The sequence below is a fragment of the Pygocentrus nattereri genome, chromosome 8, assembly GCF_015220715.1.
Source record: "Pygocentrus nattereri isolate fPygNat1 chromosome 8, fPygNat1.pri, whole genome shotgun sequence".
NCBI lineage: Eukaryota > Metazoa > Chordata > Actinopteri > Characiformes > Serrasalmidae > Pygocentrus > Pygocentrus nattereri.
In genome coordinates, this window is record NC_051218.1 from 22,069,899 (window position 1) to 22,189,962 (window position 120,064).

Here is a 120,064-nt window from a genome sequence, read left to right on the forward strand (position 1 = left end):
CCTCCTCTGGGCCACACCAGATAGTTATGAAGTGGTCTCAGCCTCACATGCTCTCTCCACAAATACACACATCATCTAATACATAATGAAAGAGAAATTGCCCACAGCTATGTCCACTTTGTCAGCTCTGTTTGACAGGCCACCCACATATTCATGTGTATGCATGTCTGTGTGCTGTTCTGTGGGCAATGACAGGTGTTTTGGAGTAAATGCATGAAGGCATTAGATATTTGTTTTTTGATTGTAATATAGCTGATAAGATAAGCCTGAACACATTATGCAAAAACTACAGTTTGTGGTCTCAGTCAAACTGCCTTTTCCTGTTAAAAGAAGAAACAAACTGACTCTCTGATGATAGGCAGAAGGCTGGTGTGCAGGACTATGACACAAGTAGCACAAGTTTACAACTTACATTGGAATTAAATACTGTGTTATATACAGTGGTCTCCACTCTTGGTCTTGTAGAGTTATTTACCTAACCCTAGTTCCAACCACAGTTTGTCACACCTGCTCCAGCTAATCAACCTCTTTCTAAGTCCCTGATGCGCTAAAGCATATCGCTGCTGTTGGAATAAAACCTCGTAACTCCAAAATGGTAACATTACAGGAGAAGGAAAAAACACACATTACTCGTTAATGTAAGTCAATGGAACCAGACATTTTTCCAACTCATTTTGGTTTGTATATTTTCATCCATTCATTATGAAATTTACACACACTGTAAAGAACAGGAGGTATTTTCAAATTATGACAAAAACTGAAAAACAACAAAAATGGAGATATGAAGTTTTGTTCTGATAGCAGTGATATGTATTAGAGTTAAGTAAGGGGAAGGGTAGCTTATTGGGTACAGGTTGGAAATAGGCTCTGCAGGACTGGGGTTGGAGACCACTGCTGTACAAAGATAATGCACAGATAATACAGAGATGACACAGATAATACAGAGAAAATATCCATGAAATAACAACTAAGCACTGTTAAAAGTTTGCCATCAATCTGGCAGACCACTCACTTCTGATTATTAGAATATTAGATTATTACGGTACTTTAAAAGTCCAAGAACCTTCTTTGTTTAATTTCCAGTCAAATGACCTGTTAGGTACAAGCTATTCATTTTTCAGTATCAGGTGAAAACAAGGAAAAACATATTTAACAGAACATTATAACAACAAAATATCACTTTTTTCAATGCTTATTGTGTACAGGCTTTCATTATTTCTGTGAGAATTGCTTTCAATTTTTAAATGAAATCTGCAGGGATATTCTTCCACACCCCCAGAGTTCAGTTCTCATGATCCAAATAATCCCAAATACATTCAGCAATGTTGAGGTCTGGATTTTGGAGTGATCAGTTTATTGTTCTGAGAACATAAACAGCTTTGTTTGATTTGCAAATTTTCTTCTTTTTTTATCTATAAAAGTAACAGTTTCTTGACAATAATCCTGAAGAGTGGAGCTTGATTTTCTTCCCTGTGCCAAAGTAAAAAGTTTTCAGCAGTGTTTAACTGATGGTGACAATTTTTGTTCTCAGCAAATCCTATTTTCTCTATATCTTTCAAACATTTTTTGAACTTAATTTTTAGAAATGCCTGTTTTTTTCACTTGTTTTCATTTGACTTTAACCTTCGTTATGCAGGTGGATTATTTTACATCTTATCTTCTTAGAAATATCTCCTGAAAATTAATAACAAATTAAATTAAATTAATGAAGGGTAGTCCCTTTATAGATAAAGTACTGTTCCACAGAACTGTATACACAGAGAGTAACCACTTTGAATGGACTGGTCTGTTTTATTTCATCCCCATGAACTGAAAATCAGTGATTTTAGTTTTGATATTAGAAGTGTAAGATGAAATAGACTTGAATTCTCTGATAAACACAACCATCATTAAAATTCAAAACTTGGGAAAACAATACTGTTTGCTTAGAGGAGAACTTTGCATCTCCCTTCTTCAAATCAACATCCGAAAACTTCTTTATCAACACATTTGCAGATGCATTAAAGTACATTAAGACAGGCTTTTCCATTTATCTAAAATAAATGGGAAAATATTACATCTCACATCAAGCTGATGAAATTACATTCATAAATATTCTAGGGCTGGGGAAATTAATAAATATTTGAGGGCAAAACATTACTCTATAATTCATAAGAAAATTGGATTAATTATTAATAGGACAAGTGCAGCTCTTGAGCTAATATTTCATAATTTCCCTGTCCCAGTCTCGCAGCGAGTCCAAAGCAATTTGCTAGACCTCATCTTAAAAGCCATTCGGCAGCATTTCAATGGTAGTACCATCAAACAATAGCTGCCCTCACATTCCGCAACAAAATGAAATATCATTTCAAATGGGTAAAAAATTAATTTGCAGTGCTAAGCCTTAATTAAAATGTTCTCCAGGATCTCGCCAAACTCGGGAGAATTCCTCTTGACCCCTCAGTGAAGTAACAATAAACTCATTCATTTGCATTGTACATTTACACATCCCTGGCGTATGGTTAAAATTCATTAGCAGACTCTTTAGTAAAGGGTAAAATTAAATGATGAAGTGAACTAAACTATGATTGCTTTTATTCTACCAGCCGCCCAGAGTTCAAAACTGTTTCCCTCCAACACATTCCACTGTGTCACAATGAAATGGCAGGCAAAGATATGAATACTACACATTTTTCTGCAGAACAGTGGTTTACATATATATTTTTCTGCTATGTATTGTGTAGTGAAACAGGATGCACAGCAGCATGAATAAACCTGAGGTTTACCACCCTGCTCTATGGAGCAAAATGTAACAGAATGCCTCTAACTAGCTCTAAAACATAGTATAAGTAGTACCTGATGAGTTTGGTAATTTCTTAACTTTGGTAAAGTTAACTTTCTACCTACGATCACTGACCATAATATCAGATACATGTCATACTCTCTGGTTTACAGTAACTGACTTTTGTTGTAGACTTCCATGGAAAGGGTTCACCGCTGAGCAAATATTATTTAGGTCATGGACCAGTGTCAGGACAGCAGGTATACCAGCATAGTGGTGTGCTAGTGAGTGTTGTATTGGTACAAGTATATAAGGCACTGAGGCATGGCTTGGGTTTTTAAACACTGTATACAACTCTGTTACCCGCAAAGTTGGGATGGTGTGCAAAATTTAAATAAAAATAGAATGCAATAATATGCAAATCACAAAACATATTTAATTGAAAATAGTACAAACATGTCAAATGTTGAAACTTTTGAGAAGCAGAAAAATAAAAACATTGAATTTGATGCCAGCAACACATTTCAAAAATGTTGTGATGGGGTCATGTTTACCACTGTGTTGCATCATCTCTTCTTTTAACAACACTCTGTAAGCATTTGAGAATGGAGGAGAGCAATTGCTGAAGTTTTGAAAGTGAAATGTTTTTCCATATTTGTTAGATATAGGATTTCAGCTGCTCAACAGTTCAGGGTCTGATAAAGTTCCAAATGTTTTCAATGGGTGAGAGATCTGGACTACAGGCAGGTTTAGCACCTGGACTCTTTCACTATAGATCCATGCTGCTGTTATACTTGCAGAATGTGTAATAATTATGTAAATAAACAAGGTCTTCCCTGAAAAAGATGTTGTGTGGATGGCAGCATATTTTACCCCAAAACCTTTATATATTGTTCAGCATTAATGGTGCCTTTACAGATGTGCAAGTCACAGATGTGTAGTCTTTCACAGAGTGGTGAACTCCTCCTCATCTTTATTTATGAAAGTCTCAGACTCTCTGGGATGCTCTTGTTATACCCTGTCACATTACCAACCTGGTGCCAATTATCCACCAGCTGTTTTTTTTAACAAAAGTTTTATCATTCTTTTGTTGCTTCTGTCTCAACTTTTTAAAAATGTGTTGCTTGCATCAAATTCAAAGTTTGTATTTTTCAAAAAGCAAATAAAAATTCTCAGTTTTAACATTTTATATGTTGTCTTTATACTATTTTCAATTAAATAGAAGTTTAAATGATTTGCACATCATTGCATTCTCTTTTTATTTACATTTTGCACAGCATCCTAATGTTTTTGGAAAAGGGTTGTACATTTACTTTCCACAATTTTAGACACCTACAGGTGAACAGACTCACTGACTTACATCAAGATGTGACATACAATGGGTCCTAGGAAATCCAGGACCGCCTATATTAACCTCTTGGACCCCCTGAATGTCCCTTAACATATTTTACTCATTTCTCAAGCTAAAGACAAAAATGAAATGTATAAGATCTCAGTTAATATATGGAAGACTGCTTTACCAAACTAGAAAAGAGGATTTCCAAAAGAACACTTGTTAACCAAAAATGTTGTTGCCACTGAAGCATCAGCTCACTCACCATGGTGAGTGAGTTAATAGAGAGTTAACATTGGACCCCTTAAACACAAGGAGGTAGTTTGCAACACTGATCATCGTTTTGAGTGAGATCTTCATTGGAAATCAACCTGATTCTACCAAGCACAGCCCACCTTTTGAATATGCGTGGAAGAGTGAGCCACAGTTTTGAGGTAAAATGAGACAGTTTACAGTTGTGTTATACTATGATCATTTATCATATGAGCCAACACACCCTCTTTCCTTCTGCCAAAAGATATCTCATTTTTGCTGTATTGTTTTGCTGTAACGTTTGGGAATGAAATTCACATGTGCTTAAAGTGTGTGTTCTCAGGTTTTAATTAAGGGTAATTTTTATATATTTTAGCCACTCACATTTCAAGGCATGATGTTTGGGACATAGCACCAGTATGTACAGTGAATTAGTCATCTTTAGTACTTTGTTACATAGCCTTTGGATGCAATGGCTGCTTGAAGTCTGTGACTCAAATTGCACCAGATGTTGAGGATCTTCTCTGGTGATGCTCTCCCGGGCTTACAGCGCAGCCATATTCACTTTGTACTTTTTAGGCGGCTGGGCATGTTCAGATCAGTTGACTGACTTTGCCAATCAAAAATCTTCCAGTTTTCAGCTTTGAAAAAACTGCTTGGTTGCTTTGGCAATATATTTGAAATCATGATCTTGTTGTAGTATGAAGCACCATCAAATGAGTTTGAAGACATTTCCTGAACAGGCAGCTTCTTTTCATGGGCTATTAACATCACCCTTTCCATAACTCTGCAGACTCTTTAGAAAGAAACTAGCCACTCAATATACATACACAGTCTTATGCACTCTTTTGGTATGCATTATTATTAAGTAAATGCATTACTCCTTCCCTGCCTTCATATCCACATTACTTTATTGAAGCAGGACTAATTTCAAAACGATTGAAAGTCTTATTCCCAAGCAAGACTACTTCTTAATGGCTTTTCTAAAGTAACTACAATGGACTCCGACTCTAAGAAAATTTGTGTAAACAACTGAACTGTTTCATTTATTAGAATATGATTGCCTTACTTGGAGTTTTAATTACTTTGAAAAACGTTGATCATTGCCGTAATAATCGACTGCGTTAATAGTTCCTTTTTCTCCTGCTTTCTGTAGTGCGCACAGTCACACGTGTTAAATTGTTAGCCATGTGCAGACGGCAGACTAGCCCCTCAGGAGCCGAGGCTTCCGGTTACAATATCAATCACCAAAATGAGATTGGCCCATTAAATGGCTTTAATTACCTAATCACTGAGGCGGGCGAGAAGTGTGGAATCAATTAAAAAAGATCATGTAAACTATGACAGTTTTCACAAGAGCAGGACTTCATAAGCGGGACTCCTAAAGATGAGTGACAGGAGGGCGCACAAAGTGAGCAGAGGTAAGCTCTGCCTCAGGAGGAATATTTCAGTTTAATCTTTCAGTTTAAATCAAAATGTAGCACTGAATGGGGAAAGAAATTGAAGAGGCTCATGAATAGGGGTATGCATAATCAGCCAGGATTAGAACTGGACAATATTGTCGATATGCAATCACCAACATGCCAATCTGTGTTACGATTTTCTGATATATGTAATATAAAGTGGTAGTGAACAGTGGTGAACTGTGACTGCTAGACCCAAGTCTCCATACAAAGAAAAATTAAGAAAAAAAAAAACACACCTCTATAATAATCTAACTTCTTGTCATCCTGTGGGATTCTAGTAGTATGATAGCGTTAAGTTAATGTCAATTTATACGAATCACCGTTTTAGATTGAACATGAACAATTGAAGCTTATATGTACTTTCCTTGATTCATTAGAAGCTTGTTTTATTATAAGCTTGGTCCCAACCATGTCAGGTTACTGGTTAAGCTGACATGTCAGGCATTCAGTATAGGTCTTAAAGGCCTAACCACTAGGAGAGCTTGCTTGGCGGTATCTACCCACACACCACAGAGAAAAAAAGTCCTGCTAGGATACTTTTCTGTTTAGAGTTTCAAGAACTTAACCCTTTTGTTTTCAAACAAAATTTAACAGCGACATAAGAGTAGTACTACAATACGTTGAGAGTACAAGTATGAGCATTTTATTAAATAAACCATGAGCTAAAAAATCCAGATATGTAATTCACAGAAATCATTAGGCCTTCTCTGAATCAGTGGCTCATGACCCTGGTCCTGGAGGCCCCTCTGCCTTGCACATTTTAATGTTTTTCCTGCTTCTAACACAGCTGATGCAACTAATCTGCTCTTTAACAACCACTTACTGAGCTAAAGTAGGTGTGTTAGGGTCCACACCAAGGTCTAATCCCATTTCACCCCTTACCCCTACCCTCGGTTTTACGTATTCACGATTAGGGTTAGGGTTTCTGAATTTTTGTTGAGATAGAGGGGTAAGGCAAAGTGTCAGGGCTACATCACCCTCCAAATGGAGGTTTTTCAGAGATTACAAATGGAATGTTATGAGAAAAAATGAAAAAACGGCAAAATTGGCTGCGCATGCAAGCAAAGAAACCCATAAATGTGAGAATTTTCTTTGTTAAAAAAAATACACACTGCAAAGATTAAATGTTGATGGCTTACATGCGTGACTATAAACAACTCTCCATAGCAGGAGCTCGGTGTCATTTTAAAACTGCAACAAAAAAACAAATATATCGTTTGAACATCTTACAAGCTTCCGATGTCTGTGTTTAAGCATGACCTAGTATAATAACAGATACCCTCCTTAATAATACATTTCACTCAAAAATGACTTAAATCTATTATGATTTCCAATTCACATTAACTTTAAAGGTTATTTAGGCATTTTTTATTTTTAACAATGAACCCAATCCATGATATACAGCAGACAGAAACTGTTTATTCAGAAGCTGGCACAACCGAGCAGACTGAGAGAATGAGCCTCTGACCTGTGACTGTCCTAGAGCAGCCGCAGTGACATCATGGCTTCACCCTGTGATTAAAATTGTCCTCATTAATTATGACTAGTGATCTTTTTGGCAGCACAGGGTGAGGTAATCACAATCACAATGGAGCAAGTGGGGCAAAAAATAGCTTAGTGATCATGGCGAGATGAATGTTGACATGGCCTGGGAGCCCCAGGGTTCTCATATGGAGGTTAATAGGGGCCAAGAGATAGATAATGGCATCTGAATGATGACCTCCTCACATCAGGCCGCATATTCATTCACAGAGTAGACCCAATGCATTTACAGTGTGGTAAATGATGGAGATCTGTTCGCAATAAAGTAATGAGATCAACAAAGGGTTCAAGTTTGATTGAACATGCAAATACATGGTACGTATTAAAGAGTCGGCTTGCTTGTGGGGGTTGGTGGCAGCCTGCCATATCACTACAAGGAAAAAGAAAAACAAATTTAAGTCTGAATAAAATCAATGGTATGCAAATTTGGTCTGTTTTAAAACATTAGCTTCTGACAAGTACAAATATGTACTTTTTCACTGGGAAAATCATTAAGGTGCACAATTGGACCTTAAAACCACTGTTGTACCTTCCAGGGTACATTTATATTGTTTGTACCTTGATGAATGAAAGAATGTACCTGCACATGTACCTTTATTTCTGTCAGTACAAGAGATTTATAAGCCCAACACACACAAACAACAAAAAAGAAGAAACCCATCAAAGTTCTCTGCAGGGCTCTGTCTAGCCACAGTGCATCAACGCCTGTCCATTTCAATCCAGCCACTGCCTTTGTGTGTTCAGATGTCATGTGTCCTGGAGAATACTCACTTTGTCACTATTTCCTATATCTCACATGCCTTCTGAATACAGACAGCATCTGGATGGTATCTGCCCTACAAATAGATCCACTCTCAATGCAAGGTGCACTACCTAGGGAGCCGAACAGGCCAGTCCACTCACCTTCCAGTGAGGAGTGCTTCCATGTCATCTTTAAGACATGGTCTCTGAGGAATGCTTTCAACATCATAATAATTACAGAGAGTTCTTGTAGTTAATAAGTCATACTAAGCAGGCAGCAAATCAAAAATGTGTATACATTTATATACTTACCCACTTCTGAGAATCGACCCCAAACGAAAGTATGAATAAAACACAGACTTAACAAAAACATCAACCATCCTGGTTGAAACATTTTAACCTCTCATTTTACCCACTTTATTAATGTAAATGCTTATTTTGATATTGATGTTAAAGCTTATTATCTAGTAAATAATATGAATTATTCAGTAGCCACTATGATGTATACCAGCATAATATAACTATTATTTAGGCTACAGTCTGTATTTATGAAGGGAGGAGGGCAACTGGGAAACCCCAGCTTTCCTTTTGTACAACCCCATTTCTAAAAAAGTTGGGACACTGTGCAAAATGTAAACAAAAACAAAATGCAACTATGTGCAAATCATTTAAATCCTATATTTAATTGAAATTAGTACAAAGACAACAAATAAAATGTTGAAATTGAGAAATTAATTTGTTTTTTTGAAAAAAAACATGCCCATTTTGAATTTGATGACAACAGCACATTCCAAAAAAGTTGGAAAAGGGTCATGTTTACCACTGTGTTTCATCACCTCTTCTTTTAACAACACTCTGTAAGCATGTGGGACCTGAGGAGACACTGCTGTAGTTTTGAAAGTGAAATATTTTCCATTCTTGTTTGATATAGGATTTCAGCTGCTCAACAGTTCAGGGTCTCCTTTGTCGTATTTTTCATTTCAAAATGTGCCAATTGTTTTCAGTGGTGACAGGTCTGGACTGCAGGCAGGGCAGTTTAGCACCCAGACTCTTTTAATACGGAGTAATCCTGCTGTAATACATGTAGAATACTCTTGCTAAAATAAGCAACACCTTCCCTGAAAAGGAGGACATCTGGATGGCAGCATTTGTTGCCAAAACATGTTAATATCATTCATAATTAATGGTTCCTTTACTGCACTTTGTCTTTAGTGCACATCATCCATGCCATGTGCACTAATTTTGATATATTGCCTTTATACTATTTTCAATTAATTAAAGTGTATGAATGATTTGCACGTTATTGCATTTTGTTTTTATTTACATTTTGCACATGGTCCCAACATTTCGGAAATGGGGTTGTAATTAGGCAGTTCTAAAGCTTCAGGCTTGCAGCTATTAACCATACCATGGAACCTTACCACACCATGGAACATCCATTTTACATTTTGTTTTCATTTGTCTTTATTTAAAAACATGAACTGCATATGTGTTTATTTGACAAATTTACAGTGCAAAAATCAGAGACCACCCTTTCATTAATTTAATTTTCAATCAAAACAGCCATTAACCCCAAGCTATTTGATTTTTAGCATCAGGAAAAAAGCACAAATGAACAGAAAAAGACAATAGAAAAAAAGCTGGTTTTGTTCCTTGTCAGAAATGTACTTCTGTACAGCTGTACGTACACTTCTAAGGTTTGAAACTTGATCCACCTCTTTCAACAACAGTCTCTCTAGCACAGTGACAGCAGGAGTCACATCTGAGGCTAACACATCCAAGGAGCTCAATTATGGAGTTTTATGTCTGAAGGCTTTTGTTTGGCTGGTTGAGCTGTAGTTGAATGTCCTCTAAAGCCAGACTGTATGATTTTAGATATCTTATTCTTCGCTGTATGTCTGAATGGTCCATTGTGTACATACAAAGCCTACAATTCATATACTTACACCATACGAAAATACTCAGTCCATGCTATGTGAAACGCAGCCTCTAGTTTTTAAACACTGTGTCCACTCTCTGTCCACTCTATTAGACACTCCTACCTTGTCGATCCACCTTGTAGATGTAAAGTCAGAGACGATAGCTCATCTGCTGCTGCACAGTTTGTACTGGTCATCCTCCAGTCCTTCTTCAGTGGTCACCAGACGATACCCACAGGATGCTGTTACTGCAGGGTGGTCACTGTGGTCTTTGCACAGTGCTGTACAGAAAAACGCAATTGAGTGAAAAAGTGCATATGATTAGCATATATTACTAGCAACAAGATGCCTGCGTGCACATACTTGCAGACAGTTTTAAACATGAGAAGCTTCTACTTGACAAGGAAAGTCTGCACTTTATCCAGAAGGTATCTCAGCAAGTAAAAGGGGTCTGCACTGACAGTGCACACCTGTGTGATGGAGGTGTCTTCCTAGTGTGGGATGGTTAGGACGAAACAAAAACCATGTGCGCCATACAAAGCTCTGAATATTTCATGGACACAGAGTAGGCACCTCTCATGAATTTTTCAGCCCGCAGACCGTGAGGGGTGGAGGGAAGGGAAGGCTGTAGGTACTCAGTCACAGACAAACCCTCTTGTTCCTCCATCCACGCAGGTCTTGCACAATTAACTCCAGCCACTCCCATATTAGTGTATTTAACAGAGAACTTTACATTCTTCTCAAAGTGCCCTTTCTCTCAAAAAGGTTGAGTGGAAGAATGTGGGGGAAAAAAGATTTTTCCTGTTGTTTATTGGTCTATACACTGCAGTAGTAAACACTAATGCCCTTATTATTAAAGAGCACAGTCTGATTTATGAAACTTTCGAGTGATGTGGAAAAATCTGATTGCAAATGATGAATCAGCTTCAGTGTGTGAAATCAAGTGCTAGTCTACCAGCACATCATTCAAATTTAATTTATATGAATGGCCCCCTAAGTCATGCAGATGTTCCGGTAGGCAGGCAATAAAATGACAGCATTCAGCAATTCACAAGCAAATGGCTGTGCTAGTGGGTGAAGTTTGGGGTCAAACAGTGAGTGCACTGCTCCCTGTGCAGACCAAACCGCATAAAGTCAAATTACGACAATTGGAAAGACTGAAACATGAAATAAACAATACTATCTTCATTTATTTAAGAATGTAGAAGATGTGATTGTGTAGTATGATTGTTCTCCTAAAATGACATATTTTAAATGCTGTATTAGTGCTGCGCATGGGATGTATTTTGTATTGTTTTTATTTAGGGTGCCATTAGTCTTACAAAATAAAAAGCACAGTTTACCATGTAATGAAATATGAAATGGCTGAAGCAATTGTTATATGAATGTACATGTAAAATAAGTACAATCCCATTTCCAAAAAGGTTGGGACACTTTGCCAAATGTAAATAAAAACAAAATGATGTGTACATTGTTTAAATTATTAATTGAAAGTAGTACATTTTGAAAAAAAAATCAAATTTTGATAATGAGAAACTTATTGTTTTTTTTGTTTTTTTTTTTTTAAATAAATATGAGCCTATTTTGAATGTGGTACCAACAACATGTTCCAAAAATTTGGGACAGGGACAACAAAAGGTTGGAAAAGTTGTGTGATGCTAAGAAAAACACCTTGTGGTTGATAAGCAGGTCAGTAACATGACTAGGCACAAAAACAGCATCCCAGAGATGCTGAGAATTTCAGAAATAAAGATGAGGAGGGGTTCACCAATACATGAAAGATTGCATGAGCGAATAGTGCAGCAATTCAAGAATAGTTTCTTAAAAAATTGCAAAGAACTTTTGCTTTTCATCATATGCAGTACATAATATGATTAAAAGATTCACAGAATCCAGAGAAATCTGTGTATGCAAGGGACAAGGCCAAAAACCAGTATTTGCTGGCCATGATCTTTGGGCCCTCAGATGGCATTGCATTAAAAACAGACATGATTCTGTAAAGGAAATCACTGCATGGGCTCAGGGACACTTGTCTTTTCACTGTCTGTGAAAAAAGTTCATCGCTGCATTTACAAATGCAAGTTAACTAAACTAAACTAAAATGCAAGGAAGAAACCATATATAAACAGGATCCAGAAATGCTGCCACCTTCTCTGGGCCCAAGCTCATTTAAGGGTAAGCGGAAAAGTATCATGTGGTCTGAAAAATCAACATTTGAAATTACTTTTGGAAATTATGGACACTGTGTCCACCAGGCTAAAGACCACTAAGCTTACTATCAGTGCAAAGTTCTAAAGTATTCATGATGGTATAGGGGTACATTAGTGTACATGGTTTGGGTGACGTGCACATATGTAAAGGTGCCATTAATTCTGAATGATATATAGATGTTTTGTCAACATATGCAGCCATCCAGATGACATCTTTTTCAGGGAAAGCCTTGCTTATTTCAGCAAAACAACGCCAAACCACATTCTGCATGTATTACAAGAACATTGCTTTGTAATAAGAGAGTTTGGGTACTAAACTTGCCTGCCTGCAGTCCAGACCTGTCACCACTGAAAACATTTGGCACATTATGAAATAAAAAAAAATACGACAAAGGAGATCCTGAACTGTTGAGCAGCTGAAATCCTAAACAACTGTAGCGCCCCCACCAGGTACTTGATTGAACAACAAGGGCCTAAGGTGCTTAACGTTTGACCCTGAACTAGTAGCATGGGAGGTACAAGGTGGGTACTACAAATACTGAGATATTTGCTGGTTTGCTAAGGTGATATCTGCCTACAGGTTCAGAATTGCAGCTCATCAAAGCTATTCAAATCTCCCATGCTCAGGTACTTGGTGAACATTTCAAAACAATTTATAATTCTTTAAATCCTAGAGCTATAAGGGTTAAAAGGGGCTACACAAGAAAGAAATTTCACTTTCAAAATTACAGCAACTGGCCTCCTCCTCAACATGCTTACAGAGTGTTGTTTAAAGAAGAGGTAATGAAGCACAGTGGTAAACATGACCCTGCCCCCATTTTTGGCATCAAGTTCAAAATGGGCTTATATTGTTTAAAAAGAAAAACATTTCCCAGATTCAACATTTGATATGTTGTCTTTGTAGTATTTTTCTTTAAAATATGGTTTACATGATTTGCACATTATTGCATTCTGTTGTTATTTACAGCATCTCAAATTTTGGAAATCGGCTTGGATTGCCATGTGCCCAAATTAGTATTATTGTTATCTATTTTTATTTGTAGTATTAGTCTTATAAGATGATTCTGTTAAATATCAAGTCATGTTTATGCCCACATTTACATGGCGTTCTAGCAAATGTGAGAGTAAACTGATAAATAACAAAGCTGTGAAATTTGCATATGCTCATTATACAATCTGATTTGACAAATGAGGGTCACTGTATGGACATTTATCTTTCATGTGGTATCCTGCATCTCGAACTGACTGAGATTTCTATGTGCATTTTTTACACAGGCAGAAAGAATGTAAGAGGTTTGCTTTGATCTAAACTCAAATTATTTCCCACATTCTCCCTCCTTTCTTCTTTGTTGCTGTTAATCAAGCTTTCCTACATCACTTTCCAACCCAAGTGGCGTTCCTTTGCTCCACAACCCAGCCAAGTCCGAAACAACCAAAGGTTACTGACTGATATAAATATTTTATCCAGCACACTTCAAACAGGCAGTAATGCAGTTCAGGTTACAGTTAGTTTTTGTCTCCTCTGATCATCTGAGATCGCTGGATAGCTTCCACTACGGTAGTGATTATGGGGATCCTCAGAAAGCCCTTGGCAAAGCTTAACTGTTCAATGCTATTCAATAAGAGCTGTATAAATGTCAGCTCCCATTTTAGCATCAAGCAGCCTCACATGGACCCCACATTACACAGCCAAAAAATCTGAACATCCAAGACCGGCAACCAGTGATAAATGTAATTCAATATCAATTATTTTTCACTAATGCCTTATTAAAACAAGTAAAAAAACTCTTCTAAGCACAGATTCAGTCTTTAATGGATACATTTGTCTGTATTGCTTCAATAAAGTTTGCCAAAAGACAATACAAAGTGTGCATGCATTCACAACATATGAATCTGGTCACTATAGACTTTTATTATTGCTTTGATTCATCAGTGCAACAATAAAAAGTGAAAGCATAAAATATATTCCTATTCATAGGTTTACTATAAAGTCATTTGTGGCAATAAAAACCTGCCCATGCTAGACCTTTATACAGGGTGATTCAAAAAGATTCATCCAATTTCAAAATTATTTGTTTCACTTGTAAATTGTTACAGAACAATGCAGTAAATTGTAAATAGTTAAAGTGAGCATAAAGTTTATTATCTCATTTTATAATGCTCAATATGACTTCCTCCAGCTGTATGGATACCATCAACGCCACAGTCAAATTCATCCTATACTCGATTGAGCATGTCAGGTGTCCCTGTACTCATGGCTCTTTCAATGAGATTTCAGAGATCATCCATTGTTGTGGATACCAACAATGAATGTTCTGAGCTGTTGGAGGTTCACTACTGACAAAAATCACATTGTAAAAGTTATGATGGAAAGCACTTTCTGCTCAGAGGTCATCATCCCCTTGCAGACTGAAGGGAGCCATCTTATGGGGACAGTCAAGAATTCTATGACCTCCTCTTTCAACTGGTTTGTGATTGGTTCCTAAGCGTTTCACGTTTGTAAAAATATGGTGCTTTGAAATCAGATGAATCTTTTTGAATCACCGTGTATATAAAGTAAATGGGAAAATAACATTGGGAAATCACTCAGGAGCAGAGTATATTAAAAGACAGACATAGAAATAACTGCTTTTCTTGCTTCATTTTTTCCTTTAATATATTCTAATTATTATTAATATATTAGTAGGCCTATTTTGCTCACAGGTGTAAAGCCATTGAATGCAACACACACATTAGATTACCTAGTCCATACTCATCCTCATTATGCAGCTGCATCATAAAGAATGCATGCAGGCAAACGCGCATATGTTTGTCTAGCCTTTGTTCTTGCCTCTCCCAGCCTCATGGGGCCTGGCAGACAAGCAGAGGACTCTGAGCGACAAATCCTCATTATGACCAAAGAGTGCACTTTGTTGTTGTTTTGTGATCCAGAATCTGGCACTCCGCAGGTAAATCTGCTCTGATCTGCCTCCATAAAAAACTGAGCAACTGAGACTGCTCTGATAGATTCTACCTCACTCCATCAGTGTTCTCCATGGACTAGTCGTCTCTCCAAGATGTCAACAGCAGTTAATAAATTTCTTCCTCAGAGAAAGCCCCCATAATCCCTGCAGCTGAATGTCCGCTGTCATTGATAAAATCTCACATAATACTTTGGGGAAGCCCTATTTGGCATCCATCTTTTAAACACAAGGGGATTTGCACAGTTCATTGCCTAAGTCCTTTTGTTCTTTATTTATTTCATTATTTCACTCAGCCACGCCAACTAGGCTGAGAGATTATTAGAGGATTGTGTAGAGTGCCAGTAGAGACAGAGTGCCTTAAATCCACAGCTCTTGCTCTGTCTCTCTTATTCTCCGACAGGCAAGCAGTGGGGCAGGTAATGAGGCTCATTTGTGATCAGCAGGGAGACTTTAAGTGTAAGTTAAAGAAAAGAGGCCAAATCTAAATTAAATCTCCAGGGCATAGTTTAAGGAAGACACTTCTTAGATTAACATCAATAGGAGGGGAAAAAGAATGGAATGGTTGATCTCCTCTGCTCTACCAGACAGGAACGTATTTGATCTACGAAACACACATCCACCAAAAGCCCTGACAATGAAATGGACCTTTATCTATCTAATATTCCCAGCCTCAGACATGAAACAATCGATCTGTCTTGATACAGGCCGTTTTTTATGTTCATCTATTGGCTGTCACTATAGTGATTGAGTTACCTTTCAAATGCACATTGACGCCAGCAGTGCTAAATCAATAACTGGCATCGACAATGCTTGTAAGAGTTCTGTTATTTTCCGACAACACACATTTGGTGTGGTCCTCCTGCACATTTAGCTTCGCTAAAGAACAATGCCGACACATTTTATTCACTAACTGAATGTGTCAATCTGGAGCTGAACTGTTCTTGTTCACAGAGGCACTTCTAAGGCTTAATTTGACTTCTTTGTGAGGATATAACAGGAAAAGACATTGACAGAGAATAGTCATACTTACACATATTAAAAGAGCACTCTAGCCAAAGTAAAACGTTGAACCATTGCTACAGCTATTACAAACATGTCTACTCACCTCTTACAGTGGTGCCACAGTGGCCTTGAAATGTTTTCTAGTTTGCACTGTGTCCTAGAAAAACTTCCTTTTTTTTCCTCTCAAAACATCTGTGATGGAAAGAAATGACAAAGCTGGTTTTAATTTTATAAATTTTCCTCATTAGCTGTCTAAAACAGAAAGATGTCAGATAGCTGAAGTTACTTCCAGAAGTCAAATACAACATCTGTTTATGGTTATTCTCCTCTACATCAGTAGCACATCAGTGGATAAGGGGAATTTCTAATGGTTTCATACTGTTAGCACTTAAGGGCCATGGCTTCTTTGTTTTTCCAAAATAAGTTGTTTTGGTAACATTTTATTGGAGTGGTCCTTTTTAGATGGTTAATAAACTCTTAACAGATTATCAGTAACACATCAACATCAGTGAAGCAGCAGCAGTAGTAGTAGTACTAGTAAATATCTTGTAGATGTCCTACTGATGCATTACTTACCTTAAATAGATGTATTGATAATGTTACTTCTAATACACAAAACCTGACCCTAACCCTGAACCTAACCTTAACCTCAACCCAAAATCTAATCCTAACCCTTGAATGTATTGGACATGATCTTGTGATTTGTACAATATCTCACGAAAGTGAGTACACCCCTCACCTTTCTGCAAATATTATATATTTTCATGGGACAACACTATCGAAATGAAACTTGGATATAACTTAGTGAGTGAACTGCTTGTATAGCAGTACAGATTTACTGTCCTGAAAATAATTCAACACACAGCCATTAATGTCTAAAAAGCTGGCAACTCAAGTGACTACAACTCACAGTCCAAATTGTGCTCAAGGTGTCAATATTTTGTGTGACTACCATTATTATCTAGCACTGCCTTAACCCTCTTGGGCATGAAATTCATGAAATTCAGAGCTGCACATGTTGCTACTGGAATCCTCTTCTACTCCTCCATGATGACATCACGAAGCTGGTTAGATGTTGTGCTCCTCTACCTTCCGCTTGAGGATGCCCCACAGGTGCCCAACTGGGTTTGGGTCTGGATACATACTTTGCCAGTCCTTTACCTTCACCTTCAGCAAGGCAGTTGTCATTATGGAGGTATGTTTGGGGTCATTATCGAGTTGGAAAACTGTCATGTGGCACAGTTTCTGAAGGGAAGGGATCAAGCTCTGCTTTAGAATCTCACAGTACATGTTGGAATTCATGTTTCCCTCAATGAACCACAGCTCCCCAGTGCCGGCAGCAGTCATGCAGCCCCAGACCACCACCATGCTTGACTGTAGACAAGAGACAGTTGCCTTGGTACTCCTCACCAGGGTGCCGCCACACAAGCTGGACACTATCTGAGCCAAACAAGTATATCTTGCTCTCATCAGACCACAGGACATGGTTGCAGTAATCCATGTTCTTGGACTGCTTGTCTTCAGTAAACTGTTTGCGGGCTTTCTTGTGCGTCATCTTCAGAAGAGGCTTCCTTTGGGGACGATGGCCATGCCACTGTGCTATAGCTCAGTTTCAGGGTTTTAGCAGTCTTCTTATAGCCTATGCCATCTTTGTGGAGAGCAACAATTCTATTTGTCACATCCTCAAAGAGTTCTTTGCCATGAGGGGCCATTAAGAAATGAATGGCTATGTATTGAGTTATTTTCAGAGGACAGTAAATCTGTACTGCTATACAAGCTGTACACTGAGGACTTTAGGTTATATCAAAGTTTCATTTCTATTGTGTTGTCCCATAAAAAGATATAATAAAATATTTGCAGAAATGTGAGGGGTGTACTCACTTTTGTGAGATACAATATGTCACTATCATGGCAAAATGAAATTTGTATCATTATCATGAAATACCAGACACTGTTTAATCAAAATAACATTTGTCACAATAACTACATAAATATCTTCAGAAAACAACATTGTTCACATTGTGATGATATAAATATATAAATACATAAGATATTGAGAAATTAAGGGAAAATAACTCATTATTGTGGCAAAAATTAAGTTGCATGACATACTGTAAGTGCATGCTGAGTATAGCAGTGAAAAAAAAATACAAATATGTGTCATTTTGTCAAACAATGAGGTTGAGGGAAGCAGTGCTGCACTACATAATATTATCCAACATGACAAACAACAAATGCTTGGCTGCAAGACCCCATTAAGGATGTACATTTCTGAAGCTCCAATTTGAATCTGCAAAAGTCATATGGGACAAAGAATTCAGGTAAAACCGCAGTCTGTGCTATATTATTTAACAGCATTATTTCTGCTCCCTTATAAAACATTCTAAAATAAAATGCTGTGCTCCTCATTGAACCCACAGAACTCACAATCAGCAAAACAAAGTTATGTTGATTACAAGTCTGGTCAGCATTTGGTCTCTTTCTTGGTTTGTTCTTATCTTCTGACAGAGAGTAAACTGATTTGAAGATGGAAGCAATCATATAACAGTAGTGGGAGTAGGCACAACTCCTTTGTTTAAATCTAAAATGATTCTGTGATTCTGCAGACAAGCATCAATCAAGATTCATTTGGTTTGCGCATCACAAAATGGAACCGTTTGAGGGATGAAAACATGAAATGGCATCAACTCTTGCTTAATTATTATATATCATTCATCTTTCATTTCAGCTTCAGAGTCACCTGGAGAAGCACTGTGTTAAAGACGTGTCTGGATCTTCCTTGTCTGTCAAACCTGGTGGCAAGGCAGGGTTGGCAAAGTGTTCGTCTGCTCTGACAGATTAAATGCAGGGGGAAGATGATACAGGGAAACCAGTTTTGTGACAAGCTTTCAACCAAGAGACGTGATTGTCAGAGCCAATTTGTTGATGAGAAATTTCATGGCCAGCATGATGGTAATCATGCCTTAAAATTCCTGGTTGCATATTAGGAGGCAGCAAGAAAGGCTAAAGCACTCTATGGACAAAACAATCTCTCTGCACACAGGATACCTGTTTATGACTAGTTCACATGGAATAAGAGATCTTGGGTATTTACATATCTTAAGTGTATTCAGTCCAATCAAAATAGTTTCATGCATAAATATATAGCTTTATGACATTAGCATGTTTATTTGTCTAAATTTGTCTCATCCTCTGTACGTAGCTATCGTTAGTGAATGCAATGTGTCATTAGAATTGCTGTAATCTAGCAATTTTAAAGCCAATCATCAAATCAAAGAAATTTTTAAAAAGTGTATTTCTGTCCTATTACAGGTTCTACTGTTTGGTTTTATATGGCTTCATTTTGGCTATAGAGAGTACAAATAAACGTTACTTCCACATATTTTGGAAACGATTGAATATTTCAGGGCCTATCATCTGTCACTGTGGTGGTACCCACTAGGGCTGTCAGATGGAATCAGAAATCAAATTCTAATTTTGATATTTGAATCTAATTGAATTTTCAATGCATTATTTTTCAAAAAGAAAATATGAATTCCATGTCAGTGTTATGCCTCCTAAATTTACCAGACACGCACAGCATAAATTATCAAGTGAATGCAAAAGCACACAGTGATTTAACTAGTGAGTCTCGCAAGTCATTAAAAAAGGTATGCAGGCCTATTCTGATAAGGACTGTTCCATGCTATAGCGACACAGGAAAATGAAAAGCCTTTTTCCGTTCTAAATCCTTTGCTTTTTTATTCAGAACAAATGGAAAATGGAACAGACATGCACAGAAATCCAGAGGTGTGGTTCCAACTCTTCCTCGGAGCTAAGCCCCTGATGCAATGACACCTGGCCCAGCTTTGTCCTCCGTTTACAGGGCCGGTACGAGGCAAGTCTGCCCCTACATACTACAATAATTTGCTGCCCCACCCAGATTTCATACACCACCTCACCCAGGCTTCTTCACCTTCTTTTGACACACAGGGGTCTTCTGTGACTGTAACTTTCGGCAGTGCCCTTTCCTGCAGTGCTGGTAAAATAGCCACACTCGCGCTCCAGGTGACAGCAGTTACCCTTGACAGCGTAAGTCATATGCCGTTTCTGGTGAGCACTAGCATCACCCTGATGGCCGCTGGTGCACAACATGGAGACGATGACGGGGCTCCTCAACATATTCTGCTCCAGTAACTCTGTCCCGCTCCAACACTGGAAGCCTCACAAAGACCAACTCCATTGGTGTCCTATAGTCCCTGGTCAGTGACCATGGCCAGCTAAAGAGTGAGTGTTCAGTTGAAACACTTCATGAGACCTTCACTCTGCAGGCAGAGTGGAATGGTCTGGGTCTTCTAGATGGCCAGCCAGTTGTAAATATCAGCCATAACTGCCAACTCAAAAGTTGTGCCCTATTCACTGTGCAGCTCTCCTGTGACCTGCCAAACCAGCAGAAAAACTCACCAAAGCCTTCACGCCACTAGTGTCCCCCCTGCCAGGACATCTGAAACCCACTAACCCACACATCCTGATAAGAAACAACCTCAAATAACAAAACAAAGATTCAAACTAAGGAATATAATTAGAACACTTAGTCCTTTCTCTAGGGGCTACACATGCATTTCTCATGAGCCTTATTTGCATAGCCCCAAAACACCCAATGCACAGCCAGCGACAGAATGTCACAATATATTGCCCACATCAGAGATTTCTCACTGCCACTATAAGCTAAAGGGAGCATCTTTGGGGGTGAGCACCACACATCCCGAGTGGTGAAACCATCTAAGCTTTGGCTCTATCTCAGGAGGTCGTGAGTTTGATCACTGGTGATGCAAGCCAGGAGTCCAAGTGAGCACAACTGGCCTCACTTTCTCTGGGTCGGTAGGAGCCCACCCATCTGTCAACATGATGCTAGTCAGCACAGGCATCTGTTAGGAACATTGGCTTGTCAGAAAGGTCTGTCATCCTAAGCAAATAATACAAAAACGTATTTGCACATATTAGTGGTATTTAGTTTATAATGGAACACATCATCTCATTTAGAATCATTGAGGTGCTAAAAACCTGTGTTTGCAGATATCCACATGGTACGTAAAACTCCAAACCCCAGTACTAATTAAAGCCAATATAAATCATTGTTTATGATCAGTAAAGGCATGTTCTTCCCATGTTCTGTTTGGTAGTTCTTGTTTGTGATAATGTTATTAACTAATTGGTCTTGAACATACTATTCGCCGCAGCAGGGGAATGTGCAACAGTTGAATGTGCATTTGATTGTGTTAAACATTTGAATGTGCATTTTATTTTTGGATTCAGTGAATATTTGAAAATTGAATTATATTTCTTAGTACCCTTAGTAGTGCCTAGTGCCTTAGTACCCTTCAGTACATTTACTAACAGAACATAATTGTACCATATTCCATTGTAATGACTTTTGAAATTGCATTGCCTCCAAACACCCTCTCTGAGTTTTTCATTTTATTTTTCTATTTTAAGAAGCAAAAAAGATACAAATATATCCCCTTAACCTGGGAAAATTAATGCAGTGACTCCTAAAACTAAGGTACACACCTAAAATTAGACCTTAAGGACATTGTTCTACCTTTAAGTGTCATGACTGGCCCCTCCCAGTCCTGTCCATGTGCTTTTTGTTTACTTTTTCATCCACCTGCTTTGTTTTGGTTCTTAGTCCAGCCCCTTGTTTCGTGACTCTGCCCCTGATTGTCACCACCTGTTTTCCACCTGTCCCTCATTATCCCTGTTTTATAAGCCCCGTGTTTGCCCTTTGTTTTTGTTAGTCTTTATACTGTTTGATATGTTTGATGTGCTGATTGTGTTTTATGTTTCATGTACTGATTGAAGTGTTTGGTGTTTGTTTTGCCTGTGTTCTTTTGTCTTGTCTGACCCCCATTCTCTCCCTGTTGGCTATTTAAATCTGGACTATCTTGACCTTGACTTTGGATTTGCCCATATTAAATCTTGCTTGTCTCCGCACATGCGTCCACCTCAACATCGCTCCTCAGCGTTTAAGAAGCATTTCCTCTACCATTACTGGTCCAAGCAGCTCACCCAGCAAAGCTCTATTGCCACCTAGCTTGGAAAAGATACAGACTTTTGGATGTAACTGACAGGCTAATGTTAGTTTCAGAGTGTTTGTTTTTATGTGGTGTGTGCTCAATTTGTGGCCAAAATAAAATGCTCAATTTTATTCTATTCAAATCTGTTACAAAATACAAAGACACTTCATTCAGATCTCAAATCTGGTGTGAGCTAGCTCGTTCCTGAAAAGCAACATCTAGCTCTGGAATGGCATCAGGCTTAATTGCAGAACATCTTGGTCCCTAAAGAAACAAAGTTTTTCTGCAAACTAAAATATTAGTTTGTGTGGTTTTATTAAAATTCATTGTTGAAAAGATGTTAGTGTGGAATATTATCTTATTATGTCCCCCTCTTGGATGTTTGCAGGCATAATCAATTTTATACAGCATTCAAAACAATAATTTAATCTAATGTAATCTAATTAATGATACTCTAAAGCAGATCTATGTAGGTTCTCCCGACAATCTAAACCAGGGGTGTCAAATTCAACCACTGAAAGGGCCATATTGAAAAATCTCAACAAATCCATGTGCCAGAGAATGCTATGCATTTAATACATTTAAATAACATTCTTTTCTAACCTTAACTGGCTATTATATATTGCTGTCCAAAGAAAACCATGTTTCTCCATTTTTGTTGATTTGTATTTTTCTACATTATCACCAGCTGTCCTTTATGTTTTGTGATCATTTCATAATGAATAGAAATGCTCTAAAATCACTTAGAATAAAATGTCTTTACATTAACTTACATGGAAAAGTGAGAATATTTTGCCTTCTCTTGTAAAGTTATTATTTTGGAAATACTTTTTTTCTTTGGATTGTGATATCCAAAATGCAATATATGGCAAAATGTTGACAGTAAACTATAGGCACTTGTAGTAGACCTAGAAATATTACAGAAAAACTTGGAATAGTATAGTAATGGTCTAGGAGGGCCATTAAAAAAACATTTTAAACTTACTAATTTTCTTGTCATGCTTTGGTGCAAGTTAATTCTTGGGATCCATTTCTGAGCTGCTGAGCTGTGTGTTTATATTGGTTGAACTGCAGCTAAAATACAGCTAGTATGTTTTGTGCTACAACTGGTGTGGTAGAATTGAAGTGTAACACTGTCCAATAGATTTGTTGTGGGAGGTGATGGAAGTGCACATTATGTTGCAGTGCATGCTTATGGGCATTCATAGAACATCTAATAATTACACTGAGCTAGGTGGGCCTTAGGTTTGACATTTGGGATCTAAACAGTATTTGGTAGTGGTTCAAGGTACTATTAACACCAATTCTTATAGAAAAAAGGCCCTACAGAAAAACCTTCAGGCTGTAGGACAGGACTGTAGGTTAGTGTTAAAGATGCTAAACAACTTGGAGTGTTTGGATTATCTGTAGTTTAAGTCACATTAAATCACAGTCAGATCACAAGTTATTCAACATATTACTCAGGTCCTGGTCATTATTATGAGTCCATCTCTGTTTAGCATGTCCTCAAAACATGACATCATACACTCTTTAATTCCCACTGACTGTTCTTTCTTGATACTATGAGGTTTATTACACCGTAATGTAGCAGACCTACAAGGTTGCAAAGACCAACTGTGAACCACATGCACAGACCAAAACTCACCTCAACATGACAGGGAATGTGTGACTACAGCAGTAAACAAAGTGGCAACTCCCAGCAGGCAATGCCTTACATCTCTGCAGTCCCTTTCAACTGTGCATCCTTCCTCCCTCATGTCAGTATATTGCGGTTGCATCCCTTGTCAATCATCTGAGTCGTGAGGCTGATTTGTCATAGCTGATGCTTCCTGGCTCAGCCCTGCTGAGACACAGGACCATACCTGATTAGCGCAATGTCAAGCTCCTCGGCTTTATCTGTCTGCTGAACCTTCCAGCACTTAAGAATCTGCAGCCTTCCAGACACTGAGGCTGGTTAGTGGAGAAAAGGTCTTATCGAGCCCACCATCCCTCAGTGAACCTGCAAGCCTAGTTCTGCTCTGGACACTCGAGCTGCCCTGTAGGGCAGAAAGAAGCTGAACACACACTAAAACTACTTTGCCAGGAAGCCCTCCCAGGGGTCCAATGAACACAGACGGTGTCGTGTGTCGGTGTGTGATGGAAGAAGGAGAATGTAGGTGGGCCGTGTGTGTGTGTGTGTGTGTGATAGATGAGCAGCATGAAGGTGGGTGTTCTTGGGTTTGCACTCCTGTGTGTGCGTGTGTGTATGTGTGGGACTGCTCATAGTGCTCTGTTTAAGTGGGCAATCATTCTCAATGACTGAGTGAGAGTGAAGCAAACTTCACTATTAGTCGACCTCCAGCTACAGTGTAAAAAATAGAAGTCAACTCAACTTAACAAGATAATTGATTAAACTGCTCTTCTTGAGTTAACTCAACTTGAGGATACTTAAGTTCACTCACCTCAAACTCCTTAGTTTAGCCAAAAGTTCACCTATCTCTCATTTCTAGTGTCTTGGGTAAATAAACCAAGTTAAAACAAAAAAATATTTTTACAATGTATGTTTCTTTTAGACAGAGCCACAGTCTCCAAACCATACATCATAGCAGGATGCACTACTGTCTTGTCAACCTTCCCTTTCCCTCTTGCTGCTATCCTTCTGTCACACATCAGCCCTGACACCCGTCTCCACCCACTCCATCCTGCCTGCACCCTCTTCTTCACCTCTTTTCTACACTGTCCATTGGTCTGGATGGTTGACCCAAGATATTTGAAGTCATCCACCTTTACGACCTCTACTCCTTGCATCTTCACCTTTCCACCTGCCTCCCTCTCATTCACACACATGTATTCCGTCTTCTCTCTACTGACCTTCATTCCTCTCCTCTCCAGTGCAAACCTCCACCTCTCCAGATTCTCTTCCACCTGCTCTCTACTCTCACCACAGATTACAATGTCATCTGCAAACATCATGGTCCATGGAGCCTCCTGCTTGACCTCATCTGTCAACCTTTCCATCATCATTGCAAACAAGCTCAAAGCTGATCCCTGATGTAACCATACCTTCACCTTGAAACCATTTGTCACTCCAACTGCACACCTCACCACTGTCTCACTATCCTCATACATGTCCTGCACCACCCTAACATACTTTTCAGCTACACCTGACTTCCTCATACAGTACCACAGTTCCTCTCTTGGCACCCTATCATATGCCTTCTCTAGATCCACAAAGACACAATGTAGCTCCTTCTGACCTTCTCTGTACTTCTCTACCAACACTCTCAATGCAAAAATTGCATCTGTGGTACTCTTTCTGGGCATGAAACCAAACTGCTGCTCACTGATCTGAACCTCTCACCTTAGCCTTGCTTCAACAACTCTTTCCCATACCTTCATGGTGTGGCTCATCAACTTTATACCTCTGTAGTTTCTGCAGCTCTGCACATCACCCTTGTTCTTAAAAATGGGGACCAGTACACTGCTTCTCCACTCATCAGGCATCCTCTCACTCTCCAGGATTTTGTTAAACAACCTGGTTAAAAAGTCCACTGCCTTCTCTCCTAAACATCTCCATACCTCCACAGGTATGTCATCTGGACCAACTGCCTTTCCATTCTTCATCCTTTTTAAAGCTGCCCTCACTTACTAATTCTCTGCACTTCCTGATCCACTATCTCTTCCCCTGTTGTCCTCCTCTCTCTCTCTCGTTTTCCTTTTCAGTGCTCCACACATACACAGTACAATTAAACTTCCTCTTGATTGACAGTATGGGTTCAAGAATGCCATCACATCACACCATATAACTTTTGTGTTGGCGATATTTGGCAGAAATAGATAAAGTGTGAAAACATGGAATAGTCGTAAAATTCCCAACTACAAAACAGAAAAAAGAAAATGACTTTTTGAACATAATTCTGAAAGTCAGGAACATTGGTCATTACATACATGTGACCAGTTCTGCAAGGTATTGATAACAATGTGCTAATGTGAACTGAAGAGCAAGCACCAGAAAACAGGCATATACCTTATATGCCATTGCAACCTTACATGTTACAAATACAGCTTAGTTTGGCTACAAAACTGAAAATGCAAACTGGGGTTTGGAACACAAACATACAACAGCAATTCAGTTTCAATTCAGAACCAGAAAAATGAAACGCAAACTAAATCGTTCATTCAAAATATTTATTTAGATTGATTTACTTGTTACCACATTAAGTAATTTTTTGGGGTTGAATCAATGAGTGTACAAAATAAGTTTTCAGTTTGGCGACACATTTTGATTGAGTAAAATACATGCCATTTTGTTTATATAACTGAGATGCAGAACTAAATGAGCACTAACTCTCCTGACCTCCTGACTTTATGAATTATGTTCAAAAAGCCATTTTCTTTTTTCTGTTTTGTAGTAGGGAATTTTACGACCGTTCCATGTTTTCATACTTTATCTACTTCTTTTTAATGTTACATTGAGCTGACTCATTTTTAACAGTGTACAAGCTTCCAGCAAGTTTCTAGGCTCTGTGCTCTGTTGTGGTTTACACTACAACTGCAACAGTTATGTAACTTAAAGTACCACTTAAATGTTTTACCTAGAACACCCAAGGCAAGAACCATTTAGGAGCCTTTATTTGTTTAGTCTGTGCGACAAACATATGTCCACACACTTGGCAATGTGTGTTACTGAAGTCTGATTTATGTTTCTGTAAAGATGCATGTATATGTATCTGTGTTGAGACAGAAAGAGTTCATGGGTCAGCGTAGCTTGCAGAAGCCACAACGTGTGCACCTTCAATAAATCAATTATACATTGTGCAACTCTTGCTGGTAGTACTGGGGGTGGGAGTAGATCCAAACAACTCAGCTTGAGTTGGCAGATGCCTTTGTGAATATCTGTGCACAACATCTGCACATGATTGCAGATATGCAGATGCAGAAATATAGAGTTAAATCCAGAATAAAATAAGGAACCATAGTGTTGGAGCTCCTGTAAATGACAATGAATCCAAACCAGATAAGGGTTTTTTTTTCCCCAGAATGTCTAACCTGAGAATGATTTAGAACCATTTATTTTTAAGCTGGGCTGGTACAAATATATAAGCCTTCACTTAGGGCCCTGAACTACAAGAGCTTTTTGTTTTTTCAGTCATGATATTAGCAGAAAAATATAAAGACACAATTTTTTAATTTATTAAGCTATTTTCTCTAATCAACAAGAACAAAGCATTTGTTTCATTCTAGCACCCAAAATAATATGATTGGGATTAGGGCCCCAAAGCTATGTGTTTAAGAGTGTAGAGCATGTTTTGTGTAAGAGTGTAGAGCAAAGCTTGTTTTAGGGGCAAACAAAGCACCTTCTGGAATCTTAGCAATACCCAAATCACCACATGGCCCTACACATTTTTTTTTGATGCTGGAAGTGATCTCCCTCTGCCAGACACATGAAGGGGTACGGGGGTATGAAGATGGAGTTTAAACATTGTGACAGCTGTCTCGCGCCTACTTCATGGCTCCGACACAGGGGCATCCTGGCTTGTTCGAAGGAGCACATTGCGTGTCTTTCGTTCAGATTGCTTCGGCCTAGAGAGAATTATTACAGAATATTCAGGGGCTCTTTCTCCCTTTATTTTCAAACATGTTTAATATTTATGACTCAAAATGTTCATGAGTCCTGTAGTGTGAGAAGGTCAGCAAATGTAACTGAACAAGTGATTCAGGCAACAGCCAGTGAGAGAGTGCGGAGGGAGAAATAAGGTGAAGAGAGGTGTCCAAAGAGAGACAGAGGAGCTGCTTGTTGAGTTCAGAGTAATCATTCTCTATACAATTTCATGTTCGCTGCCAGTTTGTGGTAAAGTATTTCTCCAGCTCTGGCTGCGGTATCTGCATTTCAACCCAAGATTGCATGTTAATTACACATCTTCTTCCAACCAGTTCAGTTTTGTTTGTATCATGTGAGCTCTGGGATTTCGAATGCTTTTTGTATAGCCAAAACTCTTTTGTGTGTTATAGCCTCTTGCCTTATTGTCTAGTATGTGGGTCAACATGATAAAATTACAAGACATTCTGTTAAAGTGTGTGATTCTCACTATTTTCGAAATCTACTAGTGTAGGACCAGCTTTAGCTCAGTGGACAGTGTTGAAAAGCCAGAAAATATAAGCATAGCTATCAAACACCAGACAAACAGGTAAATAAAAAGAGAAGAAGCTGTTCCTTTCTATCCCAGACACCTATTTCAAAGAGCTAATAATGTGCTACCGGTTTGTGCTATGCTACTTCATTTACAGTTTTATTCCACCAGTAGTTATGTTCAACAACATGTGTAATTTACTGTGAGCCATCTCCAAAGAGTACAGCTGTAAATCAAATTAAATTTTATATGAGAAATAATCTGACTTGTCGGCAGCTAGCTCTCACTTGGCACCCTTAGGCATTACTTGTTTATCAACTCAAACATTACCGTCAGCAAAGAGAGAACAATTCAATCTCGCATCTATTTTCCCAATCAAAGTTGGAGGTTGGACTGAAATTAACATCTCTCTCTGATAACACAGATGAAAAGGAGATTGCTTTGCGTCAAACAACCACAGGGGCCTGAAGGTGAAACCGTCCACTTCACACTCTGTAAAGACTGACTCCACAGTAATTCTCGCATTCTTTTGACACGGAGCGATTTGAAGAAAGGGTTCAGGGTCATGAAAGGGGGCGAGAAAGACAATTCTGGAAATGCTGATGGAGAGAGCGGGCTCCTCAACTAAAGCGCTCTGCAGAATAAACCCACGTGTATTTCCTGACACGCCATCCTCCGCAGACGACTCTCCACACCCACCCCATTCTCTCCCACTGCATTTCATTAATTCCTCCACTTGTTTGAGTAACCCAGGAGGTGATGGCAGTGAAAGCAGGAGATGAAAACAAACAATACCCATATGGAACAGGGACAGAGACATGGAGAGAGAGAGGGAGACAAAGAGAGAGAAAGATAAAGGAGAAAAAAGGCTCTCTGAAGCAGTGGCAAAAGGAACCCTTTACTTTTGTACCATCACCACTTTGTAGGCTTGATTCGACAACCATTAGGCAAGTTGCAGTCCAGTACTAGATCCATCCATTAGAATGCACTTTGATGTGGCTGAGTCACTGAGCCTTATTTCTGTGAATCTGGAGGGAACAAAACATGAGCGTTCCAAAGGGGGGAGGCGGTTAATATAAGGCCCACTAGAAAACAGCAGCAGTCAGTCCTTCTCCACTCATTTGTACCACATGTTACTTTGACTTCTCCTTCTTTTGCTTTTGATGAGAGCTGCTGCTTGTCTTCTACAACTTTCTATAACTTTAATAAAGTTAGCTTGGGGCTGACATTGCAACAAATGAATCTTTAAAGCTCGCCATAATCAATGCTGTATATATTTTTTTAGATTTTGGCCCACTGATGAGAGGTAGAGGCTTATTATGTATCATTAAATGGAATTATTGATGTTTGTGGCAGCAGATATGCCATGCTGTAACCAGTGGTTGGGAACTTAATCAATAAAAAACAACCCGCCCTGCTCTGTCGCAACAGCAGAACTGACTGGAAGCTTGTTTTTGTGCAGAAAGACGAAGTATATATATTCTCTCTTTCTGTCTCTCAGGTCTCTGTGAAGCTGCTCCAGCAAGAGATGAAAAGCATTGTGCTCCAGCGAGGCTTCCTCTCTGCTCCCGGTGTTAGAGGAGCACACTCGGGCACAGAAACAAAAGGCGCCGCCATAAATAACTTCATCACAGCGCTGGGCTGAAAGACTGAGTCAGGAGCTTTACAGGAACAGGCAGCCTTCTGTTTTAAAAGCAGCAAAAGGACAGCGGAACAGCAGCTCAGGGCTTGAGCGACAGATCTGGGACACTTTAATTGGTTTTAATTTTGTCACTATCCATGTTCGGCACAAACTGAGGGATTTTTTTGTCTTCATACCCTACATCTGTTAAATAAGATGGCGACAACAATGAGTGAGTTAGTAGAATTATTTTGCAGATGGCGTCATTCCAGAAATCAGCATAAACAAATGTAGCCTTACTCATGATTTAGATGATTCAGCCATGGTTCCGTTATAGCACCTTCCTGATTGCAAGGGCTGCAAAATGTATGGAAAAATATGATTGAGACACAGAAACAAGTAATTAGTGCAGTCCTTGTGGTCCGCCCTCATGCTGAAACTAGCTGCAAAGACCTAAGTGCCTGCCCTACAGAGAGCACAGCAGGAGATGAGAGCTCTGTGTGAGTGTGAAAGCCTGTAATGACTCTCACTGTGAATTGGGTGTCCTTAAACCATGCAGAACAATGCACAGAAATGAAGCATGAATCCCAAGAAGCTACGCGAATCTCAGTCTTCACTGTCTCCATCAAACTCATGTACAAAAAAAAATCTCATAACTGAAAAACCAGAGCCACTTACTCCACTTATTCCTTTTCTGGAAAAAAATTGCCATTAAGTAGAAGTTACAGCTGATTTTTCTGAAGATATTTCTGATTAGATTAGCAATGAGATAATCTACTTGTATGATGAAGCGGAAAGTGAAAGGAAAATAAGTGGGGAAACAGGAGTTCTGTACATCCTTCTATAGTGAGAAGATGACTCTTGTTGTGCTAGGGGTCTGAAAGGATGTGTAGTTGTAAAGAGAGCTGATGAGCAAAGGAAATAGATTTAAAGAAACAAAAAGAAAAAAGTTACTATATAAATCAAACCAAGAAACTGTTGATATTCTCAGAACAATGGACTGTCTACCCCAGAGCTCAGACTGCAAACTCAATGAATGTGATGTTTCTTAGATCATGGCAGGTAAAAAATGCAACCAACTTCTAAGATTGAACTTTGGACTTTATTTTGAAAAACTGTCTAATGAAAATCTTCAGAAAAGAATGGAAGCTGTTATAAAGGCAAAGGACACACTCAATTAAGAACATTTTCTGTGAAATGTTTTCTGACACAGAAAAATGAAGATCTTGTATTTAATTGCCTTTCATTTGGCTGGAAATTAAATAAATAAAGGATAGATGCACACTTACTGGCTCTTAAGTAACCTAATGATACGTATAAGATATTGTGGCATGTTGGTCACATGACCACCTAAATAAACTGGTGTCACAATCAGATAATAATATTGTTAGTGCATGTAAATATACTCTGTAAATTATTGGTAGCATTAACATGTCAAGTGCTAAATTGTCTCAAACACTGAACGTGTATGAAAGCATATAACCATCCTCAAATTTTCCGAATACAGTGATCATTATTGTTAGAGTGGGTAATCAGGAAAGTACAGCGAATTCATGGTTGTGTTTTTGGCATTTTACAGTGAGCTAATGTATAAAGTCATGCATAGAACTACAATAATGCTTACACTATAAATGGTGCAAACAATTGTATTTCTGTAGTAATTTATGCATTAAAGTAGCACATCCCCATACATCCCCGGTTTGCTAACTGTAAGAGTCCCATGCAGTGGATGAAGATCAGGTAAAGCTGAAGTTAGTTTTTTATTCTCATTTGCCGTTCCACCTTAAATAATGTAGTAATTTTATTCAGTTATATTCATTATTTAAGGTGGAATGGAAATTCAAATAAAAAGCTATCATCAGCCTTGAGATAATAGCACTGAATTAAAAAAAATCAGTGCAATGGAGTGAATGTGGCTCACAACAGAACACAGTGTTATTATTCTTTTTTGCATTCTTAGTGTAGCATTTTTATATACAAATCATGTAAAGATGGACAGCAGCAGCAAGAACTGCAAAAATCCAAAGTGGCACAGAGATCACAGAGAGCACAAAAATCTACTTAAGGAGGATGAGGACACATCCATGCAAGTGGGCAATGAAAAATACTGATCTTAACTTGCATAACTAGCATTAGTTTGTAGCATTTTGACTGTCATGTTATGACTTTGAAGGTCTGAATACTTACCATGTATTATGTGCGATTCAAAATCTTTTGGCAAGAACTGAGACCAGCCATAGTCTCCACAAAAGACTCCACACAGACTCTTCTGATCTTGATTGTTTCTTTTCTGTCCCAGTATCTCCCTCTTACTTTTGTTTAATTATCACCTACAATACTTTGTTAATATATACTCATTTAACTTGCTGACCTATGCTCTTTGGAGCATCTTGCCAATATCTTGTAAAATCCTGTTTTCACTATTTGATTAACTCATGTTTTCTATATTTACCTTGCATGTTTTTCATCATTCATTTTATTTTCTGTTTATTTTCCCCATTGGTATTAAAGATTATCTTCTTATAATTTTGTGTGCCTGTGTTTTGCCCCCTATTGCTTGTATACTGATGAACTTTGAAACAGCTCCAATGAGCCCACTCAGCATGTACATCCTGTTTCATGCTTTGCATTAATTACAATATTTAATATAATCTTTGAGAAAAAATAAAAACAAATGAAAATTTTAATGTGTACCAGTGCTTGGATGATTTCTTGATTGGGGTGCCATTACGTCCTTATTAGTCTTAAAAATTAAACATCATATTTTATCATTTTCAACATAAAATCCATTTACCCATTTAAAAATCTTTCAGCAACAATATATAATTTTAAAATATTTCTTTGCTGACAATGAATTAAATATAGAGTTAGCAAATAAACAAATATGGTTAACAAGCCTCCAGGCTAATGGCACAAGGACATGAATGGTATTCTAATGCTTTAGATAAATAATTCATTAATAATAATTGTATAATTTTATAATAATTTCAATTGAATAACTTTCAATTCATAATTGAGCTTTAAAAGTAACCTCATCAACCCATATCAAAATTTTACTTGATCCATGTTCAAAATGTCCTTCACCATTGCTATATATACATATTTGCAAATGTATTGTTAGTGGCACACAAATGGCACTCCAGTCATCGAATCACCCATATAAATGATGATGTATCTTAAATTTAGTACGTTCAGGAAAAAGAAACACTTCCCAGTTGCAACTTTAAGATTCAGATGTACCATATCTGAGATCATTACAGTTGAAGGCTGCAGTCTGGGCCTTGGGCTTAGAGAGGGCCTTTGTTGTTCTGTAGTTGGATATAACATTAACTTTGCAACAGGTAAACACCAGTACTCTACCTCTTATTGTTTAATAAAACACCTTTCCTTGCTTCTTTATTAAATGAAGCTCCTGCAAATCTGCCGTTCTCTTCTACTTTCAGATGTGCCACTCATTTTGATTGAGGTCTTTACCTCCAGCGGCTGTTGACTCCAGGGAGCAGTCTGAAGATGGTCATGAGCTGAGTGTTTTTGACGCCATGATAGGGACCCACTGATGAGGGAGAAATTTCAGGAAATTGCTCCCATCCATGACAATGGGCTGCATATGCCTGTACACTCACAGAGGAGACAACAGAGGAAAGGAACGATCTTAACAATCCATAACAATGTTGCACCACAGAATGACTACAGAGGCTTCTTTGGCCTCCAGCAGGTGACAAATTCATAAAAGTAAAGTGATAAATCTTAAGTTTCCACATTTGATGCACAGCAGGGCCACCAGTAATCGCTATCAGTAGCTTTTGCCCTTTCCCCTAACCATGAAGAAGAGGAGGAGCAGCGTATTGACAGTTAGCTGAAGAGAGGCTTAAGGGATTGAGGAGAAGACTCCAATCCTTTGGGGCTACTCAATATTCTACTGCTTCCACACTAGATGAAGTCACTGTGCAATGCCAGTGCTCATGGATAATTAATTCTCCACTGACAGTTTTCAGATCAGGAGAATATTGATGAAGTGCATGTCGTCTTGGAGACATTAGCTTATGGCTTTGGAGATAATGGTCCCTCTGGTGAGGGATGACCTTTACAGTATTAGTAATGCCTCAATGTTTATAGTCCACCTTTGGATGAATCAGCATCAATGCACTTAGGCCCAATCCAGTTTCTTATGTTTACCCCTACCCCTTGTTTTCAAGTGTAACCCTCCCCCTTGAAACTGAGTTACAAGGAGTAGTGGTTGAAATCTTCCCCCTATGAAATGGGACAACCCTTCAAGAACCAGATACATCATCAGTTGTCATCAGCGACTTTTGCGTAAACAGAAGAGACAAGGTTTTCTGGCCATTTCCAATATACCGCCTCCAGCTGTGGTGATCTCACTTGTGTGTCACATGACAGGACAGGTGAATCATATTTAAAATAGCCTGAAAAAAATAATCAGGACGTGTTTTTCTGCTTGGTCTCCATACTATAGCAATAATGGTATATCACACTGACATTTGCCTTTTATCCGAAGGAGAATGAAAAGCATGGACGCTCGCGATTCATTCACAACTTCAGTTTTACGCACCCATCAATCAAACGAGTCACCAAATAAAAAAGAGCACAAATAAAAAACTACACCACTTCATTAACAGCTATTAGCGCTGCTCTGTAGGCAACTCTGCCAGCCTGCAGTGACAGCAGAGGAGGGAAAATTCAGCTCCTCACTGCTTACATACATTTAGGGCGTCATATGCCTTCAAAGAGAGGGATGACAATTATTTATTATCGGCACCAAGAATGCGGTGATATGAAGCTGAACTTAACTTTTTAATCACCAGCGTCATGATCGCTTTTCCGTTCCACCTTAAATGGTGACCTCAGATACCAGAATGTAACTGCTGCACCATTTAAGTTAGAATGGGAAATTTTGCCCAGTATTGACTGAGACATCAGCGTATTACTTGCGATTTTTATGTGTTATGAAGGAAATGACCATAAACCGCTATTACAATGGTTCTCACAATGCAGCAGCTTTTTAACAGAGAAATACTTAAATTTATGTGTCTCTTTGGCCGCTTGTGCAGCCATCATGCCGATAATTCACACAGCATTCTGAGAATTTTCTCATAACACTGTTTGTAGTGTGCCTCTGAAAAATCTCCATTTGAGGGGCTAAATAGCCCTAACAATTCACCCTACCCCTCCATCTCAACAACAATTGGGACAACCAACCCCTAGACATGGACGAACAAAACGGAGAGGTAGGGATAAGTGTTAGGGGCAAGGGGTGAAATGGGATTGGGCCTTACACTTTCAGCCCTCTGAGAAACTCTAATTATTTAAAGTATCCCAAAAGTCCAGATTCTTTGCTGTGTCATAGCTTCAATTATGAAGAAAAAATATATTCTTAATTTCACAGCATGCAGAAAACATGCCTGCCTCATAGTGGCAGAGATAGCGGAGTAGCTAAGTAATCCACTACTATTTGTAGTTAACTACAATTTTGTAGATAATAGCAGTAGGTGCTTCAGTTTTATGACATGTAGCTAGTAGCTGTAGTGCCTACAAATTCTTTTGTAGCAACTGGGATAATTTTCCATAAAATTTTCCTACAGGCTTCAGGCAATCCATGCAAAATCTACGCCATTTAATGTAGAATGGGAGAATTCGAACGAGATGCTGGTGAATGACAAGCGACTTCAGCTTTGCGACTTGTTGCGGATTAAACCCATCAGGAAGCCAGCTGAGTGATCATAAATACAAATGTAGAATGTTTGTGAATCTGACACAACTGACAGTGTTTACAAGACACTGCATTTAATCATGTGCTAGAAAGAAACATACAATTGAAAAGCTGCAAATATACAAAATGATCACCAAAAAGTGTAACCAACAATCAAACATTGCAGTGTCTTGTAAACACTGTCAGTTGGGCTTGTGTGGTGTGTCAGATTCACAAAGTCGCGCTTTGAAAGTAGCTAAAAAGTAGAACACTCATTTTCAAAAACAGCTAAAAAACAGTGGCTACTATTTCTGAAAAAGTAGCTAAATTGTAGCTAGCTACACATTTTGGGAAAGTAGCTACAGAGCAGCTAACTACTAATTTTTCAGTAATTATCCCAGCCCTGCTTACTTGCATATATACTTTGTCCTGGAGCAAAACTGCCTTGAGTCCAGACCCCCTTGTCCCTCACATTTTAACTATATCCCACTCCAGCACAACTGATCCAGCTCATCAGCTAGTTACCAAGCCCTTTATAAGTTAAATCAACAAAATAGATAAAAATGCAGGGTTTTGTGCAGTCTTCCCATACTATATTTAAAACTGTATTGTACAATTTAAAAGACTTCAGTGTTTATACAACACAATTACATATGTGTGTTACTGGGTCTCTATTGGTAAACAGAAAAACCAGGTACAGGTAACAGGAAAAAAACAATTTAATTTACATTTATGGTAAAGGTGTATTTTTTTGTTGGGGTGGGGGGGGGGGGGGGGGGGGGGGGGGGGGGGGGTGGGGGGGGGGGGGGGCATGTTCTTTTTAATAGTCCTTTTTAACACTGGGTTGCAGTTGGTTTCAGTTGAGGCTTAAACAGAGATGATCTATTTTTTCCATCATACTTTCACCTCACCATATCTTTATGTCCCTGCGATCAGACTCATGAGAAATGTCGTCCATATACATACCAACTTTTATGTTCCTGAGTCAGCGTCAATTTCTTAATTTTCACGACTGTCAAGTGTATTTAAACGTGAGGTAGGCTAAGCAGTCTGCCTGTGTTAATATAAAACACTGCCAACTTATTTTCTGCTGCATACTGTAGGTCTCCCCTGGATTAAAAACACTGAAGGTGTAGCCTAGTTTGTTAGCAATAGCTAGCCAGCCAGTTTAAGAGGTCTAGCAGATTCATTTAGTTTGTTAAATTCTATGTATAAAGGTGTATTTCTGCTATATTAACTAGAATTGCCAGTTGTGCAGTTTTGAGCTCCAGGGAAATTTAGTGCTGCCAGTATTTAAAATGTCCAGTTTAGTCTCACTCTAAAGGCATTTGATTTGTTGAAGAAGATAAAAGTACAGATTTTATAGCCTTGTCATTGCACTTCTCTCTCTCTGTGCCATACACTGACCTGTGTTAGACAGATGAAAGGTCTGTATGTGTGAACAGTAGTGAAGAAAAGAGTGGAAGGTTCAGCATGTTTTTTTTTTTTTAATATTTGACATTTAACATATTCAAGGTAAGAATGTTTTGCATACTGAAGAACTGTTTAACAGCACATACACAATGCAAAATAATGTAATATTCTTAATGTTAAAAATTAGCATAAAGCATTTAGTAAAAAAGGTATTATGAGCACTGTAACCCTACAAAACCTATGCCACTGATTTTAAAAGGGAAAATGTCAACAGCATTTTTGGCTGGGACTAAACAAAAATGCATAAACTGTTGACATTCTTTATACTGTAAATGTTTCTTCATATTGGCTCCATTTAGAAGTTCTTTAAAGGGTTTAGAATACAGAACATTCTACTGAACTGATTCAAACCCTGAGTTGAATACACATTTCTGACTTAACTGACTTGGACTATGGACTAAAGTCAGTTTGCTGTGAGTGACCATATAACTTAATTTGTTTATTTTATTATAAATGAGTCAAATTTAAATAAAACTGTCAAATTTGTCACTAACAAGGCAATCATAACATTCTATTCTAACAAAACAATCATTACACTACTACATTACATATAGGAGAGCATCACAGTCTGCATAGCCGATAGAGCACAACAGTGAATGTTCTTCCTGAGACAGCAAGAAATTCAACCTGCAGCAGAGCCTGATTATAAAGTTCTACACAGTGATTATTGAGGCGATCCTCACATCATCCTTAATGTCTAGTTTGGTTCCTCGACCTCCCAGAAATGAGCCTACCTCCGGCATATAATCAGTACAGCGGAGAGGATCATTTGAAATAGTCTGTCAACTCTTCAAGATATCTACAACAGCAGGATGATGAGAACACCAGCAAAATTACAGCTGACCCCTCTCATCCTAGACACCTCTTCCAGCCACCTCTCACTTACAGAAGACTAAGGGCCATGAGATACAGTGCTGCAGTCTCACTTGCTCACTTTTCTCACTTCACTTTTTAAAATGCAGCGGCATGGATAAATAAGGTTCCACCTATGGACTAAAACTGGATAGTGACAGCATTTTTGGAATAAAGTTTATAAATGTTAAAAATTTAATTCATGATAAATCTAACAATTCACTATAAGAAAAATTAAATGGTAAAAGAAAAATAAAGTTTCTATTTAGTGGTTAAGGTTTGGGACAGCCACCGTCTAGAGAATATAATTCTCTAGACAAAATACCCTATAAGTAATGATATTGTATATATTTTGCTTATTATCATCCCAATTACTGCCTTAGGCTACCTTAAGGTCTTAATAGAGGGAGTATATACACTATTTCTCCAAAAGTATTCACTCACCTATTCAAATCATTGGATTCAGGTGTTCCAATCACTTTCATGGCCACAGGTGTATAAAACCAAGCACCTAGGCCTACAGACTACAAACATTGGTGAAAGAATGGGTCGCTCTCAGGAGCTCAGTGAATTCCAGCATGGTACCATGATAGGACGCCACCTATGCATCCAGTCATGTCATTTCCTTGATACTAAATATTCCACAGTCAACTGTCAATGGTATTATAACAAAGTGGGATCGATTTTGAGTGACAGCAACTCAGTCATGAAGTGGTAGGCCAGTGAAATACGACAGTGTGGGGTCAGCGGATACTGGGGCACATAGTGCACAGAGGTTGTCAACTTTCTGCAGAGTCAATCACTACAGACCTCCAAACTTCATATGGTCTTCAGATTAGCTCAAAAGCAACGTGTAGAGATCTTCATGGAATGAGTTTCCAAGGCCGAGCAGCTGCATCCAAGCCTTACATCACCAAGAGCAATGCAAAGTGTTGATTGCAGTGGTGGAAAGCGCCATCCCTGGACTCTAGAGCAATGGAGACGTGTTCTCTGGAGTGACAAATCATGCTTCTCCATCTGGCAATCTGATGGACAAGTCTGGGTTTGACGGTTGCCAGGAGAACGGTACTTGTCTGACTGCATTGTGTCAAATGTAAAGTTTGGTGGAGGGGGGGATTATGGTGTGGTGTTGTTTTTCAGGAGTTGGGCTCAGCCCCTTAGCTCCAGTGAAAGGAACTCTTAATGCTTCAGCAGACTGAGAGATTTTGGACAATTTCATACTCAATTTTTGTGGGAACAGCTTGGGGATGGCTCCTTCCTGTTCCAACATGCATGCGCACCAGTACACAAAGCAAGATCCATAAAAACATGGATGAACAAGTTTGGTGTGGAAGAACTTGACAGGTCTGCACAGAGTCCTGACCTCAACTCGATAGAACACCTTTGGGATGGATTAGAGCGGAGACTGTGAGCCAGACGCTCTTGTCCAACATCAGTGTCTGACCTTACAAATGAGCTTCAATAAACACACTCCTAAAACTTGTGGAAAGCCTTCCCAGAAGAGTTGAAGCTGTTACAGCTGCAAAGGGTGAGCGTACATCATATAAAACCCAATGGATTAAGAATGGAATCTCACTCAATTTCATGTGTGTGTGAAGGCAGCCGAGTGAATAATTTTGGCAACATAGTGTGTGTGTGTGTGTGTGTGTGTATATATCAATCAATCAATCAATCAATCAATCAACCTTTATTTTGACTCGGAAGTACATTGAGGGCAACCCTCATTTTCAATGTAGCCGAGCATTTACAAAAACAGGGATTGACATTACAAAGAAAATAATAACTACAAGAAAGTTTAAAATAACACTGAATAACAGATAAAAGTAGATTAAAAAACTAACCTGACATTTACATGGTAAGAAATTAAGATCAAAAATAGATAAGAAATTAGTAAGGTAATAATACAATATCACAAATTAAAAAAAGTAATGATAAAAAAACTTTAAAAAAAAGAGATAAAGAACTAAGGAGAACTAACACAAAAATAAAAGTTACGAATAAATATGATTAAGTAAAACAGGTACAGGCTGTCTGTAGGTGGTTTGATATTAAAAGTTTAAAATGAATGAGTGACACCAGTGAGCTGAGTTTTAGTGTTTCCTGTAGTGAATTCCAGCTCACTGGTACACTGTGACTAAAAGCAGATTTTCCCATTACTGATAATTACTGTTATTTGTATTCATCAATGAAGTGATATTCTGGCAAATGACCGGAGAGTGTCTTATAAATAAAAATCAACCAGTGTGTTTCCCTTCGTACCGTTAAAGAGGGCCACCCAACTTTCACATACAGCTCACAGTGGTGAGTTCTGTACGGATCTCCAGTGATGAACCTCAGGGCAGAGTGATACACTGGGTCCAGTCATTTGAGAGAGCATATTTATAGATAACATCACCATAGTCCAGCACTGATAGTAAAGTTGCTTCAACTAGTCTTTTTCTGGCGTGTATGGGGAAACAGGACTTATGTCTATAAAAATAACCCAGCTTCTGTCTGCATTTACTGACTAGTTTATTTATGTGTGGTTTAAAACTGAGTTTATCATCCAGCCATATGCCAAGGTATTTATATTCCGTGACTCTCTCAATAGTGGATCCTGCCAGGGTAGTAATATTTACAGTACTAAAATCAGTATTAAAAGATCTGGAAAACAGCATGAATTTAGTTTTCGTGGCATTTAAAACTAATTTGTGCTTATATAACGCCACCTGCAGAGCATTAAATGAGCTCTGTAATTTTCTTGTTGCAGCATGAATAGAATCAGCTGAGCAATATAAAATCATGTCATCTGCATAAAGGTGAATTTTGCAGTCTGAGGTTGAAGCAGAGGTAGCAATATCATTTATGTAGATATTAAATAAGACTGGACCCAAAATTGAACCTTGTGGTACACCTTTAGATACAGATACCAACTCTGATTTATAATTATTCAATGTCATGCATTTATTTCTGTCAGTGAGGTAGTTTTGGGTCCAGTCCAGCGCAGTTGCATCAAAGCCAATCTTTTCTAAGTTCCGTAAAAGAAGGGTGTGATCAACTGTGTCGAATGCTTTTGTTAATTTGTTAATTGTTGTTAAGTCAATAAAAACAGCTGCACAATGTTTCTTCTTGTCTATGTCTGAATAAAGATTGTTTAAAACCAGTGTCCTAGCAGAGACAGTGCTGTGACCATCTCTGAAACCAGACTGATATTTAGATAAAACAGAATTTTCATGAAGAAATTATTTCAATTGCTGGTTTACTAGAGATTCTAACATTTTTGATAAACACGACAGTTTTGAGATTGGCCTATAATTATTCAGATCTGTTGTCTCACCACCTTTATGCAGAGGATTTACATGAGCTGTTTTCCAGACCCTGGGAATTCTGCAAGATAAAACTGAAAGATTAAAAATTTATAAAATGTATTCTAAAATAATCGGGGCTGCGAGACGCAATAAAAACAGTCCAGCCCATCTATATAAAAAAAAGGGAACACTTAAACAACACAATATAACTCCAAGTAAATCAAACTTCTGTGAAATCAAACTGTCCACTTAGGAAGCAACACTGATTGACAATCAATTTCACAGCTGTTGTGCAAATGGAATAGACAACAGGTGGAAATTATTGGCAATTAGCAAGACACACTCAATAAAGGAGTGGTTCTGCAGGTGGGGACCACAGACCACTTCTCAGTACCTATGCTTTCTGGCTGATGTTTTGGTCACTTTTGAATGTTGGTGGTGCTTTCACACTCGTGGTAGCATGAGACGGACTCTAAAACCCACATAAGTGGCTCAGGTAGTGCAGCTCATCCAGGATGGCACATCAATGCGAGCTGTGGCAAGAAGGTTTGTTGTGTCTGTCAGCATAGTGTCCAGAGGATGGACGCGCTACCAGGAGACAGACCAGTACACCAGGAGACATGGAGGAGGCCATAGGAGGGCAACAACCCAGCAGCAGGACCACTACCTCCACCTTTGTGCAAGGAGGAACAGGACAAGCACTGCCAGAGCCCTGCAAAATGACCTCCAGCAGGCCACAAATGTGCATGTGTCTGCACAAACGGTTAGAAACCGACTCCATGAGGATGGTATGAGGGCCTGATGTCCACAGATGGGGGTTGTGCTCACAGCCCAACACCGTGCAGGACACTTGGCATTTGCCAGAGAACACCAGGATTGGCAAATTCGCCACTGGCGCCCTGTGCTCTTCACAGATGAAAGCTGGTTCACACTGAGCACGTGACAGAGTCTGGAGACGCCGTGAAGAGTGATCTGCTGGCTGCAACATCCTTCAGCATGACCGGTTTGGCAGTGGGTCAGTAATGGTGTGGGGTGGCATTTCTTTGGAGGGCCGCACAGCCCTCCATGTGTTCGCCAGAGGTAGCCTGACTGCCATTAGGTACCAAGATGAGATCCTCAGACCCCTTGTGAGACCATATGCTGGTGCGGTTGGCCCTGGGTTCCTCCTAATGCAGGACAATGCTAGACCTCATGTGGCTGGAGTGTGTCAGCAGTTCCTGCAAGATGAAGGCATTGAAGCTATGGACTGGCCTGCCCGTTCCCTAGACCTGAATTTGATTGAGCACATCTGGGACATCATGTCTCGCTCCATCCAAAAACGTCACGTTGCACCACAGACTGTCCAGGAGTTGGCGGATGCTTTAGTCCAGGTCTGGGAGGAGATCCCTCAGAAGACCACCCGCCACCTCATCAAGAGCATGCCCAGGCATTGTAGGGAGATCATACTGGCACGTGGAAGCCACACACAATACTGAGCCTCATTTTGACTTGTTTTAAGGACATTACATTAAAGGTGGATCAGCCTGTGGTGTGTTAAAGTACAAAGTATTCAATGACGTGTTATTTTAGTGTTCCCTTTATTTGTTTGAGCAGTGTATGTGTATATATATATATATATATACATACACACACATATATAGATATACATATACATATACACACACACACACACATATATATATATATATATATATATATATATATATATATATATACACATACATACATATATACACATATACATACACATATATACATATACATACACACACACACACACACAAACATATAAAAATATACCATTTTATATATCATGCCAAGCCAAAAAGGAAATATTGAATGAGCTACAGATGGGTGGAGCTTCAGTAGATACATAATTTGACATGACTTTTATTGAGAGCAAGGGAAAACAATGTCACTTGAAAAGAAGCTGAAAACTGAGGTAGGTCACTCCTAGCCCTACTCTTTCGTCTGATATTCTGAGCTCTGAGCTGGACACAAAATAATACAGTAATTAAATGTTCATTCCATATAGGTCTATCAAAGTTCATATATTGAATATATGGCAAAGTTCCCTAAATATTTCAGATATACACACACACACACACACAGTATCTCACAAAAGTGAGTACACCCCTCACATTTCTGCAAATATTTTATTACACCTTTTCATGGGACAACACTATAGAAATGAAACTTGGATATAACTTAAAATAGTCAGTGAACAGCTTGTATAGTAGTACAGATTCTGTCCTCTGAAAATAATTCAACACACAGCCATTAATGTCTAAATAGCTGGCAACACAAGTGAGTACACCTTAAAGTGAACACGTCCAAATTGTGCCCAATTGTGCCATTGTCCCTCCCTGGTGTCATGTGACTCATTAGAATGGGGAATGGGGAGCAGGGCTGTTAAATTTGGTGTTTTGGGTACAATTCGCTCATGCTGGCCATTGGATATTCAACATGGCACCTCATGGCAAATAACTCTCTGAGGATGTGAGAAATAGAATTATTGCTCTCCACAAAGATGGCCAAGGCTACAAGAAGATTGCTAAAACCCTGAAACTAAACTATAGCATGGTGGCCAAGGTCATACAGCAGTTTTCTAGGACAGGTTCCACTCGGAACAGGCCTCACCAGGGTCGACCAAAGAAGTTGAGTCCATGCGTTCAGCATCATATTCAGAGGTTGGCTTCAAAAAATAGACGCATGAGTGCTGCCAGCGTTGCTGCAGAGGTTGAAGAAGTGGGAGGTCAGCCTGTCAGTGATCAGACCATACACTGCACAATGCATCAACTTTGTCTGCACGGCCATCATCCCAGAAAGAAGCCTCTTCTGAAGCAGACTCACAAGAAAGCCTGCAAACAGTTTCCTGAAGACCCTAAGTCCAAGAGAATATGGATTACTGGAACCAAGTCCTGTGGTCTGATGAGTCCAAGATAAACTGAGCAGAGCATGATCCCTTCCTTTCAGAAACTGTGCCACATGGCAGATTTCCAACTCGATAATGACCCCAAACACACCTCCAAGATGACAACTGCCTTGCTGAAGGTAAAGGTGATGGACTGGCCAAATATGTCTCCAGACCCAAACCCAATTAAGCACCTGTGGGGCATCCTCAAGCGGAAGGAGGAGGAGCACAAGGTGTCTAACATCCACCAGCTCTGTGGTGTCATCATGTAGGAGTGAAAGTGGATTCCAGTAACAACCTGTGCAGTTCTGGTGAATTTCATGCCCAAGAGGGTTAATGCAGTGCTAGATAATAATGGTGGTCCCACAGATATTGACAATTTGAACACAATTTGCCCATGTTCACTGTGAGGTGTACTAACTTGTGTTGCCAGCTATCTAGACATTAATGGCTGTGTGTTGAATTATTTTCAGGACAGTAAATCTGTACTGCTAGACAAGCTGTCACTGACTACTTTAAGTTATATCCAAGTTTCATTTCTACAGTGTTGTCCCATGAAAAGGTATAATAAACTATTTGCAGAAATGTGAGGGGTGTACTCACTTTTATTAGATACTGTATATAATTACATATACATTATATATATATATATATATATATATATATATACATACAATACACACACACATTATATATATATATACACACACACACACACACACACACACATTATATACATATATATATATATATATATATATAATGTGTGTGTATGTATGTATGTATATATATATATATTATATATATATATATATATATATATATATATATATACACACCCCCATACAATCAGAGATGCTGGCTTTTGAACTTTGCGCTGATAACAATCTGGACAGTCATTACATTACATTACATTACATTTAGCAGACGCTTTTATCCAAAGCGACTTACAAATAATGATCCTTTTCCAAATAACAGTCCTTTTCCTCTTTGGCCCGGAGGACACGACGTCCATGATTTCCAAAAACAATTTGAAATGTGGACTCGTCAGACCACAGCACACTTTTCCACTTTGCATCAGTTCATCTCAGATGAGCTCTGTCCCAGAGAAGCTGGCAGCGTTTCTGGGTGTTGTTGATATATGGCTTTCACTTTGCATGGCAGAGATTTAACTTGCATGGAGCAACGAACTGTGTTCACTGACAACGGTTTTCTGAAGTGTTTCTGAGCCCATGTGGTAATATCCGTTACAGAATGATGTCAGTTTTTAATGCAGTGCCGCCTGAGGGATCGAAAGTCACAGGCATTCAATGTTGGTTTTCTGCCGTGCCGCTTACTTGCAGAGTTTTCTCCAGATTCTCTGAATCTTTTAATGATATTATGGACTGTAGATGATGAAATCCCTAAATTCCTTGCAATTGCACGTTGAGAAACATTGTTCTTAAACTGTTGGACTATTTGCTCACGCAGTTGTTCACAAAGTGGTGAACCTCGCCCCATCCTTGCTTGTGAACGACTGAGCCTTTCAGAGATGCTCCCTTTATACCCAATCATGACATTCACCTGTTTCAATTAACCTGTTCACCTGTGGAATGTTCCAAAAAGGTGTTTTTTGAGCATTCCTCAACTTTCCCAGTCATTTGTTGCCCCTGTCCCAACTTCTTTGGAACATGTTGCAGGCATCAAATTCAAAATGAGTGAATATTTGCATAGAACTATAAAGATTATCCGTTTGAACATTGAATATCTTGTCTTTGTATTGTATTCAATTGAATATAGTTTGAAAAGGATTTACAAATCATCGTATTTTGTTTTTATTTATGTTTTACACAACGTCCCAACTTCATTGGAATTGGGGTTGTATATGTCCACTATCTTTTATCTTTTTATCTGTATGAATCATAATCCATTAAAATGTAAACTCAAACCTAGCCCTTATCCTAATAATTCTGCACTGTCACGTGTTAGATTAAAGTTGCGGATCTGCACCTGTGTTGCCAGATAATACCTGCCCTCATGTTCTCATTTCAATTAGGAATGAATTTAGGAAACCTTAAATCAATATAACTCATAAATTGCAGGTGTAACATATGCTGCTAACGTTTCTCATTTCAAGGAAAGGCTGTGAAGATTATTTGAACATATGGTACATTTCCTGTCACTTGCAACAGCTGGTACACTCATTTTTTCCTTAGAACTAGACTCAACGCTTCAAGTACTGAAGGAATGTGTTTAAAGATAACGCCAACACACAAACATGCAATACCAGTGCTGAACTCACTAGGTATTAACAAATTAACATTAATTTAAGCAAGCAAAGCAAAGCAAAGCAAAATTTATTTATATAGCGCTTTTTACAACAGGTGTTGTCAAAAAGCAGCTTTACAAAACAATCAGTTTTACAGAGAGAAGAGAAAAGAAGAAAGAAAATCTGGGTCCAAGCCCCCATGAGCAAGCCAGGGGCGACGGTGGCAAGGAAAAACTCCCTAAAAGAGGAAGAAACCTTGAGAGGAACCAAGACTCAGAAGGGGAACCCAGCCTCCTCTGGTCGACACCGGATAATTTAAGTACTTAAGGATTGTGCTGTGCGCACACATTGGTACTACTACATCATTTCAAAAAGATGTGAGATAGTATGTGAAAAGTGGTGCGTAAATCTGATCTGTAGTTACACAAACAAAAAACAATCAAGTCAAAACAAAGCTTTATTTATTCAGCACTTTTTTAACAGGAGTTGTCAGAAAGTAGCAAAATTCTGGTCAACAGTGATGTCTGTGATTAAATAGTTTGAGTCTGTGCAGGCAATATCATCAGCAGAGTGAGTGGCATGCAGATGAGGCTCTCTGCACAGAACTAGCCAGCAGGAAGCTCCACGCTGGTCAGAATGAGCCAGAATGTAAGTGAGAAGGGGCATCTCATTGTGCTAATCAAGGCAGATGAAGCAACAGCATCAGACCGCACAGTATAGGCAGTGAAAAAAATACAGCACTGTTGTACAGTTACCTAATTAACTTGTTTATTGTAAATACGCTCATTTGGAAATTCAACAGGCGCAAGATATACAGATATAAAAGGAGTATCAAGAAGTGGCCTCGTCCTTCATAAGAAAGGATGGCCTTTATTACAAAGATGCTCACCACTTTGCTAAAAAGCATCAGCAAATAATCCAAGAGTTTGAGAAAGTCAGTTAGTAATTGCATGGATTTTAGGTTTTTCACCCTCTACAACAAATATTCACCAAAAGATTTAGAGAATCTGAAGAAATCTGTGCATAAAGAAGAAGGCTGAAACCCACAACTGAACCCTTGTGATCTCTGGACCCTCAAACAGCACTGCATTAAAGCGGCGTTATGTAAAATTGACAGAAACAACATTAATGAGTATGGAGAAAAAAGAACATGGTGTACGTGAGCCACTGCAAGTCTCCCTGAAAATCCAGAGATAATTATGCCTAGAGTTTTTCAGACCACATCAGATGTCTTTAGGTATTAATGTCACATGTACAGGCTCAAAAAGAAGGTACAACTTTGTGTTTATGTCTCAAATGCATAATCTACATTATACTGACGGATAAAATGACAATAGAAGATAATTCCAATATGACACGCATTCTCAGCCAGATGCACTCTCAGCCCCAGTGACGTCACGTGCACATGCACACACTGCCACAATGGCAGAAGCAGCCCAATGGCACGGTAACTTTTGGCTCCTGCTGTTTAGCAATTTCATCACTTACTCAAACACAGCTGGATGATTACATTTAATGCACCTTCTTGTTGAAAAAAATCATATAGATCAAATAGATAAAATCAAATAGAGCCCATTAAAAGCGTCTGTTGGTTCCTGGTGATTTTTAGCAGTCGTTAATGGTATTCTGTGTTTTCCTGATGGGTTGAGGTGTTTTAGGACAGATTCCAGGTAGATTTGATTGTTTCCTAATGGCCTCTATTGGCAAACTTCAAGCCAATTCCCGTTAGGAGGCAAAACCATCAGGTTTTTTCCTAATGGCCCTGCAAACACAGTTAAATTGCCACAACATACTGTTTTGGTACCCACAACTTTGCCTGCTTGGTGCTATCTATATTGTCACAACGTTGAAATGCCATTCCTCAGAATTCTGACAATGTTGTCTGTTAACTTTCTAGGAGGTTGTGACAACGTTGATGTGACAGCAAAGGTAATCAGTACTATGTTGACTACATTGTCACAACCTCTTTAATAAGTTCTATTTTAATCAATATTACAGTTTTTGATAACTGATAATTGACATTTGATAATTGTCTTCAGCATGGCTTTGTTTTGAAAGTTTCCATATTTAATTATCTTATTATCCATATGACAACTTTAATATACATTCAGTGTAGCTCTTGCTGCCCCGCAGTAAATGGTTTGCTGTTTGTCCTCATAAAACTGACAAACACTGTTGTGGCAGGCTGCACTGACGTCATCAATAGGCTGGCGGTGCATGTCAGGCTGAGAGTGCTAGTCTGCAGCCAGACCCTTCTTGATAATCCACTCACCTCCTCATAAGACAAGTCCTCAACCAGGTTTTGACAGAATTCTTTTCAAATACACTGTTGGGGTCCGCAGCACAACCGATGCTACAAAATTTAGGGCAGTCGTGGGCTGGAGGTTAGGGATCTGGCCCTGTGACCGGAAGGTTGCCGGTTCGATCCCCAGGGGTGACAGTCCATGACTGAGGTGTCCTTGAGCAAGATACCTAACCCCCAACTGCTCCCCGGGCGCCGTGGATAGGGCTGCCCACCGCTCCGGGCAAATGTGCTCACTGCCCCCTAGTGTATGTGTTCACTGGTGTGTATGTGGTGTTTCACTTCACGGATGGGTTAAATGTGGAGGTAGAATTTCCCCGGTTGTGGGATCAAAAAAGTATCACTTATTTACTTACTTACTTACTTAAAATATTCTTCCACACATTGCCAGCAATTGCATATTTCAACCAGAGAGGTCTCCAAAAACCCAAATCCTACATAGTATTGCTTTAAAAACCAGCACACTTCTGTTTCACTATATGGGTTAGGGAATAATTTGACAAAACTTTGTCAATAAACACCATTTGTAAAACTACAAAATGCCCATAAATAAGCATATATTAGTACTTAACAGTGCTTTCATCACAGAGAACCAACATATAGACCAATTTATTAATCTGCAGGAAAATCTATGGCTTACATGCAATAATACAGACTAACAAAATGTATTAATGCATTTTTTATTCAGTAATGACATGCCAGAAAAATATAGAAAATATTAAATACAGAGTATATAATGATCATTTGCAAGTTCATGGCTTAATATATCTATTCATTTTTCAAATTATAGGCTTATAACCAATACGACATCATATTTTTCTGTCTAAAAAGGCAGTAAGAGCTCAGAATATGAAATACTTTAAGTACATCAATTTGTGTAAAATATACATGATTATATTGATATTTTTATTTTTATAAAGCCATTATAATAGGGGTTCAAATGTGCTCAGAAATATAACAGTGTTATTAAAATGTTTATGCTGTTCTGTGTTCAGGAAATAGATACATTCTTTAATATAAACTGACAAACCTGGAAGATATAATAAAGTGTCAATGCTTTTCACTACACAATCTCTGACCTAATCTTATAAATATACACTTGGAATAATTTTTTATTAAAAGCAAACAAAAATGCCAGTTTAGATGTCAGTTTAGAAGAAAGGATTTTTATTTAGACAAAAAAAAGACATGCAGATTTAACATAAATGGCATAATAGTGGCATAATAGTTTTTTCCTCGTCATTTTGGGAAACATTTTTAAAAATCACATTTTCAATAAATGCTGTTGATTTCTGATGCAGAGTTTTTCTATGATTTCTTTGATATAGAAGCAACTGTACATGAACGATTTGTGAATTAATTAACTGATTACTTGTAAACATATATTTACATCATGACTTTATTTAGGGGACACATAATGAATTAATGATGAATTTGGACAAATTATATAACAAATATAATGACTAACTATGCTCAAATATGTCAGCAATGACTTTTATTGTGTATCATTAAATGTATTATGTACTTTTGTATTAAGTATTATTGTATTATTATTAAATGTATTATGGACTTTTTTTCTGGCACATAATTACTCTGTAAGTAAATTAGTATTACATTGCGATTTCTGAGCTCAGCCCCTGTCATAATTTTTGCATTGCATTTTATTACATGTCCTATCAAAGAAAAAGATCTTTACTTTCAGTGTGTGTTTATATAAAGAGATTTTAGGCTATTTCTAATAATCCCTTATGCATAAAATTTCACAATGTAAACGGCATCAAAAGGACAATGTAAAGGACAACATATGTCAAAGTAAATGTAAAAATAAATCTTCAAGAGATTGTTAAATATTAGTCTCCATATTAATTCGCCTTGAAGACAGTATTAGTTAAGTATTAATACATGCTTATTTGTGTGTACTTATTAAATACAAATTAAGACTGTAGTATGCACAATGGAAACCATATGTCAGCAACATCTAGAAACGCCACCAACTTGTCTGGGCTTGAGCTCATATGTATGGATGCACAGTGGAAATTTGTATTGTGGTCTGATGAGTCATCCTTTCAGATTGTTTATGGAAATGATGGATGTTTCTCCGGGCCAAAGAAGAAACGGGCCATGCAGATTGTTAACAGTGTATGGTCTGTTGTATTTGCATGTACTGGGGCTCATGGCATGAGGAACTTGAAGGCATTATCATTGCTGCAAGATATGTACACAATTTGGAGCAGAACCATCACTGTTAGAAAAAAATTGTGTATCCATGTCATTTGAACACTGCCCTTTATACTAGGTGAATTTCATGATGGGTGGACCAATAGAAATGGTCCAAAATTGCTTAGAATAAAATTTATTTGAATTAAATTACATTAAAACTATTTTTTTTTGCCAGAAAATGGCTATTTTGGTGATCATTTTTCTTCGAACAGTGACCATATCCTGTCTTCTAGATTGTCTTTTTCAGGGACATCCATGCTTATTTTAACATCACAACACCTACAAGTGTTGCTACATCCTGCAAGTGTTACAACAGCATGGTGGTGTAGTCAAAGAGTGCAGGTGCTAGAGAGGCCTGCTTCCATTACATGGTGCATTAAGAAGATCAAAATTTGACAACCAGGCCTGTCTTCAGTTCATAAGAGACTATTAAGTGTTGATGTAACACAGTGGTAAACATGCTCCTGGTCCAGCTTTTTTGGAACATACTGCAGGCATCAACATTGCAGTGAATAAAGAAACAAACAAAAACATGTTTTTGTACTGTTTTCAATTGAATGCAGGTCGAACTGTATTGAGGATGCAAATGTGTAGTTCTATTGTTTTTTTATTGTCTTCAACATTGCCCCTATTCCTATTACCAATAATGTAATAATTGGTCTGTATCGTGGTGTCAAGAGGTTCAGTCTTAATCTGGATCTGGGAGACTGTAATGTTCATTACAGCACTGGCACAAAAAGCACACACTCATGCACGCAACACATAAATATGGGTTCAAGGTAACAGGTTCTCTAGTACAGTGGAACTGAATATGACCCCAATCTGCTTACAGCAGGCTCATCTGTATTCTCTTTACTCTTCCTTTCCCTTGGTAATTAGAAGACTCAGCTAGTCAGCGAGTCTGATAAACAGCTCCTCCCCAGACTCCTCATGAGTGGCCAGGTGCATAACGATGGTACTGCTTACTTCTTAGCCGTCTATTTTCAAAGCCACCAGACAAAAACAACACTCCTTTTTTAACAATGGAAGCCTTTGAACACTGGTGCTCTTTCTAGGCTCTAACAGTCAGTGGCTTTGTGTGGAGGCTGCATTACAGTCTACAGGGCTTGTGTGTGTCTTGTATACCCCACTTAAATTAAATCACCAATGAATGATGCAGTAAATGTTACCTGAAATATATACTACCGTTAAAAAGTTGGAAACAGAAATTGAAATTTAGGACAGAAAACAGACACCAAAAATTTGGTGCATTCTTACTTTCATAAATATAGAAATGGTATAATACCTTTTCATATAAATAGCTTAATTAGTTTAATTTTTTAGTTTTGTTCAATATTTTAAGTTTTCTGGGAACTGGAGGTTATTAAAATAAAAATGGCATAGAATTAACTATTTATAGAAGCATCACACCCTGCTGCATAAGGAGCTACAGAGCTGCAGACTAGTAAATATGACCAATCCAACCCCCATCCACCTCCACCATACAAGCATTTTTTTTGCCAGAAAGTGGCTATTTTGCTGATAATTTTTCTTTGAACAGTGACCATATGCTGCCTTCTAGATCATGTCTTTTTCAGGGACATCCATCCATGCTTATTTTAATCCATGCAAGTTGCTTGGTTCAATTAATCCATTCATGTGAATGGCTGGGTATATGGGTGCTGTTTACCTGGTAAAGTATTGGTACCAGGATGCACTGCGGAAAGCAGACAAGTCAGTAGAAGGATTGTGCAATGTTCTGCTGGGAAACCATGTGTCTGAGCATTTACGTGGATGTCAAATTGACACGTGTCTCCTATTTAAACATTGTTCCAAATGAGGTACACCACTCTGTGGCCATAGTATTTTAGCAAGATAATGCACCATGTCAAACTACACAAATTGCTTGGGAATGATTTGAAGAACATGATAAAGAACGTTCTCTAGTCCTACAGAGAACAATACATTGAAGCATTTGTTGGGTGTACTGGAATAACAAGTTTGATCCTGAGTCCATGCCTCAGAGGGTCAGATCTGTTTTGGCAGCGTGTTAACCAATAAACGTAATAGGTCATAAAGTTTTGGCTCATTGGTGTGTATGATTAAGCAGGCTGGGCATTTAAGCTTTATTGTACCAGGCAAGCCATTAAGCGCAAATTCTTTTTTTACAACGACATCAGTGACATACAATGACATCGACATAACATGATGATTACCAAAAGTAAGTTAAGAAAGAAAAAAATTGTGTTGATATATTTCATTCATGTGTAAATGTAATATACAGGTCAACTCAAGGCAATGCATCACTTTTCACCCTCCAACCACAGTGTTGTAAAGATCTGTTTATTTTCCTGTGCTCAAGACTGTAATAAATACCTCATGTACAGGTGAAGGCAGGTGTCCTCTAAGATAACAGCTTCAGTATTCTGTTCATGGATGATGGCATGTGGAACAGAATTCAGGGGAAAGTTTAGCTGTCAGCTGTCTGAGCTCTGCACTTAGCTGCAGTACATTCACATTCCATCTAGCAGTGTCACAACAGCACAAACCCAGGGCAGTCAGGTTTAGCACCAGCACTTTAGAGGACCACCTCACAAAGCCCCCCCAGACTTGCCTTGGTCACGGGGGTTAAAACTTTCCTCAACACTTCATCTCTCTGTCTCTGTTTCTCTCTTTTTGCTACTCTCTCACCCTGTTTACAGCAGTCTGGGGAGAGCAGCTACACAGTATCAAATCACAGTGCAATGGCCTGGAAGTAGTTGAGAATGTAAGATGATCATTATCTTTCTATCTTCCTCTGTTTTTTTTTCTGCCAGAGTGCTGCTCTTTGCTGTTTAATGAGCTCTCATCCAATCATAGAGGGTAAGGGACAAGATAAACACAGAGCAGGTCAACAGAGCAGGCAGCGCCAAAAGCATTGTTGCATTACTTGCTGTTTCACTTGTTTCTTTCTTTCTCAATCTTTCTTTCTGTATCCTTTACGTTGGTGGCTTCATCAGTTTTTAAAACAAATCAGGCTCAGCTGCTGTTTTGTCATCAGTGGCGATTTATTTCTTTAATATGCACCACTTTTCTAATTAACCTCAAAACAGATTGAGATCAAAGCAGAATCTCTCTGCTGGGGAAAATATTGCGACTCCATCCGAACATCTGAATCAGATACTTAGATTGGGATATATCAATCTAATAAATTATATTGTTTATGCATAAATACAGGGGTAAAAAAATGGCCACAGTTTTGTTATTTTGATATGACAAGGACATGGATTATTAAGGTATTTAATTCCACTGACAGACATGTTGGGTCTATAAATTAAAAAGATGTCTTGATTGAAGATTCTTGTGTGGATGATCTGGTCATATGAACAGAGACATTTAATTCAAGCATACACCTGAGAAAGATGATGTCCATAACAGAGCTCTAAATAAAGAAGGAAATAAAACATGCTATTAAACAGCTATATCCTTATTTGGTACATATAATGTTTAAAGGGTTTATTACTGACATTTTAATAATAATGTGCTACCAATGTTTGTAAACATTAGAGATAATGCAGTGAACCATATTTATATTGATAATAGGATTATCAATTGCATATATCTATAGAAATGATCAAGTATTTCTTTCATATAGCTTACAGCATGGAACTACATACAAAATTTCCATGAATATATCAGTATACCTCAGCTACCTTCTTTACATGGCTCTTTGTTTTTTGATTCAATTATTAGATTTTTTTCTCATACAATTCTTTATTCTGATCTAACCTTTGAGTCCCACTTGTCATAACTGTGACCAAGAATAAAAGTTATGTTTTCACCAACTTTTCCAAAACAATTTCTTGAAAAGGTATATAGTTTGTGTTTTGGGGCTGTGCTTAAAAGTATAATTGATGTACTTACTTATCTAGGAAAAAATGAGGACTGAATGGATTAAAAAGCAGACTGTCTGCTATAATTTGAGAGTGTGTCTGTTTTCTTTACATTTACATTTACGGCATTTGGCTGACGCTCTTATCCAGAGCGACTTACAATTTGATCATTTTACACAGGGAGGCCAAGGTGTTGTTAGAAGTCTTACCCAAGGACCCTTATTGGTATAGTGTGTAGTTAACCACTACACTATCCAACCATGTTTTCTATACAGACCAACACAAATGAACCAGTTCACTTCTCAGGTGATTCTTAACTACCTAAACTAACAAATGAGTTAGTTGATCATAAATGTTGCACTGGCATCTTGAATCGGCTGCAGTTGCCTCTCAAAGTGCAGATAAAAAAAACTATCAATAGCAATAAAGCACTGACTCAACTATACTCAACTCAACTACATGGTACATTGTTAAAAAGTAAGATTGCACTGGCCAGCTTATTAATAGTAAAAAATCTGTTAGGGCCCTGTAGTGGAATACTGAATACTTTCAACCATAAAGAAAAAGAGGTGGACACACAAAGAAACCCTCCAAGTTGTAGCATGGATGGATGTGTTAGACATTACAATAAAGAGAAGAATTACCCAGCCTGACCTCAGGGGCTTTACCCAAAACCCTTGGTAAACATCAAAAACAGAACCTCTTCGACAAAGTCTTTTGGACAGAACATTAACCTCTATAAGAGTGATGGAAAAAGAAGAGAATGGGTTCCGAAGCGTACAGAATCACCTTAACTGCTCTTTATCTTACAGCAGTATAGTGACCTCAAACATGCATTTAAAGCAACTGGGTCAATCAAATTAAACCAACTGGGTCAAATACCTGCCTTGAACCTTTTTGGGCATGTATTTCATTTACTGAAGACAACATAATAGAACCTGTTGAGTACCTATACACTCTCCTACACACACAAGTTCTATTCTGGTGCAGCTTTCCTGTAGCTTACACACTCTATTGGATATAGAAAAGGATACATATCTTACATCTTTCTGAATGTATTATGTTTACTCCTTGCTTTTCCATCAGTTCCTATTTAGACATTAGATATTGGATATCAGTGTGAGTATGGACGAGAGGGCATTGCAGCCATCTTGAGGGAGAACAAGGCTAGAGAAAAAGTTTGTTTGGAGTCTCAATATATCATCAGGAGGGTCAGTGGCATGCAGGTGAGGTTTGCGCAATATTATACAGCAGGAAGCTCCATAGTGGTCAAACTGCCAGGTGAGCAGTGGACACCCAATCAAGGCAGATGAAGCCTGTTGCTTCAGAGTGCATAGGATGGGCAGTTCAGCTCAGAAAAGAAAGACACAGATGGTTAGTTCTGTGAAGAGTGACTTATTACACTATACAGTACAGTGCAGTATTGACTCGGGCAGGTGTAGCTATTACAGTGTAACTGAAAGGCAGAGCCAGAAGGTAACAAAAAGCACTTAATTGGAAATTGCTTCTCATATCACATTGCACAAAAATGTTGGCTGACAAAGCAAACATCTGGCATGATCCTGAAGTTTAGTCAGTGATGACCAAATTGGGCTTAAAAACAGGCTAAAAAAGCAGTGTATGTCTGGTTTAAGGACATTAAATTCCAGCACAGCAAGGTAGTAGTCAGAAATACTGCAAAAGACCTGAAGTGAATAAACACTTCAGTGGCACAAAATTTAAGTCAGAATTCTGTAAGGCCAGAGTTCAGGGACTTGGGCTATGTAAAAATTCTGATCTGGACTCTACATGTATGCATACATATGGCATGACATGGCATACCTGTGATATGCAACTAAAATTGCATAACTAGATAAATTTCTTGAAAACTTTGCAAAATCTTTAAGGGGATATAGCAAATGTTTTGTAACTTGACAATATTTCCATGACTTTTCATGGCATTTCATGAAAACACATTTACAGCGCACCACATTCTTTTTTTTCCCATCTGTTGTGGAGAGGCATGATTCACCAAATAAATAGCCGGATCCGGATCTGGCTTGGTCTGGCACAAATTAATTTCTGACTGTGGAATTCCACCTTTGTTTCTTTCATTTCAAGCATCAGTTTACAGGAAATGGTGCTGTTTGGATCCTTTGCACCATGAGGTGTTAATTTAAAGTGGGAGCTTTGCTCAGATACAAGCTGACTTGCTTTCACTGAGTGCTCAAATGCAAATGACCTCCAAAATGACTAATCCCATCCTCTCCAACATCCTCTCTTTTTGCCAAAAGCCAGCTTTGCCACTCAGAATTTTTTTCTTTGATAAGAGATGTGCTATTTACATATGAATATCTGTTGGTCGCCTGTGTGGCAGTGGCTAAAAGGTGCTGGGTCTAGTTCTGTCAGCCAGCATTTTGGAAATTATTATGTGGCTGCCCTGGACTGTCCACTCCACTAAAGTCTGGAGACTCCAGACATATTTTAGAAACTCAGGGCAACCGGAATCAAAAGTACTCTCACCAACTCTTTCCTATGCCTCTCTAACTCTCTCCGTCTTGTTCTCTTCCTTATACTATACTCCCGTCAGACTGAGTACACCCTCCTCTCTCTCTCTCTAGCCTCTCTGAAATTGGTCCCTGGAGCCATTTTGATCTTTCCTGGCCAATTAGTCTGCAGTGATGTGCTTTTCATCCAAAGGTTTATTTTCAAGGGGGCAAGGGTTGGCTGAACTGAAAGAAACCCCCTCCAGTAAAGTTCTCTCTACACAGTTCTGTCCATCTATGTCACGCACCCTCTGCTTCACCATCCTTCTGCTCCCTGTTGGAGCTCCATCCATGTAATACCACTGTTATTATGAATGTGTATTAAAAATGATGTAAATTGTGTAAAAACCCAATAAATACAACATTTAGCCCTTTAACAAACTGTTTAAAATTGTTCTTATACATATTTTGCATATAAAGAACATGAGTAATACAGATGCATGATGCACATTTTCACTAATTCTTCAAGCTGATAACAACCATTATTAGTAGACTATTAATTATTAATTGGTAAGCCTAAAATCAGGGACATAGCCCATGAAAATTTCAAATATAAAATAAAGCATTTAGTTTCTGTAATCTGATTGAAGCCATCACAAAATACTTGACAAAGACACATTTATGACCAAGCATAGTATTGATAGGTGAGACCAGGCATTGTGTTTACAAAGTAAACAGCCCAAAACCATTTTGAACACTTCTTACATTAGAACCTGATGACGTTTAAACCAAGGGGCTGACAACTATAATATAGTCCTGATTATATGTCCAAAAAATTGTTTATGAAATCACTGAAATATATAACAATGGGCTACTGAAAGTTATATGCATCACTGCTTATCTAGTAGCACCAATTGATTTTAAAAATATTTCCCTACTTGAAAGATTAACCTGCCTATTCAAATTGGAGCTGTTGCTTATTGTAAACAAAATTAAATTAACTTAACCCATAGCATTGGTTACATATCACATCATTAGTCCACACATTTGAACCCTCCTGTTTTTGAAATTCTTGATTTTTTTAAAATACTTTCATGTAGCCATTGTTTAAGAAGTCATTTTGCCCTCACCACAGCTCCATCCACCATTTTTATCACAATACATATGTTCACAATGTTCTTTTCAAGACGTTTAATTTCAAGCTCAATACTAGCAAGACTAAGTTGTCAAACATCCCAAGAACAACAGGTCTTCACCATTTTTCATTCAAAAACTTCTTGGTCATACCATCTGAAGATGGAAAAAGTCTTGGTGTGATGCTGGATGGCTAGTTCTCAGCTCATACTGTGAATCTGACTCAGTGTTGCAGGTTTCTCCTCTGTAGCATCCAGAAGATTTGACCCACAAGACTTGACTACTTTTACTTGCTCCTAACTATTCTTCCTATGTGACCCATCAGACCCTTACATCTGATCCAGAATGCAGCAGCAAGGTTTCAAGCTATTTGCTCAGATTGAAGCCTTACTGCTGCATTCTGGATCAGCCAGTTCACTGATGTCACTCCACTGCTGCATTCCCTATCTGTGTTGGCTTTCTGACCCTGGACCATTTTGACTCTGACTCTGGATTTGCCCCTAATAAATCTTGCTTCCCTCAGCATGTGCGTCCACCTCATCATCGCTCCCTGGCATTACACAAGATGCATAGAAGACAAACATCAAGATTATTCTCTGTCCTGTGACCCAGGTTGTGGAACATACTTCCTCTGGCTTTCTGAACAACAGACTCAATCACAGTCTTTAAATGTAAACATATGCAGACCCATCTTTTTATAAAGCACTTAAGTACTTATTGAAATGCGCTCTATTGCATTCATCCATCCACCCATCCATTTTCTAAGCCGAATCCCCGTCAGGGTCGCTGGGGGTTGCTGGAGCCAGCAGTCTTTGGGCGGAAGGCAGGATACAGCCTGGACAGGCGACACCCATTCATGCTATTTCTTAATTCCATATTTTTCTTTCCAGGTATCAGCACTGGCTTTTATTTCCTGCAGTGTCTTAGCACAAGGGTAGTGGACTTTAACCTATTTGTACTAGCTAAGATACATTATTTGATTGGACAACAACTCTCGAAAAGAGCATCTTCTAAGTGCCATAAATGTAATTGAATTGAGCCATTTTTCACTGTTTTTGCCCACTGTGAAATTAGACCTCTGCATTTAACCCATCCGTGCAGTGAAACACCCACATACAAGCACACTAATGAACACACACACCAGGGGGCATTGAGCACACCCTATCCACGGCGCCCGGGAAGCAATTCAGGGTTAGGTGCCTTGCTCAAGGGCACTTCAGTCATGGACTGTCAGCTGAGGGAATCGAACCAGCAACCTTCCGGTCACAGGGCTGGTTCCCTAACCTCCAGCCCACGACTGCCCCCATAATAAGAATGTAAATGAAAGTTAAGACTGTACACACAGTGTTAGCCATATGTCAACATCATCCAGAAACACTTGTGACTTCACTAGGATATAGCCCATCTGAAATGGCTCAGTGTATATTGGAAATGTTTTGTGGTCTGATGAGTTGACCCTTTATACTGTTTATGGAAATAATGGACATTGGCCTGCTTGCAGTACAGAACTGCATCCAATTGAAATGATCACTGTTTTTATCCCAACTGTGGTGGAACCAGGTTTGTAAATATGTTTTTGAAAATATCCATTCATGTGGATGGGGCCTCAGAAATAGCGAGAGCATGTTACAATATAGCTTATCCCTGCTATAACCCACCTAATGGTTCGACACACAGCTGAATTAAGTGGGAGCAGAGAAAACACAGTGATGGATTATGCAATGCTTTCCGGAAATCCAACAGCATCCAGGTTAATTGGTCGCTTTCAGCTGGCATTAGAACAAAAGCATTTTATTTTACAGTTTGCGCCTCGGGAAAACAAGAGAAAAAAGAGAAAGCACAGGCTGATGCAGTGTGATGGAAAGCCTAGCCATCAGAGTCATTCACGCTTTGACAAGGCAGCATCTGTTCTCCTGATAGAGGTTTGGAGAAGGGGAGGGTTCTATTCTCATGATGGCACATTGGATGTGTGTACATGAGCTTAAAGACGAGCACGTCACCAAGTTCAACAGATTGAGCCACCCAAATGACCCACAATATGCTGGCGGACCCACTGGGGAAATAAAATTGCGAGACAATCGGATTTCGGCACCGAAACACTTGAGCTAAGGAAATCGAGGGCGGGAACAAAAGATTTCACCAGGGCGCCAGCACTATTCTCATGTGCCTTGTACCAAAACGATGGCCACTTGTATTAAGAGTGGCCCCTACGCGATAATTGAATGTAATCTCTACAGAGTCACAAAAGTCCACTGTGACCTTGCCAAGTACAAAGAGACTGAGGTCCACGCTGAGGACTGAACAAGACAGATATGTTATTATTTCTCACATCAGCATATGATAAAAAGAAAAGCAACAGAAAAATGTAATGCATCACAACATCGCTAAAGGCCTACTAAGCTCTTCATGTGTCACCTTGTGTAAAATATTAAGGAAAGGTGAATATGCGCTCTCTTTAAAGACTTTGCTTTATAGTTTAATACACATTTTATACTTTAATACACTCCTCCACTGCGTACTTTTTTTTCCCTCCATGCTATGTGAAGTGAAAGGCGCTATATAAATGTAACATTATTATTATTATTATTATTATTATTATTATCATCATCAAACACCATCTGATTTGATATTGTTCTCACTTGACTCTCTCCCTTCTTTCTCTTTGACTGTAACCTTTTCTTTGTGTAAGTAGAGGCGAGAGCTGTGTGCTCACTATGAAGCGAGAGCAGCTGAAGGCACTGTGTTTACCTTTCGCTTTGGCTGATGGGTAGAGAGAGTGGAGCATCTGGCCTGGAGTACCTCTCTCTTTTACTCTCTCTGAGGGAGCTGCAATAACACTTTGAGGTGCACCCCCTTTTAGTGCTGCAAAAATGTCAGTTAGGCTTTGTTCAGACTGCCAACCTAAATCCCATTTATTGCATATTCAGATTGTTTTTGATAGTCGGGACAGCAAAAAACAAGGAAAAAATACCCAGCTACAATGGTTGATCTCTGGACACACAAACCCGATCTACAACATCAATTATGGAAAAAAACAATTATGTAACATTCTGTTTTGCAGCACATTGCATCTCTTTGCCTCACAGGTTTGAAAGTATTTATAACTTTATATCTTTGTGTTTTCAACCATCAGTGTTCTCTCACCAATATGCATTACACAAATATCATACAACTATTAGGGATCCCTCCACAGTCATAAAGAAATCTTGACTGCTAGCATAACCACTGATGTAGAAGCTAACATATGCAGATGATATTCATCTTTATGGCAGCAATGTTAGGTGTTGGCTTTCCTCTGCATTGGCCACCTCAAAAAAACAAAAAACATTTCAAACCTGCTGCCCTCAAGTATCCTCAAAGGCCTTTGTCATTTTTTGAAAAGTTCTCCCACTATCAAGATCTATCATCAGAAGGGGGATTTCTTAGTCTTTAAAGTGGGCACTTTAGTTCTAGAGACTACTGCGGTGCTGGAGGAGGGGAGGAGACAAGTTTACGACAGATGTATAAAAGGTTATTTTTTCAATTTCACCTAGGGAGCTTTAAAAACTAAAGTTCTGCAATCTTCATTTCATTGTTGTTATAAAAACTTTTACATGCTGCATGTAAATGACATACAACTTTTTTCTAAGCAATTTTGAACTGTTTCTATTGATTCATTCATGAAGACAAGTTAACACAATCTAAAATGAGAAAAGAGAAAAAACAAAGGGAAAAAATGTCATGAGGTTTTGATATGACAGCTATATGTTACAATCTTTTACAATCATGTCCAATCTTTTCTGATGATTTGATCCATGTCATCTTTCAAACTGCAGTATATTACATGAACCATTGGGAGTGACAGAGCTTCTATTGATTTATTGCACCTTAACAAATTAAAAAAAAAAAAAACTTTCCACAGATGGAACACTGGACAGTGATGGCACTGCAACTAGGCAAAATGAGAGGAAACCACTGAAGATATAATGATTTGATTATAGATATAAATAGTCTTAATTTTCTTAATCATCTGATTTAAAAGTTATTTTTCTCTATTATTCAATAGTGATTGAGAGCTTATACAGAAAGACAGCTCATCTGATGATGGCAATACTGAGGAATGTAAATCAAATGTTCAGTAGAGGGTTATTTGCACTGGTAGCCCGAATTTTGACATGTGTTTGGTGAAAATCACTCATGCTACATTTTCATTTCACACTGACCTGATTGAAATTGCAAGCCATTGGAGCTCAAGGTGTGCAGCACCTCACATATGCCTGTTACACATTTCCTTCTAGTGCACTTGATACTTTACCTCACCTCCCCTGAGAAGTCTCCTTCAGCACCAATTCAGCACTCAGCATTTTGAGGCTGATGAAAAGCTACTGTACAAAATGACTGGAGATTGTTTATATATGTGAGGACAGAGAGAGAGAGAGAGAGAGATAGAGAGAGAGAAAGTGAAAGATACTGTGTGAGAGAGAGAGATACAGTTGGAAACAAAGATAAGACAAAGAGTGTGATGCAGTCAGAGAGTGTAAGAAAAGAGAGACAAAGTCAGAGAGAGGAAGACTGAAAGAGTAAGAAAAAGAAAAAGCAAGAGAAAAAAGAGATACAATAAGAGAGACAGAGATCACATGGAAGATACCATCAGAGAGAGATACAGTCAGAGGACAGAAGGAGAAAGAAAAAAAGAGATACAAACAGAGGAGGAGAGCATAAGGGAGAGTATGAAGAGAAAGAAAAAGATACCGCCTTAGAGAAAGATTATAATCAGGGAAGAAGAGAAAGTAAAAGAGAAATACAGTTAGAGACAGATTACAAGCAGAGACAAGAATAAGTATGAGAAAAAGAGATACCATCACAGAAAGAAATTACAGTCAGAGAAGGAGAGAAAGAGAAAGAAAGAGAGATACAGTTAGAGAGAGAGAGAGAGAGAGAGAGAGAGAGAGAGATACAGTCAGAAAAGGTTCATGCTGTAATTCGCCCACTACCTCCTACACACATGTGCGCACACACACGCATGCCAGTTTTCATAAACCACACACACACACGAATGACATTCTCTCTCTTGCTCTGTCTTTCTCTCTCTTGCAGCGAGGTGCAGCAGCAGAGAGGCTCTTTAATGATTCATGTTAAAATCTGTAATGAGCGCTCTGCCTTATCGCACCTCTAGTGAATACACAGTGTTACACTCTCTGTGTTTCTGAGGGCTGACGGCCTCCCAGCCCACAGAAATAACATCACAGCCTCCTATAGGCCTTATATACTGCACGGACATACACACACACACACGCGCACACCCACCTACACACACACACACACACACACACACATCTGTGAAGATTTGTTCAAGACAGATTCACCACTAATGCAAAACACTCTGAAATGGAACACAAACTAATATTTAATGTAGAGCCTATAAATGATTAAAGTGAGAATAAGAAGACTTTATGGCAACAGGGGGCAGCGCTGAGAGCTAGCTGATTTTAATTCTCTGACATGTTCAGATACCTGCTGGGCAGGACACTGGGTGGACACCACTTTGTGCTAATAATAACTCATTTGATTTTTCACTCAGACACTTCAGTGCTAATACATTTTAAAACTGAAGAATTTCTGAATATTAAATGATCAAACCAGACAGATGTGAAATGCTTTAAGACGCTTTTCAGAACAGCCACAAAGGAAAAGCTGCCATAATTACTCCTTTACAATGTAAGATCTCAATTTATGATTAAAACATTGCACAATAAATGACTATAATAATAATCCATCCATCCATCCATCCATCCATCCATCCATCCTCTTCTGCTTCTCCGGGGTTCGGGTTGCGGGGGCAGCATCCTAAGCAATGAGGCCCAGACCTCCCTTTCCCCAGCCACTTCCACTAGCTCCCCGGGGGGGATTTCAAGGTGCTCCCGGGCCAGCTGGGCGATTTATAGTCACGCCAGCGTGTCCTGGGTCTTCCCTGGGATCTCCTCCCAGGTGGAATTGCCTGTGACGGCTCCCGGGGTAGGAGTCCAGGAGGCATCCTAACCAGATGCCCGAACTACCTCAGCTGATTCCTCTCGATGTGGAGAAGCAGCGGCTTTACTCCGAGTCCCTCCCGGATGACCGAACTGCTCACCCTATTTCTAAGGGAGAGTCCAGACACCTTGCAGAGGAAACTCATTTCGGCCGCCTGTGTTCGTGATTGGGTCATTACCCAAAGCTCATTACCATAGGTGAGGATGGGAATGTAGATCGACTGGTAAATCGAGAGCCTTGCCTTATGGCTCAGCTCTTTCTTTTCCACAACAGACCAATAAAGAGCCTGCATCACTGCTCACCCAGCATCAATCCGCCTGTCAATCTCCCGTTCCCTTGTACCATCACTCGTGAACAAGACCCCGAGACACTTAAACTCCTCCACTTGAGACAAGAGCTTATCCCCAACCCACAGAGGGCTCTTCACCCTTTTCTGCCTGAAAACCATGGCCTCGGATTTGGAGGTACTGATTCTCATCCCGGCCGCTTCACACTCGGCTGCAAAACGATCCAGTGAAAGCTGAAGAGCCATGTACCCTGTACTCCCGAAGCACCTCCCACAGAATACCAGAAAAGAATTCGGGAACACAGTTGAATGCCTTCTCCAGATCCACAAAGCACATGTGGACTGGTTGGGCAAACTCCCATGAGCCCTCCAGAATCCTGCAGAGGGTGAAGAGTTGGTCCAGTGTTCCACGACCAGGGCGGACCCGCACTGCGCCTCCTGAATCCGAGGTTCGACTATAAGCTGGACTCTCTTCTTCAGTACCCCTGCATAGCCCTTACCAGGGAGGCTGAGGAGTGTGATTCCCCTGTAGTTGGAACACACCCTCCGTTCCCCCTTTTTAAAAAAAGGCACCACCACCCCAGTCTGCCAATCCAGTGGCACTGCCCCCGATGTCCACGCAATGTTGAAAAGGCGTGTCAGCCAAGACAGCCCCACAACATCCAGAGCTTTGAGGAACTCCGGACGGATCTCATCCACCCCTGAAACCTTGCCACCAAGGAGCTTTTTAACTACCTTAGCGACTTCGGCCTCAGTAATGGACAAGCCTATTCCTCTCTATTCCTCTGCCTCCTCACTGGAGAACATGTCGGTGGGATTGAGAAGGTCCTCAAAGTATTCCTTCCACTGCCCAATGATGTCTTCAGTCGAAGTCAACAGCACACCATCTCCACTGTATACAGTGCTAGTGGCACACTGCTTTCCCCTTCTGAGTCGCCTGACGGTTTGCCAGAATCTTTTCAGAGCCGACTTTAAGTCACTTTCCAAGGCCTCACCAAACTCCTCCCACACCTGGGTTTTTGACTTGGTGATGCCTGAAGCCGCAGATTGCTTGGCCTGTCAGCTGGATACCTGCCAGATGCCTCTGGTGTCCCACAGGCCAACCATGCCCGGTAGGACTCCTTCTTCAGCTTGAAAAGCCAGTTTCAGCAACCAAAGATCAGAATGCCAAGGCCCACGCCTTCAGACACTGCCCGATCCACAAAGCACCAAACCCCTACACCATGATAAGGTGGTGATCCATGGAGAGGATATTATAATATAGGATTATAGTAATAATAATTATAATAATATTAAAACAATTTTAATCATAATTGCCTTTCAAGATATCCAAGGGCATGGTAAAAAAAAAAAAAAATCAAGGGAAAGAAACACATACAAACTCAACTTTCCTCCACATGCTCCCTCTCTCTTCTCTTGATGAACTCCATAAGAGCGAAATATCCATGTTATTTGAATTTCTGGCAGAGTGTAAAGGCGTTACGAATGGGTCATTTGAAAACATCTGTGTTCACAATCAGAGCCCACATCCCTTCATTACCCCCCTCCTTCCTCTCCTACACCACCGTGCTAACGAACATTAGCTCCACACTTTCACTCATCTTGCTCTTAGTGGGATTACCATGGTAACAGGGCTCTTGGTTAAAACTGACAAATGGCAGCGAGTGGCTTGAGTTTTACATAACAGCTACACACACAGCCAAATAGCACAGAGATGATAACATGGAGACTGAAGGGAATAAATAGATACTTTGTAGGTGGTTTTACAAGTTATTATGGGTAAGGAGAGAAGGAAAGAAAGGAGAAAGAGGAAAAGGAGAAGCTGAGGCAAGGAGAGAGGTGAATTTTATGAGTCAGTGGCATGACACTGAAAGCACCTGTCATGCCTCAGGTACACTGTGCTATGAAACGAATGCTATGAGGACTCACGAACTGTGGAATGTATCTTTAGTACATGGTCAGGTATCAGCAGATACCAGGAGTAGTGAAGATATTGAAGGGCTGCAGAAATAAAATGACTAGTGATACCAGGTTGAGCCAGGAGGACTACTTTACATTTAAAGAATGGAAAATCTAATTTAAACAAACTCTATACAGATGTAGTTGATCAGCCATGCCATGCTTGATATCTTTATTTTGCTTCTTTAGTTTACTCTGGGAGGTTAAACACTAGAGGTCAAAAATTGCCCACATCTTTTCACATCTCCAAAACTTTACTAACTCAACTCTCAACCTAGTGTTCTAGCTCCAGTACTAAACTGGAGAAGCAAAATTTGGACATCAAAACATATCTTAGCTGAATGCCTACATTTGTAAGTGGAAAATTGTGTAAATTAATGTTTTTGCCAAAATATGACAGCAGATAACTGACTTATAAAACAAACAAAAAAAAAACTTAATGAAATATATAATTTTGTCTGATTATACAGTAATTGTCTGGTTACAATCACCAAAGGTATGTGTGAAGATAAGAAAAGGAGAAGCATTTCAATCAAACAACAGCTTGCCCACTGTTAAGCATGGTGTGAATATATTATGCTTCAGGGTTGGTTGGTTTGGTACATAAATGCACACAAACATCAAAAGTGAACAAAAAAGTAGGATATGGGCTTTTTAAACATATTCCCTACACAACTATTGTGCTAGTGTTGGGAAATAATACAAGAATGGTCAGTGCTTACTCAGCCTAGTAGAATCACTATGGTACAGCAGCTAAAGCCCAGCACCAGGAGGAGTGGGCAGAGGTCAGGGTGAGGGCTGGTGGAGTCAAGAACATGTGATTGGATAATTTATAAGGATCCAAATCTCAATAGACTATTTATAGACCTCACCTTAAACACCATCTGTTCTTCTTCTGAAGAATGCAGACAACTCTACATGTGTACGTCTATATGTGGAATGAATTAACGCACCTGATTCGGTCCGTTAAACAACAAAGCGCTTACTCCAGTAAGTGCCTTTCTGTTTCGTCTCACAGACTACTTGACATTTCCTCCACACAAATTAATTGCCCTGATTCTCAAAGACATGATCACTGTGCTTATGATAGTCCTTTTTCCTTTAAAAAGACTGTTCGCCTTACGAATAACATTGAGAGGCAAAATTAAGCATCTTGCTTTCCATCATTTTCCCTCCTCCTTCCTTTCTCTCCATCTTTCCTAACCTTGGTCATGCCAGATGCAGGTTAGGCAGCTGCATCTTGTGGCACAGAATCGGCCCCTTGGCCAAAACTGCAGGAAAACGTTGACTTTCCGGCCTCCCGATGCATGAAATTTCCTTGTAAAGCTTGGCTGGCCGTGGTAATTGGTCTCAATAGGCTGAGGGACAAGATAAATGCACGGCTGCAATTATGACTTCACTTCCTGTTGGAAAGCAAACAAATCTGGCTGATGCAGATGCTGCCGCTTGTTCTTCCCAGCTACCAAGCAATTTCCTTTTTTCTTACCCCTCCAGCTGCCAGAGAAAGCAGCCCGCTTACAGAGCAAGCACTGAGTGGCTACTTTAGAGGAACTCAATTGTGCTAATCCCCTGGATTAAAGATGTAGTTTTCTCCTCCCCAGAAAGACATTTTGTGGATAAAAGTTTTAATTCCTCCGGGAAACAGTCATAAAATGTAATATTATTGTTCCGTTTAATTTGTTATGTTTCCCAACTGTTCTTTCACGTCTTCAATTGATGTGGATTTTTGCTACATGAAAGACTCAAAACCTTATTCTTTTCATTTGTGCGCCTCACTTATCAAGCCAACGAAAATGGAATATTTTCAATGACCAAAAGCAGCCAGGCAGAGCCAGAGTGGAAATTCAAAAATAACGTGAGTAATATGTCAATTGCCTCTGCAGAAAGAAAACACTGAAGCAGTTTAAATGAGCACAGGGAACTATGTCCTGAATATGTACCTTTGTGTATCTGCACAGATTAGATGGGGGGTTAGGGTGCAAAGGGAACACATCCTTTCCACTTTTTGAAACTACGAGAGATAGTTTTGGGGTCATGGGATGTTTGTCAGATACATACAGATACATACATACAGAGCTGTCAGATATCAATTATCAGTGTTGAAGCATGATAAATCCCTTCAATTTGCTTACTTCTGCTAGCATTCATATGGGATTCTAGCAGTGCTAACAGCAATTTGCATGAATAATTTTCATGTGTTCAAGATTAAACAGATATTTGAAGCTTCTAAAACACATTCCATGCTTTAATTGAAGGTTGTGACAGATTCATTAGCATATAGTTCACCCAGGTTTACAGTGACTCTTTTAGTAGGCAGGCCGGGACCTGGCCACAGCGGTGCTCCAATTCTAACAGCAGATTAGGCAGTCTCCTGTATTTGCAGTCAGTGATGTATCTAGGCCTTTCAGAAGACATAAATTGATGTTCTTCCTCATAACATTCATGTCCCTCATTAGAAATCAAAATGGGTGGGCTCCCAAATGGCACAACCATCTAAGCATTGGCCCTATCATCAGGAGATCGCAAGTTCGATCCCTGGTGATGCTACAACCATCTGTATCTGGGAGTCCAAGAGAGCGCAACTGGCCTTGCTCTCTGGGTGGGTAGGATGGCCCCCCTTCTCCCCCATCACTTAACGGGATATTAGTCAGTGCACGCATCTGTTAGCTGATGTAACAAATATGGCGGCTGGCGCTTTCCTCCGAGCACGTTGTTTCCATCCAAAACTTGATAATGAAACAAGAGTTGTACTGTAATACTTGCAGAGTTCAGATTCATAATGCTTGCAGAGTTTAAATACATGACTTTGCTGAATACAACTAAATAAAAAATAGGTGCCAGAAATCGTAGAAAACCCTGAGGGTTTCATAGGTTAGCTATGAATTACAGATACAGTTGCAATTACAACCCAAAATAGAATGTTTTATTAAGTCAGTAACAACAGAAAGAGAGAAGGCCTAATCTGTCATGAAATCATTTAACACTTCATTACTGTACCATGATTGTGTATTGTGTTATTCCATAACAATTATTAATGGTGCTTTATCTTCTTAATTAGGATATTTTGCAAAAACAATTACTAACATGCCAATCAGATTAAAATTTTAATAACACAATGGAGGAAAATTGTAATCTGTAATCCATTTTAAGTTCATTTAAATTTTTAAGCAATAAAAATGAGTCTCTTTACTGAATTCTTATTAATATTACACTCACCGGCCACTAGTAAAAGGTGGGACCCCCTTTTGCCTTCAGATCTGCCTTAATTCTTCATGGCATACTTTCAACAAGGCGATGGAAACATTCCTGAGAGAGGCATCTCAAACCAGTCTGCCCATTCTCCTCTGACCTCTCACATCAACAAGGCATTTTCGTCCACACAACTGCCGCTCACTGGATTCTCTGTAAACCCTAGAGATGGTTGTGTGTGAAAATCCCAGTAGATCAGCAGTTTCTGAAATACTCAGACTAGCCCGTCTGGCACCAACAACCACTCCACATTTAAGTCACTTAAATCACCTTTATTCTCCATTCTGATGCTTGGTCTGCACTTCAGCAAATTGTGGCCATGTGATTGGCTCATTAGCTTGTGTTAACAAGCAATTGAACAGATGTACCTAATTAAATGGCCGGTGAGTGTATGATTTGTGTTTCAAAACATCAAAACATGAGATTATCAGTATAACAAATGCAACTGTAGGCATATTATGTTTACAGTTTTATGTTTAAATTGCTCTTTGTAAGCTACAGCTCCCCCCACTTGTCAGACCAAATTTGCTGCTCTGCTCTATTTAGATGACATGTACTGTAAAATAAGTAGGCTACTTCCCTAATGTATAAGAAACAATTTAACAAAACAGATCTTAATTAACTGAAGGCTAAACAGACAAGACCTCCTTGAGGAATGAGCCCCATCTTATTAACAGTATACACAATGATTAAAGCTAATGCATGCATGCTTACCTCCAGGATTTCAATGTTGCTAACCGCTAATGATTTACACCATGTATACTATATCTTGCAATCATTACAACATTTACTGTGCATGTTTAAACTTCATTACATGCATGATAAGCAGCACACGCTAATGTTTATTTACATGCATATACATTAAGCTACTGAAATATATGGTAGCTAACGCGTTCTTGTGCTAATGTGTACGTTACTGCTTGGGATTTTGCTACTTCATTAAAGGTCAGCAAGAAAATGTCAGAAAAGTTGATAGAATAAGAATATAAATCTTAGTTTTCTCCAGCTCTTGCAATTTAAGTCAACCAAATCTCACACTTGTCAAAAAGTTATCAGCGACCAAGGACTGGTGCTTCTGAGCAGCTGTGTATCTTCAAGTATAGTCTGAGGTTTGCAGCCCAAAGGTTCCTGCAGCACTGCAAGTATTATTCATGAGAGAGATGGAGGGATGGCCACTTATCTGGAAGAAACTGGGCACATCCTATGGCTAATAGGCTTTAGCAGAAAGAGCTTAGCCTGTACTGTGTAATGGACTAATCCACTTGAGCTCAGGAACCCCTGGTGTAAAAAGTGCTGCTGAAGCACCAGGTAAAAGTCTCAACCTGCATCCCCTTTCCTGAGCTGCCAGTACAGATTTGGAAGGCGACACAGAATGGAGTTCCAACTGGTGCATCCATTATGAAGACGACTCCCTCACCAAGTGAGCAAGAAGCTTCCAGGCTGGAGGCAGACGTTTTGAGGGCAGAACACTGTCCTGACAAACAACCCCCTTCTATAGCAGAGGGAGGCACAGTAAGGAGCAGCGCTGTTCACAGCGGCGTGAAGAGCATGACTAGGAATATGGTGGGCAATGACATGTATGCTGCTTTATTAAGGCAAAGAGCAGCTAAACCAACAGGGAAACTAAGAGAAAGCTATATGTTCTTGTCCAGTCAAGTCAAGTGGTCTTAACTGTCCATCATGTGGAGGTACACTCACCGGACACTTTATTAGTAAAAGGTTGGACCCCTTTTGCCTAAAGAACTGCCTTAATTCATCTGGGCAGACTTTCAAATGTTGGAAACATTCCTCAGAGATTTTGGTTGGTTATTTGAGTTACTTGCCTTTCTATCATCTTGAACCAGTCTGCCCATTCTCCTCTGACCTCTCACATCAACAAGGCATTTTCGTCCACACAACTGCCGCTCACTGGATATTTTCTCTTTTTCGGGCCATTCTCTGTAAACCCTAGAGATGGTTGTGTGTGAAAATCCCAGTAGATCAGCAGTTTCTGAAATACTCAGACCAGCCCGTCTGGCACCAACAACCATGCCATGTTCAAAGTCACTTAAATCACCTTTCTTTCCCCATTCTGATGCTCGGTCTGCACTTCAGCAAGTTGTCTTGACCACCTTTACCTGTCTAAATGCATTGAGTTGTGGCTATGTGATTGGCTGATTAGCTATTTGTGTTAACAAGCAATTGAAGCAATACTTATATAGTGTATATAAGTTTGTCCAGTATGTTGTAGATATATAAATGATACTGTACTCTCCCTCCATTTCCTCTATTTCTACATTTCTGTCACACTAAATGGTTTCAGATCCTCATAAAAGACAATGAGAACACAATGAAGGGCCTGTTTTCAAATGATCATTTAATTAATGTGGTAGATGGATAACAGTAAACCAGATATTCCATGGTTTTCAACAGAGCTACTGCTGGCTGCAGTAGTAAGTGGAACTTTCCATCAAGAGTCCAGCTCTTGCCTTGACCACAATGGTGGAATAAACCAGATCTTGATTTTTCTGGGAGCCAAGGATGCCAAACATGTCTTTGCTGAGGTGAAACTAGTATTATACATTAAAACATTACATAGTTCATCACTCTGCCCTCTTCCACTTTAAAATACACACAGCTGAAGCTCCTTTATTAAGCATCTGTTTTCACCAATGATGCTGTCAGCTCTTTTATGGCCTCACGCAGTCAATCACGTATCACTAAAATGTCACGGAACAACGTGAAAAACAGCATATTTTAAATGCGACTATTAATGTATGTTATGCTAATAGGTTTTTTCTATCTCCTGTAAAGTTACCACTTTGGTAATAAGAGGTGTTACAACTGTGACAACATCATGCCATCATATGACTTACAGATGATTCTACCAAATTAGTTCAAAACAGACTTTTAACTGACTTCAGTCCTTTTTCTTCAAGTGACCCTATACCTTAATTATGCTCATTTCATTAAAATAAATGATCAAACATTACATTTTGTCAAAATAATAACACTACCAAATTGTGATTGTTTTGGTAGTAACAATTTTAGCTAATTTTAAGCATCAAAAATGAACTCGAAAACACAAGCCAGTAAATGACTAGCAAACACAGCTTTGAACATGTACACACTTAAAAGCACATGTTTACTTAATTGGATAAAATTTGTTTCAGTAGTGACAGTAATTAAGGTTACAGACTGATTCACACTTTAAGACACATTTACTTCAAAACGATGGAATATAATTGCTCAACATATGGCCATCTCAGTCAATGCTTTTGATTTAAATATATCATAACATTATCCTTGTAAAAATCACTTTGACTGCTGACATGGTTGCTGCTCTTTCTCTCTGTATGACAGTATGGGCAGGTGGATATAATAACATGCACCTCATCAACATTTCAGGAGTTCTATGTCAACCTGGCCTTATTTACTCAAGATTTATTTGGAGTCAATATCTCCAATAAGCAATAATTATTAAAAAAGCCTGGTGTCTGCCGCCCAACAGAGTGAGACATCATGTTGCCCTCTTAAGACAAAGTGTAGTCGCTGCTTAAATGGGCTACTGAGAGTAAGATTAACTCCAAATAGGTGATTTATCAAAGTGATACTTGCAGGCACCTCAGAGGTGACCCTTATCTAATTTTCAGGCTGATGCTAATCGATGGACCTTGCCGTGTTGATAAAAAGTTCTCAGACATAATATAAGCTAAACCTTTTTATGCCACTTTGCAGTCTGGAATGATTTTACTGGTAATAGCCTAAAATATGTTTAAAAAGGAGTACATTGACCTTCAGACTTTCTAGGAAAAGCAAGTGGTGATATTTTAAGAAGTGTCTGAGGCTGTACCATGGCATTACTGAGCATGGCGGGAGGGGGAGGGTGTATATTATGCCAGTTCTGTAGGGTTAAGTTGCTCTGAAGTCATTTATGTTGAAGCAACTTTAATTAGCTTAAGTAGTATACTCCTCTACCATCCATTTAGAGGGTGAGTGCAACAGTGGGCCTATAAAATAACACATGACAAGATGTCATGATCACTAAATCCTTGCCTGTCACTTTGACTGCTCTTATAATAAGTGCCTTTAACTTTAATTTGAGGATATTCACTGACGAGCGTTCCAAATGGCCTCATAAAAGCCTATCTGTATTGCCATATGATTGGCTAATGGGCATGGGACTCCCTAATGAAGAGACTTAAACCAAACATGTCACATGGGTGAGAGTAAACCCAAACCATTAATTCAAATGAAATTATTGGCAAGTTAATTTACATTTATCCTTAGCTTCCTATTCAGACCCCCCCCAGAAAGTGTTTATGTTAAGAAGTCAAGAAGACAGTCAAATAAAGTGGAGTATTTAAAGTATATAAGTATAATTCAACAGACAAACAAGCCTTAATATAACTGTTATATTAAGCTGCTATGTTATACTGTGCGACTTGCTTGGCAATTCTCTTCCAAGCCATTTTCAGGTCTTCTTTGTTCTGGGGGCTTTTTAAGCTCAAACTTGTCTTCAGCAGCTAAATGGGGTTCAGACTGGATGACTGACATTTCATTTTCATCCATTGTGGTGTTTGTAAAATTATTCAGTTCAATCTCCTGCTGTGAGTTTGAGGCTGTTGGTTGGATCTGAATGGTTTTCACTTCGGAATTCAGAATTCCTGCTGCTGCTACTGGAACCCACATGCCCATATTACAGATGAGTGTTTTGGATCATGACATCTGGATTTATTTTCACAACATTCTCCTTTTCCCATCATTCTGGTAAGGTTTATCTTCATCTATCCAAGACTTAAATTGTATTTTATGGACTTTCTTTTTCAGCAAGTCTCTAATTTAGCCTTGCTGTTCTTGAAGCTTGCCCATGTTGTGCAGCGAACACCCTGAGTCATGCTGATGTGCTTCTTCGCTTTATGGCAGCTTCAAGCCTGTGGTCTGCCAGGTTGATTGCTATTGCTGAGCTCAAAAGAACACCCTTGCTTCTTAATGATTTTTCAACCTAACATTTATGTCTCTAGTTAATAAATAGTTAATACATTAACAAATGTGACAATTCTTTCCTTGTCTTGTTGAAAGTCAGTCAAAACCTCAGAAATGATGACCACATGATCTAGACACACTAGAAGTTGTCATTGCTTTTGGGTGACAGTGTTGATTTTCTAACAAGTAATTTGCTAACAATCCTATTAAATTAGAAGACTTTGTGCAGATGATGTTTTGAGTCATGACACAATGTTCACAAAGCAGCTGGACTAGCTACAGCATGGATCAACCTTCCAAGGGTTGAATGAGAATGAGAGCACTCTGACTCTCGTTTGGGGCAGTTGTGGGCTGGAGGTTAGGGATCTGGCCCTGTGACTGGAAGGTTGCCGGTTCGATCCCCAGGGCCGACAGTCCATGACTGAGGTGTCCTTGAGCAAGACACCTAACCCCCAACTGCTCCCCGGGCACCGTGGATAGGGCTGCTCACTGCCCCTTAGTGTGTGTGTTCACTAGTGTGTTTGTGGTGTCTCACTTCACGGATGGGTTAAATGCGGAGGTGGAATTTCCCCGGTTGTGGGATCAAAAAAGTATCACTTAACTTAAATAATCGTATCTCAGAAAATCTTGGGAACATTTATAGGCATATCTGTGAATGGGGTTTCTGACATCCAGTCTCATTGGCTACAGCTTATTTGAGTGTATTATATTATCTATTGGGTGCTATGTTCCCAAGAACAAGAATGTTCAGGGGACAAGGAGGAGCAGATAGGAACAGTGTAGAGTGTAGAATATGTAATATTTGATAGTATAATCAATTATAATTAAGTGAGGGGCACTGCCCTTCTTTTTTGGTTGTTGCCAGTTGTGCTAGTTGTTATCTAGATAGCTTGTAGTCCTTAATTCGTTAACTTGCAAGTTAAAAACATGAGATGGTACTAGGGACTCCCTGAACAGGAAATTGTGCCAAGTTGGCAAGTTGAAAAGGATATGTAAAAAATGATATTCAAATGGAGGGCAATTTTTTTCCTGGAGGATGTGTTTAAAGATACCATCATTAACGTGAATGCTAACTTGGGCAATGTTTTGCAATGTTAATACTGTGACATTCAAATAACATTCTGAATAATAACATTTAAACACTGCCCGTCACCAAAGATTCTTGCTCTTGTTCAATGAAGTTCTCTTGTTCCTACTGAAGGGGAATCTGTGGAAGCAGCATGTCCACAAACACAATTTCAGATATTACACATCAGAATATGTACGTATGTAAATATAGCAGAGGTATGACTGTTACTCCGATTTTCCTGATGAGGAAATGACTGAGGCAACATGGGAATAGAGAGTTGTTTCTCGTGATTATTTCAGGCAGGGAACATAGGGCTTTAGGAATACGGGGAGGAATATTATTCATGCAGATGCATTATGTTATTTGGCTAGAAGTTTTATAAAATTAGTATAAAAACTCATGTTTGGTTTCATGAGCTCCACATTGTTTAGCCAATATGATGACATTGTACCACTATTATTATGTTATATGTACAGCACTGTGCAAAATCTTAGGCACTTAAGCACATTGTTTCAAACTGTCAGTAATGTGTGTTTTTACTTGTCTTTACTTAAATTAGTAGAATAAATGCAAATGAACATAAAAGATAACACAGGGTAACAAAGTAAAAAAGTAACAATAATTTCTTATTTTGAAAAAATAAGTTAATATCTTGTGAGCTAGTTTGAAAAACAAAGTTTGTTTCCAGATTTCTCCTGGACAGTGATTGCACGGATTTAATTATTCCATGCAGCACATTTAGTTTAACATAACAAAGCACTGATTAGTCAAACTAGACACAGGATAATAAGTACAAATAGTCCTGAGCTTCCGAGACAAAGAGTTTGGGAACAATTAAATGACAAAAACAAAATTACTACTTTTTACATGAATGTTACTGGTATTTATTATAGTACTAAAGTACAGTACTATATATGTGCAGTGCTGTTTACAATACCAAGACAGTCAATTATTAACAATTGGCTTTTGCACCTTTAAAACTGTGGGACTATAATGGCTGCCCGACAGACCTGATGTGGTATAAATATACCCACAAATTAAATCTGATAATCGGCACTTTAACTTTGCTTCATTTCAAATCCTGCATGGTAGAGTGCAAAGCCAAAGCAGCAAAAATTTTGTTGCTTTCTTATTACTTACAGACTGCGCCATAATAGGGCACAACATAAAAAAAGGCCAATACAGCAAGCAGTCCTGGTGACATTAGAGAGCTGCCAAGCAATTGCCCTTTTTTATTTCTCACTGTGACCGAGTGCTTTTCTTCCTTGAGTTTCTTCACGTAATGCCCTGCTCTATGTTATTAATGCTCAATTTCTCCCAATTATAAGGCTCCTCAGTACTGGAAGGCAGCCAGCTGAGGTGGAATGGATGAGAAAGGAGAGAGGCTCTCTATTTGCTCCCTTGTTGTGTATGGATGATGATGTATTGGAGGCTGTGATTACAGTGGAATTTACAGACGAGTACACACAACTGCATATGCACATTTGTGAGCAAACAGGCCTATCACGTACTGCACCCCTACCCTTCCACTCCCACTTGTTTGAATTCGAGCATGCCCTGATTAGCTTAAACAAAAGGAAGCACACAACACATCTCTAGCACTAATCCTGCTCCCCATCGGCATTGTAAAAAGCAACAGATTGTCACCTGGTTGTTCCTGAACAAAGTTAGTCTTTTTAAATCCCAGAGCACGATGCCAATATCACTATGATGATAGTATATATAATAGAATAACTCAGGGGGCATGGCATCTCTCTCTATATTAATGAGGAACCATGTCTGTTCATAACAGACACCTGCTTTTGTTTTCTCATGCTGATGGGGATCGTTGTCAATCTAAGTTATGCTTAGCTGCCTTGGCACTTTACATTGTGTACCTTGCCAGAGGCTTATTGATTGCCCACATGATAGACATGCCAGATTTAGACTTGAGGTAAATCACAACATGCAGAGGTGACTTTGTGCCGCATTACTTACGATAAGAGGGTTTAAGCAGAGCTCGATTTGTGGGCAAATGACAAAAGTCATGCATCTTATATAGGATAAAAAAAGATTTCCTCTTTCTATCCTTTTTGCATGAATATTGTTACATAAGAAGTCCCCTAATAATATTTTAATTACATTTATTTTTGAGATATTCATTCTAAGTCTTGAAGTACAAAATGTACAAAAACAAACCTGTCCTCAAAAAGGTTGTGACAGTGCGTGAAAGAAAAAAAAGTGATAAATAAATTCTATCTATTAACTGAAAATGGTACAAAAATTAGCATTACATTAGCATTAGTATTAAAAGAAGTATTACCTTATGAACTTCATGAACCATTTTTCTTTTGGAAAACATAATCTCATTCTAAATTTCATGCCTGCAAAAAACTGTGGCATGTTTACCGTACTGTTGTATGGTATGGTGAACTAGGCTTTTCCTGACTGCTACGCTTATACCAAAGCATGATTGCATCACCTGTTTACAAGTTTACAATGCTTTTTGAACATTTGACAACATTCCTAGTCTGAAATTGCAACTGTCTCAACTTTTTTTGGAATTGATATTTAAATTAAAATGGTTGGAACATAAATAAACAATACCATGTTATCATTTATGCAGTATACTGAAAATAAGCGTTCATGGGAAAAGAAGGACACCAAATCAACAGTGTTTCTCAGAGAACTGGCTTATATACATCTGAAGGAAAATTCCAGAGCAATGTATGAGGGAGCAGAGCAGAGGCAGCACCTGGGGCCCAGTAAACCGAGTCCATTAGTTTTCGGCTGCACTGAAGCACTGGGGCACACAGACACTGATGAAGAGGCCATGTCACTCGCGCAGCAGTGCCAATGCCTCCCAGGCCAGTTCATTGCTTACCTCCACTGAGTCCACAATCAACTAGCTCTTCGCCTGAGTGGAGATCAGGTGTCCCTCACCCCTGTACACACACATACATTGAACATGGCAGCAGCTAATACTAAACACCAGACACTGTTACTTCAACCCAACAACATCCTCATCCATCATGAAGCCTAACGCAATAGATATTTCAGTAAAAAAGCTGCATGTACCATGTAAGCAGCAGCATTCTCTTAAAGACCCCAAGTATGTAAAAATGTGTTTTTTAAATAGCTAACTCTTCTTGAAGGGCTCATTATGATAATACAGAGTGATATTAGTATCAAATGTGTCACCATAATGTGAAAACACAGGCTCTCACAGTACGTCAGTAAAAGTTATTCGCTGCGCATTCTGTAGCAGCTTAGTTTTGTACATCTTAGAAACTGGGACCTATCACAGGCCAATATAGTAACATAGTAATCATAAGATAAGATAAGATAAGATAAGATAAGATAATCCTTTATTAGTCCCACAGCGGGGAAATTCACAGTATTACAGCAGCAGCAGAGTAACAGGAGTAAGGCACTCAGTAGTAGAAACGGGAAACAGTATAAACCTTATCAACATTATAAATAATAAAAATTAAAGCTAAATCTCTAGACTATTTAAAACAAAATAAGGATAATAATAAAATAAAATAAGAGTTGCATAGAAATCTGTATTGCACTTAGCCTATTGCGCAATGAAAATGTTCGCATTCTGAATGTAAGTGTATATTGTATTGTATGTGGTCTACTGGGAGCAGTGCTGGTGGTACAGTCTCACAGCAGCAGGAAGGAAGGACCTGCGATAGCGCTCCTTCACACACTTGGGGTGAAGGAGCCGGTCACTAAATGAACTGCCCAGTGCTGCCAGAGTCTCACGCATGGGGTGGGAGTCGTTCTCCAGCATGGATGCTAGCTTGTTCAGCATCCTCCTTTCTCCCACCGCCTGCACTGGGTCTAGAGGAGTCCCTAGGACCGAGCCAGCCCTCCGGATCAGTTTGTCCAGTTTCTTCCTGTCTGCAGTGGAGATGCTGCCGCCCCAGCAGACCACTCCATAGAAGATGGCTGATGCCACCACTGTGTCGAAAAAGGTCCTCAGGAGTGGCCCATGCACTCCAAATGACCTCAGTCTCCTGAGCAGGTAGAGTCTGCTCTGTCCCTTCCTGTAAAGTGCAGCTGTGTTGTCTGACTAGTCCAGTTTACAGTTAAGGTGCACACCCAGGTACTTATAAGAGTCCACTCTTTCAATGTCTGTTCCCTGGATGTTCACTGCTGGAGGGGGATGTGTGCGCCTGCGGAAATCCACCACCAGTTCTTTGGTCTTTCCTGCATTGATCTGTAGGTGATTCCGCAGACACCAGTCCACAAAGTCCTGAATCAGTTCTCTGTACTCTCTGTACTCTCTGTCGTCCTCATTTGTGATGCGGCCGACGATCGCTGAGTCATCAGAGAACTTCTGTAGGTGGCAGTTGGGTGAGTTGTACATGAAGTCTGCAGTGTACAGGGTGAAGAGGAACGGTGCTAACACCGTCCCCTGTGGGGCCCCTGTGTTACAGACCACCATGTCGGGCACACAGTCCCTTGTCCTCACATACTGTGGACGGTTGGTGAGGTAGTCCAGGATCCAGTGTGTTAGGTGATGGTCCACCCCTGCCTGTTCCAGCTTGTCCTTCAGGAGCCCAGGCTGTATGGTGTTGAAAGCACTGGAGAAATCAAAGAACATGATTCTCACAGTGCACCCAGGCTTCTCCAGGTGAGAAAGAGCTCCATGCAGCAGGTAGATGATGGCATCATCCACCCCGATGCCAGGCTGGTAGGCAAACTGAAGTGGGTCCATAGATGAGCTCACCATAGGGCGGAGTTGTCTAAGGACCAGCCTCTCCAGTGTCTTCATCAGGTGTGACGTCAGTGCCACCGGCCTGTAGCTGCTGAGGTCCTTTGGGTGCTGTGTTTTCGGCAATGGCACCACACAAGATATTTTCCACAGTTGTGGTACTCTCCCCAGCTTCAGGCTTGTGTTAAAAATGTGCTCCACTATCCTGCACAGCTGATCTGCGCAGGACTTGAGGAGCCTGGCACTGATGCCATCCGGCCCTGTAGCCTTCCTCGCCTTGATCTTCCTGAGCTCATTTCTCACCTGGGCCATTGTGAAGGTGGAGCAGGGGGGGTGCTGAGTGTTGAAATGTGTGAACGGGGTGTTACGACAACCAGCAGAACCAGTGGGGGGTGGGTGTGAGCTGAAAGTTGTTGTGCTGGGGTTGGTTGTGAGAGAGGGATCCATAAAGAAAGGATTATGATATTGCAACAGGAAAATCTCCAGCTACAGAACAGGCCTGCACTCCCTGTCCTACTGGACTGTGTGGTAAGCTATTAGCTAAAATATATAACTGATATTGCTATTTAAAATTACAATGTGTCAATGTGTTTATATTCCAGATCTATCTAATAAACTGTCAAATATGGCATTTAGGGCTGTTCTAGCAGCAGGTAGCATGCTACTGCAGTAGTTTAGAATGCTATGGCCACACCACACAACAGGTTCCTTCTGGATCATTAAAGCCAGATCAATGCAGGTTTAGATTTTGAGTGGGTAAAAGTGCGTTTTTTGTGTATGGAGCTGTTAGTTTGAGCTACTTATTCTTCAGTGTTCTTGTTAGCACTGAAATCTAGCACTAGCTTTGTAAGAAGACCTAAACAGCTTAACACAAAACACCACAGGTTAATTCCAGCTCAATGAAGCTTTACTGATGCAAGGTTAGAAAATAAAGACTCAAAACTAAATCATGCATATTCATATATCTTCACATTCTTGTGCAAAAAATGTTTAACAATTTTTTATTTAACATGGATTTATTTCATGTGTCTTAAATAATAACTTTAGGGGTCATTTTTACAACAATGTCCTGGTTTTATATCATGCTACTTATATTGAATCCGGGTTACTCAGAAGCTATTTGGCCTCAAGGTCACTAGCAGAGCACAGGAGTCCATTTTATTCCCTTCACACCTGCATTTAGTGCTTTCAAACACTTTTTTGTTGCTTACTGTTAAATCTAGCTTTAGTGAAAGGACATGCAAATATCCTTTGATGTTTTAAGCTGCAAGATAGAAGAACCTAAGCCTGTAACCTTGGGGGCATGTGTCTGCCTCTCTCTCTCCCTCTCTCTCTCTCTTTCTAAAGGTGTGCAGTAATATTCTCTTTTCTTACCTACTGCCTCCCACCTCCCTCTTTATCTCTGTCTCTCTCCACAGGCTGGCCATGAAAGATAAAGGCCTCTCTGAAAAGAGCACATCTGCAGTAAGTCCATACAGGTGTACTGTACCAGTGTGAGTCTGATCAGAGCTATTTGTCCTCTTTCCTCCTGACTTCACATGAACACGAAACTACAGAGACTTGAGTCAACTCAAGTCATTAGAAAGTCTTGTAACACTGCCAAGACGAGGCTTGAGGAACAGAACGAAGGACAACTTTGATGCAAAATATATGAGCAGTTTCATTCCAAAATGCTGTCGATATATTAGTAACCGTTTTGGATATAAAACGTTTTTTGAAATAATAAGAAGAAAATGAGAATTTGAAATAAAAATAAAAGCTGACATAAGGGGAAACATTTTATTTTTCTAATAAAGGTAGTTTTAATAGTAATTATTACTTAATAACTATATTATTGTTAATGTCAATAAGAAAGAAAATGTTGGCACATATCTCGTTATTGATAAGTTGCCATGATCTTTGTGCTCCATGTTTACATTACTTGAATAAAAGTGGGAAAACGCAGAAGGTGAAGACTGCAGTACAGGTTTGTTTGACTGAAAAAAAAACAAACATGGGAATTCATCATATAAAAAGATGATTTCCTGTAAGATTGCAAAAACTGAGCTCACTTTTGATGCGGCATTACTGTCATGCATGAGGATACAGGGAAACACATTAACAGCAGAAAATGACAAAAAGCTCAGCATGGTGAGTAAACTGTATTAAAACTGTAGCCGGGAGTTAAAAGCAGCATGTTGTTGTCTGCTTTTCAGTGAGCTCTGTTTTGGTTTAGCAAAATAAATACTGTTGGCTGAAGGGATGAGCTGCAATTTTGCCGAAACTGCATGGTTAAATGATGCTGGTTCATTGTTAGTGCCCTACGCTTATAGACCTGCTTGTCCACATGGAGTTTTTTGAAAGTACTCTATGTTCTGACCTCCTACCCACACGAAAACATTTTTAAGTCAGTGAAAATGGATCTTTAGGGAAATGCTCTTCTAGGTTGAGATTTTAAAAACACACCTTTCATTGTTTTCACGTGAATAAATGTTTTTAAAAATGCTTTTATCATTAGTGGAGATTTAATTTGTCTTGTAACATTAAACTTTCCAAAATCTCTATGATGGCAAATAAAGGCATTATTAATCTTGATAAAAGTATGATTTAGAAGACAGGGTGTGTTTTGCTTCAAAAAGCATTGTGCAAAGCAAGGAATAATCCTTTGAACCCTTAATGTTCACCTGCTGATTTTACCCATCAGCTATATTATTGATGCTTTGATTAAACTTAATGTTTTGTGATCTCTCAATTTTAACTGTGAAGTTAAGACAGTGTGTAAATGTTGTTAAGACAGCGTGTGACTTTTTTCTATTAAATACTAAATGTCAAATTTGCATTTTATTTTTAAAAAGTCATTTTAAACTGACTAATTGTGCATGAGGTGAAAAGAACAGAACTGGCACAGTGACCCAGTAACATTAAACCAAACTTACATTTATTTAGAGGAAGTTCAAATTAGTTTACTGACCTGAATTGTTCAAACTCTATTTCAATTAATCAAATACCTGATACAATGATGAGTTTAAAATTCAAGTGAACTTATCTCCATACAATGTGATTTGGTTAGAGACAGTTTAGGTGGAGCCTGCCCATTTCCTTTTCATCACACTATAACACCAAAAACAAACTGTATCATACTGTGAAATGTAAGAGGACACATGGTGTTAACAAGACCAAACAAGCAAGAGAGTAAAATAGCCTAAAACTCATGTCTAGATGGTACGAACTTAAAATTGGAATTAATGAAATACCTCACATTTGGGCAATACATAAAAAAACATACAGTACTGTTACATTTTACTACTACTACTTGTGTAATCAAGAAGCCAGTTCTAACAGAAGAAAATGGACAAAACATGAGTTCAATTTGCAAATCAAACAAGGAAGGAAAAAAAACAACCAAACTTTGAATGTGTGGAAAAAAAGAGATGAAACCTGTAATTTTATATTTTATACTTATATAATATAAATATTACACATAGTTATTGAATAGCGTTTGCATAATGGTCATGTTGATTTTAAATTTTAAAAAAATTAAGGGTTGCAAAAGTTGACATTCAAAATGGGTTTTCTCCCCACCCTAGTGACCACATCTAGAGCTCCAGTCTCAAAATATACTCATGGGAATAGCTGGCATGCTGCTAAACCTGAAAGCTTGACCAGGCTAATGGCAGATGGCAGCAGTTGCACAGCAGTGATTAGAAAGCTAAGAAAATATGGTGGGGCTTCGAATTGGTTAGTTATGCAATAATACGAAGCAGAAGCAATCAAATATTAACAACATAAGAATTCAGAGGTATTCACGGAGGGATGCAACCAGTACACAACTACATAGCCGGCATAACCAGATGCTAATAGCCACTGCCCTACAACATATACAATCAATTCACATGCGTGCACGTAGAACATACACATGCATTGGTAATTGTTCCTTTAATATATTTTGAGCATTAAAATGTGAATTTCTCAGTGCCTTTTAAAGTATATTTCAAAAGACTTTGTTATGCTGTGCCACACAGCAGATAGCCACCTACCCACAGTCAGTACAGACAGCATTTGTAGTGTATCTGTCCTCAACAATGTACAAAAAAGCACACATACACCTACATGCTCAGCACAACAATCTAACTGCCAGGGCTGCAGTCTGATAAATCAACCAAATTATGACCAAGCAACAAAAAATGTGTTTTAAGCAGCAGACATTTGTTTGTGTTCTTTCTATGGCACATTATGTGCTGTTCATTCAAGGCCTGTACGCTAAATTAACTAGGTCATCTTTGTGCATGCAATCCTGCATTCACACAGCCTCTTTCTGGGGTGTCAACTCAAGAGAAGCGCCAAGAAAAAAGAAGGATTTCAAGTGCTTATCTGCACACACTCCTCATCCAGATGATAGCTGAGAGGCTAATCAGAATATAATCTCACACTTATTTAGCCTCTCACATCCTTATAATCATATAAAAATAATGTTCCACATTTTTAATAAAACAACTGTAAACTTTGCCAAAGTTACAAAACATATTATCTGTTCTTGGTTCATAGAGTCCATAGAAGGTAGCTAAGCTGCATAAACAGCCTGTTTTGAATTAAATGTATTAGTGATGCTGCAAAAAATTAAATTCTCAGCTTCAGGGAAAACGTAAAACATGTATTTAACAGCAAATTACTCAGAAGCTTAAACAACTAAATACAATCCCAAATTTTCAGTGTTTGTGTCCACGCTTTGCCTTTATTACAGATTCCAATCATTGAGAACAATTGCTATCTGCAGGAATATTTTTCCACACTTCCAAAGTTCAGTCTTAAAAGCTGCATTTTCTGCTTCTTACCATTGAATCTGTCAGTCCAGTATTCAGAGAACACCAGCAGCTTATTCGCTTAATATTTTAAGCAATTTCTTCTTTTTTTTTTCCAATAAAAATGCTCTTTTGACAGCTACACATCCTTTCAGATTTATAGCACTGAGTTGTCTTCTTACAGTGGAAGGATGGACAGAAACACCTGTTGATTTTTTCACATCTGAAGCAAGAGTGGAGTTCCTTTCTCAAAGATAAAGGCATTGAATGTTGTTGATAGCTTTGGTTTTGTTTGGTGGTCCTCCACCTTTTAATAATTTACTGTTATTGTTATTGTATTGCATTAAATGGCACAGAGTTCTGCGTTCAACTCTGTTTCTTTTTCTCTTGGTGTCTGCAGTGACATATTTGTTTCTAGCAGTATCTGAGCTCAGGACTCTCTCTTTCTCTAAGCTATTGGTAACTAGCAAAGATACTTTCTCTAGATTGACAAAGCACTTCTTGTAAGTCGCTCTGGATAAGAGCGTCTGCTAAATGCTGTAAATGTAAATGAGTTCCAGTTTTGTAAAAAAAAAAAAAATTTCCGCTCTTATTTTCTGACGCATCTCTCAGACGTCTCTTGAAAAAGAACAACTTGTACTTCATGGATGCTTTGACTGGAAATGACCTAAATGAAAGGCGGCTCCTGATTTTGCACAGCACTGTATATATATGTAGTCTGTTTTAGAGCAGTTTAGCTCACCCATTATAACTGTAGTTAGGCAAAGAGTGCTTGAACTTGCACTGCTTTTTGAATGAGGCACAATGCAGAGAAGCCAATCATAATTTACCCACATCAGTCTTAAAAGGCACAGTGACAAAAACAGCCTGTTTAATTCTAAAGGATAAGTGAAAGTCACGAGAACAGTTTTTAAGAAAATGATGAGATCTGTTTATTGGTGCCTTTATTGCAGTGTAGATTGGCACTGCATGTAAATGCAAAGACAAGCAACTTATATTATAAACCCTCTTCACAAACCATTTAGTTGAAACACTGTGTGTGAAAACGCAGAACCTTTTTCTTTGCCTTTGTGTGTGTGTTGCAGCAGAACTCGGTGACGTGAGGAACATTGCTCCATCCTGACGATCCGCTCCAGTGAATCCAGCGGGGAGATGTCATGTGAACCCGACTCAAGGAGCAGAAAATTGAGAGAAAGAGAGAGATGAAGGAAAAGAAAAGGGATTTGCCCACTGATGTGTGAGATGTCTATAATCTCTTAAATGCCGCCGGTCTTTTATTGTTTCCAAACCTCACGAGTAAATACAACTGCCCTTTTTTCATTTTCACCACAAGATTGACTTCTTTTCACCAGGTTAGTCCCAGACAATGCATTTCTGTCAGCAGCCTGAACTGAACAGTCTTTCCAGCTGTGTAAAGTCAACCTGAATGACAGGGTCACCTTGTGACTGCTCTTTATTCCTAGAAGATATCATGTACCCGTGATGCAGGATAAGGTTTTAATAATTTTTATCCAGACAATTAGACTAATTTTCAGGCTAACTCATAGAAACAGTGACTTCTAGAAAACAAAGTAAATAAATAAGTAAGAACACAACCCCAATGAGCTTGTCTGCTATTTTGCAGAGACAAATTAGACATGTGCTAAGGTGTGGTCCTATGGGTCAGAGAAATACACAAAAAGTTTGGCGCACAAATTTGGCTGCTTTAGCTTCTAATCATCCCCACAAGAAGACTGCCTCAGAAAGCAACCCTGTGTAATGCTTCAGCCAGACATCAAGTAATAAATGGCGTGCTTGGGTCTGCCAGCTCTGTATAGCATTCATTTGAATGAGCTCATCAGTGTGTGCTACCCACTGCTCATTAGTATTAATGACGGAGTTTGGAATTCAGCAGACATGGATAATATACAGCTAGCATAGCTCGGAAATATCACAGCGGAATATTTAGTGGTGAATTTGAAGCAATGAATGGCCTTCTCATGCTTTGATTGGTAGTCACTGGTTCATCATTGATGTTCATATCAGACTAGGTAATAGCATGTATCCATCTGTCAGCTCAAAGAGCATTTAAAAAATTCAATAGGTTGCTATGGGCTTTTTATTCAATGTCAAGTAACATTCCATTCCAGCTATTTTTCCTTTTTCTTTAAACATTTCCTTCACATTTAAGGTAAAACCTGGTGTTTCTTCTAAAACCTTCTAAACCTTCTAGTGGTCTAATGCAGTAGTCACCAACCCTGGTCCTGGAGATCTACCTTCCCGCAGAGTCTAGTTCAAACCACAATCTGCTTTGCAAGCTCCAGCAAATGAATTACTTCAGAAGTTCTTGATAGATGAGCTCATACACATTACTGTTAGGAAAGTGGGATGCAGCATATTAGGTGTAGATTGGGATTACAAGGAAGGAAACTCTCCACGAGGAGTGTTTGTGAGCACTGTAATAGAACTTTGAATTCTAGACACATTCATTGCTGTTTGACTTAACTCAGTGCACGTATTGAGGTTATAATAAAATACAAGGCCGTGTTCATCACATTTTAAGAATCCAAGAGTTGGATCTACTTAAAAATGTCAAGTAGTTACATGCAACTATGTTAAGTAGCTTTCAAGATACTGGATGGATTAATATGTCCTTAGAAATTACAATAAATCACAATAATGTTATCAAAATTAATTTGTGTAAATTCTAATTCATTTAAATGGATTATTTTTATGTATTATCTAAAAACGTTATAACTGATTTACTTATGCCCTGCAATGGACTGGTGACCTGTCCAGGATGTATCCTGCTTTTCTCCCACTGACAGCTGGGATAGGCTTCAGCACCCCCCGCGGCCCAGAAGGAGAAGTGGCTTACAGAATGTGTGTGTGTGTGTGTGTGTGTGTGTGTGTGTGTGTGTGTGTGTGTGTGATTCAATTATAGACATTATGCCAAGTGTCCCCACCTGCACAACTCTGTTACATGGCTTTTAAGATGCTCATTTAAGTAATAGGTACTGATTAAAATATGAAAAGAGGAAAGTTAAAGTCAGATCTACACAAATTTGTCATGTTATTATACTACTGACCTGTCATAGACTCAGCAGTAAGCTTTACGGTAACTTGCACATACACCCAACAACAATGTAAGCTCGACAGATAACAAGAAACACTTATGACGTAAATCTGACAACATAACCCAGTTTCACTGACTTAAAGTAATAATAAAACCCAACTAAATTTGTTTAATTAAATATAATTAAACATAAAAGAAAAAAGTTTTAAGATGTGAGAATACGTTCATTAGATGACTAATTAAAGTGAGAACTATAACAGTCTGCAATTCCTAGAACACTATTGAAAATAGCTGAAAATGTTTTACAGCTTTTAATGATACTCATTTTAAAGAGTTAATGTTAAAAATACTGTATTAAAATTACAACTGCATCTCTGATTTACCCCATGCTATCTTCATTTTCTGTCTTTCTTGGAAACCACTTTTAATGATCAAAACTAGCTGCTATACACCTTGGGCTTTTGTTTCTGTAATTACTTATACACTGAAAAATTGAAATGGTTATGATTACTGGGGCATATTTTGCTAGAAGGCTGGCAGGCCTTGTATCTCCATTTTTAATTTAATGAAGAATGGACCAAAAGAAATGACACAAAATGATTTGGAAAAACGTTAGGTTCCACTGACTTACATTAAAAGTAAAGTAGGTTTTTCCTTCTCCTGTAAAGTTACCATTTTGGAGAAACAAGGGTTTTTTTCTGACAACAGCAAAACAAGCTACAGATGAAATCCTAAGACTGAGCTCTAACAGAATAGATGTCATTGTGTTTCATTTCAACATAATACATAAATATAAAAATAGATCAAATCTAATCTTGACATCAGAATCAAAAACAAAACTTATCAAATCTGAACATCTGCGTATCATTAGACTTCTACAATGTAGTGTAGTTTCACTTCAGAACTACTGCCTTAAATATGAGCTTCTACTACCATCAGGTGTTCACATGATGTAATGACAACATCTTTTTTAACCTGCTGTTATGGGCAGATATACACTTCGTTATAAAAGTGTAATCTAAATGATACACATAGAAGGATGAGGCTGGATCACAGGCTGCTGGGAATGGATTGCCACTGGCCTTTTCATCAAGAAAACTGAATGTCTGTCTGACCTTATCACAGGCACTCTGACCCAGCCCTTCCTCATTGCTAGCATTTACAGCACAAAGGTTAATGGCAGGAGTCCTGTGTATGAATGAAGGTCACAGAGAGAGAGCTAACCTTCCTGCTCACTTCCACCAAAGAGCTGGATTAGAAAGAATATTGACAGGGCTGATGGGAGTCAATCTGAGCAGCTGTTAGTCATCAGTCCACAACAGCGCAGCTATTGAGTGAGGGTTTAATAGGGCCGATGCAGCTGATCGAAGTTCTACTCAGTTCTGCAGTGGTCTAATTCTATTTAGTTTGCCAAACGCTAGACATATGTAGCTGGTTTTTATTATTAGTTTTTGGAGCAATTTTGTAGAACAGTGGCTTCCAACCTGGTCCTCAGGAATCCCCAAACAGTCCAAGGGTAAAGAACTGTTTTACGAATCACTGCATAATGTAAAGGTTCAACTTAATTTATTCTAGAACTGAATGTTTATGCCAAAAAATATTTAGGGATCTTTATTTTTAAGCATGTCCTTATTCTGGTTGGGACTGGCTCCCAGTATTGGCAATATAAAGAATCAGTTCACTCTATCAGTACTCAATAGAAACTGATGTTTTTATAATTCTTAATGTTTAATCAAAGTTAAAAGTCAAGTTCAAAACATGATTGCAACTTCTATTGTCAGTCAAAACACCCCCTTACCAAACCTCACATTGCTTAGTTTCTGAAATTAGACCAGACCAAGGGTCCTCATACACTGGTTCGAAGCTGGTAGCTAATACAGGTCTTCTAAAGTTATTCAGTAGAATATATGACATGGTACATGAAGACTTCCTGTGTTCTGTCTTAAGTCTTCTGATTAGTCCCACACTATAAAATACTTTTCACTGTACTGAAAGTTCCCTGTGATGGACTGGTGACCTGTCCAGGGTATACCCTGCCTTCTGCTCAATGACTGCTGGGATAGGGTAAAAAACTTGAACTGCTGGCAATGTAGTTAGCATGATCTTCCATGCAGTCATTGACCAGGATGAGACTTGCGTAACTTCACAGATCAGTCAAACTTAAAGTTTCCCAGCCCTATAGAGCCACATGTTGTGGCTGGCTTTCAGTATTGGCAATTTAAAGATTCCCTTCACTTTATTAGAATTCAATAGAGTCTGCCTTTTTTGAAAAGTCTTATTTTTTAAAAGGTCAGGTTCAAAACCTGATTTCAAATTCTAATGTCTGTTACTTTTGAATATAAGTCCTGATCAAGCACAAAATTGCTTTGTTTCTGAAATGAGACCAGACCAAGGGTTCTAATAGATTTGTATACACTGGTTGAAGCTGGAATCCAATACTGGAACAATCTTTTAAAGTAATTTAATGGAATATATAACTGAGTATATGCAAATTTCCTATGTTGTGTCTTAGGTCTTCTACTTAGTTTCACAATGTAAACTACTTTTCACTGTAGTCAAAGTTTAGCTTCAAAATAAAAGTTTTGGTTGATAAGCCTTGACCTCCTGTCAAGGCCGCATGGTCTCCCATCCAGTCACTGTCCAGGACAGAGAGTGTGGATAGATAATGTTGAGTCTGTCATACAGGCTAGTCAGTCATCTTACTAAGTAGCATTGCTAACTGGCTATCTGGCTAGTTAGGTGAAGTTATGTTTAACAAAAAATACATTTCTGTGTTTTTAAGGATATGTTTGATAACAAATACCTAACAGATCGACTTATGAGCTACCTAAAGCTTATCCAGCTGCTGATCCTGGTTAGTTGATTAATGTCTGTGTTAATCTGAAATAGAAAATTGACCCCTTTAATTAACAGTTTTGATCCTGGAAAGTCATTAATACTATTATTATATATGACCCTGGATTGTCAATTAATCTAGTTGATGACTACATTAATTGGAAGATCAATAGTCATGATCCAGTTAATAACTATCAATTCTGGATAGCTAGTTAATCGTATATGTATTGTATTCATGTACTCTATTGATCCAGTTAATTTGGTTCACAACTGTATAGATCTTGGATAGTAATTTAATCCTGTTACTAATAATATCGATCTTGGATAGCCAGTTACTTCCTTTGTTGACTTTGTTGATCCTAGATAGCTAGTTAATCTAGTTCATGGCTTTACTGCTCCTAGATAGGTAGGTAATCCAGTTCATGACTGTATTCATTCTGGATAACCACTATTCATAATATTATCTGTCTTGATCTTGGATAGCCAGTTAATTCAGTTACTGATCTTGTTGATCTTGGTTAGCCAGTTACTTGCTTTATTGACTGTGTTGATCCTGAACAGCGAGTTAATCTACAACCCCAATTCTAATAAAGTTGGGACGTTGTGTAAAACATAAATAAAAACAGAATACGATGATTTGCAAATCCTTTTCAACCTATATTCAATTGAATACACTACAAAGACAAGATATTTAATGTTCAAACAGATAAACTTTATTGTTTTTTGCAAATATTCACTCATTTTGAATTTGATGCCTGCAACACGTGTTGTTAAAAGGAAAGGTGATGTAACACAGTGGTAAACTTCTTTGGAACATGTTGCAGGCATCAAATTCAGAATGAGTGAATATTTGCAAAAAACAAAGTTTATCATGCATAGTTAGTTTTACTTATGACTACAGTTGACCCTAGATATATTTACCTGGACATGTACTAATCCTGCATTGGCCATTTATCTACTAGTTAATACAATTCACAGTTAAGTTGATCTTGGATGTCAAGTTATTCCTAGAACTGCACTGGCCCTGGATTACCATTAAATCATCTTCAACATAACTAGTTATTCTATTGCATAATAGGATTTATTATGCATGGTCATGGGCAGTGGGAGTTATAAATAGTCATACTGATTGACGTATGTGTGCATAAGGTCAAATAAGATTTTTACAGTTATATACAGCCTACATCAATTAGCATGTCCATACAAATTTAGATTTCAATCAGGTTATTGTTATTTTAACTGCACAACTACCCACAGCCTGTTTGAGTTAAATAATAAATATGTGCTCAAAACGCTGATTTTCAGAATCTGGTGATGTCTGTGGGTTCCAGATTCAGGCAGTCAAATGATTTGCATACAAATATTGAAAATGTCAAAAAAGCTCAAATGATAAAGCTAAAAGTCTCCATTCTGAGTTCCTACTCATTATTTAATTTAAACTCCAGTGCAACAATATAGTCATATAAAAAATATACTTGTTGACATCAAAACATTTATAAACTTGTCTCTATATCATAGCGTGAACATACGTTGGTTTAACATCTCTTCATTCAATTGCATGCCAAAGCATTCTTTCCAAGGCATTCCAAAGTGCCAGCCAAATCTTTATTTAAAATTTGCATACTGCCCTTACCTTCAACCTAACCCTCACCTTAACTTCAACCTTAAACCTACACCTAACCATAATGCTGTTGATAATCAGCTGGGTATGACCCATATATGACCCATGTTAATAATTAAAATATCTGTAGATCATCTATACCTTAGACCAGCAACACAAAGTGTGAGCAAATTATTTTGCAGATAAGTGGAGGGTGCTTTTTCACAAAAGAAGATATGGTATCTGCAAAGTTCTCGTCATGAGTAGTTGACATGAATTTATACATTTATTACACGTCTTTATTAAAGACACTTACCTTGCACTTAACTGTCTACTTTATAAAGTTCACCTACTTTTTAGGCCCACCATATAGATGTACAACTATATACTATAGCCCATATGTTGCAATGCACAATTTGTCAGCTGTCTTACAGTGTCTAACCCCTGTAATTATTGGTCAATTTCTGGGACTGCTGTTGGCCTGACAGTGGTAGATCAGTGTAGTAAAGACACTGATATGGTACTGGTAATGGTATGGTATCTACTGAGTAATTCAGTATGTTGTATGAATTATTTGGTAAGTGCTGTGAATTATTAGACAACTATTATAAATTATTCAGTCACTACTCTGAATAATTCAGTAACTGCTAAGTAGTATTGCTAAAAGTATTATTCAGTGTCTATTATGACTTGTTCAGTAAATATTATGATTTCTAAAGTAACGTATATAAAAGATTCAGTAACTATGTTGCAATATTAAGCTCAAAATATGACAGACATGCTCCTGTCACAACTTTTTTGGAATGTGTTTGTTTGAGGTTCTGTGTTTGTTGTTTGATGTTTGAATTGTTTGTAAGCCTGTTCTGGCATGCTGTTTGTATAGTTTGGATTTGTTTGTATTTCGTCATATCCGTCCCTCAATCGGTGCTGGCTATATGAACCTGGACTGTCATGACCACGATTTGCCCTTAATAAAAATCATCTCAGCATATGCGTCCGCCTCAACGCTCCCAGCCATTACGTCACCATTCATGCCACTCAGTAATCAACTGATCAACTGAAAAAATACTTTTAAAATCAAATATCAATTAATGATTCAATATAAAAAACAATCATGTGGAATTACAATTTGATTGATTTGACTGAATGATTAATCATTAAAAACATATCACAAAATAATGGTGAGAAACCATGCACAGACAAACTTCTGTAAAATTAAAAATAATAATTAACAGACTAAGTTTATAACAGAGTAATCAGACTCCCTTAAAATGCATGTCTGAGAGATTACATACCACAGTGGACTCAATCTCCCATAACTCCCTAAGAGATCTCCTGCTGCTGTCAAAAGCCTAGGCTGCAGCCAAAGTAAGCTGCATTTCTCAGCCTCTATATGTGAAGCCTAGAAATGCAGCCATACGTTTTGAGCTATTTCTAGGATGCATCACATGTATCTTTCCAGGCCTTCTGTCACCCACAGTTCTCTGAATTTGTCTTAGTTACTTTATAAATGGTAAAATGACTGATTAATGGAAGCGTTTGTCTATATATTGCATATTGTCCATAAACGCTTGAGTCAAGGTATAACTGCTGATTGACCCCTCAACCCTGAAGACTAGCACACAGACTGCTGGTCACCATAGCCATGCAGATAAGTATTTCACCTAGCTAGAAGCTAACAAATAGGCAAAGAGAAAGATTTAAGATGAACATCTATAATTTGAAGATGAATGTACTTATTTGTATTTATAAGCACTGCAGCTGATACGTTTAATCTGCAACAAGAAACTGTCAAATGCTAAAAAGACACAAAGCTGAAGTCAGCTTCTCGGTCACCAGCTTCTTGTTTTAAATTTAAATGGAACCTGAGGCACCAGAATGGAAAAGGAAAATTCAAACAAGAAGCTGGAAAATGAGGAGCTGACTTCAGCCTAGTGAAACATTGAATGTTGAGAGACATTTTACAAGAAACTACTCTTGTTTTGAGGAAATGTGAGAAAAGCAGCTGTAGCTGAGCTAAAGCATAAAGCAAAGCACGTCTGTGATTTTGTTCATTTTATATTTTTATCCTATAATCGGACATCAAGCACATATTAAGACAGACATTTTCAGCCAAGATGGTAATGCGTTACTTCAATAAAATGAATATAAAATGTTGAGACTCCCAAGGTGGTTTGATCTTTCTTGAAAGGACAAAATGTCTCTTCTTAACATTCGGGTTGCTGACCCGTGCCCTAGATGTTAGCTCTGTGTCATATCGTGATTACCAGATTCAGGCAATTTACAGCCCATCATACATTATTACTTTTTTCCCCATTAAGTTGCCATTATATGCCCATCTTTTAGATAAGGTTATACAATTTTCAAAATATGATTTTTCCCAAAATTGTTGAAAAGTAACCATTTCAAAAGTGAAATTTATCTTCTTCATGCTTCTTTTATCCCTTTCTTCTGTAAAGTATGTTTACTGTACCTTCTGTCAGTATCTTTTTGGGTGGCTAACAATATAGACAACCATGTTTAGCATTTTAATAAGAATGAGAACAGCTGGTCCAGGATTTTTAAATGGCCAGTTTAGCAACAACAGTTATTTTTTTGATTAAAAAACATATTCTCCTTATTTTCACAAAATGTGAGACAGCATCAAGCATCATTTATATATAATCATAAACCATGCCTTCCTCTATTTGCAATTGTAGTATTCTGGCAGCACACAAACCAAACACAGACAGAGAAGTCAATTTTATGAACAACAATCTATGTTTAGAAATAATAAACAATGCAAAAGTAAAGCAGTGTTTGCTTATTTGGCAGGTTTCCAATTCACATTAAGCTCTTACTCCGCATTTATTTAGTTCAAGGGTTCAGTCAAAGGCTAAAACCCACAAAAAATGTCCCCTAAAATCCCACTTTCAGAGTTAACTGCTGATGTTCTGCCCCTAGAGGACAACAGTGAGCTGTGAGTCTTTACTTCAGCTGGTAGTGGTGGTCTTCACCATAGAGGCAGGATTTACTTAGTCAACTGTATCCAGCTGGCCCTAAAAGCCAAATGGGATAAATTTGGCTTGGAAAAACTTCTTCTGACACTTTTCTATTCTTTCTAAACTTTTTATACTGAAATGCATCCATTTTATTTACCTTTTTTTACTACATTAAGTGTTGTTCCGTTTATTTAAACACATAAAGCATAGCAGTCTCCTCATTTTATGCCATTGCTTGTGCACTCACTTGTGCAAAAAAATGGTGCTTTAAATTTAAATGGTGTTAGCAATAAAATTTTAATGGTGTTATTGCCTCTAATATCCTATTTCTCACATCCTCAGAGAGTTCTTTGCCATGAGGTGCCATGTTGAATATCCAGTGGCCCGTATGAGAGAATTGTACCCAAAATACCAAATTTAACAGCCCTGCTCTCCATTTAAACCTGGAACCTGGTAACTCTAACGAGTCACATGACATCAGGAAGGGACAGTGACACTTCTTCTTTCGGCTGCTCCCTTTAGGGGTTGCCACAGCAGATCATCTGCCTCCATCTTGCCCTATCCACTGCCTCCACTACTTTCACACCAACCATCTCCATGTCCACCTTCACTACATCCATAAACCTTCTCAGAGGTCTACCTCTTCTCCTTCTACCCGGCAGCTCCATCTCCAACATTCTTTGACCAATATATCCACTATTCCTCCTCAACACATGTCCAAACCATCTCAACCTGGCCTCTTTGGCTTTATCTCCAAACTGCTCCACCTTCACTGTCCCTCTGATCTGCTCATTTCTAATCTTGTCCATCCTTGTCACTCCCAATGAACATCTCAGCATCTTCATCTCCGCCACCTCCAGCTCAGCCTCCTGTCTTTTAGACAAAGCCACAGTCTCCAAACCATACATCATAGCAGGACGCACTAATGTCTTGTTAACCTTCCCTTTCACTCTTGCTGCTATCCTTCTGTCACACATCAGCCCTGACATCTGTCTCCACCCACTCCATCCTGCCTGCACCCTCTTCCTCACCTCTTTTCTACACTGTCCATTGCTCTGGATGGTTGACCCAAGATATTTGGACAGTGACACAATTGGGCATAATTGGGCACAATTTGAACATGTGAGGTTTACTTACTTGTTTTGCTAGCTATTTAGACATTAATGGCTGTGTGTCTAATTGTTTTCAGAGGACAGTAAATGTACTGCTATACAAGCTGCACACTGACTACTTTAAGTTATATTCAAGTTTCGTTTCTATAGTGTTGTTCCATGAAAAGTTGTAATAAAATATTTGCAGAAATGTGAGGGGTGCACTTACTTTTGAGAGATACTGTATATTCATAAATGTCAGAAATGAAACCTTAGCGGCCTACTTCCAGGTGAAGTAGGTCAGTGTAGCGTGAGTGTTCTATCAGTTCTATAAATGAAGCATCCAGTTGGATTCCACAACTCGGCAATGCTCTGTGCTCTGGATATCACGGAGTTAAGATTTTCCCTTTCCAACTTGTTCCCCCTGAATTTACTACAGCATTTACAATACTACCCTAGTCTTCAGTATAGCAGTGCTGTTGTTAGCTAATGAATATTAATCATTGCTAAGAGCTTGCTTGCGTCCTTTAAATGGGTCAACATGCTCGCATATATAATATTACTGTTGTCGGAAGAAAACCTCGCATATCCACAATGGTAACTTTACAGGAGAAGGAAAAACCTACTTTACTTTTAATGTAAGTCAAAGGAACCAAAAATGTTTCCAAGTCATTTTGGGCCGTCTCTTTTGGTCCATTCTTCATGAAATTTACACACAATGTAAAAGACAACATCTATTTTGAAATTAGGTCAAAAACTGAAAAATGTCAAAAATGGAGACATGAGGTTTTCTTCTGACACCAGCGATATACAGAACATACAACAGAAAAATAATTTAGTTATTAATTCAAAGAAATAAATAGTGATTAAAAGTTTTAAGTATTTATTCCAGTATTTATACAGTATGGTCATGTCTGTTGTTTCCAATGTTATCCATTTGGGTGAAATGAGTGCAATGTCCACTGGATATCATTAGAAGATAAGTGATGATGTTGCGGTCAATCAAATGTTCATGTCATCTCAGTCAGAAGAGGATAAAAATGTCAGTAACATTACATGTCTTGTATTATACCCAGGGTAGAATTACTTACAATTTTAAGTTCAAATAAGTTAACACTGCCTCTACAGAGAATAAACAAACATGGCATTGAGCACAAAATTTAAGTTTATAAGTAAATTGAGTTTAACATATTGGAAAAAAATGAAACGTAAAATACTAAATGTGCCATAACATTTGGCACATTATGTTTTACAACCTTGTTTTCAAAAAAGTTGGGATGTGGTGCAAAATATAAATAACAATAGAATGCATTGTGTGCAAATCATTTAAAGCATATTTAATTGAAAATATTACAAAGACAACATATCAAATGTTGAAACTGAAAAATGTTACTATTTTTCAAAAAAATAAAACGCCCATTTTTAATTGGATGCCAGCAACACGTTTTAAAAACCTTGGGAAAGTGCCATGTTTACCACTGTGTTACATCACCTCTTCTTTTAACAACACCCTGTAAGCATTTGGGAACTGAAGAAACCACTTCCTGCAATTTTTAAAGTAAAATGTTTTCCTGTTCTTGCTCGATATAGAATTTCTCCTGCTTCACAGTTCAGGGCCTCCTTGGTTGTATTCTGCTTTTCATAAAGCCTTAAATGTTTTCAATCGGTGACAGGTCTGGACTGCAGGCAGCCCAGTTTAGTACATGGACTATTTGAGTACAGAGCCCTGCTGTTGTAATATGCACAGAATGCAGGTTAAAATTTTCTTGCTAAAGTAAGCAAGACCTTTCCTGAAAAATACATTGTATTGGTAACAGCTATGTTGCTGCAAAACCTGCAAATATCTTTCAGCATTAATGGTACCTTCACAGATATGCAAGTCACCCATGCCATTGCGGCTGTTTGCATATGCCACCTGGATTCAACCAGACAACTTTTTCCCACTCAACAGTTCAATTTTGATACTCCTGTGTCAACAGAAGACTTGTGACTTGTCTGATCATAGAGGTGGCTGTTTTTGCAAAAATACTGTGTTCTTTCAGTATTTAAAATGTCCAATATGTGCTCACAAAAGTGTTCACAAAATGTGGTGTAATTTGTCACACTATGATACATTACTGTCATACGGCTCACCCCTACCTGGCCTTGTCATGTCTGTTTGCATGATTTCACCACACTCCTTTGACCACTGTGCTAGTTATGTTTTCTGAAACATTCATCTTTCAGAACCTTTCACAATTTTGTAAGGCCAAAAATTCAAAGTCTTGTCAGCCTTCGAGGTAGCATCTTTCATTAAATGGAAACGGATTAGCAGACTACTACTGGAAAATTCTTAAACCTGTCCTAAGGCACTTCCAAATGTCCACATTTTTACATGATCCCAACTCCCAATACACAAGGATGGAGCAGAAATATGTATTATATGGGGACTCCCTAAGGACAAGTCTGGGAATTGCTGTTTGAAGCTACTACTATAAGGTTTGTTTTTGTGCTTTCCTTCAAGTTACACTTCTGACATTGGGGTCAAATTCACATGTAAAGAACAGACAAACAAATCCTGAATAAGGTGAAACCAATTACTCATGTGGTTACTGTATGTATCTCCATTTTTCTCAATTTTTACTTTTCTAGACTATTTTACCATGGCAGCAGTCCTTTACATTGTGTAAAAACGTAATGATAAATGGAAGAAATTCTCCAAAATTGCTTGAAATAAAACTTGACTTACATTAAAATTTAAGATACATTTTTTGCTTTCTCTTGGAAAGTTACTATTGGAGATTTGCATAGCAATGATATACATATTACAAACTTAATGTTGACCACTGTATGTTAAATCCAGCAAAGTCTGCATTTTGTAAGCTTTGTGCTAAGCTTGTGCTTTTGCCTAAAGAACTCTACATTAACCTATGAGGACAGTACCATTGACCAACTTAATTGTCAAGGCACAGCGACACTAGCTGCAACTAAGCCTATTACCTCTTGACAACACAAGGCAATTTTATAAAAACTCTGGGCAGTTTCCAGTAGCTACATTCTAATAGGTCTGGCATACACACTTGAATTACTGTCATGCACATTAACTCCAGCACTCAGCTCAAAGCACATTCATGGAATACACCGTACGTCTGTATAACCTCTGTGATAGTCTTTATTATAGATGTATAAGGCTCTATAATGATTATTTACCCAATGATTGTGTGCTAACAAGTAAGACATGCACCAGGTAAATCCTGGAAAAAAACTCCAATACTACACTAAAATGTTTTGTAATGTGATAAACCTACCACTAGATGGCTTCACAGTCTCCATGTTTGAAGGTCACTCAGCTTGGTTCAACTCTGCTGCTGCAGGTCTCCTACCCTGTCAAGCAGGGCCAGACAGTGAAACTCAAATCATGATATACAAAACAATAAAAAAGGTCACAGTTACACATGTAAATCAACTTTGGCAGGTGTATATATAATACCCAATCAAATACTTTGCCCCCTCATGCTGACGGTAATTGTATAATATGTAATCTCTGAACTATTTTCATTATGTCATGTGTTCAATATCAAATATCTCCCCAATGCTCGAGTGATGTCAGTGTAGTCATGCAAACTAAGACACAGGTTCAGGCTGGTGTGGTTCAAGAATGGAAGTTATGCTTATCAACATTGAAACAAGCATATGTTGTGTTTTGGATGCTGGCATGTTTCAATTTCAGAATTCATGTTGGTCCAAGATATTTTTACCCTAGCACATTAAGGTCCTCATGATGTACAAAATATGCAAAAAGCTCTTCAGTTCAGGGTTGTAATGATATATGATATATAATGATGTACAGCCAACAACTACAGTGCATCCGGAAAGTATTCACAGCGCTTCACTTTTTCCACATTTTGTTTTGTTACAGCCTTATTCCAAATTGAATTAAATTAATCTTTTTCCTCTAAATTCTACACAAAATACCCCATTGTGACCATGTGAAAAACGTTTTCTCGAGAGTTTTGAAAATTTATTAAAATTAAAAAACAAAGAAATCATATTTACATAAGTATTCACAGCCTTTGCTTAATACTTTGTAGAACCACCTTTGGCAGCAACTACAGCCTCAAGTCTTTTTGAATATGATGCCACAAGCTTGGCACACCTATCTTTAGGCAGTTTTGCCCATTCTTCTTTGCAGTACCTCTGAAGCTCCATCAGGTTGGATGGGAGACGTCTGTGCACAGCCATTTTCAGATCTCTCCAGAGATGTTCAATCGGATTCAAGTCTGGGCTCTGGCTGGGCCACTCCAGGACATTCACAGAGTGGTCCTGAAGCCACTGCTTTGAGATCTTGGCTGTGTGCTTCGGATCGTTGTCCTGCTGAAAAATGAACCGTCGCCCCAGTCTGAGGTCAAGAGCGCTCTGGAGCAGGTTTTTATCCAGGATGTCTCTGTACATTGCGGCATTCATCTTTCCCTCTATCCTGACTAGTCTGCCAGTTCCTGCTGCTGAGAAACATCCCCATAGCATGATGCTGCCACCACCATGCTTGACTGTAGGGATGGTATTGGCCTCGTGATGAGCAGTGCCTGGTTTCCTCCAAACATGACGCCTGGCATTCACACCAAAGAGTTCAATCTTTGTCTCATCAGACCAGAGAATTTTGTTTCTCATGGTCTGAGAGTCCTTCAGGTGCCTTTTTGCAAATTCCAGACGGGCTGCCTTGTGCCTTTTACTAAGGAGTGGCTTTCGCCTGGCCACTCTGCCATACAGGCCTGATTGGTGGATTGCTGCAGAGATGGTTGTCCTTCTGCAAGGTTCTCCTCTCTCCACGGAGGAACGCTGGAGCTCTGACAGAGTGATCATTGGGTTCTTGGTCACCTCCCTGACCAAGGCCCTTCTCCCCCGATCGCTCAATTTAGACGGCCGGCCAGCTCTAGGAAGAGTCCTGGTGGTTCCGAACTTCTTCCATTTACGAATGATGGAGGCCACTGTGCTCATTGGGACCTTCAACGCAGCAGTAATTTTTCTGTATCCTTCCCCAGATTTGTGCCTCGAGACAATTTTGTCTCGGAGGTCTACAGACAATTCCTTTGACTTCATGCTTGGTGTTTGCGCTCTGACATGCAGTCAACTGTGGGACCTTATATAGACAGGTGTGTGCCTTTCCAAATCATGTCCAATCAACCACAGGTGGACTCCATTTAAGCTGTAGAAACATCTCAAGGATGATCAGTGGAAACAGGATGCACCTGAGCTCAATTTTGAGCTTCATGGCAAAGGCTGTGAATACTTATGTAAATATGATTTCTTTGTTTTTTAATTTTAATACATTTTCAAAACTCTCGAGAAAACTTTTTTCACATGGTCACAATGGGGTATTTTGTGTAGAATTTTGAGGAAAAAGATTAATATAATTAAATTTGGAATAAGGCTGTAACAAAACAAAATGTGGAAAAAGTGAAGCGCTGTGAATACTTTCCGGATGCACTGTATGTTGGATTTGCTAACTGAAAATTAAATAACCAACCCAAAGATGTCTTTGTATTCAGAGGCTGAGGCACTCCAGCTGTTCATACTACCTTTGCTATCTTTAGTCTATCTCTCTTTTCAGGATTGAGTTCAAACTCACACGTTAAAAGGTTTGCAATCTGTGACAACCATATGCAAAATATTGCTGGTCTCCCTTGTGGGGAATCTGAATTAGTGTGGAAAAAACGAATTCTGTATATTTCACAAAATCCAAATTTACCATATTTTTAGAGATAAACTGTTTCGTAAATTAGGATTAATGGTTTTCAGAAGAATTATGCAGCCTTTATTAAGGATTTACTGGGCTAATGTCAAATATCACCTCTCCTTGGATCACCACCTTATCGTGGTGGAGGCGTTTGCGTGCTTGAATGATCTTAGGAGCTATGTTGTCTGGAGCAAAAGCTCCTGGTAGGGTCTCCCATGGCAAACTGGTCCTAGGTGACAGGTCATACAAAGTGTGATCCATAATAACCCCTATGAAGACACAAAAACAGGACTTGTGTACCCTGCCCGGAACAGGGTTACCGGGGCCCCACCCTGGAGCCAGGCCTGGGGGAGGGGCTCGCCAGCGAGCGTCTGGTGGCCGGGCATTTACTCATGGTGCCCGGCCGGGCCCAGCCCGAAGGAGTTACATGAGTCCCCCCTCCCATCGACCCACCACCAATGGGAGGGGCAGTAGTAGGGGTTCGGTGCGTTGTGGATCGGGCAGTGTCCGAAGGCGTGGGCCTTGGCGTTCTGATCCTCGGTTGCTGAAACTGGCTTTTGGAACTTGGAACGTTACCTCACTGGCGGGGAAGGAGCCTGAGTTGGTGCGCGAGGTTGAGAGATACCGGCTAGATATAGTCGGGCTCACCTCAACACACAGCTTGGGCTCTGGGTCCAATCTCCTTGAGAGGGGCTGGACTTTATTCTTTTCTGGAGTTGCCCATGGTGAGAGGCGGCGGGCAGGTGTGGGCTTTCTCATAGCCCCTCGACTCGGTGCCTGTATGTTGGGGTTTTCTCCGGTGGACGAGAGGGTAGCTTCCCTACGCCTTCGGGTTGGGGAACGGGTCCTGACTGTTGTCTGTGCTTATGCACCGAACAGCAGTTCAGAGTACCCAGCCTTCTTAGAGTCCTTGGCAAGGGTGCTTGAAAGTGCTCCTCCTGGAGACTCTATTGTCCTACTGGGCTCACGTGGGCAATGACAGTGAGACCTGGAGGGGTGTGATTGGGAGGAATGGCCTATCTGATCTGAACCCGAGTGGTGTTCAGTTTTTGGACTTCTGCGCAAACCACAGTTTGTCCATCACGAACACCATGTTTGAACACAAGGATGTCCATAAGTGCACATGGCACCAGGACACCCTAGGCCGCAGTTCAATGATTGACTTTGTAGTCGTGTCATCGGACTTGCGGCCATGTGTTTTGGACACTCGGGTAAAGAGAGGAGCTGAGCTGTCAACTGATCACCACCTGGTGGTGAGTTGGATCAGGTGGTGGGGGAAGATGCCGGTCAGACCAGGCAAGCCCAAACGCATAGTGAGGGTTTGCTGGGAACGTCTAGCAGAAGAACCTGTCAGATTGATCTTCAACTCACACCTCCGTCAGAACTTTGACCAGATATCGGGGGAGGTGGGGGACATTGACTCAGAATGGGCCATGTTCCGTTCCTCCATTGCTGAAGCGGCTGATTGTAGCTGTGGCCGTAAGGTAGTTGGTGCCTGTCGGGGCGGTAATCCTCGAACCCGGTGGTGGACACCCCAGGTGAGAGATGCCGTCAAGCTGAAGAAGGAGTCCTACCAGGCATGGTTGGCCTGTGGGACACCAGAGGCAGCTGGCAGGTATCGACAGGCCAAGCGATCTGCGGCTTCAGTTGCTGCCAAGGCAAAAACCCGTGTATGGGAGGAGTTTGGTGAGGCCTTGGAAACTGACTTTAAGTCGGCTCCGAAAAGATTCTGGCAAACCGTCAGGCGACTCAGAAGGGGAAAGCAGTGTGCCACTAGCACTGTATATAGTGGAGATGGTGTGCTGCTGACTTCGACTGAAGACGTCATTGGGCGGTGGAAGGAATACTTTGAGGACCTTCTCAATCCCACCGACACGTTCTCCAGTGAGGAGGCTGAGTCTGGGGACATGGGAATAGGCTTGTCCATTACTGAGGCCGAAGTCGCTAAGGTAGTTAAGAAGCTCCTTGGTGGCAAGGCTCCAGGGGTGGATGAGATCCGCCCTGAGTTCCTCAAGGCTCTGGATGTTGTGGGGCTGTCTTGGCTGACACGCCTTTTCAACATTGCGTGGACATCGGGGGCGGTGCCACTGGATTGGCAGACTGGGGTGGTGGTGCCTCTTTTTAAAAAAGGGGACCGGAGGGTGTGTTCCAACTACAGGGGGATCACACTCCTCAGCCTCCCTGGCAAGGTCTATGCAGGGGTACTGGAGAAGAGAGTCCGGCTTATAGTCGAACCTCGGATCCAGGAGGAACAGTGCGGGTTCCGCCCTGGTCGTGGAACACTGGACCAACTCTTCACCCTCTCCAGGATTCTGGAGGGTTCATGGGAGTTTGCCCAACCAGTCCACATGTGCTTTGTGGATCTGGAGAAGGCATTCGACTGTGTTCCCCGGGGTATTCTGTGGGAGGTGCTTCGGGAGTACGGGGTACATGGCTCTTTGCTACGAGCCATTCAGGCCCTGTACAAACAAAGCTGGAGTTTGGTTCGCATAGCCGGCAGTAAGTCAGACTCGTTCCCAGTGAGAGTTGGACTCCGTCAGGGCTGCCCTTTGTCACCGATTCTATTCATATTTTTTATGGATAGAATTTCTAGGCGCAGTCAAGGGATGGAGGGTGTCCGGTTTGGTGACCTCAGGGTCACATCACTGCTGTTTGCAGATGATGTGGTCCTATTGGGAACATCAGGCCGCGAACTTCAGCTTTCGCTGGATCGGTTTGCAGCCGAGTGTGAAGCGGCTGGGATGAGAATCAGTACCTCTAAATCCGAGACCATGGTTCTCAGGCGGAAAAGGGTGGAGAGCCCTCTCTGGGTCGGGGATAGGCTCTTGCCTCAAGTGGAGGAGTTCAAGTATCTCGGGGTCTTGTTCACGAGTGATGGTACAAGGGAGCGGGAGATTGACAGGCGGATTGGTGCTGGGTCAGCAGTGATGCGGGCTCTTTACCGGTCTGTTGTGGTAAAGAAAGAGCTGAGCCATAAGGCAAGGCTCTCGATTTACCGGTCGATCTATGTTCCCACCCTCACCTATGGTCATGAGCTTTGGGTAATGACCGAAAGAATAAGATCGCGAATACAAGCTGCCGAAATGAGTTTCCTCCGCAGGGTGTCTGGACTCTCCCTTAGAGATAAGGTGAGAAGTTCAGTCATCCGGGAGGGACTCGGAGTAGAGCCGCTGCTTCTTCACGTCGAGAGGAGCCAGCTGAGGTGGTTCGGGCATCTGGTTAGGATGCCTCCTGGACGCCTCCCTCGGGAGGTGTCACAGGCGAGTCCACCTGGGAGGAGACCCCGGGGAAGACCCAGGACACGCTGGCGCGACTATATCGCCCAGCTGGCCTGGGAGCGCCTCGGAATCCCCCTTGGAGAGCTGGTGGAAGTGGCTGGGGAAAGGGAGGTCTGGGCTTCATTGCTTAGGATGCTGCCCCCGCGACCCGAACCTCGGACAAGCGGAAGATAATGGATGGATGGATGTCAAATATCAATATCTAATATTTGTCATGTACATATCTGCAGAGGCCTATTCTGATGCATAAACATTTATAAGACATAGAATTTGGTTCTAAATCCACATGGATTAGCATTACAGAGAAATAGAACACTCCTCCCGTAGAGGGTTACAGTTACAGTAAAACAAAAAAAAAGCAGACAGTTTAGTAGAGTAGCCCAGAGTCACATAAATATCCTGCTCTCCTGGGGTACAAATAAATACATCATCAAATGCGGGTCTGAAATATCAACCACATCTAGACATCTGTCTTTAGGTTTTATATGATCTCATCGTGCATCCCTAGCTTTTATCTCAGTGCTACTATTTGAATATTTGTGCTATACCACTTGCAATATTCCTAGCACCAGCGCTACATGCTCAAAAGGTTTACAGACAGCACTACTGTTAAGTTTCACTTCAAACCTTATTCACAGCTGATCAATCACACTACTGTCATCAGACTTTAGAAGACTTTGATTAGTCAGATTAGATTTGGGTTGGAAGTGAAACAGGAACGCATAAAAACATCCTCAGAAGCATTTATACCTCATTGATGAACACTGAATAAAATATCTGAATAAGGCAATAACCTTCAATATAACCTTAATAATCTGTAATAAGGGTACTTTATGAACAGTGACATAAATACAGTTAAAACAATATATAGTTAGAGCTCACTGTTTTTGCCTTTTGCTTGTGTCTTGACTGCCCTGGCTAGTGTCACTGTGTTGAGAACTCTGAGCTCACAAGAAATGATGTCATGTTACTAAAGACATCAGCATCCACTCTTACATTCTGGACTAAGAATAAAAGTTACTCATTATGACTAAACGCACTGGGTCATCAGCTGTATTTCTCCTACCACTCTGATCGCTTAAAAGGAACATAGGAGGTCTAATCAGGTATTAAAAATAGGGTTTACCAAATTTTTCCATTTATGGTCAGTGCTGAGAAGGTAGCGCAGAACAAAAACTGAAAATTTTTGAAACTGAAAGTTTATTATGGTTTTACCACAGACTTGAAATGTGTGTCAAAATTAAATGACTCTGGATTTGGGGTTTTCGCATAATCACAGTACATTTAGCTCAGAGCTATAGCCCTTCCCCCCACCAAGCAGCTGCCAGACACATGCACGTACGCTCACACACACTGTGTTGCATTGCTGTTACATAACACTGCATCCTTGCCTGCAGCTGTGCCCGTTACCCAAAAATCATATGCTCCCCTGTCCATTCAAACACCAGTCATACTGCCAATCTGTATTAATGCATCTTGCAATGAATAGAGTAAAGCTCTTCTGCTGATGCTTTCACTCTCCAGCCTATTCCCAGGGGTGCATCAATAATAACTAGAGGAAGGGAGAAAGCAGGAGGGGATGGGCTGGTCAGACTCTCTCTCTCTTGCTCTCTCACTCACTCATAAACCCACGCCCTGGTGCAGACGCAGAGGCACAGACGCCGGCAGATACTGCAGACGGACAGTCCCTCTCTCTCTCTCTCTCTCCCCCCAGACTCAGTCGCTTTGTGCCATACGGTAAGCCATTCTCCATCCTTTACCTCTAATCACTCTTTCAATGTAAGCATGTAAGCAGGCATCTTCTAAAGCATGTGCAGGAGAATGTGCGTTCACATGCGCAGGGTGGGTGCGGTAGCTGGAGAAAAGCCACAGAGGAAGAGATATGGATGCTAACAGTATAGAAATAGGAGTCAGGCAGTAAAGCAGCAAAACAAGGTTTATGCTTTCTCCACTGAAGGCACCATTATTTAGCTCATGGCAGAGGACAATTACAGCAGAGACGTCGGGGAACGGGGCAGGTGTTCAGCTAGAAAAGATAGGGGAGCCTTCAATGGCATGAATGAAGCAGCATAAAGAGAACAAAGAGCTAGAGAAAGAGGCAGAGAGAGAAAATGTTCACATATAGGGAGAGGTGAGCAGAAGGTGGCGGATTCGGATTGGAGCATGATGCATACATGGGCGGACGGCTGTAGCACACGTGTGAGACCATATCACATACATGAATAGACAGGAGACAGCACTGCTGGCTCTGATGTCCAGCTGTGGCTGTTCTGAGATATAGATGAACATATGACAGGGCAATTGCTGAGAAGAGAGTGTTTGTTTCACTAATTCAAAGATTTATGAAAGTACACTTAGGAAAAATTGAAAGTATTGCAAATCATCAAGTCAAAGCGAGGTGAGAATTTCAATTAGAAAATATTGAGTTGTCTAGAGGGAAATGCTTTAGGGAGACAAAGCAAGGTCACATCTCTGTAATTGTCAGTGAAACCAATCATCTCTGTTGACAGCAAAAATGTCTGACAAGCCAGACCTCACCGAGATTGCCAGGTTTGACAAAACCAAGCTGAAGAAGACCGAAACAAAGGAAAAGAACCCTCTGCCCACCAAAGAGAGTGAGTGACCCCCTGAAGCACTGCATGCAGTGTGTATCCTAGCGGTTTGGGGTGTGGTATGGAGTTCTGCTGTAGAAAAAAATCCTGTCTTCATCATTTTGTTCTTCATTCCTCAGCTTAGTCATTTGTCATTTTGTTGCAATCTCTCTCTGAAATAATCCCTCCCATTCTTTTCCTTTTCACCTCTCTCTCCCTCCAACACTGAACTCAGCATGCAGCTCCCCCCACCCCACCCCAGACACATATTCTTATGTCAGCAGATAGGCGTCAGTCAAAGTCCTCAATCAGCACTCCAGCTCAGAATTGTCTGCAGTACAAAATTTATAGAAAGAATAATAATGACCATTTTTGTAATGATTTCATGTCTGCTGACAGAAAGATGACAGTGCCACTGTACTCAATAATATACACTCTTTGCTCTGTGTTTCAGCTATTGAGCAGGAGAGGAAAGGAGATGCAAGCCCCTGACCTGATGGAGAGGAGCAGGGCCAAGCACAACAGATGTTCCTCTGATGGCACTTTGAACCAATCACTATTTACATTTTCTATTTCTGTTTAAAGGGTGCTACTGCCCCAAGTGATGCATGGTTATCAAGGTAATGGGAGTCACTGGGGCCTAAGATTGGGAGTACAAGACATGGGGTGGCATAGGACAGGGTCCGAACATGGATGTTTTACCAAATTCTGTTCAGTGCAATGGGGCATTTTCTTAATTTTCTAACAATGTTCTTCATGAAATAAAGACAAATATGATCACACACAGTATTAGATGTGACTCCTAATCTTCAAAACCAGCTTTGTTAACTATTCTGAGCTGTGGGACATGGTAAAGGAGAAAATTTACAATAAAAAAATATAACACTACTTTTGGCTATATGGTCCAGTCCAGTCTTCAACTAATACCATTTTTATTGTCCTCTTATACTTTCAATCTTTATCTTTCAATTAGTTGATGCAAACAGACACAATAGGCTGCTGTTTGGTTTAAAACAACATGATTTTGAGCAGATAATTAGCAGATTCTTAAGCATGTTCTGATATACACATTTTTCTTAATAGTATTCTTAATTAATTCTTCCCAAAACAGACGTCGTCATGTAGAAACAGTCTCCTACAAAGAAACTCAATTCACCTACCTATGCTTTATGTACATCTGTGCGTCAAACGAATAAGTAATCTTTGTTTCTTTTTTCAACTACAGTTCTGCCAAAAGCAGAGTGACACATTACGGCATACCCAGTAGACGGAGAAAAGTCTGGTAAATAGACTCAAACACAAATACAGCTCCGTGTTGCTTGAACCAGACAAGCTTTCCAACCAAAATATGTAAAAATATATGCATCAAAATAAATAACGGACAGACAGAGAGAAAGATAGACCGACAGACAGACACTTTATTGTCGATCCTGAAGGGTGCCAAAAAATATAATTTCACATAAACTTTATGAATATAATTAAATATTATGCAGAAAAATAAAAATAGAAATAAAAAGACAAGAATAAGAGTAGAAATAAAGCATATCTATTTGCATATGAGACAGTTGTATTTACATGACAGCAGGCACTGAGTGGTATGAGGTAAACTAAAAGCATGAGTATAGACATAACATAACATTTTGTTAAATCTGTGCACAAAAAGGTCCCAAAAAAGTATGGTTGAACTTATGTGGAAAAATATGGACTTGTCTCATCATTTAGGAGGCTTAGTTGTAACACTATATATACTAAACCTGCTGTCTGGAGGCTGTATCCTGGCTAACTCTCACTGTATCCTGTTCACATGTTTTGAAATCAGTACTATGTTACAGCCACCAAGATGCTGATTAAAACAATATACATGTGATCTTTGTGACTTATACACATGGTTCATCTAAAAAAATAAAAACATGCCATGCAGGATGGACAAGGTACTTTTATGGTACAAAAACAGATTTAGGGTGAATCTTTCACTCAATTAATTAATTATAAAAGTAATGTTCTTTTAATCTTAAAGACTCACATATCAAATTTTACTAAGGATTGGAGATAAGGACAGGTCACATTTCTAAAATTAATATAAATAGTGATACAGCACAGAACTGCATCCCATATTTGTTATTAAAGGTATGTGCACTGTATAAAATATGTTTGTGACAGTAGCCCTACACCTGAGCAAGCAAGCTGACATGTGCCAACCAACCTCACCCACATCAACAAAAAGTTATCCTCACCTTAAACTCTGTCGCTCAGCCCTTATGATCAACATTCACTCACTTTAAGAGGGCAATCATTTCATTTATGTTAGTTCTGACTGACCCAGACGTTAATACTGTGCTAACAACCACAGTCTCACTTACTCACTTAGAATCTCTGAATATATTTTACTGCTGCATGTATTAACCAACCCAGTTCACATCAGGTATGAGGCAGCAATATGACTATTCAGCATGTGGCCAGCAGGAGGCCGTAATGCGCTAACAAGTTAAGAAGGACCGCTACTCATTTTTCAACAGCACCAGCACAGACATTAGCGTCACTACTAGTCCTTTAGTTCTCATGTTTGGCCTTCAAACAGCATCATTTGTCCAGATGAAATGATCTCTCGAATAAAAAGGGCTAGTCGTTCACAAACCCTGCCAGACTGGACTACTCGTGAGATATTTATTTTACCTTAGCGTGGTCTTATTTGCTAATGAGGTGTGAGAAGAGGCGCCTGGGTCTCTTCAGAGTCCTCCTCTGTGGTACGGACATCACTGAAGCACGGCGAGGCTGGCGACACTGTTCCTGCCGCCCCTGTACCTGCCCGTGTGAACCCAAGACCCCTTACAGTGCCATGCCAATTTCCCACCCTTTATCACTTTTATTACCTCACTTATCAGCCTGCAAAGCCATCATGAACACGGCTGTAAATTTCTGTTAAAGGACACGCTTAATGGAAGCGATGTGTCAAAGGGAAATGTCGCTAAGACTAACGTGCTTTAACGGAGTCATGAACCCAGCCGAAGCGGTTACACAGGGCTGGCTGCCCCCTCAGAGAACACACTGCTGTGGTATCCCGCTCACAAAGTGTAGGACCCTCACCCGAACTGCCTTCCGGTTAAGCTAAAATATGATGAGGATTCACTCGCTGGCTGCAATCAGCGGCACCTGAGTGGTTCAAAATGGAAGCTCTCTGCCTCAAGGTAGGTTCCTCAGGCGAGGATTCGTTCTGCGGAGTGTAGGGCAGAAACATCCCTTTAACCTTTCTTAGCACAAGCTAAACACGGAACTCTGGACTCCGTTTACGGCCTCGTATCAGAATCTGTAACTGTAAAACGTCTCGGGTGTCGATCTGTTGTGTCTAAGTTTGCTGACCCATATATCCATTCCCAAAAATGTCACAACCGAGTGTTTACCTTGGCGTGCTTTAGGCTACGCGCGAGGGCATCAAAGAAGGCGGTTTAACAGGCCTTTAGTTTTTGACAAGTAGGTGTGGGAGTTGGGGTTTCAGGCTCCGTCAGGGCTTGATGTCGCCGATAAGCAATTAGTGAGGATTATCCTCACCTGCGCGTCCCACTATTGTCTTAGCATGAGCTGAACCGCTTAAGCCTGGGGCTCGAGTGCTTTAGCCATTGTCCGGCCATCAAATAAACACCGGGTTAAAGGGATTTTGATTGGAAGATGATTTGATTCGAAATTCGATGTCAAAGTGTGGTTTCAACAATTAATCTTTGCCATATGAGATCACATTTCCATATAGTATTAATTAATCGCAAAAGTCATCGAAAGTAGTTAGGTGATAAAATAATTTTCTCCGTATATGTTCATGACTGTCAAGCCAAGCCTGGATCCCCTTATCCACTGTGATTATGAGTCTATGGTGGATCCACTTCATCTGTGTTGCATCTGTCTTACGTGATCACTGTTTTAGGATATAAAAGATGACTGGGACTTTATGAAATGTAACGCAACATAATGTCAAGAGTGAGAGTGGTCATCATTAGGAGACCAGCATGTTCTCCTGTCTTAAACCCTGAACTGCTCATTTATGGAATAGATGAAACGAGAGTTGTGAATTATTAGTACAAGTGTATGAGGTCAACAGCAGTGATGTTCAGACCATCCTCGCACCAGATTGGTTCCCAGGCTGTTCTATTAACACTCCAGTGTCAAAGTCGTCGATGAGCGACATGTTATTTGCATGGCCCTTAGCAGACTGTGTTGAATGATTTTATGGCTTTTTTGTAAACGATGTAGAACCATTTCAATGCAGTTTAACGCCACAGTAAAGCTGGGAAACTTAAATAAGTTTAAAAATCTAAAACAATAAAGCAAAAATAAAAATAAGTAAATAGAACCAGTGAGAAGAAGGAGAAATGTATGGGCTGCAAGTCCAGTACTGAATGCACAATTGGACAATCAACAATCAGTGTATTGTCTGGTTGTCCAAATGCACGATGTATAATTGGACAATCAACAATTAGTGTATTGTCCAAATGGACTACACAAACACCTCCAACAGATGAGGCACAGCCATCAGCTCAAAACACTTGACTGTGTATAGCACTGCACATCAAATGTAGAACACAAATACACAACCACTATTTAATTAGATCTGCTTCTTTGATTTTTTTAAAAATTGAATAATAATGGCAATACTACTACTTCTACTACTGCTGCTGTTACTACTACTACTACTACTAATAGTAATAATAATAATAATAATAATAATTAAAATATTATTTAGCTAAACCATGGGAAAGAAGGAAATAATGAGGGGTTATATCCTGCTTTGAAGTGCTGTTGTACTCTGGCATTTCCTACGTCCGTCCATCCAGTGACCACCTCGTCGTCATTTCACAGTGAAATGTTAAAGGTTGGGGGGGGGACCCTGTCACTCAGAGTTGCCGACAGGTATAAATACCGTGACCGTCTAAGCCCGTGGTCAGTTGCCTCTTTCTCTTTCTGGATAACCCACTCAGTACTTACACCTTGGACCCCTGCAAGAGAGCAGCCTCGGAGAGTCAGAGGACGCGATCGCATCCATGGGCTCCTGCCAGCTTCTCACATCTTTGGTCCTCTCCATGTGCTGTCATGTGCTGTCCACTACCGCATGGTACATCACATTTATTCACTATTCATTCATTATAATCGTTGCTATTTTGAGGATCTATGTGCTGTCAAACACGACCTACTTCTATTCACTACTTATTTAGTTTATTATGCGAAACATTTTTAACCTTGATGTGTTTCCTTTTTTTTCCCTGTCCAGGTCTGTGAATAACTTTCTGATGACAGGACCTAAGGTGAGTTATGAATCTTAATGTTGACCTAATATGGAACGATGGTGTGAGGCGTTCAAAAGAACGGACAGAAGCACGAAATATCAGACAATAATAGGTTAATATCCGCGTTTTTATTTCTACAGGCATATCTTACTTATTCGAGCAGTGTTCAAGCGGGCGCGCAGCGAGGCATCGAGGAGTGCAAACATCAGTTTGCATGGGACAGGTGGAACTGTCCAGAGAGCGAGCTGCAGTTATCAACACATAAAGGACTTCGGAGTGGTAAGGACAACCGTCTCTTTCAGTAACGTTTCAAATTAATAAATAAATAAATGGAAGTATTTATTTACCAAAAATACCCAATTCTCAACATATATACTTTTTATATACTTTGCATTAAAATATTCTAATAAACACGTTTCCTTCTTCATTCCAGCTACCAAAGAGACCGCTTTCTTGCACGCCATTAGTGCGGCTGGAGTGATGTATACACTGACCAAGAACTGCAGCATGGGAGACTTCGATAACTGCGGCTGCGACGACTCGAAGGCTGGGAAAATGGGTAAGCTTCATAAGGCCCAGATCTCTGATATTACTGCTTGGAGAATAGTTCGCGTGAAATGTTCATTAACATGCTATGCATTTCTGGGCTTCCAGGAGGTCGAGGTTGGATTTGGGGCGGATGCAGTGACAATGTTAACTTTGGGGAAAACATTTCCAAGCAGTTCGTGGACGCCCTGGAAAATGGCCACGATTCACGAGCTGCTGTGAACTTGCACAACAACGAGGCGGGGAGACTTGTAAGCGTCTTTTTTAACTAAGGCAGGATTGAGATCTGCTCATTTTCAAGTAGAATTGGAGGGTCTCCTTGCAGTCTGAATGTCACCGTTAATTATAGGCGATCTTGCATCTTGAATTTCAGGCCATCAAGGCCACGATGAAGAGGTCCTGCAAGTGCCACGGCGTGTCCGGCAGCTGCAGCATTCAGACCTGCTGGATGCAGCTCTCTGACTTCAGGGACGTGGGCAACTATCTGAAGATCAAGTACGATCATGCACAGAAGCTGGAGATGGACAAGAGGAGGATGAGAGCGGGCAACAGCGCGGACAACCGCGGCGCCATCGCGCACACTTTCAGCAGCATTGCGCCCGCGGAGCTCGTCCACTTAGAAGACTCTCCCAACTACTGTGTGAGGAACCTGAGCCTGGGGCTGCACGGCACGGAGGGCAGAGAGTGTCTGCAGGGCGGAAAGAACCTGTCGCAGTGGGAGAAGCGGAGCTGCAGGAGGCTGTGCCACGAATGCGGCCTTAAAGTGGAGGAGAGGAGAATCGAGACGGTCAGCAGCTGCAACTGCAAGTTCCACTGGTGCTGCACGGTGAAGTGCGAGAAATGCACGCAAGTCGTGACCAAATACTTTTGCACAAAAAAGAACAAAAGCAGTCGGCCACAAAGTTCGCGAAGGAGACATCGCGTGCGCAACCGTTAGCCCCCCCCCCCCCACACCATGCTAAATTATAAAACTGTATATTTGTAAATATATTTTATTGACGATATTATTTTAACACGAGACTGACATCGGGAGAAGTGACCACCCTCTAGCGCAGACAAGCCTTTCCACTGTCAGTTGGGTAGAATCATTTCCAGTACTTATGTTCTATTCCTGCACTTTTTTTGTTCTGATTTTTAGATCACATAATTCGTTGCTAAACCTTTAAACTTTTATAAAACATTGTTAATTCACCAAAAACACGATCTTGTTTTTCCTGACACAGCTTGACAGTGTTTATTTCACACGGGCTAAAAGGTTTACACTGTTTATGAGACTCTTTTTTTTATCTGTGTTCATTGATATTTTGTACTCAGAAAACATTAAATATTTCTGCTATAAGCTGTCTCTGAGATGTAGTTATTTACTGTTATTTGTGTGCCATAACCTTTGGACAGGCCACATTGTTTAATCAAACATGGATTATTCTTTCCCAATAATATAAATTCAGCCAATAAACAGTTATCGCTCCTCACATTATGGAGATGTTTGTAGAGAAACGTTTTCCCACTTAGAAAATTAGTAAAACATGCAGTCTGCCAAGAGGTGACATTATCCAGAACTGCGGAGAAATAAATGGTGTGGAGAGAAAGTATATTGGAGAGTAAATTCCCTCCAGGATCACAGGATTAATGCATTAATTTCAGCGATCATGCGCTGCTGCCCGCTGAGAGAATAAACAGCTCTGTATAGATATCCTTTGTAGTTCATGGGAGGCGTTTCCTCCACTTGTTTCGGCCAATAGACTGCCAGGGATTCTCTGACAAAAGGTAATCCCCCCACATGGCCACTGTTGTGGATTGCATAAATTTGTAAAACTAGTCTGAAATGAAGTATCAGATGCTTATAACGTTCTCGGAGTGTGGAGCTGCGTGATCCCGCAAACAAAAAAACAATGGTCTATTCGTTTCTCTGGATTTTTGTCTTTTTTATTTATCACAAAACTCTCTTGGGACAGTCCTGGTAAGAAAAATGACTATAGATTGCTAGAACTGAATAATGCTGCTTTTAAACATTGACGTTTGGCTTTGCTTTCTCTTTTTATAGGGCTGTTAACAATTTCCTCATGACTGGACCAAAAGTAAGTTCAACAGTGAGACATCTCTTCTCTTGGGGACTGTTGGTATTTATTTAAAAATGAGGCAGTGTGACCATAAAATAATGGCTTTATAGTACTCATAATAACCTATTTGGCACAGAGCATTCTTATCAGATAGCCTGTATCTACAAGGGTTTCAGTGTCTAACCCTTCTACCCCCTCCAGGCGTATCTAACCTACACGAGCAGCGTGCTGGCCGGAGCGCAGAGCGGCATGCAGGAGTGCAAACACCAGTTTGCGTGGGACAGGTGGAACTGCCCGGAGAGCACCTTTCACCTGGCCACTGCTAAACGTCTGAGAAGCGGTAAGATGTGTGAGTGTACAGAGCTGCTGAACACCTACCTCCTTCCATTTCTGTACAGCCCACTAACATTGTTTCCCGTCTACAGCAACGAGGGAAACGTCGTTTGTCCACGCCATCAGCGCAGCGGGGGTCATGTACACTCTGACCAGGAACTGTAGCCTTGGGTATCTGGACAACTGTGGATGCGACAACTCAAGAAACGGCAAACTTGGTAAACACTTTAGAAGGGACCCTTAAAACACTTAGTGACTGAATATTGTTTAAAGGAGACGTGGTACTGCATAATAGCTATTATTCAATCCATGTGACGTGTCTGTTGTTCAATTCTTATATCAGGGGGTCGTGGATGGCTTTGGGGAGGCTGCAGCGACAACGTGGACTTTGGCGAGAGGATTTCCAAACAGTATGTGGATGCTTTAGAGACTGGGCAAGATGCGCGAGCTGCAGTCAACCTTCATAACAACGCCGCAGGCCGTCTGGTCAGTCCCGACACGTTCATTGCTAATGCTGTAGCCTAGCCAAGCCTGTAAAGCCACAGGGATTTCAATGTCCATTTAAATGTCTTTTAAAACCGTGTCTTTCGTTTCAGGCTGTAAAGGCAACCATGAAAAGAATCTGCAGATGCCACGGGATGTCCGAAAGCTGCGCCCTCCAGACGTGCTGGATGCAGCTGTCCGACTTTCGCGAGGTTGGCGACTACTTGAAGCTGAAACACGACCAGGCGCACAAGCTGGAGCTAGACAAGAGGCGAGTGCGCGCGGGCAACAGCGCAGATCCGCGCGGCGCGGTGGCGGACGCGCTGGGCGCCATCTCGCGCTCCGAGCTCATCTACCTGGAGGACTCGCCGGACTACTGCGCAAAGAACTCGAGCCTGGGCCTGCACGGCACGGAGGGCAGGGAATGCGTGCAGCACGGGGACGGCCTCTCGCAATGGGAGAGGCGCAGCTGCCGCCGCCTGTGCCACGAGTGTGGCCTGCGCGTGGAGGAGAGGCGCACGGAGACGGTGAGCAGCTGCAACTGCAAGTTCCACTGGTGCTGCACGGTGAAGTGCGAACGCTGCTCGCAGGTGACGGTCAAGTACGTGTGCGCGCGGAAGCAGAGCGGCCACGGTCAGAACAGGCGCAGGCCGAGAGGACCCAAGTAACTCTGATTACAACGCTGGCGTGGACTTGACAGACTCACCTGCACTTTACTGTAATATTTGTAGCTTATAGGTCCGACTGCCTTTGTACATATCCTGAAATGTATATTTATAGTCTAATAAATAAATTAAATAAAAGATCTCGTGTTTTGTTTTGTTTTGCTGCTTAGCATCCGTGGCCTCCAATAAGCCAAGTGGCAGCAGTTAGACGCAAGATTTCAGTTCAGCCATGAATGCTGATGCAGTCGAACTTCGAGATCTGCTTTCCCAATTCACAGTGTTACAGAAGACATGTCTGCGATAAAAGGTAATACGGGCTCAGTTAGGAATACACTAAGGACCAATCATCTTAGTGAATGCACTTGAGAAGATTATCGTGTAGTACTTCACACTTCGCCCTGGGCGTTTCTCTTACGTTGATTTAGCTGTACTTTGATATGCAGACAGCACTGATGCTATGCATCGCCATTGTAACACAGGCATGGTGAAGAAGGCCCGTATGCATGTAGGTGTTTGACATGGTAATCCTGCTCACTGCTGTGTTGGTGTACACAGTCACACTCAAAGCTATGCATCACAATGAATTCAGGGTCAGCTCAAACGCTGCAACCATATCCTGACCTGTAATGGAGAATAAAAAATAGATGTAAGTAAGATGTAAGACATCATAGCTTGTACACAAAAAGTGATTTTTTTTGGTAAATGCTAAGTAAAAGTCAGGGTAGTTGAAAAAGAGGGCTGTTGTAACTATGGCATGTGGTTCCCAACCACCTCATCTCCAGCTTTCTCCACTAATTTGACTATTTCCCCTAATACTTAATCTCTTCTGCTCAGTGGGACATGCCATAAATCTGCCAGTGTGTCTGGCTTGATGAATGATGAGATATTGGCTCCAGTGGGGGTCTTAATCCTGAGGAGATGGGGGCAGAGGAGAGGGGGGGTTTATTAGGATGTTTTGTTTTTCCTTGTAGCACTAATTTAAAACACCAATAAAGAATCACTGCACTCAACATACCAGATTCCAGTACATAACAATCTATTATTACTTAACAATACTACAGCCTCTAAAGTATCCATCTTACTGTGTCTTTGCCCTATGCTGACACTACTTTGGACATTTGTGACATTTGGTGACAACGTTTTACAAGAACGTTAAACATGGTCATTAGAAATAATTAGGGAAGAGTTAGGAATTAGTTGGGGATACTTCTGTGTGTCAACTCTAAAGTCATTTAGACCTTTAGTCTCTTTATCCCAGCAGATCCTGTGTCAGAGATAAAACAGAGGGATAATGCCGTCTATTTAAAGTCTTCCTTCTTTTCACACAAAATTTAGCAGCTTGTGGTATACTTCTTCACCCCAGTCTGCCTGTTTGCCTTTAGGGATACCATGTTTTTCCCAGGCTGTCCTGCTGTGCTCTAATGAATGTGGAACAAAATGGCCATCCTTCTAAATACACTGCCATGTTGTCATCCAAGTAAGCCACAGCCACCCACACCAACCCCTCCCCTTCTCTTACAGACCTTTCATATGGATAGAATCAGACTGCGATCTCCGTAAAGCCCTTTGGTTCCCCCCTTCTTCAAAAACCCAGCACTGAAGGTGAGCCCAGTCTGTTCCACTCCACAAAAGGCCCATTTCCTTTATGCTTAAAGGCTCCAGTTGCGCATAACAAAGATGTGCAGTGCTGTGTTTCCTTAGAAGCAACTGCTGTGGCACACGTTCCCTCAAAGAAAGAACACACTGCCCAGTTCATTTGTGATATGACTCCCAATATAAGGCTCCCGTTACTTCACCAGCCTAAGTCAGCAATTTTTGTACCAGTGGCAAAGTAGATTGTATCTGGAAAAAAAGGTTTGCATGTAGGTTGATTAATTTCTTATGTTCTTTTGTTTTAATTAATCTCTCAATACCTGTAAGCCATAAATTGTTATGGGTGCCTGTTAGCTTTATGTATATGACAATATAATGGTAATATACTGCCACCCTCGTAAACATATTCACATCATTTATATCCTTTTCTCAGATGAGTGAGACAAGAAACTTCTACCCTTCTTTACGGACTTCTTTTGGGTAAAAATTGAGGCGGCAACCTTGTGCAAAGCCCCCCAGGG

The 120,064-nt window shown here is 39.7% G+C and overlaps 3 protein-coding genes and 1 long non-coding RNA gene across 5 annotated transcripts; 3 read left to right on the top strand and 1 right to left on the bottom strand.

The window, feature by feature from the left end:
• Nucleotides 1–30,276: 30,276 nt before the first annotated feature.
• Nucleotides 30,277–112,169, bottom strand: LOC108427848. 2 transcript variants are annotated; one of them, XR_001857890.2, is made up of 4 exons: nucleotides 111,992–112,169; nucleotides 100,299–100,374; nucleotides 33,451–33,587; nucleotides 30,277–30,333 (listed from the first exon to the last, which is right to left on the bottom strand). It is a non-coding gene; the product is annotated as an uncharacterized LOC108427848 (long non-coding RNA). The 2 variants fall into 2 exon arrangements; XR_001857889.2 differs by lacking the exon at nucleotides 30,277–30,333 and having other exon boundaries at nucleotides 33,340–33,587.
• Nucleotides 107,586–109,481, top strand: tmsb2 (thymosin beta 2). Its single transcript, XM_037540290.1, has 3 exons — nucleotides 107,586–107,739; nucleotides 108,513–108,617; nucleotides 109,048–109,481. The coding sequence occupies exons 2-3, from the start codon at nucleotides 108,518–108,520 to the stop codon at nucleotides 109,083–109,085; spliced, it is 138 nt and encodes a 45-aa protein (XP_037396187.1). The 5' UTR covers nucleotides 107,586–107,739; nucleotides 108,513–108,517; the 3' UTR covers nucleotides 109,086–109,481.
• On the top strand, nucleotides 111,750–115,746 carry wnt8a (wingless-type MMTV integration site family, member 8a). Its single transcript, XM_017698362.2, has 7 exons — nucleotides 111,750–111,778; nucleotides 113,558–113,691; nucleotides 113,848–113,881; nucleotides 114,004–114,142; nucleotides 114,297–114,422; nucleotides 114,518–114,660; nucleotides 114,783–115,746. The coding sequence occupies exons 1-7, from the start codon at nucleotides 111,758–111,760 to the stop codon at nucleotides 115,344–115,346; spliced, it is 1,161 nt and encodes a 386-aa protein (XP_017553851.1). The 5' UTR covers nucleotides 111,750–111,757; the 3' UTR covers nucleotides 115,347–115,746.
• A 555-nt stretch (nucleotides 115,747–116,301) lies between these two features.
• On the top strand, nucleotides 116,302–118,088 carry LOC108427847 (protein Wnt-8a). The gene is made up of 6 exons (XM_017698363.2): nucleotides 116,302–116,369; nucleotides 116,454–116,487; nucleotides 116,671–116,809; nucleotides 116,895–117,020; nucleotides 117,146–117,288; nucleotides 117,399–118,088. Exons 1-6 carry the CDS (start codon nucleotides 116,302–116,304, stop codon nucleotides 117,951–117,953), a joined length of 1,065 nt encoding a protein of 354 aa, XP_017553852.1. The 3' UTR covers nucleotides 117,954–118,088.
• Nucleotides 118,089–120,064: the final 1,976 nt, after the last annotated feature.

Coding starts and splice junctions, on each gene's coding strand:
- tmsb2 (XM_037540290.1), top strand. CDS start 108,518: ATGTCTGACAAGCCAGACCTCACCGAGATTGCCAGGTTTGACAAAACC. Junction 108,618..109,047: donor CCCTCTGCCCACCAAAGAGA/GTGAGTGACCCC, acceptor TCTGTGTTTCAG/CTATTGAGCAGGAGAGGAAA.
- wnt8a (XM_017698362.2), top strand. CDS start 111,758: ATGGAAGCTCTCTGCCTCAAG. Junction 113,882..114,003: donor TTCTGATGACAGGACCTAAG/GTGAGTTATGAA, acceptor TTATTTCTACAG/GCATATCTTACTTATTCGAG. Junction 114,143..114,296: donor ACATAAAGGACTTCGGAGTG/GTAAGGACAACC, acceptor TCTTCATTCCAG/CTACCAAAGAGACCGCTTTC.
- LOC108427847 (XM_017698363.2), top strand. CDS start 116,302: ATGGTCTATTCGTTTCTCTGGATTTTTGTCTTTTTTATTTATCACAAA. Junction 116,810..116,894: donor TGCTAAACGTCTGAGAAGCG/GTAAGATGTGTG, acceptor TCCCGTCTACAG/CAACGAGGGAAACGTCGTTT. Junction 117,021..117,145: donor CTCAAGAAACGGCAAACTTG/GTAAACACTTTA, acceptor TTCTTATATCAG/GGGGTCGTGGATGGCTTTGG.